This window comes from Panthera uncia, chromosome F1, assembly GCF_023721935.1.
Source record: "Panthera uncia isolate 11264 chromosome F1, Puncia_PCG_1.0, whole genome shotgun sequence".
In the NCBI taxonomy this organism is placed as follows: Eukaryota; Metazoa; Chordata; class Mammalia; order Carnivora; family Felidae; genus Panthera; species Panthera uncia.
Window position 1 is genome coordinate 38653586 of NC_064813.1, and position 116075 is coordinate 38769660.

General features: G+C 53.7%; 3 protein-coding genes across 5 annotated transcripts; all 3 read right to left on the reverse strand.

Annotated features, from left to right (window-relative positions):
- Nucleotides 1-2369: 2369 nt before the first annotated feature.
- CACNA1S (calcium voltage-gated channel subunit alpha1 S) lies at nt 2370-67772 on the reverse strand. The gene is made up of 44 exons (XM_049634325.1): nt 67526-67772; nt 65684-65789; nt 51631-51770; nt 49019-49161; nt 48695-48847; nt 46252-46457; nt 44562-44665; nt 42559-42704; nt 42039-42120; nt 39880-40040; nt 38081-38306; nt 37785-37992; nt 36891-37011; nt 35930-36044; nt 34639-34732; nt 33905-33974; nt 31220-31352; nt 30436-30565; nt 30066-30125; nt 28396-28502; nt 27860-27947; nt 27516-27623; nt 25131-25183; nt 24727-24873; nt 24052-24253; nt 23414-23572; nt 21955-22065; nt 21156-21239; nt 15458-15514; nt 14492-14620; nt 14227-14292; nt 13539-13630; nt 12210-12369; nt 11085-11212; nt 9983-10079; nt 9527-9629; nt 8496-8597; nt 8083-8207; nt 6766-6894; nt 5740-5990; nt 4272-4357; nt 3425-3516; nt 3082-3219; nt 2370-2934 (listed from the first exon to the last, which is right to left on the reverse strand). The coding sequence occupies exons 1-44, from the start codon at nt 67675-67677 to the stop codon at nt 2683-2685; spliced, it is 5616 nt and encodes a 1871-aa protein (XP_049490282.1). The 5' UTR covers nt 67678-67772; the 3' UTR covers nt 2370-2682.
- An 851-nt stretch (nt 67773-68623) lies between these two features.
- On the reverse strand, nt 68624-70321 carry ASCL5 (achaete-scute family bHLH transcription factor 5). The gene has a single exon (XM_049634326.1). The coding sequence runs from the start codon at nt 69853-69855 to the stop codon at nt 69283-69285; it is 573 nt and encodes a 190-aa protein (XP_049490283.1). The 5' UTR covers nt 69856-70321; the 3' UTR covers nt 68624-69282.
- An 18594-nt stretch (nt 70322-88915) lies between these two features.
- On the reverse strand, nt 88916-108641 carry TMEM9 (transmembrane protein 9). Of its 3 annotated transcripts, none has more exons than XM_049634329.1 (6): nt 108592-108641; nt 107993-108094; nt 106806-106897; nt 101120-101228; nt 98671-98802; nt 88916-89956 (listed from the first exon to the last, which is right to left on the reverse strand). In XM_049634329.1, exons 2-6 carry the CDS (start codon nt 108056-108058, stop codon nt 89804-89806), a joined length of 552 nt encoding a protein of 183 aa, XP_049490286.1. In that variant the 5' UTR covers nt 108059-108094; nt 108592-108641; the 3' UTR covers nt 88916-89803. The 3 variants fall into 3 exon arrangements, with proteins under 3 accessions (XP_049490286.1, XP_049490285.1, XP_049490284.1); XM_049634328.1 differs by lacking the exon at nt 108592-108641 and adding an exon at nt 108508-108582; XM_049634327.1 differs by lacking the exon at nt 108592-108641 and having other exon boundaries at nt 107993-108102.
- Nucleotides 108642-116075: the final 7434 nt, after the last annotated feature.

Genomic DNA, 116075 nt, shown 5'->3' on the forward strand with positions numbered 1-116075 from the left:
TTTCAAAGATGACTAGGGAGGGATCCATGGAGTTTAGGGTTCATGGAGTTTTCCAGAGACAACAGCACTCTGGAAGTCAGAAGTGAGGGCAGCTCCCCCTGGTGGGGCTGGCAGGAGCCATGCGTGAGGTCCAGATCCAGGGAAGGCTTCTAAGCAGAGGGCAAGGGTTTGCACGATGTTCTGAGGGTTTGGGGGTGCCTTTAAGGGTTTTAAGCAAAAGAATGAGACAACAGGCTTCTCCTTTTAGAAAGATCAGAGACAGGCAGGGAGGAAGAGAAGAGAGGAGCTGCTGAGACGGCAGTCCAGAAGCTGTTGCAAAGGAAGAGGCATGAAATGTTGATTGAACAGGTCAGGAAAGTCACTGTGGGCATGAAGACAGGTTGGAGAAGTACTTAGGAGGGTGAATCTGTGGGGCAAGCTGGGAGCCCAGGACAACACCCAGACCCCTGGTTTCAACAAGGGGTGGGTAGCACCCAAGAGTATACCAGAGTAGCAGCAGCCTATGGGGAAAGGACAGTGGGGTCGAATTTGGACACGATGCACTTTTGGCACAGGTAGGACATACGTGAGGAGTTGCTGGGGAGAAGGATACAGAGATGTAGAGGTTTAGTCTAGCCACATAGAACTGGGAATTTTCAACACAGAGGCAGCTGATGTGTGAGCGGCTGAGAGCAACCAGGAAGACCTCCCGAGTGGGAAGAGGGATCAAGGACACAGAACCTGAGAGGTAGATGGGCCAGGGGAGAGCTCACAGGGAAACTCTGGGTTGAGCACTTGAAAGGCAGGAGGAAATTCAGGAGAGGCAGTGGTGGAGACATGTCAGGAAGGAGGGAGAAGTCTATTGTACCTCATGCTGTCTAGAAATCAAGGAAGATAAAGATAAAAGAGGTCTCCTGAAAAAAAAAAAAAAAAAGGCGGAGGGAGGGAATCTCCTGGATTTGCAACAAGGTTGTGGAGATATTGGTGAATGTGGGCACAAGGCAGGCTGCATGGGGATGAGAAATGGGAACTAGAAATGGAAATGTGGATGAGGAGACAACCCAGGTAAGAAGTTTGCCCTTGAGTAATGAACTAGATAGATAGATAGATAGATGAGAGAGAGATAATAGATAGACCTCAGGTAGGTAGACAGGGCAGCTGTGAGGCCATGTTGTTAAGATGGAAACACCTTGAATGTGGTCCCTGCAGATGGAGGGAGCAGGGGGAGAGGGGAGGACGGGAGACGGGCTGGGGTAAAATCCAAAAAGCTGGCTGGAGGAGATGTCAGTCTTCCACTGGGTCAGGAGGAAAGGAGAGCAAGAGACAAAAGCATTGGCAAGCTCATCAGTTTGGTAACAGGAGCTGAGGGAGGGGACCTTCTGGCGGCCTCTGCTTCTCTGTGGAGGAAGACAGCAGGCTGTCGAGGGAAGGCGTGGGGGAAGCCAGTGGTGTCGAGGTTTGAGGAGCGGAGAGCTGGAACGGTCCGGGACCACACATCTGCGGCCAGGGCGAGTCTCCCTGCCCTTGCCCTTGCCCTTGCAGCCTGGGGCCCGCCCAAGGAGCCCGAGGAGCCCACTTGGGGGTTTGCCAGGAGGCTGCGGGGGCGGCCCGGTGGTCACCACAGCCACCCAGCCACCAGCGCTGGGCAAGCTCGGTGAAGGGATGGCAAGGAGAGGAAAGAGTATCCAGAGAAAGGCACCGCTGGGACCTGGCGGGCCTAACTGCCTCTCACTGGCTGTGTGACCACAGGCATGCCACATCACCTCTCTGTGCCTCCACTGACACATCCGTAAATCCCTTTCAACCCTTAAAAACCCTGCCTTGCGAGGGTGCAATGAGAATGAAATGGACGCTGTGTGGAAATGCTTTGTACCTAGAACGTAAAACACCCCACGGCGCGGGACAGCGTCTGGCACACAGGAGGTACTTGGTAAGTAGGAGCCACTGTGACTCATCACTGCTTGGTGTGGGTAAGAGGAGCTGTGGAAACTGCAGATCTTTGATATCCAGGGGCACAAATACGTGAGGGACCTGAGGCCTATGTCAGTGGTGGATTCTGGCCAAAGGGACACGGTCATAGCTTCAAAGAAGGTGGGTTGTGGTGTGGCCTGGGATGTAGGGCCATTGCTTCTAAGGCCGCCAGGCCCTCCTGCGGCGACGCGGCCCCGGTCAGTGGAACTGGCCATGCACTTCTAGGAGAATCCACGTTCTCCACGATGAGCCCCTCTCTGCTGCACGCAGGATACCTGCCCAGAGAGCCCCTCTGTTCTCCTGGGCCCAGGCTCCCGAGCCTGTGCGCGGGGTTCCTGGGAAATGGGGTGGGGAAGACGGATGAGTGAGTGTAGAAGTTTCCAAAACAGGAGACAGGCAGGGGCCAGGGGCCAATGGCATAGGCCTGGAGACTTTAATGTCCTGCTGGTGGGAGTGGCCTTATGCCAGACAGACACTGGCACTGACTGGGCCTATTTGAAAGACATTAGAAGCTCCATCCAACCATGCCTCTCGCCAGTGAGGAGAAGGGCCTGTCAATCTACTTCTTCCGGACGTGTCTTCCGGTCGTTCCTGACCACCCCTACTCGGCCCATCCATTCAGCTGCTGAGAGAGAGAGGGGCTGCCGTGGTGGGCTAACCCTTCTCGGCCCCAGCCCCTCCCTCACCGTTGGTCATGCTAGCTCTAAGCCCATGCTGCTGCTGTGCGGAACCTCACAGCCTGCGGGGCATCAGGGTCTCCTGGGAGCCCTGATGCTGGTCAAGGCTCGCCAGCGAGGACCTGAGGCTCAAGCGTCCCTGGGCACTGGCCATGCCCTCTGGGGACTCTTGTCTTTTCAGCAGCTCTGTCGCTGCCACCTCCACATCCTCTGGTTCCATCTGGCAGGCATCTGCCAGGGCCCGGCCTGTCACCGTGACAAAGTCAGCATCAGCCGCCAAGGTGTCCAGGCCTCCTCGAACCAGAGCCTGCAGGGAAGAGAGAAGGCTGGGTGTGATCTCCTGGGGAGCTGCCTCAGGGGTCTGCCTCTGTTGGCTCTACCCTCTCTCTACCCGAGGACATCACAGGGCCACCCCCGAACGCAGCCCACTGCTCTGTCCCAGCCCCCATCTCACCTCCTGTATCAGCCGGGCTGTTGCTGGAGTCTGGCACCTGGAACTACTCTCCTTGGTCCTACCGTGGTGGGATGCTTCCTCAGGCCCCGGGGCGGGGTCCCTCCTCTCCCCAGGCAGGGGAGGCTCTGCGCCGGCATGCTGTTCCAAAAGCACAAAAGCAAAGACCCCAACGGGGATGCTGGAGCCCGCTGGGATCCGGTGAAACTCTAGCCCTAGGGAGCCTCAGCCAAGACTCACAGAAAAGGGAGGACCCAGGAGTCCGGTCCTTTCTGTTATTAATGGACAAATTACCACCACACCCTTCCTATGCATAGAGTTTCTTCCCAGGCCTGTGCCCTATTACCTGGCAGAGGGTAGGAGACGCCTGGGCCCCGGGCATTTCTCTCTGGGCCAGCTGTCCTTTTAACTTTTCCACACAGGATTTGCTGTGGGCTCCTGTGGGCAAGACAGGGCAAAGGCAAGAGGGGCCTGAGTCAACAGAGCTCTGCCTGGCCAGGCATCCAAACTCTGAGAGCTCTCTGAGACCCGTGGGGCTGTGGAAGGGGTCCTAGAGGTGGATGTAGGCTGAGGCCCAAACAACTCCAGGCCAGGCAGGACCCTGTGTTGTCCCGTTGCCCTTGTACTTGTCCTGGTCTTTGTGCTTGTGGGTTTGGGAGGGGGAATCAGGGCCAGAGTTTGACCAGCTCTGGTCAAGCTGTTTCTCAGTGTGTCCATGTGTGTTTGCATACAGAAGTATGTGTGTGTGTGTGTGTGTGTGCGTGTGCGTGTGTGTGTTTACACACCATGGAGCAAGGCAAGTGCCCTCATCTCCCTTGAACTCCAGCATCCTCAGGGCTCTTGCTGTCACACACAGCAGTCTAGGACTTGCCGGGAGATTACCAGACCATCTGCCGAAGGGCCCCAGAGCCAAGGGGTCAGTCGTTCAGGAGCTGCCCTTCGGGCGAGTGGGTGTGAGTTTCCAGGCATGCCCCCTTCCCACCTCACTCGGTGACCTACATGACACCCTTGACCTCCGCCTGGATCAGGAGCTGGCCCTGACTGCTCTTCTGTCCCAGGCCCAGCTGATCCCACTGCAGCAGGCTCCCAAGCCAGCCCTCCCAGCTAGATTCCCCAAGCGTAAGGAACGAGCGAGGCTCCCCAGGCCTCTCTGGGAGAAGGCTCAGCTTCTAGGGTGCACAGAAAAGACTGACCCAGGACGCTTCGGGGCTGGCCAAAGGCTCCTCCTCTGGCAGCAGGCGTCTCTGTCTCTCCAGGGAACTCCCTTTCATAGCGGATGCTGAAATGGAAGCAAGGCTGGTGATAGGGAAGCAAGGCAGGCTGCTGGTTCTCCCGCCATCCTGCCCCTCTATGGCCCCAAACATCCTTTTCCCTCAGGATCTGGACCCATCATCGTGTGCAGCCTGGACTCCAGGGCTGGTGCTCCCACTGCTCTGTGCCCAGCCAGTCCTGGCTCTCTAAGAGAAATGGGCCAAATACATCCCCCACTCCTCTCCTTTGTTCAATGGTCCCTGCTGTCAGACATGCCCTTCCCTCTACCCTTTCCACATTCTGTTCATCTTCCGAGGCTCAGCCCAGCCTCACAACCTCCAGGACACTGGTTCTCAACCTTGGTGGTACACTGGATCACCTGGGGAGCTTTAAAGACTAGTAGTGGCCATGTCCCATCCCCAGAGTTTGCGGTGAGGCCCAGGAACTGCAATTTTGAAAGCTCCTTGGTGTTTCTGATGCTCGGTGGAGGCCGAGGAACGTTGTTTAGCTCAAATCTAGGCCTTTCCAGCCCATGGTGATCAATATGCCTGCATTCTCAGGACACCTGCTCTTTGTGATTATTCAGTCACTATCAGGTCCCGTGACACATCTCCCAAGAAGACTACAATCCTTTCAGGGCAGGGCCCAGGTCTGGTGCTTCTGTATTCCCAGAACACCTAACACCATGGTGACCCAAGGTGCAGGTGCCTCTCAAGGCTTGAGGGCTGAATTCAAAGGGTCTCTGAATGCAAGGGCGTGTAGACAGCTCTGGCCATGGGAAACACCTGCTCACGGGGCTTCTGCCCTGTCCTGCCCATTACTGAGGGTGTGCAACTCAGCCTTTCCAGGTCTAAGGTACCTCTAATCACGCGGCCTCCTATCTATAAGGGAAGGTCTGCTTGGACCTCAGCCCGCAGGTTGATTTCTGAGAAGCTCCCCGACTTCATCCCGCTGTTTTTTCATGAGATTTATGTAATCACGGATTATATCTGGTCGACAGCTCAGGGTGAAAGAGAGGGGGCCCAAACAGCAGTGAGATATCCCTGGAACCCAAATCCTACAAATAAACTTTAACTTTCCACAGTTGTAGTAAGCTCTCTTTCTAATCTAATACGTTCAGTAGGTCTCAGCTCCTAGAACTGCCGTAGATGATGGAATAAAGGAACCACGCAACGTTTGTGCCAACGCTGACATGAGGCTGCCCTCTGCTGGCCAAAGGAGTCTCTGCAGTCTGGGCCTGCCTCTTGCATTAAGGGGGAGGATGGATCCCAAAGGACACCAAGGCAAGCGGAGGACAACCTATATGTTTCAGGGTGTCCCCTCTCCGGAAAATCCTGGAACCCACTAACCATGTCTTCCCAGTCCTACCCCAGTACCCTTACACCCAAAGCTGGCAGTGACTGCCACTACCTGGAAAATAGCTGGCTGTTGCTATGGCTGCTGTTGTCACAGGCAACATTGGCATTGGCATTATTGGTGTTGGCATGAGCAAGAGGGTTGGTGCGTGGATCTTGAGGGAAATCCTCCAAGAAGACGGGTGATTCCAGCTCTTCCATCTCTATCTCAGCAAACTGGAGGGGTCTCTGGTTGGCCATCACAGGGGGCAAGGAGTTGGTCCTTTCCATGAAGTTGTCCACCTGGCCAAACAGGCCCCCAGTCCTCTAGGGTCAAGAAGGAGAGCATAAGGGCTGAGAGCAGTGACAGGGAAATGAGAGCTGAGAGTGCATGGGGACTGCCATACTGGGATGATTTGCTGGGAACAAGTGATGGTATTAGAAGAAAAATCCTATAAGGCCAAAGGGAAATGGACTGGGCTGTAAGGCAGAGAAGAAACCACCCGCCTTCAGAGAGTTCTCAGTACAATGGGGTAGACAGGACACATCTAAGGAACGACATAGGAGACACAGATAGCCAGATAGGGAAATATGGTATCATGGAAAGAGCACTGGATTGGGAGTCTGGAGAACTGGTTCTAGTCCCACCTCTAAAACTAACTAACTTGCTAACTTGGATATCTCATATAATCTCCTTGGGTCACCACTTCCTCATGAATAACCCAGAAGGTTTTAACTAGGTCATTAAGGTCATTAAGGACCTTTTAGTTCTGTAGCATCATAAAAAACACTAGACAGCTAAGAATTGAGGGCCAGTGTAACTGGAAGCAGGTGGGGCATTTGACAATGAAGGGATTCTAAGAGATAGTGGCTGTGGGGACTTGAGGAAAGGAGTGAGGCTTGGTAGAGGAAGGGAAGAAAATACGTGTTATATTTGATAACTGACTAGGTTGAGTCACTGATTTTGAGTCCCAAGAGATGTGGGCTGTGGGTGTCTTCAGTTTCCAAATTCCCCTCCTATGTGGCTTCTCGCCCTCATTTCTATGGGATGTTGCTATTCCCTGTGCCTGGGACACACAGGGTGGTCATGGCCTTCACATACCCGGAATATCCCTTCCTCCATCGCAGCCTCCACCATGGCTCTCTCCAGCTCCTCTTCAGCTGTCAGGTCTCCTGAGATGGTGCGCCGGATCTCTGGGGCTGCCTCTTCCTCAATGGTCCTCAGTCCGGCCTGGGGACAGAAGCTCCGTGACCCCTCCAGTCTAGTGGGGGAGACCAGACTGCTTCCCATGGCCTTGCTCATTTCTAGCTCCAGCTCCAGCCCCACTCTCTCCTGGACATTCAATGTCCCAGGACTCCATGAGGCCACTATGTCTTGCTCTGACTTCTGGGATGGTCCAACTTCATGGGGATTTCATATCCTCTCCAGCTTCCAGCTGGAAAAATCTTCTTACTCAGTAGAGTCTTTTAGACAAATGATCTCCTTTTACTGAATATGCCATTAATACAGTTTTTTAAGTTGATTAAAGCCATGGGACAAATCAAGATTGGTGTCACATGATAGCTTGCAGTGAGAACATGGCATCATTTCTGTGACGTTGCTGTACAAGATGTATATCCCTAAATCTATCATGAAGAAACATCACCTGAACTCAACCTGAAGGATATCCTGTAGTCTTCAAAAGCGTGAAGGTCTTGTCAAGGAAAGACCAAGGAACTGTTCTAGCTGAAAGAGTCTAAAGAGATATAACAACTAAATGCCATGTGTGATTCTAGATTGGATCCTTTTACTATAAAGGCATTCTTGGGACAGCTGGTGACATTTGCATGGGGCCTGAAGATTTGATGGTTATAATGTCTCAATGTTAATTTCCTGACTTTGGTGGTTGCATTGTGGTTGTGTAGAAGAATTATGTAGGAGAATGCCCTTATTTGCAGGAAATACATATGAAAATGCTCTGGGTTGATGGAATGTCATGCTGGGAATTACACTTAAAATGGTTCATAAAAAAGGTGTTTGTATTTTACACACAACTTTTAAAATCATGACACTGTTTTAAAGTAAAAATTGCAATTGAAATAAGTTTTTGAGCACACAGCCCAAAGGCACACATATTTTTGAATTTGTAAATTGTGTGCACTATAATTAACACCAAAAAATAGAAATAAAAGACAGATGAGATGAAACAAAGTTCTAAATTTCTCTGCATGCCAATGGACCAGTTTAAGCACTCAAATCCCTCTTCTGAACCAATGCCATTGCCTTTGGGTCTGTCACCCAAAGATGGAGGAGCTCCTGCCTGGCTCCTCACTCACCCTGGAGCCCTCCTTCCCTCTCTGCCTCTGTCACTGGCCTTCAAGGACATGGAGCCTGAAGACCTGGCTCAGTGGAGTCCCTTGGAGGTCAGGTTGGGCTTACCTGGATTTGTATAGTGTCCTTCTTGGGCCGATACCCATAATACTCTTCCTGGCGCTTCATGAACTTCCGGAAGTGCTCCTGGATGAGAAACGTGGCGTAGAACTTCCCTACAGTCACCTCATCATCTGCAGAAGAGTCAAAAGCGATGTCCTGAAGGTGGGTAGGAATCTGAACTAGGTTCAGAGTGGGAGCCAGGTGTAGCCAGGACCGGGCGCTTCAGGACACTCCTCTCCTTGCTGACTTGGCCAGTGGGCGGTTCCACCCTAAGGTTGGTACCCGCCCTGATTACCACCATGGGGTCTCTCCAAGGTATTTACGAAGGTTCTGGGCCATTCTCAGATTCCCACAGGGCTTCCTGGAGAAGTCCCCTTGTTCCCTGCCTCTGGATGCTGGTCTCCCAAAGCAGCACACACCTCCTATTGGAGGAATGACCTGGTCCAGGAGCTTCATGCTGGTTCTCTTCCAGATCTTCTTGATGATGGCCCTCAGCTCCTCATTGGCCTGCTCAAAGTTACCTGGGAGCAAGGGACAGGCAGGGGCAGCCCTAAAGTCACACGGCCCAAGTCAACTGCACTTGACAAAGACACCTAGAATTCTCCAAACACCTCATTCAACAAATGTTGGCCAAGATTTTGTTTGTCTATTTGGTTTTGGCAGCTGCTGTGCTGAGCACTGGCAAGAAGGGGAGGGCATCACCATCCCCCTGGGGCAGCCCAACCCTTGAGTCATGTTTCCACACCCCACAAGCCTTGGCTTCCAGTGTTCAGAGTGGCTCCCTTTGAAGTCTGTCTGTCATCTCCTGGTCTTCTCCCTTTCCCCTCAAAATCCTTTAAATCCCCATGGCCCTCTGGTCTATTCCAAGGACTCTCAGGCAACCTTCCTGTTGCCCTAACGTGGTTTCTCTCACTCTTGGTCTTCCTCTCCTTGCCCTCCCAAGAAAACCTTCCCTGTGGTGGTCTCAGATCCCTGCAGTGGTCCTGATTGCCTTCGGGGACGGCTCTGATACAGCCAAGCGCTAAGTGAGGGCTCAGGAACCAAAGAGCCCCCAGCTTAAGTCCTTTCCCTGCTCCCATGATGTCTGCTTCCTGGCGGCAGGGCACTCAGCTGTGGAGCTGAGTGTGGGCTGCAAGCCCAGGGCTACCTGAGGCGCCCCTCTGCTCCCCCCAGAGCCACACCACAGGCAGCCCCCACCTCTGCACGAACACTGCCTTTTTTTGGGCCCCATTCAGACATAGCTGTGTGGGAAGAGATCCTTAGTGACCTTTCCCCTGCAGAGAATTTTTGAGCTCTCTCGAAGCCCTGAGAGGCACAGCCTGGGGTCCTCCTTCTGCTTTTCCTCATGGCTCTTGGTTCCAACCCTTAGCTCTGAGAATCTGGCAGAATCTGTACCAGAAAACTCATCCTCTGAGAGAAGGGAGGGGGCTGCATGCCAGAAAGTTCTCACCTTCCGTCTTGATCTTGAGTGCTGTGCGGACCAGGGCGAAGAGAGTGGCGTTGAAGGTGACCGTGCCGTCGCTGTTCAAGGGCATGTTCATGCCCACCAGCCGCTGTGAGGGGAGGGGCAGTGGCTGGCTGCTGAGCTGGGACCAGGCCAAGCTTGGCAGGTCATTCTGGCCTGGTCTGTGGACCGGGAGGGGATGGGACATGAAGGCTGGGGGTGCAGGTGATTCGGGATGCCCTTCACGAGGGGATGGAAAGGTAAGTTGGGAGACACTGTTGACTGTTGGGAGACACTGATGAGTTGGGAGACACTTTAGGTCCTCAGGAAGGGACTTGGGGACCCAGGAGATGACTGCTCTAAAATGACTCATCCAATCAGGCCCTCATCAGCTTCCCTGTCCCTTGATACTGGAGCCTCTTCCTCTCCCAGGGGGCACCCCTCCCTGGTCGCGCTGGTTACCTTACATGCTACCCGGTGTGGGCAGAACTTCCCAAAGCCCAGAGGGGGTTGGATCCGTCTCAGCAGGGTCACCACATCCAGGTGTTTGATTCTGCCCCTGCAGGAGGACACAGAGACTTGTACACCAGGCGTCTCCACCCAGGACCTCCTCCCTGCTCAGAGAACGGCCAAGGGGAAGAGAGCCAGGTGGCAGGGGAGTGCTTCCTGTTTTCAGAGTGTGTATAGGAAGTTGAAGCTGAGCTCCTGCTTTAAAGAAGAAACAATGTTTGGGTTCACTGTTACCCACCACCAGGAATGGGCTGTCCTTTTTTTGGGCAGACATCCTTTTGAGACCAGAATTCCCTCAGATGTGGGATCTCCAGACCCAGAATCTGGACCTCATTTTCCCCACGGCAGAGCCTTCCTTGGGTTCTGTTTGAGCTGACTGGGGGGCTCTTGGGTTATATTAATAGAAGTAGAGGGTATGGATCACTGGAGGTGAAAGCTCACTTCCAGAGACTGGTAGAGAGCTAGAGACCTGTGTCATAGGTTGTTGTAAGGATTAAATGAGATAATGTACGCAATGGTTAGCACAATGCATGACACTTGGGAAATACTCATCAAATATGAGCTTATTACTTTTTAAAGAAAGAATATAAAGCAGAAGTGCTTCCCAAGATTTAACATAGGTATGAATGCCCTGAGGATCAGGTTAATAAGCAATGCAGGTTGTGATTCAGTCAGTCCAGGGTACGGCTCGGGGCTTTGCATTTTAATCAAGCTAGGATGCTGTTAGTCAGTGGACTAAAACTTTGGCTAGCCAGAGCCCAGAGCTGCTCAGGTACTGAGTTCCCTGCTCTCAGACGTGTCCAAGCAGAAGCTGAATGACCATTTCCCAATAAAGTCAAGGGGTTTTCTGTCCTGAGAGGCTGTGGGATCCCTTCTAACTCTAAGAAACTCCAATTTTCTGATCTGGGACCTCAGATAATGAAGGAAGAAGAAGTCCATTCATTCTTATTAAACTGGAGAGTGATTCCCTATAGGACACGAGGACAGGGGCTAGGATGGGGGGGTGTGGACAGTGAAGGGAGGAGTCTGCACAGAATCTACAGACTGGACTCACTTAGCCTCCGGGTCATACTCTGCCCAAATGGCTTTGAACTCATCCAGGTGATGGGGGCCCAGGATGGACCAGTCCCGGGTGAGGTAGTCAAAGTTGTCCATGATGACAGCTACAAACAGGTTGATGATCTGCAAGAGGAGAACCAAGGGCTGCCACCACGGGAAAGCAGGTGACAATGGGGAGGGGCTGGGGGCTGGGAGATGTCCACTGGGTAAGGGGGCCAGAGCTCCTTCCTACTTGGGCCCTCACTGCAGTCCTTCCGAATGACCTGCGTCCCAAACACTAGTGACCTATGTCACACCTCTGCGCTCCTCCATAGACAGTGTCCTCTGCCCGGGTTCTTGGTGCTGATCCTTTAAAACCCAGCTCAAGCTCCTCCATCTCAGCCTCTTGCCCCCGCCCCAGAGAGATGAGCCCCCTCCTCTGTGCCCTCACTGGACCGTGCGTCATTACTGCTCTTGCCTTTTCTGTGTCTAGTGGGCGTCCCTTTGAACTGCAAGGCTTGCTCACACATGGATTCCCCAGGTGCCCAATGAGCTCCTCCAGGGCCAGACTGGGTCTTATCATGTTTCTACCCTCTGCACTGAGCCCAGGGGCACACAGATGCTCACACAACTGTTTTGACCGAATATAGGGAAGAAAATAGAGTGAAGAGACGACAGTCCCATGGATACTGCTGGCTCTTTGCGTTCCACATGAACAGACAGCAGCCCTCGCGTCTTAGAACAATCTGTGCTCTGTTTCTAACCCCATTCGGGACCTCCTCTGGGACCTTATTTCCAGAGCCCCAGCCTCCTCACAGCGGGGCCACTTTCTCTTCGGAGGAACAGGGAGGGGCAAATGGCTTTACTGGGAGCCCCTATTTATTTAGGACAGAGCCCCCACTAAATTCTTTTGATTATTCATTCGTAACCAAAAAAGGTAAAAAACAAAAACAAAAACAGAAACAAAAAACCTTTAGCAACCCCTCAGAAAACGAAGCCACCCGCAGGATGGCCAGAACCAGAATAATCTAACCAGAGCCTCCTGCCTCCTGTGCCCCTGAGGTCAATCCCCAAGAGACAGAAGCTGACGGGGAAGTGGGGGGCAGATTCCCTTGTGAAATCACCCTCCTCGCCATCTCACCAGGAAGGCGCAGAGCATGTAGAAGCTGACGAAGTAATAGTAGGCGAAGTTGGTGCCACACGTGTACTCCTCACCCGGGGCATAATCCGATTCGGGGTCACACAACTTGCCGTAGCTGCAGGCCAGGAGGATCTCCTGCCACGCCTCACCTGTCGCACACCTGGAAGAGATGGGCTTCTGTTGGCCTTTTCACTCTTTTTTTTTTTTATTCGTTGAATGTTTATTTTTGAGAGAGAGAGAGAGAGACAGAGCAAGAGTGGGGGAGGGGCAGAGAGAGACACACACACAGAATCCGAAGAGGGCTCTGGGCTCTGAGCTGTCAGCACACAGCCTGACATGGGGCTCGAACTCACGAACCACGAGATCATGACCTGAGCCGAAGTCGGACGCTTAACCTACCCAGGCACCCCGAAGGCATGTCCACTCTTGGGCAGCCCCTCAGGAGGCCAGCAGCCTGGCAGGAGCAGAGTATGGACAGACGAGCAGACTAGGGCTGCTCCCCCAACCCAAAGGAAGCAGTTCAGATCCCTGGGTTCACCAAGTAGCTCAGTGTGAGGCAGGCCTCAGTTTCCTCTCTGTGCCGCGGCCCCACTGCTCTGTCCCTTAAGGAGCACTATAGGTAGGAGCTGAACTAAAGAAAAGGGGCAAAATCAATCCATGATTCAACTCCCTGGTGGGGGGTCACACAGGAGAGCCCTGTGCTGGCCAAGGTGACATACTCTTTTGAAGGGACATGTGACTTCTGTCTCCTGTTTCAGTGGGATGAGATCAGGGGAATATACCGTACTCCACTTAGACCAGCTACGTCATTTTTGGGGCCCAGTGCAAAACAAAGATGTGGGGCCATTTGTTGAAAAATGATTTTAAAAATGGCATCGGTTGCATAATGGTGAGCGCGGCTAACTTCTAAAAGTGATCAAACATTTCAAAACAGGGACAGGAGAGACTTAGCTCTTCTTTTTTTTTCTTCTTCTTCTTTTTTTAAAAAATTTTTAAAAAGTTTATTTATTTTGAGAGAGAGAGAGAGATAGAGTGAGCAGGAGTAGGGGAGGGGCACAGAGAGAATCCCAAGCTGTCGGCACAGAGTCCCATGGGGCTTGATCTCCTGAACTGAGATCATGACCTGAGCAGAAATCAAGAGTCAGGAGCTTAACCAACTGAGCCACCCAGGCACCCTGAGCCTTAGCTCTTCTGAGTGAGGGCACTGTGTTGTACGGCTGCTCAAACCACAGGGTTAAGAAGCCAGCCCTGCCTGCAACGTAGAGTAGAGCAAAGCAAAGGCCAAGGTCAGAGGGTGGGGACAAGGTGGGGACAGAAGGAGACTGGTACCTGAAGAGCAGCAACACAGCTTGTGGGAAGGTCTGGAAGTTGTTGTTCCGGTTTATTTGGGTCCCGTCCACCATGGCGATCTTACCAAACATCTGCAAATCACAAAGGGCTCCAACCTTGGGACCTAGGTCACAGTTTCCCCTCAGCGCAGGCCCCACTGTCCTCTCCCACCTGACCTACTCCCCTCCTCCACCCCTACCTCCTGCAAATCCCCTTTATTTTAGGCCACAGCACACCCGAGGCCAAATCAGTTAGATTATTTTCAAGGTTGGGTGAAGTTCGTCCAATCAAGCCCAAGGAAAGCCCAAGAGTGGACTGGTTTTTCCAATAGCAAGCCAACTTGGGGACTCAGTGTGGGGAATGGGGGGGAGAGGGGACACTGGAGGGTAGACTGGGACCACTTGAAGCACCTATCAGGGCCTGGGAGAGACACAGCCTGGCCCCTGCCGTTGACCTGCATGCCGAGGCCCCTCCCAGACTGCTCCCACCTGACCAGCACTGCAGCATCGGGGAGAAGGTGCAGTCTCCTTTCTCAGACTCACAGCTACGCCCCTGGTGGCCAGGATGGAAGATGCAGGGAGGGCAGAGGGTCCAACCTCCACACTAATTAGGCCTCTCTGGGGTCCACCGACGCCCTCTCCCACTTGGCCAAGATCCCTCCTTTGGCCTGGGCCCACCTGCCTCTCACCTGCATGCCGATGACGGCGTAGATGAAGAAGAGCATGACGATGAGCAGGGCCACGTATGGCAGGGCCTGGGGGTGAGGAGGGAGGGTCAGTGCACAGGGCTCCACGCCCTACCCTCCCCGAGCTCACTGCGGACCCCGTGGCCGCCCCAGGGCTCTCCCCCGGGCTGGACGGATGTCCCTTGCAGCCTCTCCAGGTACGTGCAGTGACCACGGCCCCCACGCAGACCTGGCTCGGACCCTGGCCAGGTAGGCTGGGCACACGCACCTGGAAGGACTTGATGAACGTCCACAGCAGAGTGCGCACTCCCTCTGCCCGGCTCAGCAGCTTGATCAGCCTCATGACCCGGAACAGGCGAAAGAAGGCGCTGGAGATGCGGGCGCTCTCGTCTGGGTCCTGCGGGCCGGCAGCCCCAGAGGTCAGTCTGGAGGTGGCACCTCACAGGGGTAGTAAGGGGCAGGCGGGGGAGGGAGGGGCAACGTGTGTGTGCTGGGGAGGCTTCCATGGATTGAGGGGGCAGCTCCACCCCCACCTCACGGCCCCTGCTGCGAACTGGCTCTGGACCACCCGTAGCCTTAAGGCTTTGGGCTTGTTTAGCCGAGAGGAGGGAGTGGGCCAAGCAGCGTGGTAAGCCCCTTCTCAGGAGAGGGCAACAGGGAGGTGAGGCTGTGGCCGGGCCTGTCCTCCTGGGGCCTCCTGCCTTATCTCACCTTCTCCTCAAGCTGCCACGGAGCAGAGGACCCTTTCAGCGCAGTTTCCCTAAAGCTTGGCTGCTCTGTCACCATCAATCAACATCGCCACCCCACTCAGCACATGGCTGTCCTAAGCCAGGCAAGCCTAGCCTTAGACACCCGGATAACTCTGGAAGGGGAGAGCCCTGCCAGGCTTCCTGTGTCCCCAGAGACCTCGTGCCAGCGAACGGTCACTAAGGTCCTGTGCCAGCTAGCAGTCACAGTCCTCTCGGGACGTTCCCATCTGGACAGAGGGAGCCAGAGAGACCCTTCGCCCCGTTTCCCGGGGCTCCGAGAAAGCCACTACATCCATGCACAGTCTACCGCAGAGCCCCCGCTCCCCCCCCGCCCCCAACCCGATCCCTCCAGGGCGCCTGCTCTAGGGAAGGAAGCCCTCAGTGCTGGATCCACCCCATGCAATCCACGGCCAGGCCCGAGCATGCAAGCTGCAGGGCAGAGAGCCGGCGGGCGTGCAGGGCAGGCTCATGCAGCCTGGAATTACAACGTTCCCGCAGCCTCCACCCAGGCAATACAGTCCCCCGCTGGAGGCCAGGAAAGTCTGTGGAGAGAAGAGACCGGGGGAGGGGAAGGGGAGGAGAGAGAGAGGAGGAGGGACACGGTGGGAAGGGGGGGGAGGTGAGGAGAGGTTGTCAGAAAGGACACACAGAAGAGTTAAAGAGAGAAAAGACAGAGCGGCAGGGGATGAAGACCCCGAGTGGCTGCCAATCAGGGGTGGGGGTGGGCGGGTGTGAGGATGAAGCTGTGGGAACAGTGAGGCAACAGGCTGGGGACAAGGGAGCAAGAAGAGGAGGGAAGACCAGACACGGACAGGTCCCTTCCCATCTCCAGGATGTGCCTACAGCTGACAAGGGGCTCAGGTGCTTCCTGTGTGTCTGGGTCACATGATACTGGGGCCATCCCTGCGGGGACACACTGGAAACACCAGCTCATCACTCTGAGGGGGCTCACACCCCTATTTCTCCCCGGGTCCAGCAAGGCTCCCTTGTGCCACTGAGGCCCTTATGGAAGTCCCATCCTCCAGGGGCTAAGTCCCTCTGGGGGAGTCTGAGACCCCCACCGCAGCTGCTTCTCTGCCCCGGACCCGGGAGCGGGGCCGAGGCCTCCATCATAGGGGCCAGGAGTTGCATGTGTGAGAGCCGCATTTTCTCCTGTTTACTCTAAACTCCTCTCTTAGGCCACCTTTCAGGAGAAACCTTTGTCCCGGAGTTGTGGGACAGAAGTCCTTGTTTCATCTTGCAATTATTTGTGGGTGGACTGGTTCCCAGTATACTGGTTTCCCCAGCAAGCAACATTCTCTTGGGCAGCTTTTCCCTGGACCACTGGTTCTCAATCCTGGCTGCACATCAGAATAAGCTGGAGAACTTAATATATTCCTTTGCTGGGTTCCCACCCAAGCCAATTAAGTCTGCTTCTAGGGGATGGGCCTGGCTCCAGGGGTTTAAACTGCATCCCAGGTGATTCTAATATGCAGCCAAGGATGAGAACCAGTGTTCTAGACCCATACCACCAATATGGTAGCTACTAAGCACATGTGGCTATCTGAATTACAGTGAAAATTAAATAAAATTAGAAATTCATCTCCTCGGTTGTACTAGCCACATTTCAAGTGACCACCAGACGCACAGACACGAATGGCTAGTGGCTACCGGACTGGACAGAACAGAAGATTTCTATCGTTACAGAAAGTTCTAACAGGCAGGGTTGCCCTAGTCTGCTCCCCGGTTTGTAGGTCAAGAATGTAAACCAACATTCAAATTTGAAGTCTTAACATGACTTCAGGGAAACATTATTAGTACATCTGCTCCTAAAAATCCAATAATGACCGATGCCCTCTGGGCCCTCCACCACCAAAGAAACTGTTTTGATTTATCCAGGCTTCCTCTACACAGATCTCAGGCTGTTTATTTTGGCTGTTTGGGGTTCTCTCTTCTAATTTTGCTGGTGAGAATCAAACCATGAGGCCTTTGGGATGCTATTTCCCAGTGGAAACCCAAAATGGATGGAAATCTACAACACCCACCTACCCACCTATGCATGCACACTCACGCACGCACACACACACACACACACACACACACACACACACACACTGATTTTGCCCAGGACCTATCCAGCCCTTAGTCTGCCCCACCCCCTCAGGATCTGAGTAGAGCTCTGTCATTGTCTTTCTGCACATGGGGGTGAACAGGATTCCCAGGCCAAGCCCTTCCCCAGACAGCGAGGCAGCCAAGTCCCCAGAAAGTGCTGTTCCTGCCAGGGCTTCAGCCTAAAGGAATCTCAGGCTGAGGGCTCCTTCCTCACAGGCTCCAGACTCTTCCTCAGCTGCTCCCCCACTCCCCGCCCCCCCTCGGGTGTCTTTAGTGCCAGCCCTCTCCCCCACCTCTCCATAGGATTCACCCCTGGGCTGGCAGACCGTAAAGTGCTTATCATCAGGCAGCGGAAAGTTAAGAAGCCCTACGCATGGGTAAGGCTCCTGGCTTTGGGGCTAGTCCCCAGCTGGGCACCTCCACGGCCAAACCGGCCACCTCTGAGCAGAATCGCACTATGGCCACGGTTAGGGTGGCTCAGAAGGCCGAGTGTTCTCCACATCCTTCCTAGGATACTCCTCCGCAGGCACTCTGCCCAGAGGGAAGCCGTCTTTTGAGTTCTGTCTCTGATTCCTGGATCTCCTCTTCCCTGTCCCCTGCTCCCCTCTTTCACCCTGCAGTGACCCTCAGCCATCTGCCTCCCCACTCAGCCTGGACGTTTGTCCTGCCATTTCTATAGCGCCCTTGCTTGCGCTGAGACGCTCTACCCAATGTGCCAGCCCTCGAGACCACATCAGGGGTCTGGTCCCTTTCCTCGAGCATTACTCCAGGGTGAAACTGAGCTCACTAGGCCCGCCCGAGACCCCGTCGTTCTTCCTGCAGATGGACTCATCACATTGGCTATTCCTCAAGGGTCAGTTCCTGCACTCACACCCGCTGTCCTGTCCTCACTTCCAGCGGAGGATTCTGCCTGCTGCTTCGGACACGCCTGTGACTGCCCAGGATGAACGCCCTCTTCCCTCCGCCCCACCCCCCTGCTCCCTTGCACCCTTCGTGATTCTTGCCACCTCTGCTTACACTCTTCCTCTTCCAGTCTTCTGACTCGTGTCCTTTGCCGTCGCCTCCGAAACTCTAATCCCTTCCTCAACAATCTCTTCTCTCACATGTTGTGAATTTCCCCTCTGTACTCGCTCCGTCTATGGTCTCCCTTTCCCTGTATTAATCAACATCCACTTTCCAGTAACTACCTCACCTAACCTCCTGGCAGAAACTGTTTCCTGTACTCACAGCTGCTTGATGTTTTTTGGGTTTTTTTTCTTCTTATCACTTTCTGGTCACTGCTGCATCCTTTTAACTGGTTTCAGCCCCACAGTGTGCCAGTCTGTCACCCTGCTCATGGATGGCTTCCAATCACAAACCCTATGGCCTTGCTGGCTTCAATTCTGCAGGATCTCAACTCCTTCGCAGCTGGCTCATCCCACCCGAGGCTTGAACCGTCACCTCCATGCATCTGGGACCAGCCCATGTTGATGGAGCTGCCACCATGTGCCAGACGCAGAGTGACACTCGGCTCCTCTCCTGCATTTCCAATGACTTGCTACCCGTTTCCACTTGTGTACCCAGCATCCAAACCCACAGCACCAGAACAGAATCATGGTGAGTGCATCACCCCAAGTCCTTCTCTTCAGGAGGTGCTGAGCCACCTTGGGTTCCTTCCTATGGCCACAGGGTCACATTCACCAAATCCTGCTGCCTCTGAGCTTTTCTGTTCCTCTCCTGCCATCCGAGCCCTGACTCTCATTGCTTTATGCCCGTTTGCTTTGCACACCCTCTTTCTACTATGGACGAACTACAGCTTTCTGAAATCCAGCTTCTCCCCTGGGACACCGGGTCTTAAGCCCTTTGATTTATTCAAAGACTTTGTTCCAGTAGTTACCTCCTTACTACCAGATATTTGCAAAGCCTGAGGATATGCTCCCATTTTTCTTGTTTTTGTTTCTGTTTTCTTCCAGTTTATTTATTTTGAGAGAGAGCAGGAGAGAGGCAGAGAGAGAGAGGGTGAGAGAGAATCCCAAGCAGGCTCCAGGTCGTCAGCACAGAGCCCAATGCAGGGCTCAACCCCATGAACTATGAGATCGTGACCTGAGCCAAAATCAAGAGTCAGAGGCCCAACCGACTGAGCCACCCAGATGCCCCTTCTCCCGTTTTCGAGGAAACTCTCCTTGGCTCCACATTTTTCTCTAACTCCTATTTCTCTCCGTAGCAAAACACCTCAAAGGAATTGTTCCATTCTTTGCTCTCCCTTCCCAGCCCACCGCAACCAGGCATTCTTCCCCATAATTCTAGTGAAACTGCTCCTGCCAAGGTCCCCGTTGCCAAAATTCAAGTCAATGCTCAGCTCTTATCTTCCTTGACTTTTCTGTTCTCCTTGATCTCAGGACATCACTCTCTTTTGGTTCCCCTGCCTCAGAGGCCAATTCTTTCTTAGTCTGTTTGCTGGTTCCTCCTCGTCTCTCCAATCACTAAACACGGGAGCATTCCAGGGCTCAGCCTCCGGATCCCTTCTCTCTAAATACCTTCTCCCTTCTCCGCAGATCTCGTCCATCCCCACAACTTTAAATACCATCTTCAAATTTATACCTCCAACCCACCCTAGCCTCTGAGCTCCAGACTCATAAATCCCAGCCTACTGGGTATCTCCTTCCGAATGCCTCGTAAGCATCCTAAATTATCGTGTCTAAAACAGAAATTTTGGCTTCTGCCCCACACCTGCTTTGCAGCAGTTTCCGCATCTCAGTAAATGGAAGCTCAACTGCTTGGACAAAAATCCTGGTAGTCACCCTCGATTTGTTTCTCTCTCTCTCTCTCTCACTCTAAATCAAGGCCAGCTGCAAATTCTGTCAGCTCAAGCTCCCAAATAAATAGGATGTGTCCAATTCTCACCACGTCCACAGCTAGCCCCCTAGCCACCATCACCTCTCACCTGGTTATCACAACACCCTCCTGGCGGCTCTCCCTGGGCCAGCCCTGTGTCCCCCACAGCTTTCTGTCAACACAGCAGCCAGAGGGATCCTTGAGAACTAAAGTCAGACCAGGTTTAAGCCCTCCAAAGGGCTCTCATCTCTCTTAGAATAAAACCCAGGATCATAACCATGGCCTTCAAGGGCCTAAGGGATCTGGCACCTGCCCTCTGTCTCTGACCTCATCTCTACCCTTCTCCACTCCAGCTACAAGGGCCTCCTCCTATTCCTCAACCTCAGGGCCTTTGCACTCACTTGTTTTTCTCCCTACAACACTCTGTGCCAATACCTGCATGGCTTACCCCCTTGCTTTGTTCAGGTTGTCACTCAGATACCATCTTGGCACCAACCCTTCATTCCCTTCCAGTAAGTTTTCACCCTGGTTTATTTTTCTTTATAACACACGCTGAGCATATCTGCCATGTTAGAGAATTTTTATCGTCTGTTGGCCTCCGTGTTCTTGTTTATTTCTCTATCTCTAGCATGGGTGGGAGGTACTCGATAAGTATTTGCAGACTAAATAAATAACTTCCTCCATAACAGCTTTAGTCCTTCTACTGCTTTGTTCCAAACCCTCTGGTAACTTCCCATTGTCTGCCACATAAAGTTCAAGGCCCCCTCGCCACTGCTTACCTCTCCAGCCATCCCTACCCCCCCCCCCCCCCCCCCCCCCCGCCTCGTCCCTCTTCTGCACAGTCATGTGTTTCTGCTAAACCGGACCTCTGGGTGTGCCCCGAATCTTCTATCATTCATTTCCTACTCTGTGCCTCCCCTACAGCAGCTCTGCCTGTGGTGTTTGCTCTTCTCTCCACCTCTGGTCACCAGCTTGCTTTCCTTCAGGACCCACCTTCAGCTTGTACCACCTCCGTGAAGCCTTCCCTGACCGCTCCACCCAGAGGAGACCTTTTCCCTTTCATAACAGCTCTTGCCTTGGACAGCCTGGTGCGTTCACGATGGCTGCCTAGAATCTGAGTTATCCGTCTGCTCTGTAGGCTGTGACTCCTGTCATTTCCAACTCTGTAGACCCCCAGGGCGCCATGCTGCACACACAGCAGGCACCCCACAAATGTCTATGGACTGCACAAGTGCTTGCACCCCACCCCGGGGATGGCTCTGTTTGCCTGATACTCACGTCAATTTCACTGAGAATGACATCGATGATGCTGCCGATGACAATCAAGAAGTCAAACACATTCCAGGGGTCTCCAAAATAGCCCTGGGAAGGACAGCAATGGGAGAACCAGGGGGTGAGCTCTAGGGGGAAGGAGTTTTGGTGGCCAGCAGAAGGTGATGGTCCCCGTCCAAGGTAATGCAGAATGGCCAAGCCAGGCCAAGGTGGGGTGCGCGTGGCCCCACTTTCCATTAGTGCTCCTGCGTGCCCACCCACTCCAGTACCCCTCTCCCTTGGGCTCTGTAGTTCCCTTCCTCCAGAGCATAAGGTGGTCAGAGAGGAGGGACAGAATGGTTGAGAACTCAGGATCTGGGATCCTGATCCGGATGGGGAACTCCTTCATCCTCCCCAGCTTTGAAGCCCTGTCTGGAGCTCGCTAGTGCAGACCTTTCAGAGTGTGGCTGGGCTTGGCTGGGCTTGGCCAGGTGGGAGTGGGACTGGGGAACCAAAGACACAGCGAGATACTCCCCCTTCAGAAGCCTAAGGGCAGGCAGGGAACATAAGGCAGGTTCAACAAAGGGCTTGGGGAAGAGGCAGCCAACATCTATTCGGTCATCAGCCAGTTCTGGCAGCCTGAATATCTTGCATGCCTTATGCCTTGTGTCTAAAGGTGGAAGTAAGCAAAGGGGTGAGCAGGGCGGCACCAGAAGTGCTGGATGAAGGGGCTTTCAGTAGAATGACACTGGGGTAGGGGCGCACGAGAAGTGACCTGTCCTGTCAGGTGCCATCTGCTCATCTTGTCCTGTGCCCCAGCACTCACCCTGGCCTTGAACGCCATGAGCTTGAGGACCATCTCCAGGGTGAAGATGATGGTGAAGGCCACGTTGAGGATGTCTGAGATGTGGTTCATCTCCTCTGACTGGTTGTAGTGCTGTGGAGAGGCACAGGAGAGGGGGCTGGAAGGGCCCAGTGGCCCTACCCCGCAGGTTGCATCCCAGAGCCCCATTCTCTTCCCAGGCAGCTCCCAAACCTCTTCCTCAGGCTTCCTGCCCACTTTTTTGAAATCTCCAAAACCCAGATGCCTGTTTTGGCAATCCCCACCAAGTCTAATGGATCCCCCTCTCCCCAAAGAGACAGCAAGAGGAGGAGGAGAGGTCCTGCTGAGCAGGCTGGTCTACGCGTGGGACTGCAAGGTCAGAGCTTATTTCCAGATCTGTTATGGGATGACCAGGAGGGGAGGCCCCTCAGCAGGACTCAGTGACAGGTTCCATCTAGTCATCTGGGCACAGAACTGGGAGAGAAGAATGCTGATTCCAGAGCTGGCATTATCACCAGCTACGGGTGTACAGGTGGGCCACCGAGCTCACCAGGCTGACACTCGTGCACACTGTCCCCCGGGATGTTGAAGCAGTCAGAGCAATAACCTTAGCCCCCTTGACCCAGCACTGTGATGCTCCTTAATTCTGTTTCCTTATATAACCTGCCAGGAACCTCGTGGTCTTTTTGGAAAGTTGATGAACTCCCGCTTCTTCCATAACCCCCCCCCCCCCACCAGGTAGTTCAGAAGGATCTGGGGGCTGCCCCCACCCCACCCTGTCTTAGCCAGACAGCCTAATTCTGCTGCCCAGCTCAGCCCAAACTTAAGCCATTGCTCACGATCCTCTGTATGACCTGGCCCTGCTGGCCCAGTGATTCACTTTCCATGTCCTCATCACCTGGCAATGCGGAGTCCTGTTGTTGGATGTGTCTGCCTAGGGCCAGGAAGCCTAGCTGTGCAATTCTATTTATACGGGGCTTAAGGGATCTGATGCTTAATTAAGGTTTGCTAACGATGCTGCTGATTGTGATATTGTCTATAAAGTACGCTCAACTCCTAAGAGACACCTGTTCTGTGAATATCAAAGCCATTTTTCTTGAGACTGCAGCCAAGATTCCAGCCAACTCAATCACGCAGATTTGCAACAGCCGAAGATAAACTGAGAAGGCACTTCCTACTTCCCACGCGGCCGTGTGCTTCTGCACAGCTATCTCCTGTTTGCAGATTTGTGCAGCTATTTGTATGTCTGAATGCCTTCTTAATAAACTACTGGGTGCCTGGCAACCAGGCCTGGGCCCAGGGAACTTCTCTGTGCCCCGCAGTACCTCACCACACGGTGCCTGGCACATAGGAGGTGCCAGGAAAAGTATACTGGGGGAAGGAGACGGGAACCTTGCCCTGCCCACCTGCCCCGCCCCTGGCCCCAGTCCATCCGGCCCTTATCTCCTGGGGGCGCCCTTACCTGCATGCCCAGGCAGATGGTGTTGAGCATGATGAGGGCAAACATCAGGTACTCAAAGTAGGAGGAGGTGACGACATACCACACCCGGTACTGGTATGGGTTTTTGGGGATGTAGCACCTCAGCGGGCGGGCCTTCAGGGCATATTGCACACACTGGCGCTGAGACACAACACCACAGGGCAGGTCAGCACTGACGGCCCCTCCCTTGCTCTCACACTCACATGCATGGGCTGGAGGGAACCCTGCATTCCGGTCAGCCAGGAGCAGCTGTGGCCAGGAACTCGTGGCTGACGGGCTCTGCGGGACTGTTTAGGGGACGAGTCCCAGTGGGCCTGTGGGTTCCCCTTGAGTTATCCCGGCCCATTTCTAACATGGCTGTAGCCCCACCCAGGGGCTCTGAAGGACTAGCCTTCTCTGGGCATCGCGAGGGTTCCACGAGAAGACTCCCACAGCACCAACTTGTATTGCTTCATGTTGGGGATGGGTTGGGGATGGGGTAGAGTGTATGCAGGCTGGGTCTGGGCACGAAATGGAGGTTCTGGGGTCAACCCCGGGCCCAGGACTCTTCACTGGTCAGAGCCTAGGGCTCAGGCTGGCAGGAGGCCTGCTGAGTCCGCTCTCCACCTCAGCCCAGGCACCTGGTTCTTGTCCAGTTCACAGTTCTTGTACTCAGTCTCCCCCTGCTCCTGGAAGGTGACAATAACGAAGCCCACAAAGATGTTCATCATGAAGAAGGCAATGAGGATGATGTAGATGATGAAGAAGATGGCCATCTCCACCCGGTTGTTGTAGACGGGGCCTGTGTCTTCCTTGTATGAGTCTATGGCCTGGTAAAGCAGCCTTGGGGTGGGCAGAGAAGAGACTGGTTGGACAGGGGTGATGAGGCAGAGAGCCAGGCCAGGAAGGACAGGCTTTCTCTCACTGGCCACAGGGACCCGAGGGAGCTTTCTGAACGATCAAGCACCAGGAGGGAAGTTAGGACCATGCCAGAAAAGATTGGGACAGGTCCTGGAAAGGGCCTGCCTTTCCGTGGGATGCCCCATCTACCCTAATCAATCAGTAGGGCTCCCCACATGGGCACAGAGGCCTACACCTGTTGGGGGACTGGGACATTCTGTCAGAGTGCCCAGGTCAGGATGTCTTTAGGGTGGCCGGTCAACACACTGGTCCCACACACCCTCCCAGCTGGTGGGTTTGTTGAGCGCTTACCGCGGGCCTGGCACGGAGTGGTGAGGGCTGCAGAAGGGCAAGATGGCTCCCTGGCACTGCCCCCACCATGCCCGCATTGGACCCAGGCCCCAGCCCTCACTCACTGAGGCCATCCCTCAAAGGTGGAGACCGTGAAGAGTGACATCATGGCCGAGAGCACGTTGTCGAAATGGAAGTCGCTGTGTATCCACTGGCAGGGGCGCAGCTCCATCTGCGTGGGGTCCCCATCCTTGTACACATAGTAATAGCCCCTGGGGTGGGGAGGCTCAGTCACTCCACTGTGCATGGCTGGGCTGCCCCCTCCCCACCCACATCCTCTGATCCCCTGTAGACTGGGGACCAGAGGGGACACTGCTGGGCACTCCCTCACCACAGTTTCCCAAGGAAGGACCCTTTAGAACACGCTTCCTGGGCCTAGGGGCTCAGGTTCCCCAGGTCCTCCTCGCACAAGGTCCCCCACGCAGTGGCTGTCCCACCTCGTGCCCTCAGCCAGCAGAGTTCAGCCCACCTGCACTCCTTCTCTGTCATCTTGGATAAGTCATTACAGCTGAAGAACTTCCCCTGTGTCAAGAAGAGGGAGGGAGGGAGGGACACACATTGTCATGGAAACAAGATTGAAAACTGGGCTACGAAGTGAATAGCGGCAGGGCACGTGGAAAGAGGGCCCCAGCACTGTCTTCCTCCTTCACCATCATCCCTTCCCTCAGCTGCCCCTCGGGCTTCCCTACCAGGCCCGAGGCTGTCGCGGCTGAGAAGCCAGTTCCTGAACAGGCTGGGCCTGAGGGGAAGGAAATATGGATACAGCTTGGCCCTGCCCCTCCCTCAGGGAGCCCCCTGCCTCCCATTGCTACGGGAAGCCCTCTTGAGGTCTCCCCATGACAGACCAAGAAGGGCTGCCCCCCCCTTCCTTCTCCTGCCAGTGGGGCGGCCACAGGGCACACGGGGCACAGTAAGAGTTGCAGGGACGGAGCCCAACCGGGTCTTGAGGGCACAAATCATCTCAAAGTGGAACGGGGGTCCCACACCCCCACTCGGAGGCCTGAACAGGCGGGCACTGTGCCCCCCTGTGCTGATTACAGTCAGAGCAGTTTCCCTTTTTGTCTACATCACAGACTGGGCACCCACAGAAGAGTCTGTGTGAAGAAAAGGAGTGATCGCCAGGCCCGAATGGAGCTACATGAAGCCTGAAGTTCACGGCATCTGGTCGAGTCCCCTCAAAGGCCCAGAGAAAGAGCTGCCTCAGCCAAGGATACGGGACTGGCTGACGGCACAGAGGCCCTGCCCGCTGCAGGGTTTTGCTGTTCCAGCCATATCCCCCTTTACGGTTGCCAGAGCAGAGGGGTGAAGGGGAGGCAGGTGACATTGGGGGAGAAGCAGGGAGAGGACACAGCTGTCACTGGGCAGGTTTCTGGGCACTTGAAACAAAACACCCAATTTAATATGGGAAGCAAACTCTTGATGTAATGTGGAATGTATGCGAAGTTTCCACAGGGTAAAACGTGGGGTAAAATGCCACTTGTAACTGATGTCTGGGCATTATCTGAGTGGGCAGGAGCTGGGGGTCTTTTGATGAGAGACTACAGCACAGGGGTCGGGGCAGGGGTCGGGGGGTTGAGGGACAGCTGCTCTTGCCTGGAAGGCACACAGGAGCCAGAGGAGGGGGCCGCTCCTTCGTTCCTCCAGGGAGCATGTCTTGTGGGCTGCCTATATGCCAGGCCCAGGCTGGGTGCCAGGGTCAGGGAGGAGTGAGACATACACCCAGCGCCCCTAGTAGAGGAGGGGGCAGGGCTCGAGGGGAGGGGCAGCCCTCTGCTGGAACTAGGAGGGGAAGGTCACACGCCAATCATGGTAACTGAGGTTTGAAGGCTAAGCTGTCTCAGTCTGGATGCGGTTTCCAAGGGGATGCCTCCACCCCTCCAGGACAGTAACCAACAGGACGCATCTCCCTTAAGGTCATCAGGGAACCCCACCTTGACTGCTCTCCCCCCAAACCTGCTCCTTGCCCACAGGGAGGGACTTGGGGGTTTGCTTCATGACCCCCTCTCGGCCTTAACCGAGATGCCGGCTCAGAGAAAAATGCTCCACAAATGCTGTCGAATGAATGAATGACGGTACGATGATGTCAGTGCCCAAGTCTGACTGAAGTTACGTCATCGTGGTTTTCATGCTTCGGGGGACAGCAGCGGTTTGGGTCATGAAAGGAAATGTCAGGGTGTTGGAATACTGGGATACCAATTTCTGTGTCCTGCAGATGGTATGAAGGGCAGAGGCATCCAGAAACCAGCTCGGTGGAAGGGGAGACTTGCGGGGCTGATTCCTAGAGAGGAACTGCATAGCTGTGTCCTCCCAGGAAAGTGAGGACAGAACGAGGCGGCTCCCAGGGTAGAATGATGGCCTCCCTCCCTCAGAAGCTCCTGGTAGATATGAATGATGCCAGCCACACCGGCCAGAAGCACGGGGTGCTGAAGTCCAGCTGACGGAAGAAGGTGGAGTGGATGGGGGCTAGAGGTAGGGGGCATGTTTTAGACAGGCCTGGCAGGATGGGAGGGGTGGGGGAGGTTGATAACGGGGAGGGGGGCTGACAGGGTCCGGCAGGTAGGGGAGGGGGCTTGGTCCTCAAGGAGAAGCCACGGAGAGCCAGGAAGACAGCAGGTGCAACGGTCATGGTGGCCAGCAGAGCCACTGGGGCCCGGAAGGGGCATCGCCTAGGAAACCTCATCCAGACTCCAGGTAGCTTAGCCTCACAACTCTGTGCACTCGAGGACATCTGCTTTCACAGTCCGGGGCTCCCTTTGCTTAGAGGGTGGGGAACGGGCTGGCTCTTGCCTTGGCCTCAGAGCTGGCACCCGAGCTGCGGAAGGGGGGCAAAGCTGCCCGGGCAGGTGGGGCTCACCTTGAAAAGCTGGACGCCGATGCAGGCAAACATGAACTGCAGGAGGGTGGTGACGAGGACGATGTTCCCGATTGTGCGGATGGCCACAAACACACACTGCACCACGTGCTGGGGAGGGACACCAGGTCGGCAACATCCCGCCCTTGCTATCCCCTGCTGCCTCCCAGCTAGGTGGGGGCAGAGGGAGCTTCGTGGGGAAGCATGGCCGCCCAGCCTCACCCCTACCCCCGTTTGGCAAAGGGGGTGCAACACGTGCCCCAGCGACGGCTGGGCGGAGGTTTCCAGGATCAGGCCCTTGCAGCCTCTCTTTTCCTGCTCCTGGGGTCCCACCCAGGCCCTCTCACCTTCAGCCCCTTGGCTCTGTTGATGGCCCGCAGGGGCCGGAGCACCCTCAGCACCCTCAGGATTTTCACCACGGAGATGGCGCTGGACCTGGGGGAGGCGGCGGGGGGTGGGGGGTGAGGGCAGCCTGCTCCAGCCCTCCACCTGCCCCCGGCCTCTAGTCCTCCACATCTGCCATCTTTCTGCCTGAACACAGTCCCCTCGTTCCCCACCCTTCCCTTAGGCTGCGCGAGGACCCCACCCCCGGATAAAGCCGCCTCCTGCCCGGTGGTGCAGCACAGTAAGGGATTCCTCCATGGGTGGCTACAGGCTCTGTTTCTCTCATCAGACTGGGGGCGACCCAGAGGTAGGGACTGCAGCCCCTCCTGCTAAGCACTGTCACTTCAGTCCAGTTGGTGACACCCTAGGGGACCCTGGACCCCCATCAATGGCTCTGAGAATCCCTCTCCTTGCGGCTTGGTGCCCACCAACGAACAGTGGGTGGGACTCTGCTCTGAGGAGGGGTCCTTGCCCGGGGCTGGCCCCTGCCACTGCTCACTCGAGTCCCATGGAGATGAGGGACACGGCCACCACCAGCAGGTCCAGGATGTTGAAGTAGTTGCGGCAGAAGGAGCCCTTGTGCAGGAAGGCACCGTAGGTCGTCATCTGTGGGGAAAGCCAGCATCCTGGGTGGGTGGGGGCGGTGGGGAGCTTGGGGACGGGCGTGTCCCCACAAAGAAGGGCTTCCTGAGGGAAGATCTGCCTCAGTCTGCAGAGGCAGATGGCTGCCAGGAAGTCTCTACCCTTCACTCCACTCCTTGCTGTGTCCTAAGTGCTTTTTCTCCCATTCTCTGCTCCCAGTTCTGGAAACATGAGGACTTCTCATGGGCAGCTCCACCAGACTTTGCTCTCTGAGCTTGTCTCTTTGGTCAGATGCCATAGGGCGCCCCAGTCTCCTTCCCCACGGGGCCACAGAGTGGGGAAGCCCTGGCCCTTCTCTCCCCTGTGGAACATGATAAAATTCCTCTTCCTCCTCTCTGGGAAGCTTCTTCAGAAGTAACCTCTGCCCTGAGGATTGCTGAGTGAGGCTGAACAGCCCCTTTAGGACTGGAAGACCTTCACCAGGCCCGGACCCCTCTCCCTTCCCCATTGTCCCACCTTCTCGCTGTTCCTTCAGCTTCTTTCGTGTACTCTGTGATGATCTCCCAGGCCTTTTGTGCAAACACGCTATGCCCTTGAAGTCTGATGAGTCTGAAGCCTTTCCTGGCATTCAAGGTGATTTCTTCTCAACTCGCCTTCCCAGGCTCTGTTTTCTGTGCTATATCCCAGCCCAAAAGGACCACTTTCTCCTCTCTGAGCACGTCTGAACCACCTTCTCATAATGCATTTGCCATTTTCTGTCCTCCTGGACTGCCCCTGTTATCCCTCCCTAACGAACTCCTGGCCACCTCTAATGCCACCACCTCCAGGAAGCCCTCTTGGACCTCAGGGAAGCCACCATCCCTCTGCTCAACTGCTTTAGTAGTCAAAGGCCTTGAAATAAAGAACTGCCCTGATTTCAGGTTGCAGCCTGCTCTAGGCTATTCCTTCTGCAAAGCTCCCCTCTCCCTTCTTCATTCATGAAGGTGAAGGCTGGGGCTACTGGGCCCCAGATGGGCCCTCCCTCTGCCTCTGAGACCCTCCACGGTGATGGTGTGAACCCAGTGTACCTGCCTCGAGAATGAGAGAGCAGTGATGTGCTGTGGGTAAGGAAGGGGGAGCTACGATGGGACAGAGCTGCCAGAAACCCATCTAGGGCAAAGGTCACTTCTCTGGGGATTCCCGGGAGATGGCTTTTAGTCATTGGTAACAAAGGTCTAGGAACAAATCACGGCTCCCTGGGTCTAAGGCTAATTGTGCCTTCACTATGGAGGAGGAATGCCCGAGGCTTTATAGACGCGGACGTGCTCACTGAGCTGTGCTGAGAGGTGCTCAGCTGCAGGTTGGTCGTACTTCATGTCCCCACCCATGCACCTGCTCACCTCCTTGCCCCAGCTTACGAGCAGAAACCCCATCTGCTCCTGGGTCCCGCGAGTCCCTCCCTGTTCTCCACTTTCTTCTTGCTTTTCCCTCACCCCCGCCACCCAGCCTGTGAGCGAGTGCCGGGCATGTAAGTTGGAGCCACATGAGGTCTGCTATCCTGGCCTGGAGACACCACTCACCCAGGCTGTCCCACAAGCCTTCACTCACCTTGAGGACAATCTCCACAGTGAAGACAGAGGTGAATGCAATGTCGAAATACCCAAGGATCTGGTGACAGGGCAGGGGAGAGAGAAGTCGGTGAGAGGAAGAACCGAACAATGACATCATCACTGTCACCACCATCACTATCATCATTAAAACTAGGCAACAAGAGCCTGTCACGTTACACGCTGAGACAGTTCAGGACCGGACCGGGCAGTCTTACCCCTCCAGGGATTTAAACTCTAAGAAACTCTGATGCCTATGGCCACACAGAGCCTACAGCTGAGCTCGGAGCCCCAGAGGGAGGTGTCCGGGTGGCTGAGGCCTGGGGTAGGGAGGGGTGCTGAGCTGGCAGAAGGCACAGGCCTGCCATCACCTGATTCCTCACGGACTCGGCCCGGATGGGGTCCTCCGCGGCCAGTGCGGCACTGCTGAGCAGGATGAAAAGAAGGATGAAGTTGGTGAACCAGGTAGCGTTGACAATGCGATGACACAAGACACGGATCCTGGGGGAAGATGGCCAGGGGGTCAGGGGAGCTGTGAGCCCCTGGGCACTCGGGCCTCACCAGCCTCGGTCCCACACACAGACGGTGGAACCCTCCCTCCCGGCTCGGTGGAGAAGGCTAGCCCGCACCTCAACTGTCCTCTGGCTGGACACGCAGGGGCCCTGCCCCTCATTCTCTCAGCGCGGCCCTAGCCCCCTCTCCCGCCACCCGTCCCCTCCCCCAGTACTCCTCCACCACCCTCTGGTTTCCCCCCAAAAGAATGGACCCGGCCGATCTCCATCCACGAAGCAGACAGATGAAACTCCCTGAAGACTACGGGCGATGTAGATTTTAAAGGTATAAAAGTGTGAAGCCAGGAAGAAATACAGCCTCACCGGGTTCTCATCCCCTCATCCTGGCTAAAATTGCCCTCAGAAGGGAACTAAAATATACAGTCCCTCTTAGGAGTCAGTATTTGATAGGGTTTAAGGCACTGCTTCTCCCAGAGACACCAGCATTTTAAACAGGGCACAAGATCTTAAGTTAAAAGAGTCATTTTCTCATGGTGTAACTGTAGGCCCAAAGAATCGGCAAAAGGGGCCTTTTTAGAGCAGAAGCCGTCCCTCTTCGAGAGCCCCATCAATCACCCTGCGCAGCAGCCAAGAGACTACCCACTTGTTGGTGGGGCTGAAAATGAAGAAGGAGCTGGCTTCTGGGATGGGCACTGCCTTCTCTTTGAGCTGCAGCTCAGCCAGCGGGCGTGGTCGGGGGCTCACTGGGATCTCGGGCTCATCTTCCTCATCATCTCCTGTCGGGGAGGGAGAGAGAGACATTGGGGGCGTCTTTACAAACCTTACTGCTCCCCCAGGTCTCTGTGCTCTGAATCCAACCACGAACCCCCAGCAACCAGCAAGTGAAGGTGGTAGCAGGCCAAGGCAGGGCACGAGGATGTCAGCAGAGTCCAGTTTACACAGCTCCCTTTCCCCTCAGGGAACAGATTTGAACCGTCAGGGGAAAATGGCAGCCCCAGAACCTTCCAGAAGTGGGGCCAGGAGCAAAGTCAAGGAGCCTTGCTGTCTCATCTGCTGTCTCAGGGCTGGACTCACCCCATCCCAAGTGCTCACAGCTGGGAGACTGGGGGGTTGCGGGGGGTGGTCTCTACTTCTGATGAGACCTGAGCTGTGGTCCAGGCTCTGCCCCTGACTTGCTGTGCATGCTAGTTACGTTTCTGTCCTTCCTGGGCTTCAGGTCCCCAATTTGTGAAATCGATCAGGGGAAGGAGGCCTGTTGAAATAAATAGGCTCTGAGCTCCTCTCCTGGGTTAGAATTCTAAAAATGATCATTTCAGAGAGAAACTGCCAGCATGGGAAAAAAGTCAATATTCCTTGAGCTTCGGCCAGTCCTCAGCACCGAGGCAGATACCGGGGTGGGAGGGATCGAAGAGGAAGACATAGGTCCTCTAGGTTCACTTGCTAGGTCCCATGGCTTCATGAGACAGCTGACTACCTGAGGTCTTCAGCTGGGCTTAGCAGGGGGAGCCAAGGTTCCAGTGATCAGACTGGGGGCACTGTCCAAAGTTGGGCTGTCCCTCTGTTGGGCTCTGTGCTGATGGCTCAGAGCCTGGAGCCTGTTTCAGATTCTGTGTCTCCCTCGCTCTCTGCCCCTCCCCCACTTGTGATCTGTCTCTGTCTCTCGAAAATAAACACTTAAAAACATTAAAAAAGTGGGGCGGGGGGACCTGGGTGACTCAGTTGGTTAAGCATCCCACTTAAGCTCAGGTCACGATCTTACGGTTCGTGAGTTTGAGCCCTGCGTCGGGCTCTGTGCTGACAGCTCGGAGCCTGGAGGCTGCTTCCGATTCTGTGTCTCCCTCGCTCCCTGCCCCTCCCCTGCTCATGCTCTGTCTCTGTCTCTCTCTCAAAAATAAATTAACATTAAAAAAAATTTTTTTTGAAAATTGGGGTGTCCCTCGATATGCAGGTCTTTCCCAGGCCCTTGTTTCCCTCACCCCATCGCCACCTCATCCTTACCCCTGCTGGCCCCTGGCAGAGCCCCTCGGGGAAGCCAAGAAAGAACCACTAGATTCTTCTGTCTCCATTGTGGCAGCCTGCACAGGCTCACAGCTCCACCAGAAACCCCCCTTCTTCCCTTCTTATAATGAGAAAGTGTTAATTCTTAGAACTAACATTTGCTTTCTTTTTTCCTTTGTCTATGCCCATTTTGTTAACTTCATTTTGTCCTAAGCCATTTCAAATCGTCTTTGGAAAGAAGCAGAATAAATGTATTCAACCTCTTTGGTAAGAGCTCTCTTCCAAATGCTCACCCCACCTCCCCTCTACCGTCTACCCTCCCCCCTTCTTTCCAACCCTGTTCCCTTTCCTTAACCTCTGATTTCCTGAGTCAGTCATCTCCCCTGCACACCAGCCACTCCCACCTGCTAGGTGATGGTTGTTAGATGAAACGGCTCAAGATGAATTATTTTAAAACCCAACTATTCACTTCTGGCAGACATTTGAAGAGATATGATTAGCCCTGTCTTGATCAGCTCCATTCTCCCCACACATCACTTTGCAAAATTCTTTCATGTGTTCACTTACTCTATTTATTGAGTGCCTACTCTGTGCCATTTGGAGCACAAAAAGTCCCCCCCCCCCCCGGAGCTCAGAGTCACTGGGGCAAACAGACGCTAATCAGCTGATTCCACAATTTCCTGAAACTGCACCAGTGACTCAGTGCTCCAAGGACCCGTGAGCGAGCTAAGAGAGGACCTCAGAGCTTTTGGCCTCCAGGGCTCTGCCAAGCGGCCTCTGTGAACCTATGTGTTCCCGCCTGCAGCAGCCACTGGTTACTTACATTTGTGAGACGTTTATAGTTTGTCTGTGGCTGTGCATTACCCTCCTGCCCACCCTATGCTTGCCTCCTTCATTTCAATTCTCCCCGCAGTGCAAGCCATGGTTCTGTTTATTCCTGTACCAGTCCAGCCCCAGCCCTGCTGGATGCTGGGTGGGGAGTAACCTGCCCATCTCCGACACCACAGACAGACAGGTCCTCATCTATGGTCTACTCTGTGTGGCCAGAGTGGAAAACTTGAAAACGGGAGTCCTCAGTACCGAAGTATGTGACTGGCACTCAATAAATACTAGCTGAATTGAATGAAAATAGAATGTGTGGATTTTTTCCATTGTGTGCACTGGACACAAGGCAGACGGGCAGATGGCTTATTTGCATGACTAGGTCAGAAGGGAGGTCTCTGTCTTGCGATCCCCTCATGGAAGGATCCAGGAAGGGGAACACCCAAGAGATCGTTCCCGGGGAGAAATCAACACCAGCATACACCTCCAGCAGTCCCAGGACCCTCACCTGGGAAGTCAGCTGAGGGGTAGGGATCCTTCACTTCATTGACATTAGATTCAAATTCATCGATTTTCAGCTGTAGGAAGGAACACAACGAAGATGAGGATAAAAGCAAAAACTGCAGTTTCTGCTTACTGGCGGGTCATTGACTGGAGGGTCAGTGTAGGCTCCGGCTCAGTCCTCCCTACGGCCTGGGGGATAGGTCACATAGGACCATTCCTTTTTTATGAATGAGAAGCCAAGCCTAGAAAGGTCACACAAGTTGCCAAGACCTCAGACTGTCTGAGCTTGTGCACGGCATCCCCTGTTTAGTTCCCTGGGGCCCAATTCTCCAACCCTTGTACCTCTGCCTCCACCATTTCCAGAAAGTTTGAGCAGAGCCAGGCTGGAACAATCAGGAAGTGATGGGAAGCCAGTCTGGGTCTCTCAATGGAACAGGGGTGTCAAGTCGTGAGGGGGACACCTTGACTGGGGTGGGAACCCAGGACTCTGAGGAAGTCTGGTTCCCAGAGTGGGGCATCTATGCCTCTCAGTATAAAGGATTCCTTGTGGGAGGGTAGCGATTTACTCTCCCCCCAGTAGAGTGGAGACAGATGTCCTCACCTGGCTGATAACCAGGCAGATAGCCCCTTTCCACATTCCTACCCACCCATCAGCACCCTAAGTCATGGAGGTGAAACCAGAGGACTTGTAGAGTCCCTCCCCATCCTGCCTCTGAAGATACCCCACACGATGCTCACCTTGGCGGTGGTAGGGATGCCTTCACCCTTGGGTTTCTGTTCCAGCTTCTTGGCCATCACTGACTTCTCTTCCTCTGACTTATCTGGAAGACCCCTAAGTTAAAAAGAAAGAAAGAAAGAAAGAAAGAAAGAAAGAAAGAAAGAAAGAGGGAGGAAGAGAGGAAGGAAGGAAGGAAGGAAGGAAGGAAGGAAGGAAGGAAGAAAGAGGAGGGAGGGGAGGAGGGAGGGAAGGAGGGAAGGAGGGAGGGAGGGAGAGAGGGAAGGAGAGAGGAAGGAAGGAAGGAAGGAAGGAAGGAAGGAAGGAAGGAAGAAAGGAAGGGAGAGAGAGGAAGGAAGGAAGGAAGGAAGGAAGGAAGGAAGGAAGGAAGAAAGAAAGAAAGAAAGAAAGAAAGAAAGAAAGAAAGAAAGAAATCCCACAGTGGAAGCCCAACTAGAAAGTTCTCAGGGATCTGCTTAGTCTAATGGCATCCTCAAGGGGATCCCACACCAAGGACTCAGGGGACTCTGTGGAGGATGGAGCAGTGTAGACTGCCAAATGGGAGGGACTATAGCCCTGGGCAAGCCCTTTCCCTGTGATGAAAGGGCATGATGCCCAGCTTGGGGCCATGACTACATACGGCTTGCTGGTCAGCTACGCTCAATGTTCATTGAAGGGTAAATGGGTGAAAAATGGTTTTGTGCCTAGTTCATAAAGAATTCACAGTGTGGGAGCATGATTTGGTTCAAGACGGGGCTCAACTCTTTGGAAGTGTCTGGATTACATTGCTCTCTTTCTCTTCCTATCCTGCCTCTCCCCAGAATATGCATACCATTCCCGCAGGCATGGGCACTGGAGGAAGCAGGACTTTTGTCTAGAACCATTAAGTATGGTTCTCCAACCAGCAGATGGAGAAAGGTGTAAAAGACCTGAGAAGTCAACCACCACTTCACATACAACAAGGCCAGGGGGCAGCAAAGGGAAATGTCTCCCTTCAAGAAGTGCAGGGACTCCGTGGCAGGACTGGTTGAATTTCTAGAACTCTCCACCAGGGTTCCCTGGTCCCAACTGCCTGGCTCTGCCATCATTTCCTGAGGCCTGTCTAGAGACCAACTGCCTCCAATTCTGCGCCCAGGAACACCTCATAGGACTTCAGCGATCCCTATGCACGCTGGTTGCAGAAGCCTGCCCACTGGGGCAGGTGTCACTGTGGCACAGCCTCTGCTCATCAGGCTCCAAGGAGCCACCTGCCCAGAGCTAGGAGGTCACCATCAGGCATGCCAGGTCCCTCCCTTCTGAGGATGCAGCACTCACTTGGACATCTTCCTGCGTTTTCTCTCCTCAGCTTTGGCCTTCTGGGCAGAAGTCAGGCTCTCTGCCTCAGCCAGGTTGTCCACAGCGATGGCCAGGAAGACATTGAGCAGGATATCTGAGGGTGTCCGGCTAAGGAGTCTTGGGTTGTGGATGAAAGGGAGACCTGGGGGGCCGGAGTCTCACCCTGCCCGTGGGTTGGCACGACAACCCTGCGTCCTTGGTGGGGTGTTGGAGTTCTTCTTGCCAGCTACCCCATGGGATGGCATGGGCCCAAGGACACGGACAAGCATCCCCAGGGGAGCCTGACTGCAGAGGGTGCCCATGATGGGCCTTGAGTACCGTCCATTTCCTGCCCAGGACTGATCCCAGCTCTCTCGGGGGGCTTTGTGGGGCGCCCGTGAGGCCCTGTAACTGAGAGTTGTATTCAGTGCACATAAGCTCAAGGACCACTGGTTCCCTCCCTCCCCGCTACTCATAATATCAAATCCCACGGTGCCGGCACCAGAACCCCGGGCACTGCCGGCTCTGTCTGCCCCGTCCACCTCGCCCTCCCCACTGCCCATCTCATTCTCGGTCTGCCTGCTCCCTGGTTCCTCCCTGCCTGCCTCCGAACCTGTGGAGGAGGCTGCCCACCAACGTCACGGCCCCTCCACCAGACCTGTTCTTGCTCTTGCCTTGTTCCAGGCTCACCAGCCTCTTTGGGATGAAATCCTCCCACCTGTAACCAGTCACCTCTGTGGTCCTTCCCCTTTCCTGGTGGAAGGAATTATCCTACAGCTTGACCTGCACTTGCCATATGCTACGTCCCATCCCCCTGCCCCCTCCATGAGCCTGGGAGCTCCCCTCCAGCCAGAGGGCCCGGTGCCTGGCAAGTGGGTACCCTTGACCCGCATTGTAAGCCCCCCACCCGTCCCAACCCCCTCCCTCCGCTCTTTTCTGCGCCCTGCTCCCAAGGGGATACAATTGCCACAGACAAAAAGGATGATGAAATAAATGCACACGAGCACCCCAGGGTAGGACGGCCCGCCGTAGGCCATGATCCCGTTGTACATCACAGAATTCCAGTCTTCACCTGTTAGGACCTAGAGGGACAGGGAGCACTGGGGTAGAGGGACGCGGATGGACTTGAGAGTCTTCTGTCGGGACCACACTGCCCAAAAGGCCCCCTCCAACTCTGTCAGTTCCCCTAAACCTTTCCTCTCTTCATTCACGGCCAGGACGAAAGGTCCCTGCTCTTCTGGCCTCTCTCCCAGTGGTCGAAAGTGGGCCAAGGAGTTTGGCCGTGGGGTCGCCACATCCCTGTGCTCTGTCCCTAATGCCCAGGCCTACCTGTACTACGCCCACCCATGCCTCCTGGCATTCCAGCCTCCCGAAACAGTGTGAAATGTCAAGTGTCTTCTAAGGCATGACACCGGACCAGCCCTCGGGTGAATGGAAGAAAGAGAGGGTGACGTCATCTTTAAGACCAACTGATTGCCACACGCCGGCCTCCCCACTGGTACCAACGAGGTGATGTTCCTCGTGGGTGCTGGCTCCGACACAGGGGAGTGATGTGGGTAGCGCGTGAGAGAGAAAGCAGACCCTGCGACTCCATTCGTTTGGTATCAGTGATCCTACTATGGGCCAGCGCTCCTCTTGGCACCGGGGACACAGGCAAATAGGACAACCTGGGCACAGCTCCTAGCCTCGGGAGGGTGAGGGAGGCTCACAGTAGAGAGAAGACAGGGGGTGAGGGGGCCCGCAGAGGGACCTTGAACTCAAACCAGCAGATCGCAGAAGGCTTCCTGGAGGAGGTGATGCCCACGCCGATCCCCAAGGACAAGAAGTGGGATTCAGCTCCTGCGGCACCGCCTACCTGGAAGACGCTGATGAGGGCCTGCGGGAAGTTGTCAAAGTTGCTGCGCCGCACCTCCGTGTCCTCGAAGTCGTACCTGCCCCCGAAGAGCTGCATGCCCAGCAGGGCGAAGATGATGATGAAGAGGAAAAGCAGCAGCAGCAGGGAGGCGATGGAGCGGATGGAGTTGAGCAGGGATGCCACCAGGTTGCTCAGCGACGTCCAGTACCTGAAGGCAGACGGTCACCGGTGGAGACGAGCGGCGCCCACCCCCCCCCCCCCCCCCCCGGAGGCGCCCCCGCCAGCCCCGCGCTCACTTGGTGATCTTGAAGATCCGCAGGAGGCGGATGCAGCGCAGCACGGAGATGCCCAGGGGCGTCATGGCACCTGACTCCACCAGCAGCAGCTCCAGGACGCCGCTGCACACCACGAAGCAGTCGAAGCGGTTGAAGATGGACATGAAATACTGGCGCAGGCCCAGCCCGCACATCTTCAGCAGCATCTCGACGGCGAAGAGGGCCAGCAGCACGCGGTTGGCAACGTCTGCGGGGTGGGCGGCCGGGCCTCAGCGCCCCTCTTGCCCGCCCCCTGCCGCGGGGACTTTGCCTTGGCCACGCCCCCCACGCGGGACCCCCTCACGCGCTCCCAAAGCACCGTCCCTGTTCTGCTCCCCAACCCCCTCCAGACCAGGAGAACCCGGGGAATGTTTGCCCATCGGAGGAACGCCGAGGCAGACGCCCGAGAAGCGCCACCGGTCCGTGTTTTCACAAAACCGATTTCTGTTGCTTTTGATTTCACTCAAGTTAATCGGGCTCTGCCCCACTCTGCTTAGCGTACACATCCCTTCTCCTGCGGGAGGAGGGGTCCCCCCACCTTGCCAGAGCCGGCCCGTCCACCTAGGCTTTGCCCCCTGACCCCCACCTGGCGAAACCCACCGTCAACCATCTCTTTTCTCTCCCGTGTGCTTCACTTCTCCTTTCAAGTGGATTCTCCCATCGCCGTTTTAAAAAATGCAGAAGTCTCTCCCATTTCCACCCACCCCACCCCCCAAGCAGCTCCTGCTCTGGCTCTCTCCTCCCTATCACGGCCACACGGCCACACGCAGCAAAAGGTTATCTTCTTGGATCTCTTCACCTCTTCACACCCTGCCCTGCCCCGTCGACCCTTTAACTCATACCTAACTGGGTCCACCTGGTCGCTCCAGCAACAAACTCTCTCAGGGGCACGACTTTCAGGTCACCAAATCCAATGGGTGTTTTAACCTGCAATTTTCCTGAGCTCCTGGAAGCACCGGGCACGGTTGACCAGCCTGGCTTTTTTCAAATATCCTCTTTCCTTAGCTTCTGTGACACCATATCCTTCTGGATTTCTTCTGCTTCGCCTGCTTCTCCCAAGCCTCCTCTGCAGATGCAATTCTTTACCTAATCACTGAATGCTGACCTTGAGCTCTACATTTAGTATATACCATCCTCTGGTGATCTGGTGATGTCTTCTAAGGCTATAGCTTCTATTGCCACCCCTGCCAGTGATGCCCAGATTTTAATTCTTGCACTCTTAGCTTAGGATCCCTACATCATGTGGGAGATGCGCCAGCATCTCCTCCCCTGTAATCCTTCTCTTGCTATCTTACAGCTGCTTCTACTGTTGCCCTCCCTATATGGACTTGGCATTACTCATTAGCATCTGTCTTCTCCTCTGGCCAAGTAAGTTTCCTGGAAGGCAAGAACGGCATATTGATTCTCTCTGCATCCTGGGTTCTTTCTCTGTGCCTTACCTATGTAGTATGCTCGCAATAAATAGTTGGTGAAAGATTGCTGTTTGGGGAGTAGAATTCGAACCCGGATGTTTGCAGTTTCAGTTTGCCGGTAATCCTCATGTCGGTGTCTGAAATTGTAATAATTTAACCAGACACCTGGGTGCGTGGTTGGAGGCTTTCCAGTGAGCTGCTGTTACTGCCCCCGGTAATGCCAGGAGGAAAAATACTACCAGCCTATAATTTCCAGAAAACAATGTCAATATCTGCTTGACGTCTTCTGCAAAACCTGAGGTGCTACCGGCTGGCTTTGGCCGTCGGCCACATCTGTCCCCTTCCTGGCTTCACTCTGTTCTGTCTCACCTTGCAAATGGGTCAACCAGAGAGGCTGGTTGTGGTGCTCTGAGGCGATAGACAGGGTGTTGAGGGCAACGACCAGGATCACCAGCCAATAGAAGACTCTGGACTTGATCACATCGTGGCACTTCCAGCGAAAGATGCGGTTCCACTGCCTCCAGTGGCGGCTGGGAGAGGAGAAAGAGGAGGACGGAGTCAAAGAGCTGCTTTACTCCAAGCTCCCTCCTTCCTGCGGTTGCTTTGGGCCAGACCGCAGCCCTACTTAGCCTGATCGCCCACTCTCTGGCCACATGGGAGACGCTCAGGGCAAGAACTGCAGAGCCAGACTGATTTAAAATCTTGCCTCTTACTAGCGAAGCTCTTCCTCTTTTCAAAGGAGAATAATAACGATGCCAGCCTCAGAGGGGATTAGAGATTATGCGAGTACAATGCTTAGTTGGCACTGTGCCCAGTCTCCTATGGGGGCTCCACATACTTTAATTTTAGTTAGAGCACACTGGGAGGCCTCACTTTGCTCATTATAAAAGCAAATTCTGTAACAGATGAATCATATCTGGTGTTGGTGAGGGTGTGGAAAGGGCACTGTCACAGCCACTGCAACCGCCTTAGAGAACCATTTGGCAACGCTGACCAAGGTTTTAAAATCTACATACTCTTCGACCCAGCAATTCCATTTCTAGGAATCGGCCCAGCAGAAATGTTCATACTTAGGTACAACTGTTCCTGTGGCGCGTTTGTGTTGTCAAAAATTGCAAAGGTTAAATATCTTATGGTATATTCATACCGTGAAATACTTCACATCCAAAGACATACCAAATGAAGGTGTGTGGACCATCAAGCCACAAAGACACAGAGGAAACTTAATTGCCCATCACTAAGTGAAAGAAGCCAGTCTGAAAGTCCTACGTACTGTACGATTCTAACTATGTGACATTCTGGAAAAGGCAGAGCTATGGAGACAGTAAAAAGATCAGTGGTTAGTGGCTGGGGTGGGGGGGGGTGGGGGCGGTGGGGGAAGGATGAGCAGTCAGAGTACAGACGATTTTTAGGGCAGTGAAGACACCGTGTATGATTTTATAATGATGGATGGGTCCCTGTCATTTCATATTTGCCCAAGCCCACGGGATGAAGGCACGGCACCAAGAGTGAGCCCTAGCGTAAACCAGGTGCATCAGGTGTAACAACTGTCCCATTCTGGTGGGGGCTGGTGATGAGTGAGCTGTGCCCGTGTGGTGGCGGGGGGATATGAGACAACTCTGTGCCTTCTGCTCAATTTGCCGTGAACCTTAAAAAAATTAAAGTCTTAAAAACACCAAGATGGGTGTGTATGTATGAGGCTGCCCTAAATAGACGATTTTAAGTTAAAAGTGTTCATAGATGCTATGTGTATCATATTCATTTATTTATCAAATATTTGGCAGTATGTAGTCTATGTTGGGCACTGTTCTGGGTTCTGTTGGGATGGTAGTTAACGTAAAGACCCCTGTCATGTAAAAAGGCAAGCAAAACAAAAAACCTGGCATGTGTGTGTGTGTGTGTGTGTGTGTGCGTGCGTGTGTGTGGGTGTGTGTGTGTAAGAGAGATAAAAGCATAGCAAAGGTCTTGGAGGGATAGCCATCTGTTACCATGGTTACCTCTTTGCAGGGCAGTGGGACCTTCATCTTTTCTTTGATGTATTTCTCTACCATTGGGCTTTCAAAATCACGGTTATGTATGGATTTGTAAAAGGAAGCAGCCAACCAAACAAATACAGCTTCCTCTTGAGACAAAGGCACTTGAGCCTGGAGTGTCCCCCTGTCTCCAGACCCCTGGCCGGCCAGCCTCCTGCCTGCAAAGCTCTCCATGCCACCTCTTTGCAACGCACACCTTCCCTCTTCCCGAGCAGAGGTTTCCAGAACTAATTAGCCCACCGACTCGACTCTCATCAGAGGGCAGCAGCCAAATCCTCTCCTTGCCTCCTGGCAGGCTCCCAGTCCCTTCCCTGTGTGCTGTAGAAGCAGGTGATCTGCTGAGTGCCCTCTGATGGTGCTGAGGGATGGGGCATGTGACTCTAAAGCTAGTAAGTGGGTTCTAACAGTACATGGGGAACAGCACATGGGTTCTAACTCCATGTCTCGGGGAGTTCTGAGTCTGGGAAGACCCTGGGGTGAAGGGCAGATACTTACACAAACTGGATGATTTTGTTCAAGCCCTCGATTTCATACAGGCTCTCCGTGTCAGAGCCTCCTTCATCCAGAGACAGCTTCCCTGGGAACAAGAGAGAAAAGCTGGGCCAGTCTTTGGGGCCCCTCCGGGCTGGACACACCTAGGCCGGGCACACCTGGAAAAGGGGCCATTGGCTGGAGGCACCTGTGACCACAGGCCCTAGTGGGCCTGGATGGCTCTGCGTTTTCCCGAGCTGCCCGAGGAAGAGCCCACACTTGCAGGGGAGGGGCGGCTGGGGGCAGGCAGCATGGCACTCTGGACTTCAGGAGGAGCCCCGGGCACACCCGGATGCCATCATTTCGAGCCGTAAGGCTTAAGGTGGGTCACTCACCCTCTAAGGGCCTGAGTTTTCTCACCTGCAAAATGGCAACAGTCTACCTGCTGGAAGGGCGACGTGATGCAGTGCCGTCTCTGGGAGCCGACCGCGAGGGGCCGCTCAGGGGTGGGGAGGGCATGCTGACTATGCCTTTGGGCCCGAACCTTCTCTCAAGTCCTCAACGTCCATGACCTCGCCCTGCGTGATCCAGCTCATGTAGCCCCGGAGGTCCTCTTCCAGCTGCTGCTTCTCCCGGAGCTTTTGGAAGGTTCCCCTGGACTTGGCCTTCTCCCGCTCCTTAGTGAATTCCCTGAAGGAACAGAGAGATGGGGAAGGGCGGAGAAAAAAGAGAGGGTGTGGAGAAGGATTGGGCTTCCCAAGGACAGAGAGAGCACATTTGGGCTGGATGCGCCCCTGTCTTCGGGCCCAGGGTGTCGCCTGGGGTCCAGGTGCCCTTCCAGGTGACAGAGGGGCAGCTCCTCTCGTGCCCCCTCGCCATCCACACCCTCAGGAGCACCTTGGAGTGCCCAGCCTGCCTTTCTCATTGTCTTCTTCTCATCTCATCTGGTATTTTACCCTCCCTCGTCTTGGGGTTGCCTTGGACACTAGGGGTTAATGACATGACCATTTCCCTAACAGAATCAGCCACGGATCCTCAAATTTTCCAGGCTTCCCTGACCCTTGAAGCTACCTTAGGAATTTAGTTCTGCTTACAGACCTAAGGTCTGGAGGAAATTCCCCTGAGTCTAGAAGAAACCAGGTGGCCACACTGGAAGGAAAGGACCGGAGGGTCAGCAAGGGATCTTCAGACCAGCAGAGGCAACCCACTAAGCAGGGTGGAGAGAGAGGGAGGAGAGAGGGAGACGCAGGCACAGTCATTGGCTTGTCACATCAGCGCCTCAGCCCTCAGCACCGTCCCCAGGGACAGGGCCCCGGGCAGGGGGGCTCTGACCCTTTCCTGCTGTGGATCCTTTGGTAGTCCCAGGAAAACTGAGGCTACCTCCTCAGGATAATGTTGCAAAATGCACAAAATAAAACCATCTCATTACAAAGGAGTCGATTGTATCGCAATATACTTATGGACATATAAAGAAATTGTGATAAGTACGTATATGCTTCTTTGTGAGCTCATTCCCTAGCAAAGCCGAGTTGCGGATCTAACAGCTGTCATAGTTTCAAAGTAGTAATGCGTGTTGTGTGGGTTCTATTGGGACAAGTCACAGGGAGCGCTAAATACCACTGTGGCGCACTGTCTCCATGCCTAGTGAAAGGAGACGCTAGATTTCAATCAGAGCTAGCAGAAAAGGAAGACAAGTTTTTCTCATTCAAGTTCACAGACCGCCTGAGTTCTTTCTACAGAGTGCTTGGAGGGAAGCTTCTGGGGTGGGGTGATGGCCATGGGGAAGGGGGCTGATGGCCACTTCTAGATTCTCCACTGTGGCTGCCTTGGAGCCGTCGCAGAGAGAACAGCTCTCATTAATAATGACCATTAGTACTTAGTGCTAATTATGTGCTGCACTCTGCGCTAAGGACTTTCTACGTATTAACTCATTTAATGCTCCCAGCACCCCTATGGGATTATTCCCGTTTGACAGATGAGGCACAGAGAGGTTAGGTGACGAGGCAGAGGTCACACAGCCACCAAGCAGTAGTGTAAAGATTTAAACTTGGACAGTCTAGCCCCAGTCTGTGTGCCTCACTGAAGGCCCCACAGACTCCTAACATGAAGCATCAGCTCCTGCACATCCAGGGGCAGGAGGCTGGGATCTCGGGGGCTTCACCCAGAGGGAGTGCGGGTGTAGAGGGACAGAAGAAGAAAGGATGCGAGAAGGCTTGGGGAGAAGGGAGAAAAATTAAAAATCGAGGGGCTCCTGCCTGCATCTTCTACACCTCCTTTGCTAACCCGGGAGTGTGCTCTTGGCAAAAGGGGAGCCAGGGATAAGCGGAGGTTCTAATCCACATCTCCCTGCCCTGCTTCTCCCCTTCCTCCTCCTCCTCCTCCTCCCACACCTCTTCCTCCTTTACTGCCTGCTCTCTTTCTCCCTCTTGCTCTTTTCCTGCTCTCCCCATCCCACCCCCAAACTCTCTGCCCCTTCTCCCTTCCACCCTCCATCCTTCTCTTCTCCTTTTCTTCCCTCTCCCCGCAGCTGCTTGTGAACTTCCTTACCCGCTCAGGACACCCAGCACCAGGTTGAGAATGAAGAAGGATCCCAGCAGAATGAGGGTGACAAAATAGATCCAGGGCCACTCGTTCCCGATGGCATCATTGACCTGGTCCAGACAAAAGTATGAGTCCCATACACTGACCTGAGAGGGCTTAGGTCCCCTTCTGGACTCAATGCTCCACCTGACCCTGGGGACAAGGAGAGAGGCCATCTGGGCCCAGTGAGAGGACTGCCCTTGCCCAAAGATCTAGGACCTGGAATTAGAAGGACATCTCAAAAGTAGCCTTGCTGGCTGTCCACTTGGCCAGACAAGACCGACACATTTCTTCCCCCAACCATTCACCTCCCTGGCTCGACTCTTTCGTTTACTTTTTTTTAATTGTTTTTGAGTGTTTATTTATTTTTGTAAGAGAAAGAGAGAGACAGTGTGAGCAGGGGAGGAGCAGAGAGAAAGGGAGACACAGAATCTGAATCAGGCTTCAGGCTCCCAGCTGTCAGCACAGAGCCCGATGCAGGGCTCGAACTCACAAATCGTGAGATCATGACCAAAGCTGAAGTCAGATGCTTAACCATCGGAGCCACCCAGGCACCCCTGGGCTCAACTCTCTCATATACTCTCTCTCCAGTTGGTTTTCTTACAGTCAAGATTTTTCAAAGTAGAAGAAACACTAAAAAGTCTTGGCGTGAGCTTGGCCAGCTCCTTCATAAACAAGCTCTGTGACCCTAGACAAGTCACCTAACATCTCTGAGCATTATCCCATCTGTCCATGGGGATAATGATATACACTTGCTGCTCACAGACCCGTAATAGAGGTGAAATAACACGTGACAGTCCTTTGAAATGTTTGATAACTCGCTCCCAAAATATGAGCTTACGAGAACTACCCATACTAATCCTTTATGTTTGCAAAGCATCTGACTGTTTGACAATCTTTTCCTCAACAGGCAGTATCACGTTGTGGTTAAGCGTTCTGGGATCAGAGCCCGAGGGATTAGAGTTTGCTCACCAGCTCCATAATTGTGGGCAAGTTACTGGACCTCCTTGAGCCTCAGTTTCCTCATCTGTAAAGTGGGACCCATGCCTTCCATTGTTGGAAGATTAAGAAACGCAACCTAGCTCCTGGTAACACCAAATAAATAATATACTCCAACAAGAAAACTTATATAGCATTGACCACATTACTGTTGTAATTCAGTTAATCTTCCTGGTAGTAACCATCAGAACTACCCTATGATGTAGGCAGTATTTTTATTTTATAGACAAGGAAACTCATATCTAAAAATATTTATATGGGAAAGCAGTCTTGCCCTGGGGCAAAAAAAAAAAAAAAAGACTCAGAGGGTCCTTTATCCCTCAAGAAATCTGAGATTCTAGGTCACGGGAATGAGTCGCTCACAGCCAGGCTTAGGGAAAAGTTAGAAGTTGAGACCAGAACCCATGGAGCTCCTGGTTTCCATTCCTCTCCCACCTCTTAGGTTCTGCACAGACAGGTTGTACCTTGGGGATTGTCCAAAGCATGGTGGGACACACACCTGGGGACAGGAAGGGGGCCATGCACCCCGTGTAGGTTTCCCAGGGAGGGGTGAGAAGCAGCCGCCGACACTGGAGTCAGTGACTGTCGAGCCCCTCCCCCTCCCCGACGAGCCTGCGGATGAAGGGAGAAGGTTCTGCAGGCACAGGGCCAGACCCACCCAGTAGAGGACATCGGTCCACCCCTCCATGGTGATGCACTGGTACACGGTGAGCATGGAGAAGCCAAAGTTGTCAAAGTGCGTGATGCCGTGGTTGGGCCCCGGCCAGCCGCCCCGACACTCGCTGCCGTTGATGGTGCACGGGCGTCCCGAGCCCGTCCTGGCGCAGGGTGAGGGCTTCTCGTTCTCTACCGTGGCCACGATATCTGGGGGCGGAAGGCAGCATGAGCATCAGATGAGAGGAGCAGGTGGACAGGAATGAGAGAAGGTAGTTTGCAATCATTGAGCAATAGGTCTAAAACACACTCAGCTGAAAACACAAAGGACTGCGCCCCCTGGAGCATATGGCGATGGAGGAGGAGGGCTGCTTGGGGCGGGGGGCCCAGCCGTGGATGTCTACAGGCAGCAGCGGTCATACCTTAGGCCCCAGGGCCTCATCAGAGGGCCCGCTTCGAGGATTACTTTCCTATGAGGACGTAACCTACGTAGCAGGTGTAATGTGAATGTCAGGTATATCCACAGAGCTTTAAAACGGGAGGCAGCTATCCCACTGGGGCGGAGGTGAGGGGCGAAGTCACACGTGTTCTGACTCAAGAGTTCCTTCTGGGAGATGACGTGGAGATACCCCAATGGTACTGAGATGAGCTGCACAAGACACGACGCTTCAGGGGTGCAGGTCTACAGGCATTCCCAGCAGTCCCCGCTGTGTCCCTGGATGGTGCTCTTATTATCTCTAAAATCCTTCAGTTTGGATTCCATCCTGGATCCCTTCTTATCGGGGGATGTTTTAGTCCTCTATTGTGCTCAGAGATTAAATTAGCTCATCAGAGTTGGAATGCCCTCCCTTACCCGTATTTACCATGTTGCCTCCATCTTCTGGAGAAGGGAGAGGAGAACATCAATAGTTCTGGGCTCTGAGTGGGTCCCTGACCCCTCAAGGCAAGGCGTGCCCATCCCAGAAAGGTTTTTGAGCACGGCTGGCCAGCACTGGTCAAGAACGCATGAGAACACTGGATGAGACCACCAAATTTGGTCTGAAGGTTGTGATAGAAAGTCTCCTCCTCTCTGTCTGGATAAGGCGTTATCATAGGACATAGACTGTTACAGGAACAGGACGAGGCTTAACTAGGAGGGGACTAGGAATGAAACCACTGAAAGCTCTATGAGAGCTCACTGTTTTGGGTTGGGCTTGGACCTTGCGTTGCCCGTCCCCTCGTCAGTGGGCCTGGGGAAGTAAGGCGTCTCCCAAGACACGGCAGGTATTGTAGTCTTGGCCATCCTGGGTTACTCTGGTGAGCTAGGTTCTGGGCTTTCGGTGGGAGGGGTTCTCCTAACAGAAGTCACCTCTTCCTCATGCCATCACCAATTCCTGTCGACCCTGGTAGAATCAACCCTCCAACCGAGACAGATCGATACCTGCCATCTCGGCAGTAATGAGCCTCAGAGTGCAGTGTTCAGGGCCCCCACTCGGTCACAATTATTGTTATAATAATGCCAAGACATTATTTCATCTCCCGATCCTTCAACAAACGCAGGGTGGAGTTTTCTAGAGACGACATGACGTGTGATTTCACAACAGACTGAGCACAGAAGTAGCTGTGGGTACCCAGCAGATTCTATTAAGCCAGGCATTAAAGAGATTTAGACAGAAAGTAAGACAGTACCATTCTTGCGTTAAATGTTTTGGGTTTGAGAAAATACAGTAATTTTTTAATAAAATAAATTATTTATGTTCATAATGGCCTTATTAGTGTCCCTTTAAAATGAATTAATAAGTTAATATTGTGACATTGTTTTCTCAGTTTTCGTACCTAATGCCATAAACATCAATGAATAAAATCCATACCAACAAAAGCTCTTTGGGGTCCTTAATAATTTTTAAGAGTGCCAAGAGTCCTGAGGCAAACAATTTGAGAACTACTGGCTTAGAAGGCTGGGGTCAGGCTCGGCTGGGCCTCAAGACGTTATTATCTCTGAGAACCCTACAAATAACCCTTCGGCTCCTGGGTGCTTTCTTGAGATCCCCTTTCAAACTCTGCTCTGTGGGTCCCGGTTCTGAGGGCCTGCTCAGACTAAAGCTAAAATGACGGCTGTAAAGAAAAGTACAAGTGGAAATTCGGGCTTGTCCTGACCTGCAGCTCAAGCCACAGCAGGCTCAGAAAGCCCAAAGATACCACATTTATTTATTTGGGGTGGGAGTGCTCCCTTCAGAGCAAGCTGTGGCCTGGGCCCCTGTCCACGTGCCTCCATCACTGACCCTGGCAGACCTGTGCTTCCTTCAAGGGAGACTTTGTCCAAGAGAGAACCATTCCTCAGGTCAACAGGTATGGGAAACAATGACCTTCTCCACGGCTGAGGTGGCTGTCCCTTTTGAGTTGTCTTAGGACCACGGCCACCACCGCCACCACCACCCCGACCCCGCCCCAGCGCCCTGGGAGCTCACCTGTCCCAATGAAGTAGCAGGTCTTGTGCATTTTGCCCTTGAAGAGCTCCAGCCCGATGATGGCATAGATGATGACCATAAAGAGGACGAGCAGGGCGATGTGGAACAGGGGAAGCATGGCCTTGAAGATGGAGTTGAGGACCACCTGCAGGCCTGCAGAGGGCGAGCAGGGAGGAGAAAGGAGGAGTCACTTCCCCTCTTGGTTTCCTGGCCCTCCCGCTCTCTATGTCCTGGGAAGCCTCTGGGTTGGAAGGGGACCCAGAACTGGGCCGGGGAATGGGTTGGGGGAGGAGAAAGGGCATCTGCAGGAGCACCGGCACGCACTCGGCACCCCCGACACAAGCCGGAGGGGTCTGAGCACACGGAAGGCTCTCAGGGCCTTGACGTCCAGGCCAGCCCCTTTGCTGCTCATCGGGGCAGTGTTGCTTTGGATGACGTTAACCTGTTCCAGAATCACGGTGAAAACCCTAGAGGAGAGAAGAGGGAGAGAAGAGGGCCCAGTGGTCAGACAAGCGACTGGTCCAGTGGTCCGGGACCCTGTGTCTCATCTGTGCTCAAGGGGCCCGTGGACAGGCCTAGGGGACAGGAAGCAAGTCTCATCAGTCACTAACTCGGGTTTGGTCATGCCGGTCTGGAAAATTTTATTAGAAGATTCTGAGGCCAAGTTCAGACTCTGCACAAAGAGGATTGGATCCATCTGAGATGTCCAATCTGGGCACCGAAGGGGGGGGTGTTGAGGGACACGTGCCACAGGCACTCACAGGCCGTGGCCTGGGAGCTGAGTGTACCCCGTGGGGGGGCTGAAGGTCACCAGTGGCGCTGCACTCAGTGGGGACCCAGAGGAGAAAGCCCAGAGCTGTGTCTCCCTGTGCAGCACTTTCTGACAATGCCCTCTTATTTCCTTTCCTGCTCATTTGCTCCTCCTCTCAATTCACTCGAATTCCCATTATCCTCTGAAGACCATCTCAAACCCTTCTTTATGAATCCTGCCTTTGACAAGGAACCCCTAGGACAAGTCACTGAATCCAACAATGATGCGCTGTGTGCTATTGTTTTCCCACACTCTATTATTCTGTCATCATTTGTCTTGGCCTCCCCGCCAGGCTGGTTCATCAAGAGTAGAGGCCGATTCACAGAATTCTGCCTTCCCCAGTGTGCCTAAAGCCGCATGGGATACTTAGTAAATCATCAACATCATGTTTATTGAGTCGAGGGGCAGCCTAGTGGTTAAATACCAGGTTCTGGAGCCAAGATTGCCTTGGTGCGAATCCTGGCACAGCCACTGGCTAGCTATGCGACCTCGGGCAAGTTGCTTGACCTCTCTGAGCCTTAGCCTCCTTAAGTGGAAAAAATGAGATTGTTGAAAAAGCTAAATGACATGTTACATGTAAAATACATAGTAAGTGCTTGATAAATGCTGCTGTTATAATTAGGGGGTGGTTATTAAAAGTTATATTATGGACTGAATTGTGTACCCCTCAAATTCAGATGTTGAAGCCCCAACCCTCAGTACCCCAGACAGTGGCTGTATTTGGAGACAGGGCCTTTTTACTTTATTTTTTAAATTTTTTAACATTTATTTATTTTTGAGAGACAGAGCACAAGCAGGGAAGGGGCAGAGAAAAAGGGAGACACAGAATCTGAAGTAGGCTCCAGGCTCTGGGCTGTCAGCACAAAGCCCGACCCAGGGCTTGAACCCACGAACCCATGAGATCATGACCTGAGCCGAAGTCAGATGCTTAACTGGCTGAGCCACTCAGGTGCCCTGACAAGGCCTCTTAAAAAAAATTTTTTTTTAAACGTTTATTTATTATTGAGAGGCAGAGAGAGACAGAGCATGAGCAGGGGAGGGGCAGAGAGAGGAAGAGACACAGAATCCCAAACAGGCTCCAGGCTCTGAGCTGTCAGCACAGAGCCCGACGTGGGGCTCGAACCCACAAGCCACAAGATCATGACCTGAGGTGAAGTTGGGTGCTTAACCGACTGAGCCACCCAGGTGCCCCTGACAAGTTCTTTTTAAAGAGTTAAGTTAAGGGGCGCCTGGGTGGCTTGGTCGGTTAAGCGTCCGACTTCGGCTCAGGTCATGATCTCACGGTCTGTGAGTTCGGGCCCCGCGTCGGGCTCTGTGCTGACAGCTCAGAGCCTGGAGCCTGTTTCAGATTCTGTGTCTCCCTCTCTCTGCCCCTCCCCTGTTCATGCTCTGTCTCTCTCTGTCTCAAAAATAAATAAACGTTAAAAAAAAAATTTAAAAAAAAAAAAGAGTTAAGTGAAGCTGTTAGGGTCAACCCTAATCCAATCTGGCTGGTGTCGTTAGAAGAGGAGGAAATTCGGACACACAAAGAGGCACCCGGGTATCCACAGAGGAAGGACCACGTGGTCGCAGGGAGGAGGTGGCCACCCACAATCCCAGGAGAGAGGCTGCAGGAGAAACCAAACCTGGGAACACCTTGACCTTGGCTTTCCAGCCCCCAGAGCTGCGAGGAAATGAGTTTCTGTTGTTTAAGCCCCCCAGTCTGTGGGATTTGGTTATGGTCCCCCCGGGCAGACAAATACAGGTTTCTAAATATCCATCTCTGTGAGCCCAAATAACAGGTTCCCCATATACCCCATATAGGTCCAGGGAATAAAGGCGGAGACATTTATAAATGTCCAGAAACTGCTGGCCATTGAAACCACACCCATCATTTCCCATTTTGTGTGAGGTGAAAAGAAGAAAGGAGCCCGTGGTGCCTCACTGGGGGAGGGGCGGGACCTGCCAGGGCAGTGTGTCACTGTCAACAGGCAGGGGCCAGCCCCTAACAGAGGCTGCTCCATGGCAGGGCTTGCATGGTGCTGGGGGCCCCGCCTGCCTCTGGGATGCTGGTGGCGGCGGTGGGCACAGCGTCCTCAGAGAGCCCCTCTGACCTCAAACCCCACTCCCCACATGTGGGCCTCACCCCAGGAAGACGATGATGAAGTCTAGCACATTCCAGCCGCTGCGCAGGTAGGCATCCTGGTGGAACAGGAAGCCATAGGCAATGATCTTCATGGCGGCTTCGATTGAGAAGACGATGAGGAAGAAATACTCCAGTTTCTCCTGTGGAGGCAAACAGTCACACCACTCCTCTGTGTATTCCGGGTGTGCCCTTGATCCTCCCTTTCTCTTCTCCCCCAGGCACACTGCTCCTCAGATGTGCCTGCCCCAGGACATTTGCACTGGCTGTTCCCTCCGCCTGGAATTCCCACCCCCCACCGCCACCCCCACATCACCACCACACATCCCCACATTGCCAGCTCCCTCCCTTCCTACAGGTCTTTACTCAAAAGTCATCCCTCACCCAGGCCTTCCCTGGCCCCACAAGTACAACTGGAGTGACCTCTGACTTTTTCTGTTCCTCTTCTCTGCTTTAGTTTATCTTCTTAGCACTTATCCCTAGCTAAAAATACCATATATATTTTTATCTTGTTCATTGTCTGTCTCACCCACTTGAATGTAAACTCCATGAAGTATGTGGATTTTTGTTCATTTCTTTTATGACTCTACCTCCGTGGCCTAGAATTGGATGAATAAATGAATGGTCTGGGCAGCCCCCAAAGTGAAGGTCCCCAGGTGGTTTCTGGTTTGGGCATCTTTCTTCTCGCGCCGTCCTGAGGACCGACAGTGGGGCATGACTGCAGAGAGGGGGTGCATTCCTCAGGGCCCCAGATGGCCCTCTGTGGCTGGTCGGGGTCTCACCTTTAACCCGTCTTTCTGTAACCTCCCCCTGCTCGTCCTACCAGCCCGCCCACACCAGCTGCCTTCGGGGAGCCCTCTGGAGCCCACAAACAGGATGATTCAGGGGGAGGGGAATCGGGCACACCGTGTCTGGAGAAGGGCCCGCAGGTACCAGGTGGGGGGGGAGGTGGGGGTTTCAGCTCAGCCTCTGCCCTGCAGGAGGCCTTGCTGACCCTTCCACGTTCTGGCCCTGCAGCCCGATGCTCTGATTCTCTCACTTACCCCGTCCTGGACCCAGTCACCCTTCCCCCACCTCTGGGCCCAGGAGAGCTATTTCTAACTGAGAAGGCAGCATCCCCTGTGCCAGGACTCCAGGCTGAAACTGCTCTCCTTGCAGCCATCTGAACCCTGGTTGGTGGCTTCCAAGAGCCCTGCACCCCACCCCACCCCCACCAACCTCCCCGGACAAGCCCAGTCTCCCGAGAGGGTGTCGCCCAGCCTGCAGGCAGGAAGGAGCTACGGCACTACACAACTCCGGGAGGGGTTGACTGCCCTCTGGAGCTGACCGACGAGGGGGTCTGTGCCCCAACCAGCGCCCTCCCTTACCATTAGTCACCAACACCCCCAGGAAAGCCCTCCCCCCGGCCAGGGCCTCTCCATCAGCACACTCCGGAGGCATAACTCAGATTATGAATTCATAATATGAATGCTTTATTCTGGATGGAGCCAGATCAGGAAACGGGCCACCCCATTAATGATTTGGAAGAGAATTTATTTTTACTTCCAAGTAGTAGCTGTGGGAAGCAAGGGAAGAGGTTGCCAAATGGCCCGTTGACATGGCTGCGGTCCGAGAAACCTCCCAGCTCGTCATTCAGAGAACATTCCCGAGAGCATAGTTTTCCCTTCTATATGGAGGGGGAAACTGAGGCACACATGGACTGAGACTACTTTCCTTAACCTCACCCCTAGTTCCTCCCACCAGTTGTAATCCCAAAGCTTGCTTTTTCTTCCAGATAATGTATGGTTAAAATGCAAAACATACCATTCTACTAATGGGCCTATTTACAGGGATTGTGCCTAACTGAAGGTGAAACGGGAATCGTGGGGCACCTGGCTCCATGGGGAGATGCACAGGGCAGTCGGGGCACCTCCCCGCTGAGGTGGAGTGGGGGGCAGCCATGGAGGGCCTCCTTGGAATGGGCTGGGTGCTTTCGTTCCCGGGCAGGGCCGGCTTCCGGGGAGTCAGGCTCACCGGTAAGGGAAAAGCATAGGGAGGAGAGTGAAGTCAAGTCGGCATTTAAAGTTTTAAGTTGCTGCAACCCCAGGGGCAAGACAGTTGAAGTGGGAGTGAGTGGAGGGAAAACAGGGCCCAAAATAGTTGTGGTGCTCAGAGGCTGGGCGGTCAGCCACGTCCACGGGAGCGCTGCCCACACCTGCCACTGCCTGTCCTACGGCCACCAGACCCTGAGTGAGCTTGCCGAGGCCCGTAGGCCTCAGATGGGGTCACTCAGGTTCCACAGCCTGTTGGCTCCCAGGCCCAGCTCTCCCCACCACACTCCCCTGACCCGATCTCGGAGCACCTGGAACTCTACGGATCTGCCATAGGAGCCCCGTGTGTGCACGTAACACGGGCCCTCGTCCAGGAGGACACGGGAGCAGGATATGTCCCTTCCTGAGTTTTGGGACAGTGTTGTCAATGCCACATTGGGTTGCCCCATGGCCCCTCCAGCCTGGGCTCAGTCTTTGACAGAGGAACAAGGGACATCCATTCCACAGATATTTATTCAATGTTGGACTGGAGGCAGCAGGCAAGACCCTGCTATCTCTCCCCAAGATCGAAGTTATCAACTTTCCCCCAAACATCCCAGTTCCCCTCAGCACCCCCTTCAGAGGCTGCCATCAGCAGGTGGGAGGCAGTAGGTGTGTGGCAGAAAGGTTCCCATCAGCTCTGTTTCTTTGGACAAGTTCCTGACCTCTGTGACCCTCCGTTTCTTCATTTGTAAAGCTGAGATAACGACCACTACCTACCTGAAAGAGTCATTCTGAGGAATAAATGGCCTCCTGTAGGGAAGTGCCCACAACTTCCTGGCACATTCCAAATGCTCAGAAAGCCACAGCTTTTCTTATTAGATGCCTGGGCCCAGTTGTGAGGGTCTGATTTCTGCTTGCACCGTGTTCTACCAGTTTCCACAGAGCAGTTGTCTCAGGTCACTTCTGCGGGTAGCTCACCAGGAAGGACTTGGCTCTGTCCTACCTTCAATTCAACATGCTTACAACTGATCTCCTCTTACTCCTGAACTTGCTCCCTTCCTCGTTCGTCCCTGTCTCAGTCAATGACACCGAGTGGCTCAAGCTAGGAATCCAGGGTCTTTCCTGGCTCCTCCCATCACTCTTCCCTGGGCCGAGGGGCCTTGACTCTGTTCCCTGCTGTGTCACCTGCGTCTAGAACAGTGCCCGCCACACCAGTGTTTGTGATCAAAGGAATGAGCCAGTGTCCCTACCGCGCTGCTTCTCAACGTACAGACTGGAGGCTGGTGCTGTCCATAAACCGTTGCTATCAGTCTGAGACACGTACAGGCAGTGAGAATAAGCATTTGGAAATTGTTGCAGCAATTTGCCACAACTTCCGAGCACATGGGTGGACCATAGCCTCAGGTGGGGCTTGATGAGTCTCAGAGGGCACAGCTGTGACGTGATCCCATGAAGTAGGACCACCTACCAGTCCGCAATGGATCGCAAATTGAAAGAAGCGACAAGCCGATTTTTTTCCCCACGTAGTTGTCTCCGAGTCTCTGCTCTGGAGCACATCGTACTTCCTGACACATGGCAAGTGCCCAAGAAATGTTTGTTGAATGAATTAAAAAAGCAGTCAACAATCATCATCTCTCCTACGACGTAATTTAAAGGGAGGTTGTGATATTGCATTTATAACATGAAATGTATATTTCTTCTTCAAGGTCTTTGGCACAGAGTTCCTACAACATTTGGAATTTCGTAAGCGATGAGAGTTGACCAAGATGTCTTTGTTATGTTAACGGAGTAACGACTTGAGGCACTCACCTAAGGTTGGGGACGCATCACCAGAGGAACCAACCCTATTATTAAAAGGTTGGAACTTTCAGTCCAACCCCCTTAACCTCCCGGGAGGGGAAAGGAGTTAAAGGCTGGATCAATCACCAACGGCCAGTGATGTAATCAACTGTGCCTATCTAAAAAGCCCCATGAAAACCCAGAAGGACAGGTTCAGAGAGTTTCTGGGTTGGTGAACAATGGAGACTCGGGGAAGGAGAGTGGTGCATTCAGAAAGCATGGAAGTTTCATGCCCTTTTCCCCCATACCTTGAGGTCAAGGTGTGCACCTCTTCCATCTGGCTGTACCTGAGTTATATTCTTTTACAATGAACCAGTGATCTAGTAAGTAGACTGTTTCTCTGCGTGAGCCACTCTAGCAAATTAATCAGACCCAAGGGGAAGGTCGTTGGAACCTGCCATCCACAGCCCGTCCGTCAGAAGCACAGATAACAACCCGAACTTGCTATTGAAGTTGGGGATGGTGGTGGCAATCTTGTAGGACCGAGCCCTTCATCTGCGAGATCTGATGTTCTATCCAGGTAGACAGTGTGAGAATTTTTTTGAATTGTAGGTTCACCCGGCTGGTGTCAGAGTTGCCTGGTGGTGTGGGAAAAACCCCCCACGTACACACTGGAAATGGGTGCCGAATCAATACGGGTGCAGCCTCGGGATCTCTATTCCTAAGGAGGGACGCTACACCCCAGGCTCTGAGACCAGAGTAGGGGAGACAGCGCTGATCCCCTGACCCTCCTGACCTCACAGGAGGACCGTGAACCAGTCTGACTTTGCGAGACGAACTTTGTTGCCAGCTTCCTACAAGTGCCTTCACTGCCACAATCCCCTTCAAGAGAATTCTCGTCTCTCCACAGACAGACCTCTAACTGGCCTTCCCCGGAGAATGGCCCCGACCACAGCCCTTGCACCTGTTCCTGGGGGCGTTGGAGCTGGACACTCCCAAAGTCCTGGGCTGGAAAAGGCAGGGGTTAGACTGCAGTCCCCTCGCCCTCCTACTGCCTCTATTTCCAGGCTATCCTCCATCTATGAGGGGCAGCCAGTCCTGCCACGGACCTGCTCCCCCCACCGGCATGTGCTAGGCGTTGACGGAAGAGGGTGGGAGCTGGCTGGACCCTGTCTGGGACCACAGAAGCAACTGTTAGCATACCGTCTCCCTCCATATCCCTGCCCCAACACTGTAGCCTGCAGGAAGGCTGGACTGGACTCCAGTCTCCCGGGCCCCCTGCGCCCCCCTTGGAGGGCTCAGAAAGAACCATAGCCTAGAGCAGGGCTGACAGAAGAGCCAGAGGCCTCCTGCCACTGCCGGGCCTCATCTCCTGTGCCTGAGTCTCCTTCCTGAGGCTCAACCCATGGTGATCCCTTAGGATACAAATCCTACTGGTGGGAGGCCATTCATTCATAGTTGTTGTTAACTCTTTAAGGTACACTTGCTTCAAGGAGCCAAAGCGGGTTTGGCGGAGGGAGAGGGAACCCGGTGTGTGTGTAGGGAGCACAGGCTGGGTGAGGCGGGGCTCCGTGCGGGCCTCCTCGCACATGCCTTCATGCCCGGGGGCCTCACGGTAAGTGTTCCCAGCAGGCTGGTGGGTGCTGTGGTTATGAGATACTTTCATGACATTAATGATTGTTTTCCTCCCGGATTCATCCCCTTTCTCGCTCCCTGAAGCAGACAGCAGTGCTGGGCCTCCTGCCCCAGGAGATGTTTGGGCCAGGGCCCCAGGCCTTTGTTTTCTAAGCCTGAACCCACCATGTGGAAAAAGGGGTTGAAGAGAGAGGGCTGACTCACAAGTGAAACAGAGACTCACCCCAGGGCCGAGAGGCCCCAATGTTAGATCTGGTCTGGGGTCTGTGTCCTCATAGTGCCCTAAAGATGTGGCAGGGTCTGGGAAGAGGCCCCAGGGAGCCCCAGGAAAGCAGGGTCTCACCTTGCCAAGGATTCCTGCCCCTTAAACTTTGCATGGAGACAGTGGAGGGTGGACCTGAGGGGAACGTGGGACTGGAACAGTAGGTCTCCTCCAGGGCGGACAGAGCACTGGTGACCCCAGGCCCTTAGCACTGCCTGAGACACAGGCCTGGCTCCAGGCCAGGGCAGGCAGGCCGACTAACCCTAACCCAAGAATAACTACAGGTGAAGCTCTCCCCATCCAGAGGGACATGGGCTCAGAATCCAGATTAAAGTCGATTTCTAGGAAAAAAGGATGACATTTCCTGAGCACCTTAGTTGTGGACGAAGGTTCAGTCCTGCTACGCTGTTTTTCCTACTTCCCAGATGAAGAGAGTTGGGCTCAGAGAGGGGAGCCGGGTGCCCGAGGCCCAAAGGGCTAGTCCCACCTGCTGGGACTGAGTCAACGGCTTTTCTGCTAAGCCAGCCTGGTGGCCGGTGGCCACACCATTCAAGGGGTATCCAGGGTCCTGGCATGTGTCTCCATGACCACCTCAGCCTCCAGGTTTGGAAAATGACCCATTGAGGAGTGAGGAACGTGGCTATATTTAGGCCAATGGAGTCTTACCCAACTAGATGTGATCTGAGTGGGTCTCTCCTGCCATCATACTTCCCCCCTCCCTTCCCACAGGGGAGAACCGGGCTCCCCCCAGTCTAGGGGGGTCAGAAATGCCAGGGCTTTCTACCCTAGCAAGATCGTGGAGCTGAGGGTAGCAGGAGGAGCCGCACGCTTGTAGTGGAGGTGATGGAGGGGGGACGAGGGGAAAGCCCACCATGCGAGAGGGTGGGAGACCAGTACTGTCTCGGGTAATCATGATAATATTAGCTATTCGCTGAGGTTTATTAAGTACCCATGTATGTGCCAGGCTATATCCTAGCCACATACATACATTTCAATCTCACGGGAACCGTGCAAGGGAGGTACTCCTACCCTCATTTTACAGATAAGGAAACTGAAGCACAGAGAGGTTATGTGATTTCTCTGGGGTCACACAGCTGCTATGTGGCAGAGCCATAATGTGAATCCAGACAGGTTAATTCCAGGGTCAGTGGTCCCAACCACTAGGCCATGCTGGTCTCAGATCCTGCCTGCCCCTGCCTCCCCCGCCCCGGCCCAGGTCTGCCCTTGCCCCTTGGCTGTGGTCTGGGAGTGCTGGTCAGGCAGGGAAGGAAAAGAATGACAACTGAACAACTCCCGTGTTGTGTGGGACATGATGCCCTCGCCCTCATCAATGTAAGAGTTCTGAAAGGACCCATCGTGGTCCCTGGTGAGGTGACTGAGGCTCAGAGAGCTTAGGAAGCTGCCAGCCAAAGTCCAGGGTGGAGGCAGGTTTGTCTGACTTGAAACCTCACGTTCCCCATGACTCCCCCATAGGGTGCCCAAGTTTCCTTCAAAGCTTTCGTTGTTCACTACTACCTCCCCGTCCTCAGCCCTGCCCTCATGTGAGGGGTGCAGACGAGGGGTGGGGAGTGCTAACGCCCCAGAAGGGGAGCAGAGTCCCTGCAGTGGGACAGGGCAGGCTCCGAGGTGAGGCTGAAAGGCAGGCTTTGATTGTACTTTGCCAGACCCTCGTACGGTGACCCAGGCTCGGTCACCGGTGCCCAACAGGTCCCGGATCTCTGAAGGGCAAGGCCAGAGCCAGGGTCCATCTGAGGCCGGAGCCTCCCCAGATGGTGCGTAGAGTGGGCTGCTGGCCGCGGGAGTTGGCGGGCACATTCCAAACCCTATAAAAAAACAACTGCCCTGCTTGCCAGAGGCTTAGGCTGCAGCCTTGTGCATAAGACCACACGGCAACCGGAACCCCAGGAATGTACCAGGGGCCTGGCCGAGTCTGCTGACACGGGAGGGGTGGCAGGGGTGGGCGCAGTGCTCTCAAAGGTCCAGGGACAGGGAGACCGGGGGTGCCGACGCCAGGGACAGGCTGAAAGGTCGAATCCCGCTGGCCTGGCCCTGTGCTGGGCAGCACCAAGGCCTACCCGACTGGTGCTACCAAAAATCATCCAGAACTTAGAAATCAGGCAAACGGAGGTCACCGCGTCCTTGTAATGCCATGTTGGAGCATTTCATAACAGGCCTGGCCAAGGATTATTTAATTATCTAGGACAAAGTTTATCAGCCCCAGCCTTATTCACATTTCAAGCTGGATAACTCTTTTTTGGTGGGAGGGGGCCCTCCTGTGCTTTGCAGGATGCTTAGCAGCATCCCTGGCCTCTACCAGTAGATGCCAGTAGTGTGGGCACGGTCCCCACCAAACTGTCCCTCCTTTCCCTCGCCCTTGGAAACCACTGACCTGGGAGAATATACTGGTTCCCCTCTCACTGTTCTGTCCTGTAGAGCTGCAAATGATTTCTGCCTGCTAGAAAAGATAACCCCAGTAGGTTACTATTTTACTGCCCGGTGGACGTCAGCTAGCTTGATAACCAACCTGGCAATTTTATTCCATCATTTCTTTCTCCACTATCATATACTTCTGTTCCGCTAATTCTCTTTGAATCAGCTTTACCCTCCTGTTTGTGCTGAGGGGAACTGATCTTTAACGTGTGTTCCTTCTTTATTGTAATCAGTCATGTTTGCACTGATTGAAAAGTCTCCTTGGACGCAGGATTGCTCTGTGGCCGAAGTGAGATAATGTAGCCAGAGCAATCAGTTTCCAGTCTGTGCCCAGTAATTAGTAACTGTGACTCTTGTTGCTTTTCCATGTGGGTCCCCTCGGGCCGGTCTAGGTTGGAATGGTGACCCTCCCAAAGTCCCCTTTAACTCTGGCAGGGGGACCTCCTAGGATCAGCGTTGCTTCAGACCTCAGGGAGCAAGTGGGGCTTCAAGGGGCAGAGCTGGCTTTAGAAGGTCTTGGTTTGGGTTCAGGGTCTAGGGCATTGCACTCTGGTCTTGGCTTCCAACTGCCCTTGGACATCTCACTGCCCTTTTGCTGGCCCCAGTGGTGACTCTGTGTCTCTTCTCTCCTCCCTCTTCGCTGACAAGCAGTGCCCCTCTGTGGCCCGCATCCCCAGGCTTTTACTCTCCAGGGAGAATTCCGGGACAGGGCTGTGTTAGACACAGGCTTCCCAAGCCTAAGGCAGGCTTCTCTCTTGGGCAAGAGGAGTCTAGCCCAGGCAGAGCCTCGGGCTGGATGCTCTGTGTGTCCATTCTGGCCTGGGCAGGCAACAGCTTCACAATCAGGAGAAAGCAGACTTACAGTGAGGGGCTGGGGGCTGCTCTCGTGGGACGCCTTCCTGTACCAGTCCCCAGGGGGGCAGGGATGGTCATCATCCTCTGTCCTCCGCTGTCCAGAAGGCCACATCAAGATGCCCCACAAAGGGTACGGGCCCGCCCAGATAGCCGAGCGGGTATGTGCACCCGGTCTCTGTGCCTCAGTTTATTCTTCTGTAAAAAGGAGAAAAGTAGTACTACCTGCCTTGTGGGGCTGTTGTGGGCAATACATGAGATAATGCATATAAAGCATTAGAACAGAACCTGTACGATGCAAATGTTCGACAAATACCAGATGTTGCTGTCAACGAAGAGGAGGAGGAGGAGGAGGAGGAGGAGGAGGAGGAAGAGGAGGACAGTTTGCTGCAGGATGGGGTTGGGGGTGGCCAGGAAAGCCATTCAGATAAGCTGGATGTTTCAAGGAGTGAAAATGAAGCATTAAAGAGACATCAGGGACAGACAGTGGGTGGAGGAAAGGGGAATTTTTTTATCTGAAATACTCCTTTGGTCATACCCTAGAACAACCCAAGGGTCTCTGGGATCAGGGCTTGGTGACTGGGGAGCCTACTCTGAGGCACAGTGGTGCCTCATCTAGTAACTTCTCTGAAGTGTATGATGTCATCCCCATCTTACAAATGAGGGGACCTAGGGTGCAAAGAAGTTAAATAACATGCCCAAGATCACACAGCTAGTATATCAATGGTTCTGGACTAGAAAACATACATCGTAGGGGCTCCTGGGTGGCTCAGTCGGTTAAGTGTCCGACTTCGGCTCAGCTCATGATCTCTCAGTTCGTGGGTTAGAGCCCCGCATTGGGCTCTGTGCTGACAGCTCAGAGCCTGGAGCCTGCTTCGGATTCTGTGTCTCCCTCTCTCTCTGCCCCTCCCCTGCTCATGCTCTGTCTCTCTCTCTCTGTCTCAAAAATAAATAAAAACATTAAAAAAAATTTTTATAAAAAAAAGAAAACATACATTGTAGCCTTAGGACCCATTCTTAACCACCACACTGCTTCCCCAACCTGGCTGATTTCAGAGACCATTTCCCCCTCCGCCATGATGCTACATAGCTGGCCAAGACATGAGCATCCTGGATCTTCTTCTTGCCATCCTCTGACCCACTGTGTCTCCCCAGAACTCCCCTGCCCTCTCTGGGCAAGGGCCTCAGTTTCCCCTTCTGTTCAGGGAGGACCCAGGTTTCCCCACTGACACAGAACAGGCAGAGTCGGGGGGGGGGTACCTCAGCACCAGTCCATCACCTGCAGCGAAAGCAGGGGGGAAGGAGATGGAGAGTAGGAGAAAGCTCCTGGAGAAGCACCCAGACCTTCCACGGGAGCCTGCTTCACAGACAAGTGTCAGGATTTCTTTCCCACAATCGGGGGTGCCAGCTGCCCCCTGACTCTGTTTGCACACAAGTCAACCGTGGGAAGCCCTTCCTGCCCCCTGACCAGCCCTGCCCCCCACCTCTCACCCATCAAATGCTCAGACCTGCAAAGCCCATTGCCCGGTGAACGTGGGCACCTGTATCTCCACGTGTCGGAAATTAAAATCACTGTAGCCCTCCCTCCCACCTCGGCCTGCTCCTCCCCCGGTGTTGCCTGTCTTGGTAAGTGATACCGCCATCTGCTCTGGCACCCACTCTGAAACCCAAGTGTCATCCTTGTCTTCTTCCCCTCCCCCATGCGTCCGTCCCTACATCCCGCAGTCACCAGGTCCCACTGAGCCGTCTCCTGTCTCTCAACGTCACCCTCTTATGCATCATGCCTCAAGTCTAGTCTCCCCTGTTTCCTGCCTGGACAACGTCATGACCTCTTCCTCCCTCTCCCTGCTTCCCACATCGCACCGCGTTCCAGTCTACCCTCTACATGGTAGCTTGAGAGATTCTTCTAAGTCCCAAACTCCTCTCTCAATCTCTTGCCTCCAGCCCTTTGCTCATGGGGCTTCCCTGCTGAGCCTTCTATAACCTCTCCCCGGTGCCCCGACCCCTCCTCCAGGACCAGCTACATGATCGACAGGCCCAGTACGAAATGAAAAACTGTAGGGCCCTTTGTCCAAAAAGTCGGAAATAAATGCCATTGACGGTATCAAAATGCAAAGCTTTTTCCTTCCGTCCATGGTTTCTTTTTCAATCTGTCATGGTGGTTTTTGGTTTTTGGTTTTTTATTGCCTATTTAATGTTGTAAGGCACAAGGGCAGACCCTCACAGGCACTCCCGTCCTCCTCCATGACCTCCTCCAGGCTCCTCCCACCAGCTGCCAGGTTCCCCCCACACACACCATCCAGCAGCCAGACATCCTGTGTCTCGGCCAGAGGTGGGGAAGTGGAGACAGGCATCTCCCTTCCCACGGGCTCGCTGCCTCCACCCAAGGTGGACAGGAAGGAAGCACACAAGGGTGGATATGGCCACCTCTGCTCCAAGAGACACAGGGGATGTCTGTGTGCTTGATGTGGTCGAGGGATCAGCCACAGGCTCCACCCGGCGATCATTCGCTGAATGGGCCGCGGAACTGTCAGCCCAGGGTGGGGACAGCCATTGCCATGCCCTGTCTTGAGACACCGAAGATAGACCGCACGTATCCAACCCTGACCCTGGCCCAGGGCACCGGCAGGGAGAGAATGAGCGGTGTCTGTCTTTTGAGGTGGGAAGGGGATAGGAGGTGGCAGAGGGCGAAATGTGAGTGAGCCGTGGCTCCAAGCTACTCATGCATGTACCATGATCTCACTGGTCTTCGCTCACAAAATATGGATTTAGAGATGAAATTATTTAAATTTTCAGTGCTATACCCACGGATCATTAAACCCCAACCATGGGGTCCTTCTGAATGCAGGCCCCGGAGGGACTGCACAGGTCACGTGCACATGAAAGTTGGCCCTGTCCTCGTCCTTCACATCTCAGGGAAAACATCCCATCCTCTGGGAGGGAATAGGTTTTCCTCCAGTGCAATATCATAGTGTCCCAAACCTTATAGATTTCCCTTTTCAATTCAGATACTTGTGTAACTGGTTTAATTATCATCGTTTTAATTGGTTTAATTAATTAAGGCCTGTGAAGACAGAAACTAGGTCTACTTGGTTCCCAATCTTATCCCCAGTATGTACCAGGGATATAATGGGCACTAAATAAATATTTGTAAAATGAGTGAGAATGCTAATGAAGAATTGGTCCTTGGGACTCCCTTCTTAAAAAATATGGGTTATTTTGGATGACTGGGAAGTCCCTAACCTTTCTCAGATACCTACAAAAGCAGCCAATAGGGTAAGAGAGAGATAAATGTCTGATTTCCCGTCCTTCTGGTCTAACTCCTCTCATTTCCCTCCTGCTGGATTATGCGGAGATGAACATATAATTGACAAGTAGGAGTGAGGAATCCACCGCTAGAAGCTGGCTGTGTGACTTTGAGCATCACCTACCCTCTCTGGGCTTTACCCCAAAGGGATCAGATCAGGATCCCTCACTGACTATTAATAGCCTGTCCAACTTTGACAGTTGAGGGGTATTCACTGCTTTGGAAAGGTTTCTGGTTAGTTCTTCCTCTTCCAGGTAATTTATCATCCTGTGTTTATGCACTCTAGACCTTACCCGAGGCGTTGTAACTCCAGCCCACAAGCTAAAGGGAAAGCACACAGGACTGCGTGAAAATTTTAGGGCAGCCATTTTGTTTCAAGATGGAAGAGGACAGACCCAGTACGGCGTAATTTAATAACCTCCAGAGGGCAATTTCTTTTGAAAGTAACCAACTTCTTAAGGAGTTGAAATAAAACTAAGGCCCCCAGATATGAAGTCCTGAAGAGTGGGGTGGACCCAGAGCCCTCCTAGATTCAGGAACACTGAACACTGGGTCTGCCTTGTGGAAGGCCCCTCCCAGCCTCAGTTGCAGTCCTGCCCACATTTTGTCTCACTTTCCTTCCACACGCAGGAGCTCAGAGTTTTTTCTGTTTATAGCCAAGCACACACTTAAAATCCCAGCTTCTCACCAGCTCAAGATAGATTCCCATGGAAACCGGCATAAAGAAGAGGCAAAGAGAAATACCTTTGTTTCAGGCCCTGGATGCATGTTAATTGCCCTCCCTCCCCCTCCTCCCCCGTGGTATAAATGCAGGAAAAAACCTGTTGAAACGGCGGGTCCATTGTCCTGTCCCCTCGTGGGCCTGAGAGCACTGTTTCTGTGAGGGATTCCCCTAGAAGTCTTCATGCTGTTACCACATTAGCAACACAGCTGTCACAAAGGCAGGCCCTCAAGTCAGAGAGGCCTGAGTTTGAGACCCTATGGGCAGGACCTGCATGTGGGGTGATCCCGAGCAAGGTACCCAAACTCTCTGCCTCAGTTGCCTTGTCTTTTACATGGCTTTAATGTTGTTACCTCACAGGGATACTTCTGCGGATTAAGTAAGAGAATAATGTAAAATATTTAGCATAGAACCTGGCATCTAGTAAGCACACGACAAATGGTAACCATGCTTACTATTCTCTAGCTGTTGAGTAAAATCAGCCCTTTTTCTCCCTAGGGCTCCATTTTCTCATCCACAAACCAGTGAGGCAGGGAGAAGATAGGACAAATCCCTCCTAGATCTGGCATTTTATGGTTCTGTGTCCGTGTTACTGGTGAAGGGGTGAGGAGAAAAGTGGTATAGAGGTCTAAAACGTGGTCTCTTGGGATTCCTAGATCCCACTCTCCCAGGAAGCAAGTTTCTTCTGGCTTATATCCAGGAAAGGGAAAGTAGCCTTCTGCCTCCATTGCTCAGGAGCTGACCTTACTAAGCCTCAGTTTCCACATCTGTCAAATGGGACTACTTTATGGGGTTGCCGGGAGGATTTTAGAAGCTTACTCTCATCAGATGCCCAGCACAGTGCCTGGGCCCTTGCTCAGGGCTGGATGGTAATATTACAGAATCCAGAATTAGCAGGTGTAGCCTGCAAAGCTCTTGAGTCACTCAGCCAGCGCTGCAGGTGGCTGGGAGCTAGACTGAGGCTCTGGCATCATCCACCAGCATGCCGTTCACCAGGGGGGCCTCCCTGAGCCTGGGGCTGCAGGCCCACAGGAGGGGGGTGGGAAGACCTGTCTTACCAGACCAAGGTTGAGAGTGTTGTTGTCATCTTCAGGCATGGGCAGGTACACAGCCAGGGCCACACAGTTGGCAAAGATGGTGAGCAAGATGATTGTCTCGAAGGGTCTGGTGCCAGGGTTAAGGAGAGCCCTCGAGTGAGGCGTCGGATTGGTGCAGTCAAGGGGACGAGAGCCCTGAAGGTCCGTCTGGACTAGGAATGTAAAGCCAGGCTGATGGGCCCATGTTGCTCCTTCTCTGCTCTCCTGCGGGTTGTACGTTCTCCTCTGGAACAGGTGACTTCCATTTAGACCTGCTGGGACCTCGAAGCTCTGGTTCCTGGCTGGAGTCTTAATGCTCCGCTGTAAGCGCCTGCCCATCCCCCAACCCTACCTGCCCTGCTCCTGAGGAGCCATGACCTTCTGAGATTCCGGCCAGACAACCTGGGGGGCCCACTCGGAGAACGGGCAAGGGAGGCTGGGGGCTGAGTATCCACAGGGCAGGACAGGGAAAGGGGAGGCTGCCAAGATAGCACCCGAGCCTTGCAGCCAGAGGAAGGACTAGATAACCCAACTGAGCAGCCATGCTCATACTCGCACTCACTCGCCCCTCCCTTCCAGGCTCACCCACCGCTTCACGGGGGCCGGTTTCCAGGGGGCACCCCACGCCCATTCCTTGTGGGTGAGCCGTACAGCCAACCGGATAGGCTGAGCCGTTGGAAAGCGGGTGTGGAAGGAGAGGAGGGAAAGGGAAGGAGGGGCGTGGTCAGTGGTGGAGGTGGGGACAGGTTGTGGGGTGGGAGGCACGCTTGTGGAGAAGGTCTGGACTGACAACCCCACTCTCTTCCCTCCAGTGTTTGAGAAGAGGCTGGCCACAGGGGCAGAGGCCAGCAGAGGAGGAGGCGTGGAGGAGCAGAGGTTGGAGGAGAGAACCCACCCGGGGAAACCCGATCTCACGGGAGACGGGCCACAGGGAGAGGCAGCGAGAGGTTCCACGTCACCAGGTGCAGCTGTGGGGAGCAGAGCTGACGCCGACCCCAACTATTCCAACCGGCCCCATGTTTTTCTTATCTTTCCAATTATCCCTTATTCTCCTTTCTTCTAGGGAACAGCTGGTGGGAGCCTAGTCTTCCAGAACCCTACAGAAATATTTCAAATATTCCTGACCTCTCTCTGAGAAGGCACTTGACATAGCCCCTCCCCCCAATCTCCTTCCTCCCTTCCCCAAATAACCCAGATATTTTCATCGGTCTTCCCCTCAGAGCTACTGCAAACATAGAAAGGGATCGCAAGTCCCTGGCCCCAGGCTGGTACGTCTGAGCTAAAACTGCCAGGCCTCTTAGCCACTGCCGGGAGCCCCTCACAGCAGCCCTTTGTTCAAGGCCATTTCTCCCCCAACTCCAGCCCCAGCCAGCCTCCCCTCACCCAGCAATCTCTTTGCTTTCACACTCTCCCACCAAGGGGGAGAATTTTCTTACAGAGGCCGCCACTTTTTTCTCTCCCAGCCTGTATCAAAATGAGACTGTTGCTTCAAACCCCGCAGGGGAGCCCCATGACAATGTGACTTGGGCACACCTGTGAACCGCCCTCCCCCAACCCTGGCTCCTGTTGTAGATGGTCCTAGGGCTGTCACTGGGCCTTGGGCGGTGCACTCAGGCCTCAGGAGCCTCGAGAGTTCTGCCGCTCCCTTCCCCCTCAACTGAAGGCTTCCTTCCCAAAGGCTCCTTATGTCATTCTGTGGAGTTCGCCCCATCTCCGAGCCCCCAGTCTCCCCGGCCCCCAATCTCGTGATCTGTGCCCATACCCGGTCTCCCTCTCCCACATTACACGCGCTCTCCCTGATACCCTGGGGACCCTAAAGGATACTTCCATTCCACGATGTTGATGCAGGCCTTCCTCAGGGGGTTCTGGAGGGTCAAGCAGAACAAGGCCCGGGGTGGCCTTGGCAGAATCTCAGGAACGGGCTTCTTGGGCTGTTTCTTCCTCAGGCCCTCATCCTGGGGTGAGGATGGCTCCATGGCTCCCCTGGCAGTCTCGCGGTCTCCCGTTCCCCCACCCCGCTGCCCGCTCCTCCCTGTGTCCCCAGCACCCCAGCCTTGGGGACTGGACCGGCTGAGCCTGCTGGGCCAAGCGTGCCCTGCTGAGCCAGCCGTGGGCGTGGGCAGGAGGATTACTCCCCCTGCTCCCAGCAAGTAAAATTAGCCTCCGCTCGGCTCCCCGCTGCCTGGCCTGAGCTCCTGAGGCCAGGCAGCTGTCATTCCTTCCCAGCCCAGCCAGTGACATCCCAATACGTCCCTGAGGAGGTTGGTAGGGGGGTGGCGGAAGGAACTTTCACACGGGCCTGGGATGGGGGCGGCGGGCGACAGGATGGAGGGCTTCGAGGCTGGGGCAATCGAGGGTTCAAGAAGGGGATGGCCTATGATGGGGAGCCCCGAACTTCAGACTGGCTCCCTGCTCCCAAGATTAGTACCCCACCCCCCACCTCGCTCCCTAGCCCCTTGACACCGTCCAGAAAAGGTGCTGGGTGGCCTAGTTCGGCATGACAACACCGCACCCCCTCCCATCTCAGTCCCTGCTGCTAGAGGTCAGTCCCCCCCACCCCATGCACACCCCATGTCAGGGAAAGCTAACGCCTCCACACTGGTATGGAAGGCTCCCCATTAGAACCTTGAACATGAACGCTTCAGGCACAGCCCCTGCAGCACTGTGCAGAGACCGTGCGCCTCGTCCGCTTCTCCCCCAAGCCCTCAGCACCTAACTGCACAAGGGTTGTGTCTCATGCCTGGGACTCTGGCCCCGCCCAGATACCTTCCCTGGTATACACAAAGCTCTGTCAATGTTAGTTGAATGCAGGAGCTAACAAAACAGCCCACGCTGCCCACAGGAAGTGCTCTGAGCTGCGAATGGGAATGCGAGAGGGGCACCAAAGCACGTGGGGGTAGACAATGAGCTGGAATCACAAAACCCAACAAATCTTTTATTTAGCCTCTTGGTACAAACACTGTGCCATATGGTCCCACTGCCCACAGAGGGATACAGGCTGAAGGGAAAAAACACAGTCCTCACACAACCTCGGGGGGGTGGGAAATATGAAAAGGCTACACCAGGAGGTTAGGGCTGGGGGTGGATCCTAGCCCTCCATCAGGGAAGCCAGACGGCGCCACCAAGGCCCTCTCTGGGCTTCTTCCCGAGTCTGATCTCGATCTCGGCCGAGGGCAAGCAGTAGTCTGGCCCCCGCCGCAGCCTCTGGGTTCCTATCGAGGTGGGGTGGGAGGCGGGGGTGGCAAGCCAGCTCCCAAAGTGGACGCTAGTGTTTGAGGCCATCTCGTGGACGGCAAGGGCACGGCTCATCCAAACCAAAGACCGGCTGGCCTCCTAGGGAGTCGCAGACACAGGGTTGCGCCTGTGGCGACAGAGGACGGGGCAGGGCCACCACGGCGGGTTGTGCACCACCCCGCCGCGGGCTGAAGCGGAGACGGAGACCCATCCAGGGACGGCCGTCCCGGGCTGCCCTCCTGAGGCCTGGAGCGGGCGCGGCGCGCACCCACAACTTCCCGGGGCCCGGCGCCCTCACTGCTCCGACGGGGCTCCTCCGGTCTCTGTGGTGCCCCCTCTATCCCCGATCAGTGGCTGGATTCCTCCGACTCAAAGAAAGGCGAGGAGGAGAAGCAGGAAGACTCGGACGACTCGGGCACCAGGGAGGCGGGCCCCCGGGCCTCGCCGTCGCCCGGGCAGTCGGACGGGGAGCCCGCGGGCTGCGCGCCGTCGGGGGCCGCGCTCAACAGCTCCTGCAGGTACTTGATGTAGCGGATGGCGGCGCGCAGGGTCTCCACCTTGCTGAGCCGCTTCTCAGCCAGGGCGCCCGGGAGGTGGCCGCGGAGGCGCGCGTAGCCCTCGTTGACGCACTTGACCCGCTGCCGCTCGCGCTCGTTGCGCTTCTGGATGAAGGCGGGCTCGAAGGGGTAATCGTACACCCCGAAAGCACCAGGGAAGGGCACGTAGGGGAACACGCCCGCGTAGGCGTCGTAATACTGCGGCTCGGCCGGGCCTGGGTACAGCAGCAAGGGCACGTTGCCCAGGGGCTCGGCGGGGGGCAGGGGCGCCCGGCGCGGAGGGGGCACGACGCCCAACTGCATGCAGCTGGGGGGCGCCAGGGCCCGCCGGTCCACCAGGGCCCGGCAGAAGTTATTGTTCATGGTGCCGCGTGGAGCTGGACCCAGAGTGAGACCCTCCCCGGGAATCGCCCCTGCCTGGGGTCTGCGCGGTCCTGACCACGGGGACGAGTCACATCGCCAGCCACGGCCCTGGGGTACGAGGATCGGTTAGGGCTCCTCTTTGCCCTGTGGGATGGCCTCCGAGGTGTCCCAAACACCAGTCATCGTTGCGGCCTAGCGGGGCTCCTCGCAGGGACTCAGCAGGCACCCTCTCCAGTCCAGTAGTGGCGCTGCACAACTCTGGGGACCCCTGCCCTCTTCCGGGGCGCCCATGTGGGCAGGACGGCAGGCCTCTGCACCCCGCCCCCTCCTGAGCCCAGCATGCGCACCTCCCGCGGGCACTAACCCTGGGGCTCCATTCTGGTTCTTGTTCCTCACGGCCTTGGGGATCCCCCGGCTGCCTGGGCTGCAAACCGCCGGCTGCTGTTAGGAGTGTGCCCGCTCAGCTCAGGGACATGTTTCTAAAGAAGAGGAGAGTGAACACATCAGTTAGGAAAGGCTTTCTATGATGGGCTTCTTTGTGTTACCCCCATCCTCCAAGGGGATGTAAGCACTATGAGGGGAGGCAGTGTGGCTGCTGAAGACGATATACGGAGAGCAGGGTTCAGCCCTGCGTTCATCCCTTCATGGTTGGGGGGCCTCTCTGGGTCATGGTTTCCACACGTGGAAATTTAAATATCCCTCACTGGAGGTTAATAATATGGGAGAATCAAATGAGAAAAAAATATACCAAAAAACCCCACAAAACAAACAACCCTGGGCCTGGCTTATAAAAAGTGCCCAATGACCCTACAATCCAGCAATCACACTAGTAGGTATTTACCTAAAGAACACAAAAATACAATTCAGAGGGATAGGTGCACCAGATATATATATCAGTATTATCTACAATAGTCAAATTATGGGGAAAGCCCAGGTGTCCATTGATAGATGCATGGATAAAGAAGACACACACACACACACACACACACACACACACACACACACTGGAATATTACTCGGGCACAAAAAAGAACGACATCTGACCATTTGCAACAACATGGATGGATCTAGGGAGTATAATGCTACATGAAATCAGTCAAAGAAAGACAGATGCCATAGGGTTTCACTCATGTATGGAATTTAAGAAACAAAACAAACAAAGGGAAAGAGAGAGAGGAGCAAAGTAAGAAAGAGACTCTTAGCTATAGAGACAAAACTGATGGTTACCACGGGGGGGTGGGTGGGGGATGGGTGAAATAGGTGATGGGGATTAAGGAGGGCACTTGTGATGAGCACCGGGTGTAGTATGTTAACTCACTGGAATTTAAATAAAAGCTTTATTTGTTTATTTTTAATGTTTTTATTTATTTTTGAGAGAGAGAGAGAGAGAGAGAGAGAGAGACAGAGCATGATCTGGGGAGGGGCAGAGAGAGGGAGACACAGAATCCGAAGCAGGCTCCAGGCTCTGAGCTGTCAGCACAGAGCCCGACACGAGGCTCAAACCCACAGACTGTGAGATCACGACCTGAGCCGAAGTCGGACGCTTAACCGACTGAGCCACCCAGGTGGCCCACACTTGCTCATCTGTGTCCTTCATTGGGTCCCAACTCTGTCCCCAGTGAGCTCTGCCCTCCGTGCTGAATGAAAACCAGGAAAACTCAACAGCGATCCCAAGCGCCGTGGAGACTTGCATCTGCTCTCAAAAGCGGAAGCAAATGTGTCAGGCATCAGGACAAATTCACATATCCCTTCCCTGCCCAGCAGCCTTTCAGGGCTTCCCCCTCTTTTGTTCTAGAAAACCTCTCTCAAACAGACTCCCAGCTTTATCAGGACCACTCTCTGCTCATTCCTGACCTCACTCCTTGGCTTCTAGTGACTGATCTTGGGACCCATCTCACACCTTTCTTGATTTTCCCCATCCCCGCCGTAATTTTGAGGGAGCTCCTGCCCCTGCTGACGGCCGGAGCTTAGCAGCCCCCAGCGCGGACTTTCGGGGCTGTGCCTTCTGAGTCTTCAAGCAGACTGTAAGCCAGCAGAGGGCAAGGGCTTGGCCTTTCATTCTTACATAATGAAAGCGTATACAACAGCTTCTTGCCCAGTGTTGGGTACATAACGGAGCTGACAATCATTTGCTAGCAGTGCCCTTTTTTGGTAAAACCATGGGATCCAGACTAGACTCTCTCACGTGACCCCCGTCTCTTCGTATTTGATTTAAATCATTCAAGTTTCATTTTGACAGAGGTCAGTTTCTGTACCTCGAAGGACAATTTCCGTAAATAGAACTTCGTATCTATTTGTGTTGACTCGATATCCGATAATTTACTTTCCTCACACACTGTTTACGTTCTTCGTAAAACTCTGCAGAGAAGTGACTCAAACAAGAAACTTCCCAGCTTGAGGTTCTGGAGCCAGTTCTGTCTTTACCGAGAGGCAAGAGCGGAGAGCCTGGGAGGGAGCCTGGGCGAGAACACGCCTGCCTGCACGTGCGCTGTGCTCCACCCCTTCCGCCATCGGACTCCGCACCCCCCTCCCCCCGCAAACGGGGACACAGAAGTATCACTGAGAGGCAAGACCTTCACGCGGGCAGCGCCGCTTTACCCAGGGCCTCGTGTACGCTAGGGGCCGCTCTAGGCGCTGGGATAGGGCGGCGAACACGTGAACACGGCAGTGACTTAATGGTAATGATAGTTCTAGCTGGTATTTATTATTTATGATGTGCAAGGCACCATGCTAGGCGCTTTCCATGAATCATCCCCTTTAACTCCTACACCATTCTCATGAGATCGGTGCTAGAATCGACCAGTATTACGGGGGGGGGGGGGGGGGTGGAGGCTCATAAACGTTAAGGTACTGCCCGAGTTTCCACAGTGAGTAATTTCATAAACTAACAAGTGCTAAATGACCATACCCTTCTTCATGCTTCTTCCCTCACTCCTTCCACCACGATTTCCCCCAGTGGCTTCACATTTGAACCAAAAGATCTCAGAGGGGCTTGCTCTAACCTAACACAAGTGTCTTTTTTTTTTTTTTTTTTAAGTAGGTTTCACGCCCCGTGCAGAGCCCAGCGTGGGGCTTGAACTCATGACCCTGAGACCAAGACCTGAGCTGAGATCAAGAGTCGGACGCTGAACCGACTGAGCCATCCAGGCAATCCCGAGTATCTTATTAAATTATTATTCCTGTTGGAGGAGATGTCCCACTGCAGATTTGAATAATCCTGCTGTGACTGAACTTCTGCTCTGGTGACAGAGGTTCCTCAGGTCACCTTGGGAAGGTAACTCCCCCTTGAGGATATTCTCGAAGGGTAGCCATGAAGCTCTGTTGGGAAGGCAAGAATTGGGATGTAATCAGGCTGAGTCAAGCATCAGGAGCTGTACTCCAAGAAACCTGATAAAGACCCTTGCCTGAGCTTAGACAACCTGGATAGTGGGATGGTCCTCACTCAAAGGTCTGATGCGGTCAGCAGCGGGGAGGGAACTAACCCTTCCGCGGAGTTCACTCGATGGGGCAGAACCGTGTGTTAACAGTGCCCCCGTGTGGCGAGGAGAAGCAATGGCAGTGGTTGATTGATGAAATTCCAGGTCAGGACCTCCTGAGCGTTTTAACTAACTGCCTCCTCTAAGTCTCCGTTGGGAACTGTGTTTCCAGGTCTTTGGGAAATTTAAGGAGGAGGGAAGACCCCCCCACCCCCATGAAGGCTCACTCAGTTTTCTGTTAAGATATACTAAATTCTCTTCCTGAGTTTGTGGCTCAATTCGCATCACTTAAACTTCTGTTATGTACAATATGTATATCGAGCCCCGCATCGGGCTCTGTGCTTACAGCTCAGAGTCTGGAGCCCGCTTCGGATTCTGTGTCTTCCTCTTTCCCTGCCCCTCCCCTGCTCATGCTCTGTCTCTCTCTGTCTCAAAAATAAATAAAAACATTAAAAAAAAATTTTAAGTATATATAATTGGACATATTTTGTTATTTGTTTTGAACAGAAACTTGCACATTGTGTCAATATTAGACAACTCGCTAGATAGAAGTATGGTTCTGAAGTCACGTAGAGGCACTCCCCCTCCCCCCGTGTTAGCTGTAGTGGTGACTACTGGATGGGTTAAGTTCAACCAACCCATAGATTGCTTTAAGCAGCCACAAAACAGCACCCGTGGGCAACGCTGTCCACTTTGCAAAGGGGTGCTGGCTCCTGTCTGGGACTGAGGGCACTCCTCGCCCCTGGCACCCCCACTCCTCACAGTTCTGCCCCACTCTGCTTTATTTTCATCCTGGCACAGCGGGGCAGATGTGCAGGGCAAGAGGTACCTGATATTTTTCCATGAAGCTTACCTCATGATGCGAGCACACTGAGCTTCCCCCTTTAGGACCACGATACGTTCACATCGTACCCTGCACGGCTGCTTTATTAAGGGCCAGCGGGACTCCAAACCCTCAAATCCAACTTGCAGTAGAGGAAGTTGCCAGTGGGGGTGTCCTGGGCTTCCCTCCCAAAGTCTTGCTGTTTCAATTGTGCAGTGTGCAGTGTTTGCCCCTCTGGTAGCACCTCCTTGTTGTCACATGCTTCCAGAGGCTCTAATGTCACAAGTCCCAGGGATGACACATTGTTACAGCATCTTGCTGATGGCTTCATGAGCATCGCCTGCCAACCCCTGTCCCAGCCCCCTCCCAAGCCACTGAGTCTAGTGGCTACTCAGTCTCATTCTCCCACTTTCCCTCATGCTGGACTCTTGGTGGCCCACGGACAGCCAGCGGGCTCTCTCCCTGGAGCACATCCCGACGCCACCTCCTGACCAGGTTGTAAACTATAAGTGAAGGAATTCCTGTCTTATACTTCATTAAAAAAAAAAAATGTTTATTTTTGAGAGAGAATACGGGTGGGGGAGGGGCAGAGAGAGAGAGAGAGAGAGAGAGGAGGACAGAGGACCCGAAGCAGGCTCCGCGCTGACAGCAGAGATCCCGATGCGGGGCTTGAACTCACGAACTGTGAGTTCATGACCTGAGCTGAAGTCAGATGCTCAACCGACTGAGCCACCCAGGCGCCCCTTATACTTCATTTTTAAGACAATAGCATATGCTCAATAAATGTTTGTTGATCGACACTGGGAATCCCCGGGGAGGGCCGAGCCATCATTTATCAAACAAAGGGAGATGCGAACTTCCAAAAAGACCAGTTAGAGAACAGCTTCTCTCACTGTCTTCACTGGGACTGGAGCCGGAGGTGGGAGTCGGAGGTCAGAAATTGGCTGAACGTAGAACCCATGGCTGGAGCGGCAGCTTTGGGGACAGGGAGTTCACAGTCCTCAGCTTCTCCTACCACTCTCAGAGATTCCTACAGTTGATAAACCCACCATGGTGCCTTTGAGCCCCTGAGCCAAGACTTCTTCCAGAGCCTGCCACCCTCTGCGGCCAAAACCTGGGAGAATTTATAAGGAAACCAAGCACTTAAAATGACAGAGGGAGGACCTGGCTGACTCAGTTGGTGGAACATGTGACTCTCAATCTCAGGGTCGTGAGTTCGAGCCCCACGTTGAGCACAGAGATTAGTAAATTAAAAAAAAAAAAAAACACATTTTAAGTGACAGAACTGTTTGGCCTTGTGCTGTCATCTTGCACATCTCCTGGCCGCCAGCAAGGTGGTCACTAAAACTTTTCCCCAAAGGGTTCCGTGGTCAAATACTTTCAGAAATGCAGCCCCCTTCATTCCCTTTCTTGGAGATTCTCAAGATGCACTGACATCCCAGAGAAAGCCCTACAGCAAAGAAAGCCATTTTGGGTTAACGCAGAAATTCCCAAATGACCTCAGAGAACTTTTTCTCTCATTTCAGGGAATTCAATGATAAAATCTCCAGAATAAATATGTACTTTTTTCTTTTTAGATAAGAAATCTCATAATATCCCTTGGGAGTCTGTCTTATAGACTGTAACTTTTTTTTTTAATTTATTTATTTTTGAGGGAGAGAGAGAGAGAAGAAGAGAGTGGGGGAGGCACAGAGAGAGAGGGAGACACAGAATCCGAAGCAGGCTCCAGGCTCTGAGCTGTCAGCACAGAACCTGACGTGGGGCTCGAACTGTGAGTTCATGACCTGAGCCGAAGTCGGACGCTTAACCGACTGAGCCACCCAGGTACCCTTGGCCTGTAACTCATTCTAGAAAGATAACCTCACCACTCCCACCATATGCATATGCAACACCCTCCAAATACATGTGTAACATACATAATCATTTCAGTATCTCACTGCTGTCACACTGGGTCTGACCAAAGAGGAGGGGGACAGCCAGGCCGGTGACCACATGCCCACATGGTGCCTTCGGAGGGTTAGACACTCTGGTGCCTTATGCTCTAAGCAGATACAGAGTGCGTGCAGGCTGATTTCAGCCCCTCTGGCCCCTCGGCCTGCACTGGACGAGGCAGGGCCACGGTGGCCTCAGCCCCAGAGCTGCCTAGCCTCACACTGCCCGCCACGCCATCCTTCCTGCCTCCCGTTTTGGAAAGCTCTGTTTGCCCCTGAGCAAACTGTCTGAACCACTTTCAGCAAATAGAACAGCACTGCAGAGCTTTGGCATGGGCTGACGGAGCCCTGTGCTCCAACGTGGCATCACTCTGCTGAGAATCTCAAAGAAGAGGAAAGGAGTGGAGAAGGGAAGCCTAATGTGGGGTAGGTGCCTTCTGATGTCTGATACTTTGCCTGCTGGCCTGCTCTCCCTGTCTTGGGTGACCCTCATGCCAGAGAAGAGGTAGGTATTATTGTTTCCATTTACAGAAGAGGAAACTGAGGCTCAGAGAGGCTAAGAGAGCGCCTCAGTGGCGCACAGCTTGCATGCAACTTACCGGGGTCTGGTCAGGTTGATGCATGAGGACCTTCTTGGCTAGGCAGGGGTCCCCAACTTTGTTGGAGGAGGATGATCATTACAGGATCTCCTGGGGGCCAGAGTCAAGTGAGGGGCTCGGTCCTTCCTACTTCCCTAGACTGCAACCCGGTATTTGCTTGGGGGTCACAGGAAGATGCTGTTGGAGGCACCTGCTTCGACTTCCTAGGAGTATCAGGCTCCCAGCCTCCTGCTGGGAGGAAAACCCCAGAGCACCCCACCTGTCCAGGAGTTCGTGAGAGAGGTGGCCAGACACGTGGGAGAGCACAGACTTTCACCCTGGACTGAATCCTGGCTCTACACTCACCGGTTGAGCAGCCTTAGGCCAGATAGTGATTTCTAGAAGCCTCAGCTTCCGCATCTGTAACAAGGGGGCAATAATATCTATCTCGGGGGTTACTGTAGAGATAAAGGTAATGTGCCTTAGTCACGTGGCACCCAATAGGAATGGCATTACCGGAAGCTGGTATCGTCAGTAAGGCAGGGCGACCTTGGGAAGAGCTTCTAGAAGCTCTAAGGTCCCTGGATACGTCTGCAAAAGGCCCAAAACAGTGTGTGCCGTTCTCCAACATCGTGACTGGACACAGCGCTGACGCCCACCTCAAACAGCTTCCCACAGTCGCATCTGTCCTGATAGAAGCCCAGAAGGAAAAGTCTGCACCCAGGGCTTGATTTTTTTCTCAAGTCTTTGGAGGAACAGGGTAACCGAATTCACATAACTCTCTGCAGAAGCTGGATGTAGTTAGCGCGTGTCCTACTGCCTCTCAATTCACCCACCAAACGTCTTCTGAGCTCCTTCCAGGAAGCCTGCTCTGGGCTGGGGCTCAGCACAGGACAGCCACAACGGCTGTCCCCAGTGCGGCAGGCAAAAAGGACTGCGTGTGAGCAACAGTGCCCATTGCACACCTAGCACTTTCCTATGTGCCGGACCCGTCTCTAAGTGCGCTCTCATACAGCCCTGGGAGGGCAGCACTGACAGTAACCTGGGTTACAGGTGAGGACGACAAGGCTCAGAGAGGTTAAGCCACTTGCCCAAAATAACACAGCTGGTACAGGACAGAGTTGAGATTCACATCCAGGCATCTGGGCTCCTGAGTAAGCCCTGCTTACTGTCGTACTCATAAGGAGAAATATCACCAGAAAGGGAAAAGCAAAAGGAGTTGCGAGGAGAAGATAAAGACTCACGGCATGAGGTTAAGGAAAACGCACCATGAGACCATCTCAGGTTTGCTCCTGACTTCCCGGAACTGGGATGTGTGGACAGTAATGTCTACCTGGTCTATTTGGTGATCAAATGGGTAAGTTTGTAAAATCACTTTGTAAACTGTAAAGTTCCAGACAAGTGTAAAAGGATTGTAATCATTAGGTTTGCGATTGCCATTTTAAAAGAAGTGGCCGCTGGGGCGCCTAGGTGGCTCAGTCAGTTAAGCGTCCGACTCTTGATTTCGGCTCAGGTCATGATGCCAGCGTTGAGGGAGAGAGTCTAAAGCCGGGCTGTGCGCTGAAAGTTGAGGAGCCTGCTTGGGATTTTCTCTCTCTCTCCCTCTCTCTCTCTCTCTGTCTCTCCACCCCTCACCGCCCCCCCCCAAATAAATAAACATTAAAAAAAAATAAAATAAAAGACACGGCCACCAATCAGGTACCACCTCTCTATATATGCTGGAAGGGTGAGAGCTAAGGGGTCAGAAAGATTTCTCAAATATGCTTTCAAGCCTGCAATGAACTTTGGGAAAAACCCATTCTTGCATTCATCACCAAGGGACCCACTAGAGTGACCTTCAGAAACAGTGACTGCTCCTCAGGAGCCATTGAGAGCTTAGAATTCTGAGCACGGCTGGACCAGAGAACAACAGCTAACTTGTCCATGAGATTTCCTCCAGGTCAGCCACTGTTGTAAATGACACAGATACGTGTGCTTGCTTGCACATACACGCACACATACATACATATGGCCAGTGACTGAATCCTCACTACAAGGCAGGAACTGTTATTATCCTTATTTTGCAGATAGGAAACTGAAGCACAGAGAGGTCGAGTAACTTTCCTAAGGGCACACAGCTGATTAAATGTTAAACTTGGCATTTGAGAGAAACTGGCATTCGCCTTGGGACTGGCTAGGCATCATCATTCTGTCCAAGGATGAGTCTTTTTTAACAGTCTAAGAGAATGAGGAAAAACTAAAATTCAAGAGAGAGAAAGACTGTTCTAGTCATTTCTCTTTCTACCCACACTCTCACCTCCCCCTGCCCCCTGCTGTCAGTTACACCCAAAACAGGGAGGAAAGAAGCCACAGCCTAGAAGCCAGGACATCTAAGACTCATCTGGATCCAAAGCTACCAGTAAGTGCTAATGTGATTCAGTGGGCAAATCTTACCAAGAGATGAAGCCACTCCTTCCCTAGCCTTCAGGGAAACAGCTGAGGAGTCCAACAACCTCATGGTGGGGGGGAGGGTCGGGGGGGGGGAGGGTGGTGTTAGGGTCGCAGGAGGGCAGCTGGGGAATGAAAGGCCAAGGGAAGGGGCGCTCGCCAAAATTCTGTTGGGAGCCCAGTATATAACCAGATTCCTGGTTAAAAGAATACTGACTGCTTCCAAATGCAAGTTACCCTGATTCCTGTTCTGATCGTGGCCAGCACAGAGTAAGTGCTCAAGGGTGTTTCTGAAGCCATGCTAATTTCAGAGACAAGAACCGGGGAAATCACCCTGTGGAGGCATGGTGAGCACAAACCAGGCAATTGCGCAGAAGAGCTCTGACCGGGAGACTGGGAGCCAAGCCCAGCTTCCCTTGATGGGGAACAGTCGGCTGCAGGCTGGGTATGTGGGCTGAGGGGGCGCCACTGAGGACGCCCCCCAGGGCTCTCCAGAGTCGCCCCCTCAGCCGTTAGTGTGGCTGTCTCCTCTCTGGGCATCCTGCCGTGGGCCTAGCACCAACCTCAGGCAGAGAACTGGGCTTTGGAGCCCGTATCATTGCTGACTAGGGGAACAGAGGAAAAAGAGATTCTCACCCCCTCCGCCACAAAGAAAGTCACCCTTGGGGGCGATGGGTATTTTCCTGGCTAAAAAATCCCTGAGGGCCGCAGAGCAAAAGTCTGAGGTTTCCTGAGGCCCCTCCCAATCACGGAATCAGAGAGTTTGTAGGTGGGAAGTGACTTCCTGCTTTAGGGCCCCGGGAACATGGCATCTCCTTGGTCTGCGATGACGGAGGGGAAGAGAGGTAATGTTGTTTGCGTTGGCGATGCTTCAGGCGTTGGACCTCACTGCCGTCAGAGTGTCCCTGTGAGGAAGTGTCCCACTCCACAAGGAGGAAGCCAGGGCCCGTGTGGCCAGATCAGACAGTGGCCCTGTCTTCTCACCTCCTCACCCCAGCCCCCTCTCCTGGTGGCTGAGGTCCTCACGCCTCCCTCCACGTCCAATCCCCGGGCTTCTCCGATCTGTCTCTCTCATTCACGCACTTAGCCACGTTTCAGACAGAATTCGTGCTCTCTGCATCTTGTCAAGACTTGGCATCCAACCAGGGACTCTGGGGCTGGCCAACCGTGGCTTGGGATCCTGGCTTTGACACTTCCCAGCTACAGCGGCGTGAGCCACCCTGTTGGATTTTCTCTTCTGTGGGTGGGGGATGGCTGTGACACTCCCTCCCTAGGGTTACCGTGCGGTTGCAGGAGGTCACGGGTGCGAGCATCTTTTGTGCAAGCGCTCAGTCCACATCTCTGCAGCTGCTGCCGCTGGGGACGGCAGCTGGTGTCGGGCTCCCATCCCGCCCCACACAGACCCTCTAGAGGCACAGAGCCAGACTCATCCTCTAAAACATTATTTTGATTATGTTGCCCCCTCCTCCATAGGCGACTTACAGCTCTTTAAAGCGTATCCCCCCTTGCCTGGCACCAAAGGCCCTCAGCGGCATGCCGACCTCCTCCTTCTCCGACCTTCCCTCTTGGCACTTGGCCGAGTCAGCCCTCGCCTCCACTGTGACCCATTTCTCCACACCGGCCTCGGCCTTCTCCCCACGACGCCTTGGTCACTCCCCTCCTGGAGTGTCAGCCCCTGCCTTTCCACCCGTCCAAATTCAAGTCCTCTGGAGCCAGATGGAGTCTGTCCATGGCCATGGAGACCACCCTGCCCCCTCCTGTTCTATTCTTTCTCTCTCTCCCCTGAATCCTAGAGCCTTTGCGTTGTTGTCCCTCATCAGCCATCATCGGTTTGGGGACGCTCTCTCTCGGGCTGTCCTCTCGCCCGGCCGATGACCTGGCCACATGTTTGCGTCTTGCTCTCTCACAGAGAAAGGCGGGGCCGTGGCTCGTGCGCCTCAGCATCCCGCAGTGCTGGCGCTGCTCCTGATGCCCAGGAGGTGCCCCTGGTGGGTCCCAGGGGTGCCCTAAAGGTACAGGGGCGATTCAGCGGCCAAGCACACGCGGTCACACATGAGGGTGACCCACCCGGTCCACAGAACGCTGCGGTGACACAGGTGCTCACGAGCCACGTCTAGCTTCTCGTGTCTGCGGTGATGCAGCGATGCCGACATTCCGGGCCCGAGAAGACAAAACTTTTCTATCCAACCTGCTTCCTCTGGCAGCAGAATAAAAAAAGCATAGGCGCCGAATGGGAGGAAATACGGTTTTAACAGGGACGGAATCTCGGCTCACTTCATGGGGACGGGGGCTGCAACTTAGCGGGCACCTACCATGTGCTGGCAACATATTTAATCCCCTCATGGTAACTTCTCTTCCCTGTGCTGCAGATGGAGAAACTGAGGCTCAGAGAGCTTCGGTGAGCTTCAGTGAGATCGTGTTTCTGGGAGATAGCAGGATTACAAACCCCACATGGAGATTTCTGTAGAACTTCCTCGGTGCTAGGCGCTGGTCTATGCGTTTCCACCGTTTGACCCTCACAGCAGTCCTACGGGGTAGATATTACTGGCCCACTTCCCAGGTGATGGGACTGAGGGGCAGATAAGCAAATGGCCTGTGGTCTCACAGCTACCAAGTGACAGAGCTGGGATCTGACCCAAACAGCCTGCTCCGGAGGTCACACCCGGAACCACCTCAAGCCTGCTCCCACATTCAAACACAGGACCAAGCTCTCCCCTGCACACCCCTTCACATTGTAGCTGCTTTCCAGGAGGGCTAACCCCGGCTGATTCCCACCCAGAAAAGCCCTGCTTTAGTCTCCGGACACTGGCAGGCATCAGGCATTGGGCCAAACGCAGTGGCAGTGGACTGTCCCAAGATCAAGTCCACGGGAAAATTCCCAGTTGGTGGCAAAGCCTTCAGCAGCACAGCGAATCTCGCCTGCTCCCCTCAGAGATGGGCGCCATAACCCCAGCCAGCAGGTGGCTCGGCTCCGCTTTCCTTTCCTTTGGGTAGGAGAGCCATCGGGGGTGACTAAGCCCTGAGTAAACTGTTCCCAACCTCACTCCTCCGAGCCGGGTGGGGCCGTCACTATTTCAGGACAAAACTCAGATGCATCCCTCAGCCCCCACCTCTGCACAGTTACCTCCTCGGGCGGGGATCGCTCCTCCAGCACCGCGGCTGTCGCTCACAGCGATCTGGGTCTCGTGGGCCTTCAGGGGGACAGAGGGACCTCGGTGCTGCCCGTCTGTCCTGCAGCGCCTTCGGCAGCCTCTGGCCCGGCTTCCCTGCCACAGCACCAGGAGCCAGGTACACTTTCCTGATTAAGCTTCAAACGGCGGCGACACACCCAGAAGGGGAGGGAGGAGGGCGGTGGGGGGCGGGGGGGGCTCCTCTGATCTGGGATCCACTCCCAAGGAGGAGAGAGGGCCACTCTCGGCCTCCTGTGATTGGCTGCCCCAAGTCCAAGCAAGACAAATGCGGCTCCGACTGGAGCCAAGGGTGAGCCGGGATGCTGTCCCCCCAGGGTGCTGCCCACCTGAGGGCCAGCGGAGGGCCAGCACACCAGCCCAGCTGGCAGGGAAGCTCAGAGAGCCTCCAAGATGGAAGTGTGTGCGGCAGGAGGGACTCTCGAGCTTAGGAAATGCCTCTTGACTGTGGCTGGTGCAAAACCTGGGACGACACAAGGGGTCTCTTCTCATGGGGCCAGTCCTTATGGCTAGGGGAAGACAGCCCTGTCTCTGGAGTGACTTTATGGTACCAGTCTGGGTGCTGGGAGCTGATGTGGTCCCTGGGCCCTCCTGGGGAAGGATGGGGGATTAAGAGGGCTGTGGTGGCTCTCTAGGACACAGTTCCAGGGCGGGGCAGGACACGTACTTGCAAAGCTGGGCTGGGGGCTGCTGTGTGCCCGCTGGGGACTACGGGGCAGCAGAGGCCTATTCCACAAAACTGCCTGATGCCAGAGCTGGAGGGGCCCTTGGAGGCCACCCGGGCCACAGAAACTGCCCCCCCAGAGAGGGCAGGGTTTGTTCAAGACATGCAACCAGCTAGTTTAGCCTTCTGCAAAGCAAGACCTCCGCTCTGGCAAAGCTTACTGACCTAGACAAGGTGGAAGCAAGGAGACCTGCGTGCTGGCCTCTGCCTTGTCACCCTCCCCTTTGCGTTGAATACTGTTTCCTTTCAGAAAGAGCCTGGGGGGGCCCAAGTACCCCTCTCAGCAGGAGGGGGAGACACTCCTTTCCCTCACATGGTTACAAACTGCACCACTGAGCACTTACTACCTGCCAGGCTCTGTTACACTCACACACGCCCAACGACCCCTTCCGACACCCTATGAGATAAGTTACTATTCCTGCTTCTCTGCCGAGGAAAGGAAGACAGATTAATTTGCCCAGATCCACACAGCTTGGAAGAGTCAGCACTGGGATTAGGACCCAGGCAGACTGGCTCTGGGGCCTACACACCTGGCCTCTTCGCTACAGTGTCCTTTGGTCTGGGCCAGGTCCGGGGTTTCCGGGCGTGGGTCCACTTGGTGCCTGCTCTGGGCTCCCCCGGCTCCATCACACCAGCAGAAGCTAGAGAAGACCCTCTCTCGGTACTCGTTTACCCCCGTTCGGCCAGTGGGACACTGGCATCCAGAGAGATTAAGTAGTTTACAGATGTCAGTTCTGAAGGTACCTTAGATATCAACCACCTCCGGGGTCCCCAACCAGCGGCAGTAGCACCCAGCTTCTTGCAAAATTTCTGCCATTTCCGAGCACCGTTTGAACGGTTTTGCTACGATTTCCTTGGTATGTACTCACTTCCCCGCTTTTTACTCGTCCTTAGCACTCATTTCCCTTGAAATCACGAAGTTTATGTGCTGATGGTGGGTTTTTTTTTTTTTCTAATACTCATTAAAATAATCATAGAACTACTAGAATAAAAAGTATTCTTCGGGGTACCCCCCCCCCTAAAATCACCACGCTCAGGTGAACCACACTTCGGGAAACAACGGGCTGGTGTAACGTCCTCACTCTCTACCTCGAGAACTTCAGGCTCAGTCAGGAGGCCTGCTGTTTGAGGTCAGGCAGCAAGTGACAGAGCCAGGATGGGACCAGGGCTCCCGACTCCCAGCCTGGAGCCTCACCCTCTGTGTCCACCCTGATGCAGTAATCAGAGAAGCCCAGTGCTGTCAGGGCCTGCCTGCCTCCAGCCTTGGCTCTGAGCTCAAGTCCATGGCTGGGGAGCAGGGAGATCGGGGGCTAAGGGAGTAGCTAAGGGCTAAGGGCCACCAACTAATCACCCCCAGGGGGCTCTGAGAAGAACTTCAACAAGAGAGGGATTTAGCTGAGGGGTCAGGGTTTCCTGGGGCCCTAGGGCCCCCGATCGCACCAAGTAGGAATTCTCTGTTCAATCTATGCAACCTTAACCTGATGGGTAGGAGTTTATGCTGTAACAGTAATAACAGTGAAGTAAGAATAACCAGCACTAAGTGCTTATTTAGGTGCTAGGATTGTTCTAGGTGTTTTATACACGTTAATAATTTATTCCTTACAGCAACCCAATGAGGTAGGTAATTACTCCCCTTCCACAGTGAGGAAACAGGCATGGCTTCAAGATCTACTCAAAGTTGCCAAGTCAGTAAGGGGCAGAGTTCGCATTTGTACCAGGCTACTGGCTCAGGGTTCACGCTTTTAAGTGCCCCACTTGCTTTACTAAATGGAGGGCTGATCTTATGGGGAGATTTCGGTCCAGCCCCTCATAATGACAGCCATCACCAGATAAGCACTTAACCACGGGCTAGACCCCAGGCCAAGGTATCACTACAGATGAGGGGATTGGCTCAGAGGGGTGGAAGGGCTGTCCGAAGACGCCGGCTCTATTCATCCCAGCTTCTAGGCTCGAGCTCCACCCAGCCACCCGCCCTGCTGGCTGCCTGGAGCCTGTGGAAGTTGCCTGCACTTGGAAAGCAGAGGCTCAGGAGGAGCTAGGAGGGAAAGACTCGGCCTTCTCCTCCACACCTGCAGTCATGTCTTAAAGCCCTGCTTCCTCCTCAGCCCCCCAGGGCAAGTGGGTGGACAGTGGGAGCTGGTGAGAAGCCCGAGTCAGCTTCTGACAGTGCCTCCTGCCCCAGACGGCTGAACCTCAGAGGCAGCTTGGGAAGAGCCAAGTCCCTGGTAGCTACGCCTGCACCCACCTAGGGGAGGGCCTGGGTGGAGGGCCCATCAATTCCTCCCTAGCGAGGGCCCCACCCAGTAACTCTGCCAATTTGTTCTGGGGCTAAATGTTGTGGTACAGGCAAAATATGGCCTCAAGGCCTAATAGGCCTTAATAAAGAACTCAAGACTTAGGAAATGGGGAGCCTTTATGGTTCTGAGGGAGGGAAGCAACAAGATCCCAAGAGAAATGAAGGCATGAAATGGGGAGCGGTGGTAGGGGTGGAGGAAGGGGACAGATTCCTGAACAGTTGACCCTTGAACAATAGGTGGCGGGGGGGGGGGGGGGGGTGGGGGGGGGCACCCCGTGCAGCGGCGAAAACACACATAAGACTAGGGGGGGGGGGGGGGGGGGGGGGGGTTTATGGGGGCTCACACCCTGCACAGTTGAAAATCCACATATAACTTTTGACTCCCCCAAAACTTAACTACCAATAGCCTACTGTTGATTTGAAGCCTTACTGATAACATGAACAGTCGATTAACACATATTTAGCATGTTATATGTAGTATATACTGTATTCTTACAATCAAGCTAGAGAAAAGAAACTGCTATTAAGAAAATCATAAGACAGAGAAAACACATTTACAATACTGCGCTGTAAAAAAATCCACACATAGGTGAACCCATGCAGTTCAAACTTATACAAGAGTCAGCTCTGCTTGGTGGTCAAGTTGGTGGGACTTTTGAGTGATTGGGCACAGGAACTGCAGACAAAGGAAATATCAAGAATTGAGTGACCTCCAGGTTTCTGGCTTGAACGATAACGAATATAAAGGTCAGTTAAAGAGCTTAATCTTGGACGTGTGTATTTTGACAGGCTTGAGGCACCCTGTGGGAGAGTCCATCTGAGAGCTGGGTAGACAAGCCTGAAGCTCAAGGGTCGGGTCTGGGCTAGAGAGAGAGATTCTAGAGTTAATATCAGAAAATCACAAAGGAGAATAGACTTTCAGGAAGAGTACTTGGACATTAAACTTTAGATTGAGCCATGTAGGCTGGAAATGGAAGCCTGAGAAATGTCAATCTTTAGGAAGAAGTGAAGGGATGGTGAGAAGGGGCAAGGAGGACCGAAGATGCAAGGTCCCAGAAGCCAAGTGAAGAATTTCATGAAGGAAGAAGGATCAGGGCATCAAATGTAGTGGGGGGGGGGGGGCGGGCAGAAAGGTAAGAACCAAGGCTATCCTCTGGGTCTGACAATTACGGTCATCAATGACTTTGCCTACAGAGGGTTCGGGGTGAAGGACTGAAAGGGAAGGTGGAGGGCATGGGGTCAGGTAGTAGACTCCATGGTGGTCAGAGGTGACATGGGGCCCGTGGAAATTTCTTTGGAGGGCAGGAGGACTGGACATGTTAATAGGCTGAGAAGGACCAGGAAATAGGGTGAGGTAGAGGTCCTTGGGAGAAGGGGATGGGTGGGTTGGCTTTGAACAGGAGGGACATGCTATCCCCAAGACCACAGCAAAGGGAGTAAGGTAAGTACGAAGAAAAAGTTTCAGATGGGAGCAAGGAAGTTGAGAGATCATACCTACTGGCCTTGATTTTCTTGAAGTAGCAAGGTAAGATTTTCTAGGGTAGGGAGAAAGGGAAATAAAAAAAAAAAACTTTTCTCCACTAGGAAATTGCCTAGTGACCTCCACAAAGAGTGAGCCACAAGAAAGGACTAATGCCAAGGGATTAATGGCCCCCACAAAGGCAGAGAGGAGGTGGGGGGGGGGGGTGGTAACCACCAGCCCTCAGGGGCCCCACTCAGTCTCTCATAGGCAGAGCTGAACTGCCCAGGGAGGAACAGAGAAGACAGACTGGGTTGTAGATCCACACTTGGAATTTTGCTGGTGGAGTACAGTAGCTGCAAGGAGACAAGGCAGAGTGGGTCTGAGTGAGAAATGCAGAGAGACCACCAGGAACTGTTCCGGCCTCACACCGTGGGGACCAATTCTAAGACCCTAGTCCCCAGGGCCAAACCCAGTGTCTTCCCGGTGGGCCTGAGCATTGCTGAACAGTGGATCTCGTGGGTTTGATAGGAGACACAGGATTCCCGAGCACGACACTAAAATTCATGGCGTACTACATGAGATGGGATAGAGTGTCATTTCCGATCTTTTCTGTAATTAACTGTAGGGATCATAATCCTGTTCCAGATGACTTGCAGAGCAGTAAACTCTCCCTCTGCTGGGCTCCCTGTTCTTTCATCATTCATAGAAAGAGGAGATACACTCTGGAAGAGTTGCCTAAGAATCAATTTTGTGTGTGTGTAAGGTGACGCATATCTAGATGTTTGGCTACTGGCTGAATCCTTATGTAAAGTGAACAGTCATCCTAATTTTTTATACTAATTTGTTTTTACACACTTGGCTTATTTATAGTTAGTGATAGTGGCTTGCTTCATTTTAAATCCTTAAAACTACCAACAACTAGCTGGATCATCTGTAGGATTTAACCAAGACTCCGAGAAACATGGTACTCGAGGTTTCTCCCAGGTGGTGTGGTTTGGTGGGGACCCAGCAGCGTTAGACACCAATTTCTGGATTGGTTATTCTAGATAAGTTAACACACGCACCTGCCCACCTTTGAAAAGACCCAGTTTTGCCTGCCTCTTGAAATAAGAGCAACCTCATTGTGGAAGAGTTACAATGCCCCCATCCCCCGGCCTTCCAAAGTAGCGGTGGCCCCAGCAGGTGCCAAGTATGTGCCAGGAAAAGGAAGAGGGCAGAACTGGGACCCATGCTCCTTCCTCCCCGTGGCATGCGTGTCTCCTGTCAACGCCATCACAAACTTTCATGCTGACTGAGCACATTTGCTCAGGATCCCGCAATCACTCCAGCCCCTTCTCCACTGCATCCCTTGCTTGCTTCAAGGCCAACTCCAAAGTCTCCGCTCTTCCTAGAAGCCCAATTGGTGTGTCACCGCTCCCCTCCCCCCATCCCCTTTATACTAGTATTGGACTCTGAACTTGGGCAAATCTTTGCAAACTGAAATCCGCGCCTCACATTGTTCTCTTAGCTTGCACTTCACCAAGGACCCAGCAGGGGGCTCCACACAAAGCTCCCCAATACAAGTTTGCTGGCCCAACCCAAGGGCAGAAACTTTAATCAGATCCAGCTGGTCCCTCTAGGTGCACCGTTTTCGTCTGGGTCTAGGACACACCCCGCACTGCATATTCTGGGATGGGACGGAGGGCACCGGGCCAGGCTCTGCGGGATGGCCCCTGGATGGTGCTCAGATTTGTTTCCCCCAGGCAGCTCTGCTTTCCTTGCTGCCCCACACCTGAAGAGCAGTGGGTTTTCACTAGGGAAAACACACGAGTTTCGAAGTGAGCACTTTTTACTGGTCTGTAAGATACTGACTGACATCAGGACTGTTCAGAGTTGAAGGGGGAATCTCCCCCAAAGAGGAAACACATAATTTCGAGGTAATTCCCGACAGCCAGTGGATAGAGCTCGTGAGGAGCCTGTCTCCAATCCATCAAGAGCCCTGGGGCTCTGCCCGGACCCCGTGTACCCTGCCACACCGACCAGGACTTTCCAGGCTCTGCTTCTCTCCCTGGACCTATTAAAGGACAATGTTCTCTGTCCCTTCTCTGGGACACAGCATTTATCACATCACTTGTGAAACACTCTTAGCTCTCTAGATCTCTTGAAATCCAGGAAGTGAGAGAAAGAAGACAATTTAATGATGGCTTCCTTGAGGTACAGACAACAGAAGGACAAACGTTTCTCTCCATGCACTGGTACAATGAAATTCAGAGACGAGTGGAAATCCAGGGACAGGAGCTATAGCATTTAGAGCCGCTGCTCAGCCCATGGTCACGTGGTCCCACCAACTGGCTCAGTGCAGACATGGGGAGATGGGGAGACAGCCCGGCCTCCTGAGGTGGGGGCGAGGGCCCAGGTGGCAGAGTGAGCAAGGTGCATCAGCACCACCGTGCCTTGGGGAAAGAGTGCGGGAGAGTGGGGGTGGGGGCAAGCGGGTGGGTGTGCCCTGAAGACACAGTGCGGCTCAGTGGCATCAGCTGCCCCATCAGAACCATGCTGAGGGCTGGAACCAGGCTGAGCAGGACTGAGGTATTGGAGCTGGGAGGAAGGTGGCCATAAGAACCACAGCAGAAAGGAGAACATGCTGACTGCCTTCCTCCCACACACTGAGTCCTCGATGGCCCAGCTCCATCCTGCGAAGGGTAAGAACATTCCGAGATCTGGAGCTGGAAGGGTGGCCAGGGTGAAGTAAGGAGGTACAGACCGTTCCAATCCTGAGGCCACCTGAGGTGTCTCTGCTCTACTCTGGCCACCACCCCCTCCCCTTAAGCCCAAGATATGAGCAGGCAAACCAGAGATCAGGGACCCCATCACTCTTCCCAGATTCAATCAGCTGACTAGGACTTTCCTAAAAAGAGAGAGGAGAGGGAAAATGGCCACGGGCTTCTAAAGAGAAAACCTGGGAAGGGTGGCACCGAGTGGGGGGAGGGGGCATCTGGCTCCATCCAGCCCCAGAAGCTGGCGGCCGTGGCCTCTGGTCCTTGACGCAACCTCGTCGGCCCATCTAGCTGAGCATCTTGTGCCGATCGAAGACGGTCTTCCGCTGCTCCTGCACCTGCAGCTTCCACCGCTGCTGGGCGCCTTCCACACGCTCTAGGACTGTGTTTGCTCGAGGGCCTCCAAGGGAGGCAGTGGCGGCTGCCACAGAGCGAGCATCCTGCAGTGGAAGAAAAGGGAGAGATTTGGCACTGTGAGCTGGTGGCAGGGGTTGGGGGCGGGGGGGTGGTTTCAAAAGCCTGACACAGAAAAAAATGCCCTTAGAGCAATCCCAAAGGTTGAGCTCCCCGCAGACCGGGAGGCTGGACCTCCCCAATGGCTGGGGGTGGCTTGAGGGCCTTGCCTGGTGGTCCATGGGGCCTAGCACAGCACCACAGCCCAGCTGCAGGCTTGGTGTTTGTAGAATGTGTAAGGTAGGGCCTGGGAAAGGGGGCACTCTGGGAGGAAAATGATCTGAGGCCCCAGTCACCACACAGCTATAGCTTGAGTCCTCGGCTGCATCCCACTGGCCTATTTCTTTTACTTTATTTTATTTACTTGTTTATTTTTCAGAGGGAGAGAGAGAGAGGGCGGGGAGAGGGGCAGAGGGAGACAGCATCTCAAGCAGTCTCCATGTGTAGCGTGGAGCCCGATGAGGGGCTCGATCCCACAATCCTGGGAGCATGACCTGAGCAGAAATCATGAGTTGGCTGCTCAACCAACGGAGCCAACAAGCGCCCCCACACTGGCCTATTTCTAACCTTCAAGAGGAATACTTCTTCCTGGACTGTTCACCTCATTTGGTCAGCAGAGGCCCTGATGCCGTCTGCTGTTTGTGGATACGTATTGGTGGGCCCCACGGCGGGTACAAGGCTGCAGGAGTCCTCCGCCCTGCCAGCCACGGCCCAGGGACAGCGGGAAGGCCCAGGGCTTAGGGCCTCGCTGCCCTGACATGGCAGCATGTGTGCTCCAGTGGGGAGGATGGGCCCACCGAGGCATCTGCACGGGAGCTGCTCTGCCAGGTGCCGGACACCCAGCTTACTCCCCCTGGGAAAGAGGGGTTGCCCCTCACTCAGGGAGTCCGGCAGGGATGGGAATTTGGAGTTGGACCCCAGCACTCCTATTCCAGAGCCTGCTCTGGCCCACTCCCCTTTGACAGGTCAGGTCAGGACGGCTCAGCTCCCCTGGGTGCCCTACTGATCCCCTTCCCCTCTGCTCTCGGAACTGCTCTGTTGTCAAAGGCAGTGGCTCCCCTAATTACCACCTCTGCCTCTGAAGCTCCGGAGCCCATGCATTTCCTGCAGGACCCCAACCTGATCTTTGGGGGGAATTAGAGCCGAGGGCCAGGCCCACACCCCTGTGGGGATTTCCTCCCTCGCTCTCCCTGCCTCTCATCTGCTGCCACACATCTCTTAAGGGATTAGCACACCTCTCTAAGCCCAGAGCCGCCCAGTAAATGCAACTTTGCTTCTAATGCCCCGAGCTGGCACGGCTTCTGTCGCTTCACAGCTGCCAGGCTGGGGAGAAGGGAGGGGTGGTTAGGCAAGGGTAGGGGAGGCACAGAGAGCTGGCAGTTGCAGAGAGGTGGCTGGCCAGGGGTGAGGCTGGGAGGTAATTCGCCATCGCCGCAGAGCTCTCACTGTCTCATGAGGAACACATGAGGAACACTGGGGCTCCTCTGGGAGCCCCAGTCCAGAACCCTGAGGAAGGCCTCCTCAGCCTGGTTAGCTGAGGATCACGGTGACATCAAGGACCCAGGTGCTGTCAGCATGAGGCGGGGGGCCCATTGAGCCTAGAGTCAGGACTCCTGGGTTCTAGGCCGGGGCTCCGAGGGGCCACCTTCTTCCCGCCTCAGACCCCTAGGGCCCATCTCACAGGCCTCCAAGTGGGAGCTGGGACAGACGGGTGGCCTCAGCCACCTAGCAGCTCTGTGCCCCTGGACAAGTGACTACCTCTCCAAGCTTCAATTTAACGAAGCCAGTCTTTTCAGACTTTTCTGACTGTACTGTCAGCAGGAATTCCATTTAAAATTTTACAAGACACTTAGTATGAGGCATTCGGATACTCTCTGCTCTGCTCCGTTTCATTTTTTAAGATGCGGGTCATGACTCAGTATGTTGATTTCGTGGCCTAACAGTTGTGATCCATACTTTGAAAAACACGGTTTAGGATGAGGAGACAGGTAAGGCAAGGTTAAGGAAAACAGTATGTCCAGACTTCTTAGTGTACTGGCCGCCACGGAGTAGGAGCTCAGGAAATGTTTAGTTTCCTTCTTCCTGGACTGCGCAGCTCAGCGGTTAAGAATACTCCGGAATCAAACCAACCTGGCTGTGAGTCTTGGCTCTGACACCTATCGGAATATGACCCTGGGCCAGTCAGCTCATTCTCTGAACCCATTTCCCCATCCATAAGGTGAGGACTGCAAGAGCGGCTTCTTGATGAGGCAAAGAAAGTAAGGCCTTTAGCAGCGCCTGGCAGATAGCAAACGCTCCAATTATTCATGGCAGACCGTAGCTCTACTAGGTGGGAGAGAGGAGGAGAAAGCCGGCAGCCTGCTGCCGGAGGGAGCTGCCTTTGAAAAACCCCCATGGCCCTGTACCACCTTTCAGTGCTGTTCCTTCCCCATTCAGCTGTGCCAGCTGAAGGCTACGGGGGGCCAAGGACAGGGCTCCGTGTGGCAGTGTAGGTGACGTGGGCACTGAAGCCCCACTGAGGAAGCTGTTGGCCCACCAGGGCCTGGCTGTTCTGGCTTCAGGGGCCGCAGGGGCTTCTCTCCCCTCCCCCCCCTCAGGCCCCCACCTCTAATCATGTCCCTTCCGGGTCCCACAAGGAGCGCCCAGGCGCGAGCTCCAAGGTGTGGGCTGGGATACCCAGGCAGGCTTGGAGGGATGGGGCAGCTCCAGCCCTGCTTCTCCTCGACTGCTCTGCATCTCGGGAGGACGTCTTGAGGAGAGGAAGCCAGAGGAAGCCAAGAGCAGAGCATTAAGGGAACATGCTGAAATTCACCGCATTACCACAGTATCATTTGTTTTCCCTTCATGTAAAGTCTTAACAAACAGCTCCTAAGTGGGGGAAAGCTGCTGCTGAGAGCCTCCGTGTTTCCATTGCTAATAGTCTGATTAAAAGGTATTAAAGACTCCACATCTGTTCTAGAGACGGCCCAGAGCGGGGCCTTACCCTTGCCCGTTCTGCAGGCAGAATGGCAGCTGGAGGAGGAGAATAGCACCATTTCTAGCCCCTTTCCTCCGATCTAGCTCCTTTCCTCTGGGGCTGAGTATCCGGGAACTAAGGGAGGCCAGAGGGCAGCTAGGAGAGGAGGAAGGCACTGGATACTGATAGGACACCAGGAGATGCCCGGTGGGACCAGACTAGCACGATGATGACAAGCATCACTAAGTGCCGTGGGTTCTGCTAAGTACTTTACGTGGATTCTCCCCAGGCTTACAAGACTGGCACATGGGAAACATCACTCCCATCTGCAGATGAGGAAACTGAGGCTATGGGAGATGAATCATTTTGCTACCCAAGGTCACACAGCCATTTTGGTGGCTGAGTTGGGGTTTGAACCATGTCTGCGATTCTCTTATCCCAGCACTCTGCTGGGTCCTTCTTTGGCTGGTTTCTCCTAAGAGGGAGCCAATGTGGAAACCCAAAGAAGCAAGCTGCTATCTTTCCACTACATTGGAGGAAGAACAAAGCACCTGTAAAGGCACCCAGAATCAGGCACTTCAAGCCACCCTCCCATCCAGGCCTGGCAGGCCCCAGATACTGGTGCACACAGGCCAGAGCTGACAACCACCATCAAAGTGGCCTAGATGAAGCCCCTCCAGCCCACACAGGAGCACTGGTTCTGAGTCAACACTGGGCTGGGCCGAAGCCTCTCTGATGACAAGAAGATGGAGGAAAAAAGAACCCCCACCTGGAGCTGCGGCCCCTCCACCCTTGTCCCCAGCCCTGGGAGCGGGGGCAGGACCGGCACTCTTGTCACTTACCCAGTCACACAGCTAAGAATGGTCCTGGCGCAAAGCCCTTCAGAAAAGTGACCACACAGCCTCCCTCCGTTTTCCCAGTTTAGCCCAAATCCTTCCTGCTGTCACCTAATCCCACTGCTTCTCTGCTGCAAAGCTCTCCCTGACTCCCACATGCTCCCAGTCACCTTCCTAGGACATGGCACGATGCCATTCCCCCACCCAAAAACCCTGCCTGCTGACTCGGCTCCTCACAGATGAAACACTCGTGGGCACGGCATTCAAGGCCCCCGAGCTGGCTGAGGCGCACACTCCCGGCCTCACCTCCCCTGCGTCCCCCAGCCCTGCGTCCACACCGGTCCAGGCAGCGGCCCCTCATTCTTAAGGATGCACAAACATTTGTCAAACTGGAACACACATGATCCTGATTACATCGCACCCAATCCAGACTGAGAAAACCACACTAAGAGTTCCGGTGTCGTGGCTACTAAGTGGCAGAGTCCGACTCCAACCCCGAGCTGTGGCTCCAAAGCCCTGCTCCCAACGACAGTGCTGGGAGTCCTCTAACAGATGCTCTAGAATCACATACTTTTCTGTCTATCCCCAGAGGAGGTGGGAGGACTGTCCCCGTCAGCGTGTATCTCCAAGTCTGTCAGCTTCCCTGGAGGGAGAGCCCTGAGCACACATGCGGCCCGCCTATCCGTGGACAGAGAGGGAGGCCATCCCAGTGGCCCTGAGCCTTCTCGCCACCCCGGTTCCTTCGTGCCCCCAGCTGCTGCCCTCGTCGTCACCACCATTCTTTGCTTCCCCACACACCCCTCTCATACGGGGGGCCTGGAGCTGCACCCAGCCCCAGTGGGGTGAGATCTCTGAGGACCCCGCAGAGCTCAGGGGCCCATGCTGCAAGAAGCAGAGACACCCAGAGCCTCATGGAAACCCTTATTTCTCTCTTCAAAGAGGGCCAAACCTGTACATCTAAAACAGCTCTGTTTGCTGTTTCTGTCCCAGCAAACATGCTTGCTTCCTCCTTTCAAAGGGTGTCTGAGCCTGGGGATTAAGCCTAATGCTGCCGGAATCCCAGGGGAGGCAGCGCTAAGCAATCAGGGCCCACCGAGGCCTGCCAGCACTTTCAAAGGGAACACGCCAGGCTTTCATCTCCCTCCTCAGGCGCTGGGGCTGTGGCTGTGGGGGAGGCTTCCCTTCCCCTTCCAGACCTCTCGCCCCAGGGCAGGAGAGCTCCTGGCCACAGGAGTTGGGGGAATGGGGACAAGGGCCCCCAAACCTGGGAAGCGATCCAATTCCTAGACCCATCTCTGACTGGGTCCCAGACTCAAGGTGGGAGGTGGGGTGGGGGCACCAGAGCCTGGACAGTTTCCTCCTCAAGGTCACTGAGTTGTACGGGCCCAGGAGAACTTTCAAAGAACTGAGAGGTCCTATTCCAACTTTCTTCCTTACAGGGTGAAAGCTAAATCCTTTACCCCAGGGGAGACCCCGTCCTTCTCGCTTCCTTAAGGGAAACATTCTCCAGACCATCAATGAACCCAGAGACACAGCCTCAGCCCTGGCTCTGCTGCTGCTCAGCCAGGTGGCCTTGGGGCCTGCTCTCCTTGCCCCCAAGCCCGCCCCACCCCCCTTTCCCCAAGTGCACTGAGAGAGGTGGGTCAGCACAGTATCCCTCAACACCGAGACTAGGGGCACTGGGTCTCTGGAGAGATGAAACCTTTGGGCACTACTGACCCCAGTGTCCCTACAGCAGCTGAGCTATCAGTGTCCTATCCATCCTCTGAGCTGGCTCTGAAGAGTCCCCCGCCAGGAAGCCTTCCTTCCCAGACTAACAGGAAAAAAAGGGTAAGTGCCCAGCCCCCAGTCTAATAAAGGGCTTCCCAGAGCACCCAGCTTTCTGACTGCCCATCTCCTAAAACCTGATCTCACCAACTGCCTTCATGGTCCCTGCTCATTCCTTTGGTTGGGGCTGGGTCTTGGGACATAAACCCCTGAGGGCAGACATGATGTCTACAAATCTACACAGCGCCACCTGCAGGATTCTTGAGTCCAGAGGAAAGAAGAGACGGCCATGTCCATGGGAGAAAAATGGTGCTGCTGAACCCCCAGGAGGGATGACCTAGGAACACCTAAGTTGGGGACACCATACAGAATCACAAGGTGAGGGGATGGGGAGCCAGGCCGAGTACTGGGACTAGGGGACAATCCATGCTAAGAGTGCTACAACGGGGGGACAGACCCCACTCACAATTGCCTAAAGGTGTTCCTTTAACCACCCTCTGGGTAACCCAGGAGCTGCACCCTGCCCCACCCTCCACATCTGTGCAGAGCTGGCTGGGTCACAGTATCAGAGACTGAACACCTTTTATTACCTTCTAGAACCTTGGGGTAGGAGGTGAGGGTGTCATCCCACCTCTCTCTACCAAGGCAGAAATCCCCTCCACGGTGTGGAGTCTGGGCTCGCCGGCTTCCGCTTGAGGGCTGCCTAAGGCACCCCACTGCCCTTGCAGGCACCCACGATACATGGCTGGACAGCACCCCCTCGTAGGCCAATCCTCCTTCCTACTCAGCCAAAATCTGCACCCAGGGGACGTCTTCCCTTGGATTCAGGATCTGCTCCAGTGGATTCAGGATCTGCTCTCAGGAACTGGATGACCAAATCTAACCCCTCCACTCTCCCTACAGCCCCCTCATACAAACAGAGGCAGCTGTGACTTAAGACTCCAAGTGGGGAGCGTCCCAGGTCTCCTGGGGGAGAGGGGCCTGCGCCCAGACCCAGGGATGGCAGGCTGCCCTCCCCTCTGGCACCACATCCAGGATGGCAGGAGACACAACAAGGCCATGCCCGAGAGCCACACATTCCAGAGAAATCGCGGTGTGGACTGGGTAATCACGGGGCTGCATCTCTCAATTACTCCCCCAGCCAGGACTGCAATTACCACATTACCCCTAATCGCCGAGTGTTTATTAGCAACGCTCCTCCCCATCAGAGCTGCTATTACTGCACATTAATAACCGGGTAGGCACACAAGGTTTCCTCTTGAACACAGACCACCCAGCCGCCAGTGCCACCAGCTCCCAGGCCCCAGCTCCGAGGGGCGAGGCTCAGCCTCTCTGTTCCCCCTTTGGCCAAACGCATGTCGGCAGGAGGCTGGGGGCACACTGGGGATGGTCCAGGCACACACCCAAGAGAAGCAACAGGGCCCATGGGATGGCCAGGCCTCCCTCCTTTCCTGGCCTCGTCTTCCTGCTCGTGCTGGCTCAGACCCACAATGGCTGCACACTGAGGTCTGAGCCCTGGACCCTCTTGGTGGGGGACCCGCCCTTGCCCACCTCCGATCCAGTGCCTGAAATGTTCTAAATTCTGACTGCCTGGTGGCAGTTTAGCTGATGCCTGGTGATTTCTCGTGACTCCAAATGCACTCGCTTACAAGGGAGCCCACCCGACACATTATCAGCGGTGTCATCTGCAAGAAGATTCCTTCTTAGATCTCGTGAAATCTCCCTCTCGTGACTCCCAACTATGGGTCCTCGTACCCCTGGCTTTACCTGGGCGAAGCAAAGCCCTCTTCTGAAGACGTGCTATCCGAAGGCCGCTGTCACATATCTCCTTGAGTTTGGCTTGTTTGGTTTTTTTTTTAAGCTAAACATCTCCCGGTTGCTTCAACTTACCCTCCCAGGACATGGCTGAGATGCTTCGCCCCTAGAAGCCCCTTTGTGCCTGCGCAGGTTCACTCACTCCTTCCCTCACTCTGGGGATAAACAGTATCTTCCAGCAGCCGGAGCCAACAAGGACAGAGCTAATGGACCGGTCTGTGCTTCCCACAACTTCTCAGAGCGCGTCCCTCAGGGTAGAGAGTGGCAGTGAGACCTGCCCTGCCTTCGGATGCCACTGCTCTGAGGCTGTCGTGGTGGCTGTGTGATCCCATAGAGGGGGAGCTCCGGGCGCGCGGGGCGAGGAGCCTCCCCTGGGTGGCGTGCTGGCTCATCACACCCTTGCCCAGGCCGCCTACACACGCACCACTTCTCACTTTTTTTTTTTTCCTGCAGCTGTCCTCTGCCCCGCACAGGGCTTCCTCTGCAGGGCGCCCCTACCCCTCAGCATGGGGACAGATACAGGAGGGCAAGAGTGGCTGCTGGCCATGCCGGGCCTGACCTGAGGGGTCTGCAGGCTGCCTGGTGCCAGTGGTCCCCCATCTCCTTTATCTAATGACGTTGAAACTCCTGAGCCTGATATTTGAGGCCAACAATAACCTGGCCTAAACCTACTGGCCAGCTCTATTTGCCACTATTCCTCCTGCCTACCTTACCCTCGGAACGCTCCAAATTCCTCAAGCACACACAGTGATTTCCCACCTCAGCACCGCTACCTACTTTACTCCTCACTGGCTCTCAAAATCCTACTTTCCTCTCGAGGCGCCCAGGTTGTGTTTTGCGTTGAGCAGGTGCTCCGCAGAGGACTACAGAATGACTAAAGGACAAACCTGCCACCTCCAAGTCTGCCAAAGCTTGACACCAGGGTCTGAGCAACCGGTGTCACGTGTTGTGTTCACGTGTGACCGGCCCTGGCTGGCCCACTCCCCCTCGGCCTAGAAAGGCAGGGTACCAGGAACATACGGCTCCCCCCGCCGATGCCCTGAGGCTGCCTGATGCCAGACATCGGGAGAAGTGTAGGGCCACCTCGCGCTTCATCTGGAAGTGCAAAGGGCAGTCCCCTGCCGAGGAAAACTCTAGAGTCAGGGCGACGTGTGGGACACTGAACACAAGAGCGAACTGGAGTATGGGGGGTGGGGGACACGGATCCTCAACGAGGCCTCTGTAATGCTATTCTGGTTCTGCCCCGGGGACTCGCATGCCAGGGGCCCAGGACCCCACGTGTGGGCAGAGGTACTGGCGGGGCCCTGGCGCCCAGAACCCCGGTTACCTCGTTCTCCTCCTCATTGTGCAGCTGTTCGGTGTATGCATCCGGCTTTCGAATGAGAGGATCCACCAGCATCAGGAAGGCCATGTAGAGCAAGAGGGCCCCCACCACTGACAGGTAGATGACAATGGTAACCTGAGGGAAAGAGCCAGCTTGTCCTGTGAGCATCTTGGGCCAGGAAGGCAAATCGTGTCCATTCCCGTGCTGTGCATATTTGATGGCGCAGCTGCCTCAACTTCCGCACTGGGGAAGGGCGAGGACACTGGGGGCTTGGAGGGCAAGAGGGAAGGGAATGTGCCCTATTCCACATGTGTACCAGCTCTGCCCTAAAACTGAGGGGACCCCCCCAAGAATGGCGGACATAAAAACAACAGATAATGAAGGAAGACATCTGGATTCTGACACCCCAAGATGCTCCCAGGGGTGGGGATCGGGGAAACAGGGCTACCGGGATATCTCTAAGAAAGGGTGGAAAGCAATCGGACACTAAGAGCAAGGAAGAACCGGCTGGTGAAGAGGCCTGAAGGCAGAGGCCGAGCACCTGGGCACGAGGGCTCACTCCCCCCGCCAACGGGATGGACAGGTGCGAAGCTGCGGTCCTGAGAGGGCACGCCAACAGGTGGAGGGGGACAGACCGGCAAGGTGTGCACTGGAGGCTGGAGGCTATGTCTCCCCCTCCCGGCAGTCACCCCGGGAGTAATTTCTGTAATTTCTGTTTTACAGAAGATAGATTCAGTGAGGCCAATTCAAGGTTTCCAGTGTGATACTCTGGGCATTTAAGACAGGATTCTCCAAGACACTTAGCAGCTTCAGTCCCTGTAATGGCATTACTAATACACCTCAGTTACTGGGACTACAGAAGCACCTTTGCTTGTGTCCAAATGCCCCCTGGGCGGCTGCCATCACCTGAGAACCGTGAGGCTAAACCGCTCAGCCTAGGTGCCAAGGCTAGCAAGTGGGAGAGATGTAACTTGAACTCAGATTTACTGATTGTCTCAAATGCTTTCCTACTTCCACAATGCCTGGCCATCTCTGGCCTCTGAACCCGGCCTTGACCCTAAATGGACTGCGAGGAGGGATAAAAGGAAGAAAGAAACCTTGGGACTTTCAAGTCAAAGCTCAGCTCAAAGGTCAAGTTCAACTGGACCAACTTCCTCCCTGACTGGGGCATCAGCGTTCATGCCTCTTTAAACAGGGCAAACGATCAGACCTCTTGCCTGTACCCCAGGAAGGGGAAGGGGAGTGGAGACTGAGTCTCTAATAGGCTAAAGCTGGGGGGAGGGGGAGGCTCCTTGGGAGGAGGACTGGAGGGAAATTTGAGGGATTAGGAAGTATGTCTGATGAGGTCCCCATATCGGGAAGTCCCTTTCTGCCAAACAGGGACAGGGGACACTTGGCTCAGAATTCAGTCTCAGCCACCTGGTCCCCAGAGGGTGGGGCCCCAGAGCACGTTCAGAGCAGGAGAAAGATGCTCCAGGAGTGGCTGGGTCAGGCGGGAGGATAAAAGGAGTGATGGACGTGGGGGATAGGCAGCTGCTTTCCATGAGAAAGGCGAGAACACAGAGGACTGCAGGGCAGGGAAGGTGCTGCCAGCTCCCTGGTCTGGGAGGACAGCAGTGAGCATCGCCTCCCCTCCTGAGCCTCAAAAGGAGAAACCTGGACGAGGCAGTGTCGTTAAATTCCCAAATTCCTTTCTCGAGGCTATTTCTAGACTCTCCACAGAACCAGGTTCTCCACAGAACCTGGCCAGGAAGGGCTTAAGTTAGAAATCGGTAGACGGGGTCTGGCTCAGGTGTTGGAACACAGACTAGGAGTCCCGGGGGGGCTGTGGGTGGACGAGACCCTGCTAGCGTGAGCCGTGGTCCTGTTGCGTCCGCCTCAGGCAGAGGAAAGAACAAGGCTCCCGTCCTCACTCGCTCGCTACGGGAGTGGTCGTGTCTACCACTTCTCTCCTGAATTCACCCAACAGCCTAGGAGAACGAGGGTCAGGGCTGAAGCCCCTCCTGCCCAGCTGCCCCACACAGACACCTCGCCCTTGTCCACAGCTCTTGGGAGCTTTTCAGGACTCTGAGGAGTTCGGTAGACTGGATGTTCCAGGAGGGCGGGCTTATTGCTCTATTAGCAGCAACCTACGCGGTGCCCAGAACATAAAAGGCACCTGAAGGAGGCTCCCTGAAGGAATGGGAGAGAGGAAGGGAAAGACTGGAAAGAAAAGAGTGACACTGAACACCTCTCCCAGGTTCCCAGCGCCCCCGTGTAATGGGAGCCACTGGACAGAGGTCAGAGGAGAAAGCTGGCTCCAAGAAGGTGTGGGGAGCGGGCCCCTGCATCTGTGACCAGGCCAACCCAGAAGCCGGTCCCACAGCCACTTGGGATGCTCAGAATACAGCCAGAGACAGTGAGTGCCGGGCAGCCGGGGATTGGAGGGGGGGGGGCCCGAGAGCCGGGCTACCTTGATGGTGGTGGTGCTGCGTTCCTCATACTTGCACTCGCACAGCAGACAGTAGGCCTCCACGTCGTGGCCGGGCACCGGCATGGGCTCCACCACGTGCAGGCAGTTGCTGCAACGGAGACAGACAGGGCGGTGGGAGCAGGGCCACAGGAAGCGGGCAGCCTGGGAGGGGAGGGGCTGGGCAAAGGTGAGGGTGTTCCCAGGGAGTATGGAGTTTATAAAGGGTCAGGCTGGCGCCAGCCCCCTTCCCCAACTCAGAGCCTCACAGCACCTGGCCACTGGCCATCCGAACCAGCTCTCCAAAGTGCCTACAGGGCTGGCACAAAAAACGCTAATGTTCCCCAAACTTCTACCCTTAGCTGCCCTCATGTCTCTTGCTATGGTTCCCCTGCTGGGGCTTATCCATTCCAAAGATTTTCAACTCCGAGCTGGTGAGGCCTAGACTGGTATCTTAGACTAGAATCTCTTAGTTAGGACCGCCCCGGGGCCCTCCTACATCCAGCTGCCCACTGGATTCACCATAGGAGCACCCCACAGGGTCCGCAAACTCTACGTCCACCCCTCCGCCCCTCTGCCCTAACCCCCCAGTCCCGGGGTCTGTGTTCCAAACGGCAGAAAGCACCCCTACTGTCCACTCCACTGACCAAGTCAAAACCTGGCAATCACCTTGACACTGCCTTTTCCTCTCACCTATGAATCCACCAAAAGCCAGTGATTTTATCCCCTTAGACATTTCTAAGACCCACCTTCTCTATTGTCTCCCGCTGCTGTGTCTCAGATGAAGTTCTCATCATTCTTGCTTCAGGCAAATGACCCAGCCTCCCCACTGCTCTCCTGTTCTTGTTGGCCCTGTGCCAATACTACCTGCACCTGGCAGCCGAGTGGTGTTACCAAAATGAAACTCTGGTCATGTCACCCCCAGCTTAAAGCCTAAAGCTGGTTCAATGTCTCCACCCAGCCTCTAGGGTGAGGACGAACTGAGCTGTTGCCCCTCGGCTTCCTACTGATCCACCTGATTCCAGGGCCGCCTACCTGTCCAGTTCCATCCCCTGCCTCCCCTCAACCTGCTCCCCATCCTCCTCCAGCTATGCTGATCTTCTGGACTCTTCTCTGAATGAGCCATGCTCCCTTCCTTGATACATCTCCCGCCCTCTGCCAGGAATACATGGCTTTGCCACCTTCCCTTTCCATGCTCTGAATCCTACACATCCTTGAAGATCCAGCTCAAAGACCTGACCTCTCCCTCTGCTCATCTCTATCACAGCACTGACCACACTGTACTGTGATCTCACCTTTATTTGTACAGTCGCCCCCAAGAGATGTTGAGTTCCTTGAGGACAGAGGCCATCCCCAGCACCTTGGCAGAGCTGCGCTCAGTGAACAAGTGACTGCCAAATGAATCCCATGTTCTAACAGTATGCCCACTTAGCCCACCTTTCCCTAACAGGGCTCTCGCAGAAGGTGAGCCAAAGATCACAGGCCCATTTGAAAAGGTGGCGGGTTCAGGAAGGCAAAGTGGCATCTCCACCACGATGAGGTCAGGACCCAAACCCTGATCCTTGGCTCATCTTTACATCTGACCCTCAGCTTCAGTGGGGCCTGTGCTCAGCTCTTTATCTGGGTCTCTCGATCAGCCCCAGCCCTTCAGATCGGCAGGTTTTCAACAAGTATGGTTCACAGACCACAGTAAGCCAATGACCTAGAGGATGCGCCTTTATCACTACCACCAGGAAAGGTCAAACACACCCTCAGAGGTTCACGGAGGCGAACCAGGCATCACACTGCCATGGATCGCCAGGTCTGAGCTGTCCTGGCTGTGCCGCTGAGTGTCTGGGGCCCTGGGCCTATTTTCTCCTCTCTGAGATGCAGGGGTTGTACCAGATGACCTTTAAGGCCCTTCCTGGTCTAACAGGAAGCCTGCAAGAGTCACGCATAGCTCTCTGAAAACAACCAGGCCTGTGCTGAGCTATCCAGGGTCCTTTTAGACTCAGGCTGGGTTTTTGGCAGAGGCATCAAAGACGTGTGACGTGAAGATCAAGTGTTGACATAAAAATGAGATGTCCTCTAAAATCCTCTGATCCCCTTAAAAATCTGGCCCGCAGCATATGTGATTTCACCTAAACCTCCGACGATTCCAGTTTCACCACTGGGTAGAAACTTCACCACATCACTCCTAGCTGCACGAAGGGGTCCTCTTCTACCGTAACTAAATGCATCATTTCCAGACCCTGCACACTGCCAGTTCTGGGGGCTGATGGGCAAGGCCAGGTTCACGCACAACACTTGGTCATCACTGCTGGGACCTTCTCTTTTCCAGGAAGTCCCTACAAGCCTCCTGAGGACCAGATGCCTCCTTTCCGAGCCACACGGGGTCGTGGTTTAGAAGGTCACGCCAGTGTTGCAGGAGGATATGTGGACTACCCCCAAGGCCAAGGTGGAGTGTCAGGGGGAGCTGGGAGGGGCCAACCCAGGTTCTTCAAATTGGAATGCTATTACAGGAACAGGCTGTTTCTAGAAGGGTTAGGGCAACAGTAAACGAAAAGCTGTAATCTTTCTGCTGGCTCTGGCCCTCCTGAGAGTCAGTGAAACCCTAAACATGATCCTGCTCTCTAAGGCTTTCCTTTACCTTTTTGGGGATCAGTGCTATCAAATGACTCCAAGGACTGGCCAGAGGACATTAAGGGGAGAGGTCTACAAAGATAAGCTGGGTTTAATTCTCTGCTCTTCTCTGCATTCTGTGATGGCAGGTAATTTATTTACCCTTTCTGGGTCTCGGTTTCCTCATTTATAAGTGGAGGCTGAACTCCATCGGTGTCTTTCAAGCTGTGCTCTCTTAGAACCACGCAAGAACCACTGTGCAAGGAGGTGGGCTGAGGGAGGGGCTGAGGGACGGGTCCCTCTCGGCACCGGTTCTGATTTTGTTTTGTACGTTGTGTTTCCAAAACAGATTCTGTCGATAGAAAGGTTCAGTTTGTATAAGTCTGAAAGACACTGAACTAGCCAACCTGTTTGGTTCCTTCCTACTCTGGGATGGCCTCTAATACAGTATCTCCTCGGCAGGCCCACCAACAGAGCAACATTGTTAGGGTTTCTGCCCTTCTACAGGCATGTGGTTATGAACTACCAGCACTAGATGGCAGGATACCAGCACCGCAGGAACATAAATGCCATTAAATGTGAGGACTGCGGCTCAGGCAGTTCTGGCTTCACTCTGCACCACAAAGGAGGGTGCAAGTATTGCCCCGGCTGTGGACCAATGTGACAGCACAGTGACAAGGTGGCAGAGACTTGAAGACACAACTGGACTCCTCTGGTCCTAGCACGGAGACCCTAAGACCACATGTCAAGCCCCATCCCATTACTAAGGGAGTGTCACCAGTGTCACTGGGTCCTAGAATCTGTCCAGCCTCGGTTTCCACCTACCACCCTAATGGAACTGTCTCGAAGTTCTCCATTAAGATTGTTCATTAGGCAGTCCCTTAATTCTGATTTCTAAGGAGAAGATAAACTACAGCCTGAGAGGTCCAGACAAGACTCGTTTCTCTGTGGGCATCCACACTTGGGTTTTCAGACCATAGTATAACCCCAGGGCAGAGACATTGCTAATAAAATCTGCTGTTGCCTGTGGGATGTAGTCTTATTACCTGCTGTGGGGCTCTGACAGTCTATCAGATCATTTCCTGATGTTATTTGAGCTATAACCCCAACATACAAGGAGGTCACAGGGGCTCCTCCCAGGACTTCATGTCTCAGGGCTTTGTCACTCCATCAGGACAGGCAAAACCAGAGGGAAACAGTCTACCTATGTTGTGGGAGGAGCTCAAGTTTTCTGGGGCTTGGTGTAAGTCTGACGATTATCTATGTGGCCTCTAATAACGCATGATAATATATATTAATATTAGCTAACATTTATATAGCACTACCTATGTGCCAGGCATTGTCTAAGTGCTTTACTTACACAGGTACGTACAAGCACATATACCACACACACACACACACTTAATACTCAAAATACTGCCGCCCATCTTACAGATGAGGAAACTGAAGTACATTGGAGAGGAAGTAACTTGTCACAGAATGAGCAAATGGCAGACCCAGAGTGAGGGCAAGGCAAGCCAGATCCCCAGCCTGTGCATCTAACTAGACAGCCTCTCGGAAAATCACTCAGACTATCTCAGAACTGGGTAAATTCAAAATTCCCAAATGCTTCTCCGAACAAACTGCCTCACGATCACCTACGGAACTTTAAGAAAATGTTACCCCCCTCTGCCCCTCCCCCGTTCATGCTCTGTCTCTCTCTGTCCCAACAATAAATAAAAAACGTTGAAAAAAAAAATTAAAAAAAAAAAAAAAAAAAAAAAAAAAAAAGAAAATGTTACCCCTGCTTTCCTGCTCCCAATACTTACGGAATCGAAATCTTAGGGGGGAGGAGATCTAATGTAGGGCATGGTGACTATCGTTAACGATACTGTATTATACACTTGAAAACTGTGGAGAGAGTAGATCTTAAATGTCCTGACCACAGACACAAAAGGTAATTATGTGAGGAGACGGAGGTGTTAATTTACCTTATTGTGGCAATCATTTCATAGTATGTATATCAAACCACCAGGCTATACACCTTAAACTTACACAAAGTTCTACGTCTAACGTATCTCAGTAAAGCTGGGGAGAAAAAAAACAACAAAATCCAAAATCTTGCGGGGCAGAAGGTGCTGGCAATCTGTATTTTCTCAAAGCCCACCTGATGATATTGCCGTACAACCAAGCAGGTGCACTGACCCGGACATCCCCTCCCCATGATGTGAATCCCTTCTAACAGTGCCCTTAGCAAAGAATCACCCCATCTGTGCTCAGATCCCTCCAAGGATGGGGCTTCCCTGCTCCTAAAACAGTCTGGATTAGAAATGTTTCCTCAGCTCACACTTAAATCTGTTTCCCTGAAGCTTTCCTTAAAGTTGTTTCTACTGGCTCCAATTCTACACCAAAAACCACATGGAACATAACTGATTCCCATTCCCATGGGCCCCACCTCCCATAGCATGCCAGCCCTGCTCCTGGTCTTTGTCAGTCACCAGATGCCCCCAAACCCTCCCCTCGTTGAGCCTCCCTTAAATCACTCCTTCTAGGACAATGTGTTGAAACTTCCTTTAATCAAGCTGGTCTCCTTTCTCTGAATTTGTGCTTCTTCATTTCTTTTTTAACGTGAAGCATCTAGAAATGAATTCAGGACTCCTGGAGTATAATTTAAAATTCCCCTTTGGATTTTAGACTCTGCAGTTATAAAAAGGGAACGCTACCTATCTCGCCTACCTCACAAGGTGTTAATGACACTGGTACAGAATAACACAGAGCTTTGCGAAAGTACACAAAAGATCCCACAGTATGCGGGCATACTAACAACCTCTCCCAATTTCTCTGCCACCATTTTGCACATATGAATAAACACCCAAACCAAAGCAAAATAACAACATCCACTTCTCTGACCAGGAACCCCTCAGCTAGAATTCAAGGCACCTAGGCCCTGTTCCCAATTGGCTGTGTGACCATGGATAAAACAGTGCTTTGTACACTGTCCATAGGAATGAGAGAGCAAGCTTATCTTCCAGGGGTCCAAGAATCCCAGGAAACACTTTTAACTTCAACTGGTTAAAGCAGCCATGAGCCAGCCTGTACAGTGCCTTACCAGTCCTTCTGTGACACATTCTGGTTGTAAATGTGCCCACTGATGTTTCTATATGGTGGACAGATGCATTTGCAACGGATATCTTCAGAGCTCTGGAAGAAAAAGCATATCAGGTAGACAGGGCCCATGGGTTCAGGTTCTAGCAAAGACTTTCAACTTTCATTTCCCTGTTCTATATATGAATGCTCTGACCTTTCCCATCCCCAAGTTCAGCAAGGAATGGCTTCTGCAGGAAGGATGCTAATATCACAGGATCCTCAAGACGTAAACCGTCCAGGTGGCAAATGAGACCCCCAGAGAGCTGCCGAGGGCTGTCATTCCCTAGTAGGGTGCTTTGGAGTAGGGATGTGTGTGGCAAGCAAAGTGACAGTCCTCTACTCTGGGCCCCACATCTGCTATGTGCACCTCTGTCCAGCAATCTTGATGGTGAGACCCTTTCTCCCCACCCCTCCATCGTCCCATCTCCAACTTCCCAGGTTAGGATGAGGGCAGAAGTAAACAAGAGAAAGAGGGTCATTTCTGTGGGAATACCCAAGCAACCCCTTAGAAAGTTCTTCCTCTCTGAAATGGGTAAGAAACAACACCACAAATATTTTCATTCCAATCAGGAATTCCCCAGGGAGACTGCAAGCAAACCCTCCGACTCCACCTTACTTAAAGCCTTGGGGATCTTCAAATTTTCAAATACCACAGAGCTGCCCAGCTCCAGGCAATATGCCCCTGAAAAAAAATGGCAATTTCTCCAGAGTCCCAGTGCTTAGGGTGGGTTAGGCTGGTCACCCTTGGCAACAGAAACTTCCAACTGTGTAGGACTTCACACTTAAAGAGCATTTCTACTCACTGTATTACTTGATTCTCCTTCAGCAGAGTAGTGGATGTTATAACCATAGTTATTTTAACCCAGGAGCAAAGGAAGGTATGGGGAACTTAGATAATTCCTTCAAACACAAACTCCCTTGCTGGAATCCTACCTCGGTTTCCATCTGGTCCAGAACCTATGTTCTGTGCACCACCCCACTCCTCTCACTCCACCCTTCCCGACGCCTGCAGTTCTGCGCCTGCGAGTCCCAAAAGTATGGCCCATAAACGAGTGAGAGGGGCAGGGCGGAACAGCAGCTACCCCTGGGGAAGCCCTGGCCGCAGGGAGGGTGGTCGTGCAAGAGGTGCTGCTGTCTCACCTCCCTCACCTTGTTGGCTTGAGCTGGGGGCACCAGCAAGCACCCGACCACGGCCACCAAACATAGGAGCTTCATGCTTGGCAGGCTGGGGGTGCCAACCAGACCGGACACCTGCATAAGAGATATGAAGTCGGGCAAGGAAAGGTGACCACACCACTGTCGGCACTCTCGGCCCCTTGTCCGTCTAGCCGGGACGTGGGAATGGGGTTGGGGGCTGGGCTCAGCATTCCAGGGCCTCCTAAAACCCTGTAGCTAAATGCTGCCTTCCCTCTCCCCCAAGTCTCCGGCTCTCGACTGCCCACCCGGAGCGCCCAGAATAGAGGCCTCTCGGGGACACGGCCGCAGGGGGCCTCGAGTCCCGAGGAGCAGGCCACGCTCCGTGCTCTGACCCTCGCATTCCGTTCCACCGCCCTCCGCCATCTCTGCCTCCGCCCGCCCGGCAGCTCCTCCCCGCTCAAGGCCCGACGAAAACTTTGGGTGCAGAGGCTGGAAGACCTGATCCGACCGCCAAGGCCAGTGCCCACCTAATCTAGGGGTCTTGGGCCGTCCCCGAATCCCCAGGTGCCCCCACGACCCCTGTCCCCTCCCCCAACGCGCCGTCCGCTAACCTGCGAGCCCCGCCGCTGCTGCAGAAGACCCGGCCGGTCCCGCCCCCTCCCGGCCGCTATTGGCTGCCGGAGCAGTCTCTCAGCCCAACCTCGCTATCGCCAAGGTAACAAGACCCACCTCCGCCTGGGCCTAGAGGCTCCGGCGCAAGGGAGAGGAAGGCATTTCTCAAACCCGACCAAACAAGAAAAGGGAGCGTCAGTCAGTCTTCCAGGCCAAAACGTGGAAGGGTCTTGCCTTTGTGGGGCCTGTAAAACTACCATTGTAGTGCTTGGCCCCTCCTTGTATTATAAAAGGCGGAGTATCGGAGAGGGACTAAGCTTGTTTCACCTTGTTGTTTTGAAGAGAAAGCACTTTATACACAATAAGCTAGTAACAACAATAACCTTAAAAATCCAATAAAGGGCTTTGTCCTCGCTCACAATCTGGAAATGTTATTTAGGGATCCATGTCTTTGCTGCATAAGACTTTGCCAGACCCCAGCTCTACTCTTCCCTCCACCCTCCTCCCTGAGGAGGAGGAAACCAGGGGTGGCAATGAAGTGGAGGACTGGGCCTGTGAGGCGTGTGCCCGGCCACCGGTTACCTGGTCTCACTGCCCCGAGTACCGGTTCTGGACCTGGCAGACTGGGGCAAGATGTGCAAGGCCAGCATGGGGAGTGGGGAGTGGAGGGTTGGGGACGAGAGAGGGAAGTCTGGGCTGCTGGGGGGCAGAAGTGAACTTCTTGCCAGCTGTGAAGGAAAGAGAAGCCATCTGAGCCTGGGGTACCAGGCCCAGAGTGAGGACACCGAGGCTCTGGCCCTGGCTTTGCCACTAAGCAGCTATGTTACCCTGGGAAAAACCACCTCCCCTCTCCCAGCCTCAGTGTCTTTATCGTAAAATTATTTGGTTGGATACTAAGGTCCCTTTCAGCTTTGAAATTTTGGGGATTTCAGGGAGTGGCTTGATGTGGCCCGCTCTTGATGTTGGTGGCTGGAATCAGCATATGGGCTGGGTGTGGGCACAATTAAGCCCCTCACAGGCACACTAGACGCCTTGTGTGGAGGTAGTTGGGTTTATGTTTCTTTACCGGACTCATGTCTTATGCCTTTTTAAATCCTCACCACCTGGTAGACTATCCTACCCTTGGTGGGTGCTCAGGAAATGTTTGCTAAACTGAACTGGGTAGTATTCAATTAAACCTCATTGGACAGCAGGCAGGAGGCACAATGGTGTGACACAAAATCATAGCTCAGGGACTAGGGAAGGAATCCTGGTTCCTCCTGTCGTAGATGTGAGGGTTTGGGTGGTTGGCTTATCCTTTAGGAGAGCTTTGGTTTCCATATCCATAAAATGGGGCCAATATTACCTACTTTTCAGGGTTATTGTGAGAGTATAATGGATCCTTATGTGCAAAGCACCAGGGGCAGGCTAGCACAAAGCAGGGGAGGGATCTATAAATGGAGATGTTAGCTCATTCTGGGGGTCAGAATGGCTGCTTGGGTGACTAAGCTGGGGCAGAGAAAGCATGCCTGCCACATGGGGGCAGAAGGGACAGTTCAGGCACGGGAAAAATACCCTCCTTCTCCCAATTCATCTCTTATATGGAGGTGGGGAACTTCACAGGGACAAAAGCAATTGGGCTGAGTCCCAGTCACCTCCAAGGCATGTCCCTCTGACACCCAACACTAAAGGTGCCCAATGCTGAATTCACCATCTTGTTCATCTGATGGAAGCCAGGCCTCCATCCTGCTGCTTTTCTCAGGCCCCAGACTGTGGTGTCAAATTATCCTTGTCTCGGGGCGCCTGGGCGGCTCCGTCGGTTAAGGGGCCGACTTCAGCTCTGGTCATGATCTCGCGGTCCCTGAGTTTGAGCCCCGCGTCGGGCTCTGTGCTGACAGCTCAGAGCCTGGAGCTTTGTTTCAGATTCTGTGTCTGCCTCTCTCTGACCCTCCCCCGTTCATGCTCTGTCTCTCTCTGTCCCAAAAATAAATAAACGTTAAAAAAAAATTATCCTTGTCTCTGCTATCTCCTGTCTCCATCTAGTCTATCTAGGTGTCTCTGTGGAGGGGCTATCATCCCCCTGTCTGCAAACCCTGCAGCCAGCACTCTGCTTCCTGAAATACACTCCCTTCCTCTGTCCTCCAACCCTGCTTTCAGTACATCGCTCATTGCTCAGTAATCCCTGGTAAGATCCTGTCACATCAAGTTCAGGCAGTTCCACCTGGCATCCAAGCCCTGGCCACCATTTCTGCCCTCACCCACCATATCTCATCTCTGGTTACAACCCACCAGTTATCTCCTATATCTGACTTTGTTCACACCAGTCCTTCCATAGGATGTTCTCACCCCCTCAGCCCTGCCAATCCTTATCCTGCGTCTCTTTCAAACCTCTACCCCAAGCACTTCTCTTCCAGGAACTCTTCCCCGGTCACCCTAGCTGACCCAGGGCCCCTCATTCCCACATATCCTCCGTGTGCCCTGAGTTTAAGTGCCAGGCCATTGAGATGAGTCTGAACCTATTTATTCAATTCAATCCCACAAACATTGACTAAGCACTGTCAAGACATCCCAGCAGGTACCACAGACAAGCCACATGGGAACCCTGCTTTCAAGAAGTGTGTAGTCTTGTACGGGAGTAATCATATGGCCGGGAAGTAACTTAAAATAGAAAGTGATCTGGGGCGTCTGGGTGGCTCAGTTAGTTAAGCGTCTGACTTGGCTCAGGTCATGATCTCGTGGTTTGTGAGTTCGAGCCCCACGTCGGGCTCTGTGCTGACAGCTCAGAGCCTGGAGCCTGTTTCAGATTCTGGTCTCCCTCTCTCTCTTCCCCTCCCCCACTCATGCTCTGTCTCTATGTGTGTGTATCTCTCTCTCTGTCTCTGTCTCTCTCAAAAATTAACATAAAAAATTTTTTAAAAAATCAAATGATGTGTCATAGAAGAGTTTTCTCCCTGAAAATATTTTTGAGCACTATGTTCCAGGCAGCATGCTAGTTGCTGGGGATATATCAGTAAACAAGACCTACCCTGTCCCTGCTCTCGTGGACCTTGAAGTTTATTGCAGGAAAATGACAGATCAACAAGTAATCACAATTTTGGGTGGTAAGAGCTATGGTGGGGAAGACCTACAGAAGCCGGTGAGAAACCGAGACCAAAGGCCAGAGGAGCCCACAATGGTAGAGAGGAGGCTTTGAAGGTAGTGGGGGGCTACTTGAGCTGGGCCAGTGTGATAGGCAGAAGAGTAGCCCCCCACATCATAATCCCTGGAACCTGTGATTATGTGACCTTCCATGGCAAGAGGGATTTTGCAGCTGTAGTTAAATGAAGGTCATTGGGATGGGGAGAGTAGCCTGGATTATCGAGACAGGCCAAATCTAATCAGGTGAGTCCTTAAAAAAAGGAAACCTTTTCTGGCTGCGATCAGAGAAAGAGATGTGACAATGGAAGCAGGGTGAGAGAGATTGAAGATGGAAGGGGCCACGAGCCAAGGAATGAGGGTATAACTTCTTGAAGCTGGGAGGAGCGAGGATCAGATTCTCCCCTAGAGTCCCCAGAAGGAACACAGCCCTGCTGACACCTTCATTTTAATTCGGTGACACCTGTGTCAGACTTCTGACCTACAGAACTGTAAGATAATAAATTTGTGATGTTTTAAGCCACTAAATTCATTACAGCAGCAATAGAAACCTAATATAGCCAGGAGGGTGGGCAAAATTTGGAACAGAATTCAGGAACAGGGTGATTATGGGGAAGGACATCCACATAGAGGGGGTGTAGGAAGAGCAAAGAGATGGCCCTGGGAACATGCACGTAGGGCAAGAGCAAACGATTCGGTTTGGCTCAAACCCAGGGCAGGTGAATGGGAAGGGAGGGCAGAGGGTAAGCCAAGGCCAGAACTTCATGACAGCAGAGAGTCGATGTGAGCCAGCGAATGAGTCCGGGCCCCTGGCTCGGGGTTCAAGGGCAGGGTTAGGACCAGGCAACTTCGGAAATGTGCTGCCTCCAGCAGAGGAGGCTGAACGAAGCCGTGAGCTTCCTGCTGCTTCCTCGTAGGACTACTGGTCTTCATCCTGCACCTTGCTCCCTACTCCCAGATTTGGAGCTCTGGGACTTAGACCACAGGTCCCTCTCGGGGACCTGCTTTTACCCCAACAACCCTAATATCCGTTGGCCTGAAAAGACCAGGTCTTGGCATCTGTGCCAGAGCTGAAAGTCTGGGTTCCTCCTCACTCCTTGTCCCCACTCTTGGTTCTCCTGGAGAGGGACTGGACTGCTGTCATCACCTCCAAACGGTGCCTACTCTCCCTGGCATCAGCTATGCGCCCCCGCTCTTCCTCTACTCCCAGCAAAGCTTATCTATCTGTCCAGTGCCTTGGACCCTCAAGCTCCTATAAGATGATTAACTTCCTAATCTGTACAACAGCACCCACGCTTTAGCCCCACCAGGGAATAGCTACACTGAAGCATCATCCAACCTAAACAGAGAATAAAGTGTCATCCAAGCCAAAGAGAGAATGAAGTTCAAGGGCTAGAATTCGGAAGCTTGTAACAGGCTCTAAGGGGGCAGTAGTTTGGAGTACAGAGAAGCCCTTGATCTACCTCTAATAGGAAGTCATCACTCCGCCCATAGATGGCAGGTCAGGGGCCCAAGGACGTCCTTGAGACAGAGTGAACACCATCGTCAGATGCCCTGAGGATGTCTGCTCTCTCTGACCACAGCAGGATTTCTCAGGCATCAGGGGGCACAGAGCTGAGAGCATACTCCCCCGGCTTGACATCCGCCTGAATATGTGTACTCTTTTTTTTTGCCTGGGCCCCTAAAGTTGCCTTTTCACACACACGCTGCGCTCCCCAAAACCAACTAAGACAGCACTTAGTCAAAGAACAATTATATTTAACTGAGAAGAACTCCGAATGAAAGCATTATTCTATCTAAAGTGTATTACATGACATAAACTGCGCCCAGTCTAATACACGTAGATATATACATACACATACATACACACACACACATACACACACATATACATACATATGTAGTCCACACACACACACACACACACACACACACACACATTTAAATTTAAGTTCTGGACCCACTTTATGCCAGTCATTCTACCAGCAATTATTAATTGGGCACAATTACGTGTGTGATCTTACACTAAGTGGCTCCTCTCCTATCTTTCTTGGCCCAGCTTCTTTTGCTGCACATCCTCTTTGATGCAGGCTTGAGGGCACTGCAGAAGTATAGAACAACAGTTCGCTTTGGGGTTTCAATGGTCTTAACCACACCAAGTATCTTGGATTCGGTTAGCTCAGCTCACAAAAGTACATGAGGCAGGATGGGGGCTGGGTAAGTCCCCGGGCTCAGAAATCACAAGATCTGGGTTTTATTTTGAAACTAGCCCACTGGGGCCTCAGTGTCTCCCTCAGAGGATTTGTTCGGAAGAGCAGCTCTAAATCTTTTTGGTCTCACGTCCTGTGAAATAATAAGAAATCTATATATTTGTCTCTGCCATGGTTCCTGACACAAAACTCCTAAAATCTTTTCTTTCCTGCATGACAGCCACAGCTGGCATGTACTCTTAAACCCTTGGGAATTCTTGGCTGATAGAAGCATCTTTTGTTCTAATGAAGTGACTCTCGGTGGGCTCCTGGGTGGGGGCTGGTCACCTAGAAAGAACAAGCCAGGATTAGAAGCTTGAAACTTTCAGCCTCATCCCCAATCCTCTGCAGAGGGAAGAGGGGCTGGAAAACGAGCTAACAATCGATCGTGCCTGCGTGATGAAGCTTCCATAAAAATCTCAAAGTATGAGGTTCCGAGAGCTTCTGAATTCCCGAACACATAGAGGTACTGGGAGGGCGGTGTGCCTGGAAAGGCCTGGAAACTCTGCACCCGTTTCCCTATACCTTGCCCTCTGCGTCTCTTCCATCTGGCTGTTCCCGGGTTGTGTCCTTTTAAAATAAACTGGTACTCTCATAATGAAAGCGCTTTCCTGAGTTCTGGGAGCAAATTATTGAACCTGAGGAGAGGGTCGTGGGATCCTCGATTTACAGCCGGCCAGTCAGACGCATAGGCAAAAGCAGGTGACTCACAATGGGCATCTGAAGTAGGGGAAAGGGAGCAGGCTTGTGGGACTGAATCCCCAACCTGTGAGGTCTGCACGCATTCTGATTAGTGTCAATGAGATGGAACTGTAGGACACCCAGCTGATGTCACAGAATTGCTTGACGTGGGGAAAACCTACGCATCTGACGTCAGCGGTGTTGATGTGTGAGTGTGAGCGGAGAAGGGGGAGCAGTTTTTCCCTATTTTCATGTCCCCTTTACACCTAACAATGACTGAGGATCCCAAAGAGCTTTACGTGATCCTATCCATCAATACTTACAGTATTAAAATTAAAGCTAGGAAGTTTTAAAAAATTTGTTTTAAAATAGCCATAACAAACACATTGTGTGCATAAACATCTTTTGGTGAAAAACAACCTGTATTTTCCAAAAGAAAAAATGGAGCAAGGAAGGTGGTATCGTTTTACCTGTTTTTCTGCTAAATCTCCCTAATGTCTGGTTTAATAGAAGACAGCTGGATTCTCACATCTGCTTCTGCATTCAGTTCCTTGTGAATTACGTGTTATCATGTGTCATCTGCTTCCCGAAAACCCCCCTGTATGCCTGGAGGAAAATGAGATTGAAAAGGCGAATAACATCTTAGCATCGCTAGGAAAATCAGCAGACCTTATGATTGCGCTAAAAGGGTTTTGGGGACCCACACGGTCCCCAGACCACGCTTTGAAAACCGCTGGCTTAGAAGGCCAAAACATTTCTACCAGATCTGACATTCTGTGGTCTTTCTGAGAATACTCCATGGTAGTGTTTTTCGAAATGTTTCAGAATTTACACTCCCAGGAATAATTTCATGGGATGTTACTGAACACGGGGAAATGTAGTTTCTATGAATAAATTAGTTTGAGAAGCCCTAGTTTAAATTATGTAGATGTATTTACTGCAGAACTTTTTAGAAGCTTTGATGTGATAATACATGTTACGAATCTCTTTCATTTTTTTATTTTTATTTATTTATTTTTTTAATGGCTTTTTAAATTTTTTATTATATGAAATTTATTGTCAAATTAGTTTCCATACAACACCCAGTGCTCATCCCAAAATGAATCTCTTTAAAAAATACTACCGTGGATAAGGTTTCCTCATAGTTTTAGCCAGAAACTCTTTTTTTGAGAAGACTCTTTAAAGACCGTTGTAACAAGGAACATTGTTTGGGAAATGCTGCTTTAGTGGCTCCTGGGTACTTTTCCTGAGTATTAACAGATCCGATTCTATCATTTGGAATGCATTTTTCTCTACATAAAATTCTGCATGTATACTTTTTAGTTCTTTCAATGCAGAGATTTTATGGTAGTCATTTCTAGGACTAAGAGAACCTCAGGTTGCTAAATATTTTGCCTTTAGACAAATTGCCGAAAATTAAATAGGAAGAATATATATAA

Excerpts from the sequence above, each read along its gene's own strand:
- CACNA1S (XM_049634325.1), bottom strand. The coding sequence starts at position 67,677 with ATGGAGCCATCCTCACCCCAGGATGAGGGCCTGAGGAAGAAACAGCCC. Across the intron at positions 30,566-31,219 it reads ATTTTCAGCCCCACCAACAA|GATCCGTGTCTTGTGTCATC; the intron begins GTGGGTAGTCTC and ends ATCTTCCCCCAG. Across the intron at positions 24,874-25,130 it reads ATGACAGAGAAGGAGTGCAG|GGGCTATTACTATGTGTACA; the intron begins GTGGGCTGAACT and ends TCCCCACCCCAG.
- ASCL5 (XM_049634326.1), bottom strand. The coding sequence starts at position 69,855 with ATGAACAATAACTTCTGCCGGGCCCTGGTGGACCGGCGGGCCCTGGCG.
- TMEM9 (XM_049634327.1), bottom strand. The coding sequence starts at position 108,100 with ATGCAGGTGTCCGGTCTGGTTGGCACCCCCAGCCTGCCAAGCATGAAG. Across the intron at positions 101,229-106,805 it reads AATGTGTCACAGAAGGACTG|CAACTGCCTGCACGTGGTGG; the intron begins GTAAGGCACTGT and ends TCTCCGTTGCAG. Across the intron at positions 98,803-101,119 it reads GCAGCACCACCACCATCAAG|GTTACCATTGTCATCTACCT; the intron begins GTAGCCCGGCTC and ends TCTTTCCCTCAG.